This window comes from Syzygium oleosum, unplaced genomic scaffold (genome assembly GCF_021117445.2).
Source record: "Syzygium oleosum isolate NSW1041296 unplaced genomic scaffold, Sole_v2.1 Sole_v2.02, whole genome shotgun sequence".
Lineage (NCBI taxonomy): Eukaryota > Viridiplantae > Streptophyta > Magnoliopsida > Myrtales > Myrtaceae > Syzygium > Syzygium oleosum.
In genome coordinates this window covers 18182764-18318114 of record NW_026607486.1, presented here as the reverse complement: position 1 = coordinate 18318114, position 135351 = coordinate 18182764, and the positions used below count along the sequence as shown (strand labels likewise).

At 42.5% G+C, this 135351-nt stretch overlaps 16 protein-coding genes, 1 long non-coding RNA gene and 1 pseudogene across 36 annotated transcripts; 11 read left to right on the top strand and 7 right to left on the bottom strand.

The window, feature by feature from the left end:
* Nucleotides 1-5064: 5064 nt before the first annotated feature.
* Nucleotides 5065-6508, top strand: LOC130137437 (inactive protein RESTRICTED TEV MOVEMENT 2). Its single transcript, XM_056308737.1, is given in 3 exon segments — nt 5065-5128; nt 5131-5205; nt 5491-6508. Coding segments are annotated over 3 exon segments (1086 nt in total). The 3' UTR covers nt 6438-6508.
* Nucleotides 6509-23935: 17427 nt separating this feature from the next.
* On the bottom strand, nt 23936-27585 carry LOC130134561 (protein RBL). 2 transcript variants are annotated; one of them, XR_008815897.1, is made up of 6 exons: nt 27414-27585; nt 27157-27255; nt 25060-26147; nt 24725-24986; nt 24297-24485; nt 23936-24178 (listed from the first exon to the last, which is right to left on the bottom strand). XR_008815897.1 is itself a non-coding variant. In XM_056308825.1 (5 exons), the coding sequence occupies exons 1-5, from the start codon at nt 27430-27432 to the stop codon at nt 23970-23972; spliced, it is 1677 nt and encodes a 558-aa protein (XP_056164800.1). In that variant the 5' UTR covers nt 27433-27584; the 3' UTR covers nt 23936-23969. The 2 variants fall into 2 exon arrangements, 1 of the variants encoding a protein (XP_056164800.1); XM_056308825.1 differs by lacking the exon at nt 24297-24485 and having other exon boundaries at nt 27414-27584.
* Nucleotides 27586-28947: 1362 nt separating this feature from the next.
* LOC130136955 (uncharacterized) lies at nt 28948-32589 on the bottom strand. Its single transcript, XM_056307596.1, has 6 exons — nt 32456-32589; nt 31919-32091; nt 31411-31540; nt 31074-31274; nt 30309-30476; nt 28948-29587 (listed from the first exon to the last, which is right to left on the bottom strand). The coding sequence occupies exons 2-6, from the start codon at nt 32050-32052 to the stop codon at nt 29156-29158; spliced, it is 1065 nt and encodes a 354-aa protein (XP_056163571.1). The 5' UTR covers nt 32053-32091; nt 32456-32589; the 3' UTR covers nt 28948-29155.
* Nucleotides 32590-32710: 121 nt separating this feature from the next.
* On the top strand, nt 32711-42387 carry LOC115663651 (DExH-box ATP-dependent RNA helicase DExH3). Of its 3 annotated transcripts, none has more exons than XM_056307591.1 (19): nt 32711-33057; nt 33280-33434; nt 33529-33616; nt 33720-33956; nt 34520-34615; nt 35219-35407; nt 35521-35680; nt 35769-35899; nt 37044-37214; nt 37306-37578; nt 38280-38474; nt 38692-38895; nt 38990-39059; nt 39172-39320; nt 39821-39913; nt 40214-40273; nt 40671-40823; nt 40913-41023; nt 41470-42387. In XM_056307591.1, exons 1-19 carry the CDS (start codon nt 32833-32835, stop codon nt 41938-41940), a joined length of 3231 nt encoding a protein of 1076 aa, XP_056163566.1. In that variant the 5' UTR covers nt 32711-32832; the 3' UTR covers nt 41941-42387. The 3 variants fall into 3 exon arrangements, with proteins under 3 accessions (XP_056163566.1, XP_030441487.1, XP_056163565.1); XM_030585627.2 differs by having other exon boundaries at nt 39814-40122; XM_056307590.1 differs by having other exon boundaries at nt 32855-33057; nt 33534-33616; nt 39814-40122.
* An 879-nt stretch (nt 42388-43266) lies between these two features.
* On the top strand, nt 43267-48321 carry LOC115663652 (chlorophyll(ide) b reductase NOL, chloroplastic). 3 transcript variants are annotated; one of them, XM_056308860.1, is made up of 13 exons: nt 43267-43639; nt 43782-43850; nt 44018-44073; nt 44193-44279; nt 44871-44938; nt 45063-45111; nt 45200-45285; nt 45638-45695; nt 46508-46558; nt 47265-47315; nt 47397-47471; nt 47806-47916; nt 48024-48321. In XM_056308860.1, exons 1-13 carry the CDS (start codon nt 43363-43365, stop codon nt 48069-48071), a joined length of 1086 nt encoding a protein of 361 aa, XP_056164835.1. In that variant the 5' UTR covers nt 43267-43362; the 3' UTR covers nt 48072-48321. The 3 variants fall into 3 exon arrangements, with proteins under 3 accessions (XP_056164835.1, XP_056164834.1, XP_030441489.1); XM_056308859.1 differs by having other exon boundaries at nt 44018-44079; XM_030585629.2 differs by having other exon boundaries at nt 43268-43639; nt 44018-44079; nt 47397-47438.
* Nucleotides 48322-50016: 1695 nt separating this feature from the next.
* Nucleotides 50017-57345, bottom strand: LOC115663359 (phospholipid-transporting ATPase 1). 2 transcript variants are annotated; one of them, XM_030585367.2, is made up of 8 exons: nt 54801-57345; nt 54383-54689; nt 53419-54127; nt 53211-53334; nt 52885-53104; nt 51934-52392; nt 50985-51208; nt 50017-50189 (listed from the first exon to the last, which is right to left on the bottom strand). In XM_030585367.2, exons 1-7 carry the CDS (start codon nt 56428-56430, stop codon nt 50989-50991), a joined length of 3669 nt encoding a protein of 1222 aa, XP_030441227.1. In that variant the 5' UTR covers nt 56431-57345; the 3' UTR covers nt 50017-50189; nt 50985-50988. The 2 variants fall into 2 exon arrangements, with proteins under 2 accessions (XP_030441227.1, XP_030441226.1); XM_030585366.2 differs by lacking the exon at nt 50017-50189 and having other exon boundaries at nt 50736-51208.
* Nucleotides 57346-61604: 4259 nt separating this feature from the next.
* LOC115663360 (NADH--cytochrome b5 reductase 1-like) lies at nt 61605-65093 on the top strand. Its single transcript, XM_030585368.2, has 9 exons — nt 61605-61769; nt 62404-62545; nt 62662-62752; nt 62869-62946; nt 63279-63359; nt 63450-63539; nt 63823-63888; nt 64539-64625; nt 64969-65093. Exons 1-9 carry the CDS (start codon nt 61637-61639, stop codon nt 65059-65061), a joined length of 861 nt encoding a protein of 286 aa, XP_030441228.2. The 5' UTR covers nt 61605-61636; the 3' UTR covers nt 65062-65093.
* Nucleotides 65094-73627: 8534 nt separating this feature from the next.
* Nucleotides 73628-79191, top strand: LOC115665116 (vacuolar protein sorting-associated protein 36). Of its 2 annotated transcripts, XM_030587004.2 has the most exons (8): nt 73628-74552; nt 75189-75389; nt 76816-76967; nt 77075-77144; nt 77623-77758; nt 77852-77936; nt 78943-78999; nt 79158-79191. In XM_030587004.2, the coding sequence occupies exons 1-8, from the start codon at nt 73902-73904 to the stop codon at nt 79165-79167; spliced, it is 1362 nt and encodes a 453-aa protein (XP_030442864.1). In that variant the 5' UTR covers nt 73628-73901; the 3' UTR covers nt 79168-79191. The 2 variants fall into 2 exon arrangements, with proteins under 2 accessions (XP_030442864.1, XP_056164503.1); XM_056308528.1 differs by lacking the exon at nt 79158-79191 and having other exon boundaries at nt 78943-79114.
* LOC115666320 (probable 3-hydroxyisobutyryl-CoA hydrolase 3) lies at nt 79084-84291 on the bottom strand. Of its 4 annotated transcripts, none has more exons than XM_056308529.1 (14): nt 83991-84291; nt 83777-83857; nt 83432-83500; nt 82236-82299; nt 82061-82140; nt 81797-81880; nt 81518-81602; nt 81320-81405; nt 80998-81119; nt 80788-80848; nt 80566-80667; nt 80329-80430; nt 80193-80234; nt 79084-79978 (listed from the first exon to the last, which is right to left on the bottom strand). In XM_056308529.1, the coding sequence occupies exons 1-14, from the start codon at nt 84090-84092 to the stop codon at nt 79703-79705; spliced, it is 1356 nt and encodes a 451-aa protein (XP_056164504.1). In that variant the 5' UTR covers nt 84093-84291; the 3' UTR covers nt 79084-79702. The 4 variants fall into 4 exon arrangements, with proteins under 4 accessions (XP_056164504.1, XP_056164505.1, XP_056164506.1 ...); XM_056308530.1 differs by having other exon boundaries at nt 84051-84290; XM_056308531.1 differs by having other exon boundaries at nt 79682-79973; nt 83991-84288.
* Nucleotides 84292-89161: 4870 nt separating this feature from the next.
* On the top strand, nt 89162-94913 carry LOC130136186 (probable 3-hydroxyisobutyryl-CoA hydrolase 3). 2 transcript variants are annotated; one of them, XM_056306335.1, is made up of 14 exons: nt 89162-89277; nt 89471-89551; nt 89828-89896; nt 91026-91089; nt 91185-91264; nt 91445-91528; nt 91723-91807; nt 91920-92005; nt 92214-92335; nt 92482-92542; nt 92662-92763; nt 94156-94257; nt 94352-94393; nt 94610-94913. In XM_056306335.1, the coding sequence occupies exons 1-14, from the start codon at nt 89236-89238 to the stop codon at nt 94883-94885; spliced, it is 1296 nt and encodes a 431-aa protein (XP_056162310.1). In that variant the 5' UTR covers nt 89162-89235; the 3' UTR covers nt 94886-94913. The 2 variants fall into 2 exon arrangements, with proteins under 2 accessions (XP_056162310.1, XP_056162313.1); XM_056306338.1 differs by having other exon boundaries at nt 89172-89277; nt 94615-94913.
* Nucleotides 94914-95514: 601 nt separating this feature from the next.
* LOC130136189 (uncharacterized) lies at nt 95515-97187 on the bottom strand. Its single transcript, XR_008815207.1, has 2 exons — nt 96843-97187; nt 95515-96620 (listed from the first exon to the last, which is right to left on the bottom strand). It is a non-coding gene; the product is annotated as an uncharacterized LOC130136189 (long non-coding RNA).
* A 107-nt stretch (nt 97188-97294) lies between these two features.
* Nucleotides 97295-99025, top strand: LOC115663273 (phosphatidylinositol N-acetylglucosaminyltransferase subunit C). Of its 2 annotated transcripts, none has more exons than XM_030585286.2 (2): nt 97295-97448; nt 97974-99025. In XM_030585286.2, the coding sequence occupies exon 2, from the start codon at nt 98093-98095 to the stop codon at nt 98993-98995; it is 903 nt and encodes a 300-aa protein (XP_030441146.1). In that variant the 5' UTR covers nt 97295-97448; nt 97974-98092; the 3' UTR covers nt 98996-99025. The 2 variants fall into 2 exon arrangements, with proteins under 2 accessions (XP_030441146.1, XP_056162307.1); XM_056306332.1 differs by having other exon boundaries at nt 97329-97556.
* Nucleotides 99026-100690: 1665 nt separating this feature from the next.
* On the top strand, nt 100691-105701 carry LOC115663272 (uncharacterized). Of its 2 annotated transcripts, none has more exons than XM_030585285.2 (8): nt 100691-101353; nt 101451-101591; nt 101707-101799; nt 101914-102024; nt 103612-103743; nt 103992-104129; nt 104629-104862; nt 105143-105701. In XM_030585285.2, the coding sequence occupies exons 1-8, from the start codon at nt 100853-100855 to the stop codon at nt 105551-105553; spliced, it is 1761 nt and encodes a 586-aa protein (XP_030441145.1). In that variant the 5' UTR covers nt 100691-100852; the 3' UTR covers nt 105554-105701. The 2 variants fall into 2 exon arrangements, with proteins under 2 accessions (XP_030441145.1, XP_030441144.1); XM_030585284.2 differs by having other exon boundaries at nt 101695-101799.
* Nucleotides 105702-107395: 1694 nt separating this feature from the next.
* LOC115663274 (ethylene-responsive transcription factor WRI1-like) lies at nt 107396-110458 on the top strand (annotated as a pseudogene).
* A 4546-nt stretch (nt 110459-115004) lies between these two features.
* LOC130137326 (probable protein phosphatase 2C 80) lies at nt 115005-120358 on the top strand. Its single transcript, XM_056308113.1, has 3 exons — nt 115005-115282; nt 118696-118942; nt 120270-120358. The coding sequence occupies exons 1-3, from the start codon at nt 115022-115024 to the stop codon at nt 120356-120358; spliced, it is 597 nt and encodes a 198-aa protein (XP_056164088.1). The 5' UTR covers nt 115005-115021.
* LOC115664487 (protein FAR1-RELATED SEQUENCE 3-like) lies at nt 119716-126372 on the top strand. Of its 4 annotated transcripts, none has more exons than XM_056308584.1 (6): nt 119716-119902; nt 120270-122632; nt 122754-122843; nt 123219-123368; nt 124096-124211; nt 125983-126372. In XM_056308584.1, the coding sequence occupies exons 2-5, from the start codon at nt 120404-120406 to the stop codon at nt 124204-124206; spliced, it is 2580 nt and encodes an 859-aa protein (XP_056164559.1). In that variant the 5' UTR covers nt 119716-119902; nt 120270-120403; the 3' UTR covers nt 124207-124211; nt 125983-126372. The 4 variants fall into 4 exon arrangements, with proteins under 4 accessions (XP_056164559.1, XP_056164558.1, XP_056164560.1 ...); XM_056308583.1 differs by lacking the exon at nt 125983-126372 and adding an exon at nt 124457-124833; XM_056308582.1 differs by lacking the exon at nt 125983-126372 and adding an exon at nt 124480-124833 and having other exon boundaries at nt 119717-119902.
* On the bottom strand, nt 125207-130171 carry LOC115662084 (calcium and calcium/calmodulin-dependent serine/threonine-protein kinase). 2 transcript variants are annotated; one of them, XM_056308589.1, is made up of 8 exons: nt 129866-130171; nt 127732-128379; nt 127074-127128; nt 126856-126966; nt 126342-126574; nt 126022-126229; nt 125544-125603; nt 125207-125450 (listed from the first exon to the last, which is right to left on the bottom strand). In XM_056308589.1, the coding sequence occupies exons 2-8, from the start codon at nt 128229-128231 to the stop codon at nt 125274-125276; spliced, it is 1344 nt and encodes a 447-aa protein (XP_056164564.1). In that variant the 5' UTR covers nt 128232-128379; nt 129866-130171; the 3' UTR covers nt 125207-125273. The 2 variants fall into 2 exon arrangements, with proteins under 2 accessions (XP_056164564.1, XP_056164563.1); XM_056308588.1 differs by lacking the exon at nt 129866-130171 and having other exon boundaries at nt 127732-128982.
* Nucleotides 130172-130507: 336 nt separating this feature from the next.
* Nucleotides 130508-134079, bottom strand: LOC115662083 (ETHYLENE INSENSITIVE 3-like 1 protein). Of its 3 annotated transcripts, none has more exons than XM_056308586.1 (3): nt 133927-134079; nt 133359-133438; nt 130508-132913 (listed from the first exon to the last, which is right to left on the bottom strand). In XM_056308586.1, exon 3 carries the CDS (start codon nt 132735-132737, stop codon nt 130902-130904), a length of 1836 nt encoding a protein of 611 aa, XP_056164561.1. In that variant the 5' UTR covers nt 132738-132913; nt 133359-133438; nt 133927-134079; the 3' UTR covers nt 130508-130901. The 3 variants fall into 3 exon arrangements, with proteins under 3 accessions (XP_056164561.1, XP_056164562.1, XP_030440124.1); XM_056308587.1 differs by having other exon boundaries at nt 133363-133438; XM_030584264.2 differs by lacking the exon at nt 133359-133438 and having other exon boundaries at nt 133927-134076.
* Between the last annotated feature and the right edge of the window lie 1272 nt (nt 134080-135351).

Here is a 135351-nt window from a genome sequence, read left to right as displayed (position 1 = left end):
TTAGTTAATTCTCGCTCTGGCCTGATCACCTAGGGAATACTAACCAAAGGGGAAAGGCTATCGAAAAATTTATTTCTAGCAGCCGCCCGTTAGTTCGAGATAAACTATAGTTGCGATTGATCGATTTCAGCCACGAACTATGATCCGATTTCACGTGTCGAGTGCTCAAGGATATCACACCCGAACTATAGGACGTCGCCTCATAATTTTTACGAATTGGCCATCGAAAATTATTTGTTAACTTGCCCTTCTAGAAACCTCTTTGTTAGATTAAATTTTGGCCGTTGGATGGAATTATCATGCGTGTTTATCGCGGAAAACCTTCCGAAAATCTTATGATTAAGTGTGGCACGGGTTGTGATTTTTGTGCCAATTGGTATATTTCGTGTAACCCGATTGGCCCGAGTCATTTGTGTGAGAATTCAGCAACATCATAAGGTTCTAGGGAGTACACGGTTCGGGAAATTTGTAGAGGAATCTAGAGGATAAGGCATTGACCGAGTCAAAGCTTATCCTCCAAGCTTTATTAATTGGCCATTATTGTTCTTGACTTTGGAGGCCACCCTCATAATGGCTTGTATTGATTGCTTGGACTTTGGTGGCCCTTCATGATGTCTTACATTAATGAATCAAGACTTTAGGGCCCTTCATCATGACTCGCATTAATGGAAGTTGGACTTTGGAGGCACCGTCATTATGACCAGCATTAAATGTCTTGAGTGGTGACCAAGTAAGGCTTCTATGTATAAATAGGAAGAGAGAGAGAGAGGGAGAGCCTCATGTGAAGCCCCTCTTCTCCTCTCTCATGCCTCTCTCTCCCTTCTCACGCCTTCCTCTCCTCCCTCACGCCACCATCCTTGAGCCCCGTAGATCGCCGTGTGCCGTTCACCGCCGTTTGCCGCTTGCCGTGTCAAGCCGAGGCCGCCACGGACAACTCGTGTCGTTGCCGTCGTCCTCGCGTTGTCGTCGTTTTTAGACGAGTAAGTTAGCATCTAATCCCTTGTTTAGGATGTTTAACTTGCATTGGGTAGTTTGGCTAGTTAATGTTTTAGTGTGTTTGAACTTCTAGAATGAGCATTGGCGAGTCTTGATTGCTAGACTAAGTTGAAATAGATGTTGAATGTTGATTTGAACTCTTGGTGTGGTATTTTCATGGCTGAGAAGTGGTGGATCTCAAAGTTGAAGGTGTTTCTTGGAGTTTTTATCTTGATTTCGGAACTGATTTTACTGTACGTCCCTGGTTTTCCATTTTTATAAAGCATTTTGTGGTTAGAATCTTGGAAAGTGTTCTTCATCAAAGTTGTTCACAAGATCTTGATCTATAACATACTTAAATTTCAGATTTTTCTGAGCTCAAATGGGTTACACGAAGGTTCAATTTCTTACCGAATCAGAACTGTTTTATACTATGGATTCCGTGACCTTCGTGCTTTCTCAGATTTTTATAAAAATTTCCAGTTCGATTTCGGCCATACTTCCTTCACAATATTTGTAAACGAAATCCATGTCTACAACGTGTAAAAATTTCAAAGTGTTTTGAAAGGTGTTGATTTGTAAAACGAGTATTTCTTTTGGTTCAGTTCCCCTGTTCCAGCGGACCAGTTCTGGGTTGTTTTCAAGCCATCAAAAGTGATCTTTGTATAAGGATTTTGGGATTGTGTTCTTCATGGAAAATATTTGTGAAGGTCTTGTTTATACCATATTCGAATTTTATAATTTTTGGAAACCATTTGCTATGCTTTTGAAGTTGATTTCCCAAATCATGCAACTCTGTCCAGTTTTACTAGAATTCCATAAACTGCTTGTTTTTACTTGAAATCTTTGGCTTTCGATTTCCGGCCTAAAAGAGGCAATAACCGCAATTACCTAACTTTTCAATAATGTTTATTTGGCTGTGATCCGATGTTGAATTCATGTTTAAAATGAGGTTCACAAAATCGATTGACTGTTGCATGTGTGACCATGTGATATTATTGTATGGCATTAATGTGAGCACTATTCACGGACGCATGGACTAATTGAGAAGATAATAATTGGCCGGAATGCTTGTGTGCTCGTGTGGTCACACGTTGGAGCCGTCTTGCTGTGTATCGCTTGACGATGCCCGATTTATCGGATGCCTGGGGATTATCTGGAGTGCCGATACCCCGGATGCCTTGTCGCGGCCCGAGGCCGGACTCGATGCTCCTTACGGGATACCATCTTACTGTGTATCGTTTGATGTTGCCGTATTGGAATGCCGTCATCCTGTGTATCGTTTGACGTAGCCGTGCCCGATGGGGCGGGACGGAGCCCGGTTTTTACCGGAAGACTACCATCTTGCTGCGTATCGCTTGATGTGTAGTGGCCCGAGGGGGCGTAATAACTGGAATACGTGTGATGCATAGTGCTTGATTATAGGGTAGAAGCTGCTAGGCATGGTATGGGACGTGCCCAAGTGGATTATGTCTTATAATCGAGACACGCACGCTTGTGATGCATTGATGCATGAGTAATTGATTTAGATGCTTCGAGTTTGCGACATATGCATTTCATCAACGAGTGTCCCAAGGCGAGGTAAGGATGCCTGCGATTGTTTAATGAGGTGCTGTTGATGCTGTATTGCCTGGTTAGGGACCCCCGAGGTGAGTTGGCCTTCTAAACGGGGCTTAGGCGTTAACTTATTGAGATTTTTATCTCATTCGTGGTTGTTAAACATTTTTCAGGCCCTTAGCATGTTGATGCACCCAGTATGGTTCGGGGTGCGTGGAAGCTGACTTTTGGTGAAGTAGATTGACCCCCAGCCCGACATCTTTTTGTAGACTATGTTTGGAAATGCCTGAAGTGGGCTTGTAAAAATGTTCCCAGGGGTTAATCAAGTAAATGTTAAAATGATGTTTTGATTTCTATGTTGTAAACCGTTTTCCTATCTATCCTTGTTTACTGTTATTGTCTGGGTGTATCTTTGTTTAGCTTCCGCATGCGTAACCAAAAGATAAAATGTTGGGTCGGCGACGCGTCCTGGGACGTCGCATCATAATGACCATTGCAGGATGTTGCGTGCTCGCGGGGTTCAGGGCGTGACAACGTAGTTGATCAAATTTCTCAATGTATGATTTGGGAGAATATTTGCGGGCCATGAGTGCAGATTGGATAAAAAATCTGAATGGAAACGAAGGAGTGAAAGACTGAGAGGAAAACCTAGAATCGAAGAAGAAGATGGAAGGTCAAAAGATGCAATTTTTCGCCAGGATACAACGGTTCAAGTGATACACTATCATGAAGATCTGCTAGGTCATAAATGATCGGGATGACGTGTCAGAAAAAGCGAAGCGTTTCAGGAAGGATGAGCGAATACAAGTTACAAGGCATTATGGGACAAAATTTTATTTTAAAAGAATTAAACAGAAGAATTAATTCTTTTAAAAGGGGGCATATGTTGACACCTGAAATTAATTAGAGATTTCATTGTGAGGATATATGAATAAAACGACAAGAAATGACATCACCTGTACTGAAATGACAGCAGGTAGGTACGGACAGTCGTAAGCGGGAAATTTGAAATTCAGATGGAGGGGGATTAAGAATGTTGAGAGAATTTTCATCGAAGATGTCGACAAGGAGAAGAACGAATGTCAAGCCATGAAAGATTCGATGAAGGCCTTTGTTCCAGAAAAAGACAGATGTCCAAGTGCTCAAATGCTTCTCATCGATGAAATCGATGAAAAGGGTGATGGATGTCAAGGCAGAAAAGCACAATGAAGGTCCTTATTTCTGTTGAACAGGTGTCAGACGGAGAAAAGCTATGAAAGATTCGATGAAAGTCTTTGCTCCGGAAAAGACAAATGTCCAAGTGCTAAAGGTGCTTTTCATCGATTTCATCGATGAAAAGGATATTGGATGTCAAGTCAGAAAATCTCAACGAAGGTCCTTATTTCCGGTGGACAGGTGTCAAACGGAGGAAAAGTTCGATGACGGTTATCATCCCAAGAGACAGGTGTCAAACGGAGGAAAAGTTCGATGACGGTTATCATCCCAAGAGACAGGTGTCAAACGGAGGAAAAGTTCGATGACGGTTATCATCTCAAGAGACAGGTGTCAAACGGAGGAAAGGATCGATGACGGTTATCATCCCAAGAGACAGGTGTCAAACGGAGGAAAGGTTCGATGACGGTTATCATCTCGAGAGACAGGTGTCAAGTGGAGAAAAGGTTCGATGACGGTTATCATTTCGAGAAACAGGTGTCGAATGGAGAAAAGGCTCGATGACGGTTATCATCCCAAGGGATAGGTGTCAGACAGAGAACCAATGGGCTCGATGACGGTTATCATTTCAGAGACTAAATGGGCTTAAAAGCGGTTCTCACTTCGTACAAAAGATAAGATCGATAACGGTTGATAAACAGGTGTCATCACATGAACGGTAAAGATGAAATCAACGGTAGAGATTGGATACAACACCAAGAACGGTTACCAAGTCTGCGCTATAAATAGCATCTGATTACCAACAGAAAACCCCCCGGCACACATGAACAAAACAAATGTTGTCTTTTATCTTTATTTCCAAGTTTCGCACTTTCAGCTTCCATAGTTATAGTCTTTACTCTCCAGTTTCGTACTTTCAGTTTCCTTAGCTATAGTTGCTCAGGTCTTTGTAACTTCGGACACCACCAGCAATTGGATGGATTCGTCTAGATTTTCTATATAAATCAAGTTCCTTATTCACGCCTGGATTGCTCCTGTCCGGAATTAGATCTAGAACTCAGTCTCCTTTCATTAAGAGCCGAAGAACTACTTTCGGTGAATTATATTTCGTCGTGAGGACATTTACGACGAAACAGACTCCAAAAACATCAACAAAGAGACGGACCACAGCAATCAACAAGGAATAATCTCACGTATCAAACACAAAACGCAAGAAACCTTCATACGCTGCGGGCATTACCGATACTGCCGTCGAAGACTACATATACGGACCAACAGTGCCGGGCAAAATGTCTATCTTGCGATCAAGCAAAAGACGCACTACGAATAACTATATCCGATCAATAGTTAAGGAGGAGGAAGAAAAAATAAGACACGTTAATGGCGACGGGGCCGAGAACATCCGGGACTGTTGCTGGCGGGATGGCGCAAGCGTTGGGCGTCCCATGTACGAGGATTTGGAGCCCAAGTTCGAGTGGCGGGAAGAACCGACCGCGAATTTCTTGAGCGTTTCTCTTCCAGGTTTGGCGTATCTCTTCCTTTTTCTTCTTGGTATCATCCTTGTTTCTCCATCAACATTTCGTCTCCTCCCTTTTCTTGCTTCGCCCGATCCCAGAATCAAAGTTGCATTATGTTTTGCAGTTCGATTCAGTTTAGTACATGCGTCATAATTTCTTGATATCAAGACATGTCCTGAGTTTCCATCTAGCGCAATTGGTTCATCCGACCATGATGTAATCCTCGTCACCAACATGATAACTCGAAATTCGGCCTTTTCACATCGTATGCGAATATGTTGATGCACAGGTTTTGCGAAGGAGCAAATCAGGGTCACATATAATGAGCGACCGCCAACTGTGAAAGTCTGTGGAGAGCGTCCTCTGGGGCCCGACAAATTCAGCCGTTTCGGCAAGGAATTCCGTGTCCCGGAGAATTGCAAGCCGGGCGAGATCAGGGGCAAGTTCGAGCACGGAACTCTCGTCTTAACTCTGCCAAAGAAAACCGTCACGCAAGTCCCTCCTAAAGAAGCACCACCCCAAGTGAGGACTCCGAAACAATCTTTGAGCACTGAAAAAGAGCCAAAATCTCCTAAGGTTGGTCAACAAAATGTTCCCCCAAAGACCACTTCAAGCGATGACATCGGAAAGAAGAAGAGCGAAGACAAGGCGGTCGCTGGCGCGAAGGAAGCCGTTGATCAGCCAAAACATCAAAAGGGTCTAGAAGATGCCCCTCCAAAAGCCTCCTCCAGTGACCCAACATCACAGAATGCAAGCCGGGTCAAGCCTAAAGAAGCTGCAATGAATGCGATTTCGGACCGTGCTGCATATAGAGTCGATGAAGGCTCGGGAATTGGAGCAAAGGAGAAGGGCGATAGACCTGCCGATGAATCGCAGACGATCGAGAAACCCAAATATCAACAGACTGCACATGATAAGGGAAACAAAACATCATCACAGAATGAGGACAATGTGCAGAAGAACGGAGAGATAGAGGTTTCGAGGAAGAATAACATCGAGGCCAGATTGGATGATGATGCACAGAAGCTTGGCATTCCAAAAGCCATCTCAGGCAAGAAAGTGACTGAAACCGAGGATTTGGTGGGTGCTGTGAAGAGGGCAGTGAAGGGGCTGACCAGAGGTTCGAACGAAGACGGGCAACTGGTTGTGAACATGGCGGTGGCAATTGTGGTGATTGTAGCTCTCGGGGCCTATTTGTCCTACAAATATGGATCTTCCACAAGAGAAAAGAACTAGCATTTATCAACAACATATCATCCTCGAATAAAAGAAATTTACTTACATGTCATCATCAGCTTCCTCATGAAGTGAAATCTATCGTCCAGTTTGTGGAATAAATCTCATGTTTGATTTTTTGGGTGATTTTTAGTAAATTTGAACGAAGAAGGTGACATTGAACGACCTATATTAAGAATTGGCTGAACGAGTTCGCCATCTCTTTCGTCAAATCTGATTTTACTGTGGATAAGTAGAAGCAAAACTATGAAAATCTCAAAATTCGAAACAATGAAAGTCACTCCAAATGGAACATAAGCACTGGATCGACATAAGGCACTTTGTTCAAATTCCCCTGGCTTCACCTCATTCAAGCATTTCTAACTCGATCAATGTAAAAAGAGCCAAAACTATGTCAGAATATACGATTTAATTGCGAGAGGCACTTCTATAGCCCCAAATGGCTTTTCATAGCCAAAACCATGAACAAGGAGGTGAAGGGCATCTTTAACATGGTGAATATCTGATATTTTCGACTAAAATGTTCCTGGAATGTAAAAAATTAGAAAGAAGGATTTGTCTCAGTTCTCCATGAGCTTCGAAATCCAGATATATAGAAAGGAAGAAGCAGGTAACCAAGGGATTCAAAGAATAAGTAGACCTCTCTTATTGATCCTTAATTAATAAGGCAAAGCACTCAAACCATTTTATTGAGGCCATTACATGCCTTAGTTATTGAGACAATTTCCAACCTCATTTCCCTTCTTCATACTATGAGAAAACCAGAAAGTAATGTCACGCCTCGAACCCCAACGGGCTCGCGACACCCCTTCCACGGTCGTATTGAACGCGACGTCCCAGGACGCGTCGCCGACCCAAACGAACTACGCAAGCGGAAGCAAAATAAAACAACCCAGACAACTAACAAGATGACAAAAGGATAGCACGAAACAATAATTTCATAAAGCAGTCATTAATACAAAACAGTAATCCAGGCTACCAAATTTAAAGCCACAATTTTCAAAAGGGGGCGGTGGTTGACAAACTTATCTCCTCTACAAAAGGTACTCAAAAGACAGGGTAAATGATCTATCTTTCAATTCCTGTGGAGCTCTGGCGGCATCTCCGAATCGATCACGGTCGCGGATCTGAAATGGTTATATAATAACCGTGAGAACGAGTCTCAATAAGCAACCCTCTATACCCCACGTAGGCCAATGCGTACCCAGACAAGTCGTACATGCAATCTACCCCATAATATATAAAATTCGCATCATTGTACTTACCTCGTCATCAAGCCCATGCCAACTCTACACGTTAGTCACAACGTGATAATACAATAATAGTAATTAAAGAGCACATCACAATCGCTCAAACACCAACCACACTTGCACTCAATCAATCCAACTAATTCAACCAGCCAATTCAATCACACGCTCAACCAGCCAATTCAATCACTCAATTCGCATGCGTGGCCGAACATCTTTCTCACGACCCGCGCCACTGCGCCTCAGGTCCATTCTCACTGCCCGCGCCACTGCGCCTCAGGCCCACTTGGCACACCAGCCATTCATGCTTTCACACGGACCGCCGTCAACACGTCCCAAGTCCGTAGCCCTCCGATCAATCCGGGCTCAATTTCCAATGACCGACGTAAATACGTCCCGGTCCAACACACCTCTAACGGGCCACCGTCAACACGTCTCAAGCCCGCATCCATTTGGCACACCGGCCATTCATGCCTTCACACGGACCGCCGTCAACACGTCTCAAGTCCGTAGCCCTCCGATCAATCCGGGCTTATAATCGACAGGCATGCACACGCCATTCAATTCAATCAATTTCACGCCAATTGCATTAAACCATCCATATTCACAACTCACCACGTCAATCCACAAACCCGACGTTCAAGTCGGCCACGTACGATCACCCAAATCATGCACATCATTTTATCCAGTCCAATTAGCACAATCATATCATAATATAATTAAATTAAATCACGCTCTAACCGTTCTAAACCCGAGACAAGTCATAAAATACCCAAAGTACTAGATAGGGTTTAGGAAGTCACTTACTTCAATTTGGCTAGGGAAAAACCCGCACGGGCTCAAAAACGGGCCGGATGAACAGTGCCGAATGAACAGTAACGGGCCCTGATGAACAGTGTTCGGAAATGAACAGTAATGGGCCCCGGATGAACAGTACCCCGGAATGAACAGTGACGGGCCCCGGATGAACAGTGACGCCCCTCCCCCCCCCCCCCTCGGCTGAACCGTACGAGCAAGGGCGCGGGCTCGGCCACGGCTCGGGGCACTCTCGGGCTGGCTGGGCAGGGTCGCCGGGGCTAGGTGGTGGTAGACGGGGCAGCGACGGCGGCCGGTACGGCGGCGCGCGGCTGCTGGTCGAGGCGGCGCCGGGAGAGAGCCCAAAACGGGGAGGCGTCGGGGAGGAAGAAAAACGAGAGGAAGAAAGGTGGTGGCGGCCAAGGGGAAGCGGCGGGTCGGCGGAGGTGGGCGAGGAGGGCCGGTGGCGGAGGCCGAGCGGCGGCGGCCGGAACGACGGCACGCGGCGGCGGCGAAGCTGGGAGCCGAAACTGGGGAAGGCGTCGGGGAAGAGAGAAACAGGGGGAGAGGGGGTCGCGCGGCGGCCGGAGGTGGCACGGCGGCGTCTCGGGTGGCCGGGCGACGGAGGACAGGCCGGCGGACGGCTGGGCAACGCCGGACCACGGCGGACGCAGCGACAAGCTGCTGCTCGCGTGCAGCGTGGACAAGGCCGGCGACAGGCGGACAAGGCCGACGAGCGGCGGTCGCGGGCGACGAGCGGCAGCACAGCTCGGTCGGGCGACGGCGGCGACGGCAGCAATGGCGATGGGGCTGGAGGCGAGCTCGGTCGGCGTCGGCTGGTGCGAGCAGAAGCAGAAACGATCGAGCGGCGAAGGAGGAGGAAGAAGAAGAAGAAGAAAGAAGGAAGAAGAAAAAGAAAAAGGAAGAGAGAGAAGGAGAAGGGATGGGTCTGACACAGGGGAGAAGGGATAGACGTGCGCAGGGGGAGGTGACCGGGGAGAGAGAGAGAGAGAGAGAGAGAGAGAAAACAATAAAAAATTTAACTTCAATCAAATATTAAATGCGATCCGATGACCCAAATTCAAAATCGAAAGCGATCTACCGGTCCAAAATAAGCCTCGCATATAAAAAGGGACAAAGGCCGAATTAATTAAATCAAACTATATCGAGGGAGGTCTACTAGTCCAAATTCGCACCCGGTCAAAAACTCCCCTTTTTCCATTATTCCTGACAATCTCAACGCTGGCTACGATAATATTGACACCGTCCAATTTATTTCTTCCTGAAACTCCCGAAAATCGACTGTCAAGTTCGGGGTCTAAATAACGGCCAAATTCGATCGAGCGCGATTCTAGCGAAATCTCAATTTTAAAACAATAACCGAGAGTGATCAGTTCCCGGGCGAGATTTTACTATAAGCACACTGACGAATTACACGTTTTATAAATCCCAACTATGGGCCGAAATTCGGAATGTCACAAGTAAACACACCAAAATAAAAAGGCCTTGAGAGTAACTGCCAATACTAAACAGACCAAAACACCTTGAGATCTACTGTGTAGCGGGTGCTAAGACCCGTGAAATCCTGCCTCGGTAGACCACATTGACGTCACTTCACGATGAATAGGCGGTGATTGCAACCTTCGGCTAGCGTAATCACGGTGATACGAACAAATGAAGTACCGGTTGCCGGCCGCAGATCGGTGTTATCGGTCGTTGCCACTAGCATAGCTCCCGTAATACTTGTTCGTTGAGCATGTGTTGTACCCATTTGCATCGACTAAGAACACGTTATGCTGGGTGTTGTCATAGATGAAAACTGCCAATTACATTAATCCTCAGAATCAATTCAGTCCAAGTAGTAAGCACAACGGGATATAACAACACTCCTATGAATACTATCGCTATTTTTGAGATGAGAAAAAGGCTTTCCCATCTACCCAAATCTGAATAGAAGTCGAATCTCAACAGATCATACATGATGATCGTTAGGCATTAGTAAGTGATGTTCATGTAGATATGCTGCTTTAGCGCATGCATGCTCAAATGCATTTCCTACTCTTATCACTACTTCGGTAAACTTGATTACCTAAAACATCACCGACATAGAAAGTCTTGCCAGCAACCCAGGAGTCGAAGTCAACATCGTAAGTCCAGCCATCCTGGTCCCCTACATAATACGTAGCGGCATGGCTTGAGGACGGAAGAATCAGCACCAACGTCATCACCACTGTTGCGACATTGACAAAGCACTTTCCGAGACGTGCCATTTCCGAGCTATTGTGCAGAGTGAAGTGTGTTTTCTATGGAGATAAGGAGATCGTTTGTGTGTGTATGTGTTTTCGCATGTGCTTGCATTTGTGTATTGTTAGGCTTGCTCACATATATATACTATATGAGAGGGTGGTTGTGATTCCATGCATGAAGTGATTACCCATTGGAAAATGCTTTGGTAAACTCACCATGGCGATGAGATAAACAATGCAGAAATTGGCTCGGAGTGATTCATCCTTTCTGCGGAAGGCGGTTGAGTCCTAAATCCTAAGCTCAAATAGTCAAAATCGAACTCTTTCCAACTATCGGCCGTGTCTATAGGGATTGTGGATTTTGCCGACCCATTAAGGATCATGAGATCTTCCTCACCCAATGATCTTGGAGAGATAATGCAACTTAGTGACATAAGTCCAAGTTCGTTAAACACAAGGGCATGCATTGGCAAATCTATGTGCGGGGAGCTTATTTAGCCTTGGCTCCGTCAGTTTTTGTCAAGTCGAGCTGAGAATGGGCCGACCTCAAGCATTGTAAGGCGTGAACTCGAGCTTTGCCTCGCTGGATCCTAGTGGAGAAGTACGGGAAACGTGAAAACCGTGTCATTTAAATGCTGTACACTCAAGTTCGAGCCGAGTCTGAAGTTATAGCTTAACTCGAGCTTCAACTATGATCAAATCAAGCCGTTACGCCAGTCGCTAGGTCGACCTCAAGTAGCTCGAGTTGATGTTAAATAGAGGGCCAAGCTTTAGCTCTTGTAAAGGTCGAGTTTGAGTGATACGTTGTCCCATATCTCCACTCTAAATTCATGATTTATTAACGCGTTTAGAAAGTTATTAATCATATGATCAAATGAAATTACTAACAAGAAATTATTGGAAGTTTGATAGAAATTACATTTATCCCTTGAAAATTTCCAATCAAGTATGAAATAACAATTATTTCGGTCAATGAAGTTTTACTGTTTGAGATTCAAGTTACCCTTGTTTAGATCGTACGTGCAAGATCCTCACAGTATACAGTTAAGGTACATTGTACCCAAGTGCATATTGTTCTGACATTGTTCCTATTTTAGAGAAGAAAGTTTATGAAATGTGACAAAAGAAAGAGGATCTATTTAGTCCTCCCTGAGCTTCAAAATGCAGACCTTACTTACAAAAAAGTGGTAAACTAAACCAATGGCAAAATGGAATCCAAGGCATTCAAGGATTAATCAAGCTCTCTTATTGATACTTTTTTTTTTTGGTAAGGAGCTCTCTTATTGATACTTAATCAAGCTAAAGTTGTCAAAGCATTCTATTGAGGACATTACATGTATGAGTGAGGCAATTCCAACTTCATTTCCCTACTTCTTATTTTTTCAGAAAGCAAATACCCCACATTTGGAAAGGCCTTAAGAGTAGCAGCCATTTACTAAACATACCAGAATACCTAAAAATCTATTGTGCAGCGGGTGCTAAGACATGTAAAATCTCTGCCTTGATGGACCTGGCGATATCACTTCATGATGAATAGGAGGTGATTGCAACCTTCCGAGCAGTCGCGATGATATGAACAAATATAGTATATGGTGCCGGAACTGGTCGGTGTTATCTTGGTTTTCCACGGTACTACTCACAGAGAGTAGCGCAATTGTTGGTTGGAAGGTGTGGACGGAGCAGGTGGCTGCAAGTTTTCCACACGTTCGTGAAGGAGAAAACGTTGTCGCTGTCAACTGTCGTCAAGGTTCGAATCGCTCTACTCGACGAGAACCTTGATGAACAAATTACTGTTGAAACAAAGTTTATTTTCGCTATGTATGACAGAAGGTCCGTCTGTAAAAGAACCGATTGTGGAAATTAAAAAAGTTGTATTATCACAATTGACGAAGTGAGAATCAGGCGATGCTTTTCTGTCATGTACTTCTAATCTTAAAATCTAGAGTTCAAACGACAACATTCTCCTTGTTTCTCCTCATTTGAGCATTTCTAAATATCTAGACAAAATTAACCAGAATGACTAAATTGGCAAATTATCAAAAGGTTTAGGACTAAATTGACATAATTTAAAGGTTTGGGACTAAATTGGCAAATCGTCAAAATGTTTAGGACTAAATTGGGCAAATTGAAAAGCTTAGGATTGAATTGACACATGTGCTGTGACATCCTGAAATTTTGCCCATTTGGGATTTATGAAATGCTTGATTTTATGAACGTACTCGCAGTTAGTTCTCGCCCGGAACTGATCATTCCTGGGATACTAACCATAAGGGAAAGGCTAATTAGGAATTTAAATTCGCAAGACTAAAGAAAATTCGATCGTGAATTGATTTTCGACCATGAAATCGTTGATGTGACATTTTTGAGCCATTGTTGGACGATCCAAGGATAGCCAGGGGGTTAGTTCGCCTCTATCATAGTAGTGGATCGCGGGTGATTCCGCTGGACCACGAAATGAATTGACGAATGATCCTGAACCTATACCGAACGATCGTGCCACTCGGATTTAGCGATCGATTATCGCGATTAAGTGACAATCGAAGTCGTCACGGACCGAATGAACTTACACGTGACTCGATTTATTATCAGTCATGGGTCGAATATGCGAATTTCCCCAAAAAGCCGCCCGTTAGTCTGAGAAACGCTCGAGTTACGTTTAATAAAATTTAATTATTTATTTGAGCCCAATTTGGACATCGAAAAATTAGGAAGTCACAATGGGGAGTTAGGACGACGTTGTAGTTGGAACGTGCAGCTTTAGATTTTCCCGAATCTTTCAGGAAAATTCAATTTCGGCAAGAAATGAGGAAAGTGACCGTTTTACCCCTGGGAATTTGTTAAGGGCAAGTTTTAAGAGGGAAGGGCATTTTGGTCATTTTGCCCTAACTTTTTGGTTGGACAATTTTGCCCTTGGAATTTTATGAAATTCCCAAATTGCCCTAGGATATTTTTGGAAAAGATTCGATCTCGGTCGTTAGTTTCAAGATAAGATTGAATCTGGGTCGTTGATTTAGTTTGTGAGACAAGGGCAAGATGGTCATTTTGGCCTCTAAATTATTGGGTTGACTATATTAGACCAAAGACAACTCTCTCTCCTCACTCTCTCTCTCTAACTCTCGGCCCCATCTCTCTCTCTCCCTCCCGATCGCCTCCTCCCCTCGCCATCCGCCTGCCGAACCACCGCCCGTCCGCCGCCGTCACCTCGCCGTATCCCTCCCCCTCACGCCATCTTTCTCTCTCTTCCCCCTCCCGTGGCCGTAAGCTGGACAGCCGAGGAAACCGCCGCCGCCGCACGCCGTTCCCACAGCCGAGCCGTGCCGCCGATCGCCGCCGCTTTTCGCTCTAGCCGAGTTAGTTTAGAGTTTCGGTAAGTCGCGTCCTAAACTTTATTTAGGACGTCGGGTATCGACGAACAAATTTGAGGTGTGATCGGGTTTAATTAGGCACGGATTTGTATGATTTTAGGGGCGAATTTGATTAACGAGCCTTGGAAATGAATTTGGGAAATTTTGGTGGAAAATTGGATACTAAAGGTGGGCTGTGATTGGCTGATAGGTGGGCCGTGATGTGCCGATCGTTATGCAAATTGGATATTTGGATTCGGCGATTCATTGTGGGAAAATGTCGTGAAGGGCCGGAATTGATTCGCCGTGGTTTGGAGGTGGAAAAATGAGAAATTGTATGTCGATTGTGTGTTTGTGATGTGACTGAGTTGTGGTGATGAAATTGGGTGCATTGTTGAGTAATTGATTGATTGAAATATGCTTGATTATGTGCACGCTCGGACCGAATTGAATTAATTGTCAATTGACCGTATTGAATGTTTATTGAGCCTGAGAAACGGGTGTGAATTGATGCGTGCACAGGTCGCGTGGGATTGACCAATTTATTGGCAAGTGAGTGTTGGGCCTGTGAATGAGTAAGAAATTGTGTGTGGTGTGGCATACGTGATTGTGGAAATCCTTGAGGCAGTACCGTTACGCAGGGAATTGTGCCGTCCTGAGGCGTGTACTTTAACGCGGGACGATGCCCGGTATTACCGGAAGACTGCCAACTTGAGGCGTGTACTTCAACGCGGGTTGTGCTGTAGGTGGTAGGTGTTGAGCCTGAGGGTGTACTGTAACGCGGGCAAGAGACATGGCCTGAGGCGTGTACTGTAATGCGGGCCCTGGAGTGTTGTGATGAGTTGGTCGCAGTGAACCTGAAGCCGTACCATTATGCGGGTCACTGGCGAGTGGTGTGGAAAAGATGTGATGAAATCGGAACGTATGCGTGAAATGCGATTTGAACATGCATGTGATTGCATATGATGTGGTTGTGACTAACGTGCAGGTTGCACGCAGGATAGGCCCAGGTAAGAATAAATGATGTGCCTGTTGTGTGATGGTTGGGTATGTGATTGTGTTTGGTGATTGTCTGGAGGTATGTGATAGCCTAGGTGGGGTTTAGGGGTGTACTTACTGAAATGTAATCTCATGATTGTTTCAACCAATATTTTTCAGAACCCCGGCCTGATCAATGAATCCTCCACCACCGCCACCTGAGCGTTTTTTAGTACCAATGCACACCGAGCATAATATTGTAGAGTTTCAGATAGATGACCATATGACCTGGATTAAGCACACAACCGTAGTTTTTGTAGATATAGGATTACCCCTATGGCAGGCCCATACATATACCGCGTGGTTCTTCCGAGACGAGGTAAATGAGTTCGGTCCCGTCCGAGGATTTGACGTCCCCTTTGATGGAATTGGGGACTGGGACCTGTCTGCTATACCTCCTCCTGATGGCGAATTGACTAGTGTGGAGACTAGTCTGGCGCAGTCTGGACTGCAGCCAGCGCCTGCAGCACCGGGGTCTTCAGGGGCTGAACATGAGCCGGAGCCGGAAGAATCTCTAGCGGGAGACGATCCAATGGACATGGATCTTAAAGCGATCCCTGAAGAAGAACCAGAAGAGGAAAAACCCGAGGCTGAGCCTGAGGACGAGCATGCTGAGTCCGCAGAGCCTGAAGAGGAACCGGAGTATATACTCCCATATGAACAGTGGTTGGACCCTGAGTTTGTACCTGAGGATGATTTCTTTGAGGAGCCGGTCGAGGAGGATCAGGACGAGGTTCCAGCTGAGTCGGGTGATATAAATCACCCAATCGAGATCGAGGCCGAACTAGAATCCTCAGAGGAGCAGACTGTCCAGGGAGACTCAGACTCAGATAGCGAGGAGTCTGACTCAGAGTGGACGCCAAGCAAAGGGCGTAGGGGCTAGCGTAGGGGTTAAATTAGACTTTTGAAAGTGTACCATTTTTAAAGATAGAACATCCAGGTCATCGATCCTTTTGATATCGGTGGATGTAGTACGGTGTGCTTATGTATATTGGTGGTTTGTAAATTGTGAATATTATGTGAGTTGGAATGAGAAACGAATATGTGCATTCTCCCTATCCTCCTCAGTTTTAATTGTCCGGGTATTTGTGGTTTCCGTTGATCTTTCGAAATCTCTGATAATGTTAAGTGAGGTCAGCGATACCCTGGGATGTCGCATTAATCGACCAGAAAAAGGGAGTCGCGTACTCTATGGGGTTCCGGGCGTGACATGTGCAATAGGTTTAAGACCTTTTCGATAATTTCCCCCAAAAATTTGTGACAATTTACGATTTAAATTGGAGAGGCAATTCTGCAACCGTGAATGGCTTTTGCATAGCCAAATTCATGAACAAGGTGGTGAAGGGGCATCTTTAACAAGGTGATTATTACATATGGGCTTCATGAGCTCCAAAAATCCAGAGATAAAAAGGAAAAAAGTTGTAAATGAATGGATTCAAGGATAAGTAGACCTCTTTTGCTGATCCTTAATTAACAAGGCAAAGCACTCGAAGCATTCTATTGAAGGCCATCACATGCCTTCGTTATTGAGACAAATTCCAACTTCATTCCCCTACTTCGTACTATGAGAAAACAAGAAAGTAAACACACCAAAATGAAAAGGCATTGAGAGTGACTGCCAGGACTAAACAGGCCAAAACACCTTGAGATCTACTCTGCAGCATGTGCTAAGACCGACGAAATCCTTGCCCTGGTCAGCCGCTGCATCGGCATCGCTTCACGATGAATAGACGGGGACCGCCATCTTCTGGTTGGCGAAGTCGCAGTGATACGAGCAGATGAAGTACCATGTGCCGGCGCTCGTCAGTGTTATCTCGTCATGGCCACTGGTAAAGGTCCCGTAGTATGTACTCGTCGAGCATGTGTTGTACCCATTTGCATCAACAGAGACCACGTCATGAGCGGTGTTGTCATAGATGAATACTGTCCATTTACATGAACGCTTAGAACCGGTTCAGTCGAAGCCATAAACACAAAAAAAGAAATGACGACATGCTCCCATTCATCCTATTGCCGTAATTCAATTTAGAAACTGACTGTTCGATTTATCCAAATCACAATCGAAGTACAATCTGGACAAACTAAACATGATAAATGACATGCACGTAGTCATTCGGCATCAGTAAGTGATGTCCATGCAGATTGTATATGTAGACATGCCGCTTCAGCCAATTCGTGAGAACATGCATTTCCTACTCTTATAATGACAACGGCAAAATCGATTACCTAAAACATCATTGACATAGAAAGTCTTGTCGGCGACCCACGTATCGAGATCAATATCATAAGACCAGCCGAAATCGTCCCCTACATTATATGAAGTGGCATAGCTAAAGGATGGAAGAATCAACACCAACATCATCACCACCGCCGCGACATTGAGAAAGCACTTTCCTGGACGTGCCATTTCCGAGCTATTGTGGGGAGTGAAGTGTGTTTTCTATGGAGATAAGAAGGTGTTTCTTGTGCGTCTGTGTCTGTGTGTGATTGCATTTATGTACTGTCAGGCTTGCTCATACTTATACTACACGAGAGGGCAGTTCATTACGCTTGGTGATTTCATGCATTAAGTGATTACCCATTGGAAAATGCTTTGGTATACTCGCCATGGCGATGAGATAAACAATGCAGAAATTGGCTCAAAGTGGGTCATCCTTTTCTGTAGAAGGCGGTCGAGTCAAAAATCCTAAAGCTCATACAGTCAAAAATCAAACTCTTTCAGCTACTGGCCGGGTCCATAGGGATTGCCGATTTTGTTGACCCATTAAGAAGGATCACGACGAAAATTGTCCAAAAAAATTATAAAACCTATTATATTTTTACCCATTCAATCATAAACCTTTCAATTTTGCCAATCGATTCCTAAACCTTTTTCACATTTTGTCAATTGAGTCTATCCGATCGACCAAAGTATCGATAATATGTAACAAATTGTAATTCAACCTTTGAGAAGGTAATTCTGTGACTCCGAATGATCATGCATCACAAAAATATTGAACAAAAATGGGGAATGTGATAAAAAAGAGTTTATGAAATGTGACAAGAAAAACGGATCAATTTGGTCCTCGTTGAGCTTCAAAATCCATACGTTAACTGGTAGCAATCCCGCAGTAGAGAGAGAGAGAGAGAGAGAGAGAAGAAGAAGAGTCGGAGAAGGAGAGGAGAATTGGGATTGAAAGGGAACAATAGATCATAATCTTTTTTCTATCCACAACTGTGCATAACCGAAGCATTTAAATAAAGATGAACAAAACAACAACTTGCTAAATTCTAGGAAAGACTAACCCACTACTAAAACCTACGAAGCACTCTGGGAAAGTGGGGCTGATTTCCCAAGATTTTCTCTAACTTCTCCCATACGTGGCTTGACTTGTTCAGCCACTATCCCCATTAACGCCACTTCATCTTTCTTCTTTCCATTTTTCCGAAAATATGTCTTGAGAGGAAGAGGAGGTAGCATAGGTGGTAGCATCTTATCAGTACTCCCCCCCTGAAAACTCGCCTTGTCCTCAAGGCGAAAGTCTGGAAATTGACCTGCTAGAAGGTCATAATCTTCCCAAGAAGCTTCTTCGAAAGGGCGATTTTCCCATTGGACCAGAACTTCAAGAACTGGAGGATTGGATTGTGACACCCAACGATGGTCCAATACCTTTGCTGGTGTTAAGATGAGCTCCCAGTCATTTGAAAGAGGCAAAGGTGGTGGTGGATTGGATGGATCGTGACCACGGGCAGAACGCAACAAAGACACATGAAAGATGGGATGGATTTTGGAATCTGAAGGCAGCTCCAGCTCATATGCTACCGGTCCAACTCGGCGAAGGACTGTGTAAGGGCCGAAATATCGTGGAGAAAATTTTTCATATTTTCTTTTTGATAAGGAACGTTGGCAGAATGGCTGGATGCGGAGAAAAACTGCTTCACCTTCTTGAAAAACCAGCTCTCGACGGTGGGAATCTGCCTGCGCCTTCATCCTAGATTGAGCTTTGAGAAGGTTGTCCCGTAGAAGTTTGAGCATTTCATCACGGTCCTGCAACTGCGATTCAAGTTCAGCAATGTGTGTTTCTCCCGGAATAAAAGGGTGAAGCTGTGGAGGATCTCTTCCGTAGAGCGCCTTGAAAGGAGTGGTTCCAGTTGAAGTATGGAACCCCGTGTTGAAGGAAAATTCTGCCCAGGAGATGTATTTGCTCCAAGTTGCTGGTCTTTCATGTGCGAAACATCGCAAATAGCCTTCTAAACAACGATTTACCACTTCCGTTTGCCCGTCCGATTGGGGATGGTAAGAAGTGCCCATTCGAAGCTTAGTTTGACTGAGTCGGAATAGCTCTTGCCAAAAAGCACTCAGGAAAAGCGGGTCACGATCGGATAATATAGAACGGGGTATGCCATGCAATCTCACGATCTCTCTGCAAAAAAGAGCAGCCACAGTTTTGGCAGTAAAAGGATGGGTCAGTGAAACAAAATGACTATATTTGGTGAGTCTGTCCACGACTACCAAGATGGTGTCGTATCCACCAGACTTTGGAAGCCCTGTGATAAAATCAAGTGAAATGTCTTCCCAAACTCTTTCTGGAATAGGTAGTGGCTGCAAAAGGCCTGCTGGTGCCAATGTTTGGTACTTTGTTTGTTGACAAACCATGCAATTCTGAACATAACGCTTCACATCTTGCTTCATTTGAGGCCAGAAAAAACACGAGTTGAGGCGCTTAAGTGTCTTGAGATAACCGCCATGCCCTCCGACTAATGAATCATGGGACTCGGCCAATAATTTCGACCGTAGGGAGGAATCATCCGGAATGACCAACCTGTCTTTGTTGAAAAGCTTGTTGTCAGCAATGTGAAAATCAGGTTTGGAAGACGGATCCTGTTGGAGAGCTTCAATGATACCCTTAGTGTATGGATCGCGGTGTAAAGAATTGGGCAAGGTCAAGAAATCCATATTGACAGGCAGAGCTAAGGCCATGAAATCTGCATGTTGTGGCCGTCGTGACAATGCATCAGCCCCTTGGTTCGTCTTCCCAGATTTGTATAATATGGTGAAGTCGAAAGGGAGCAATTTCAAAAGAAGGCGCTGCTGTTCGTTAGTAGTGATGCGCTGATTCAACAGATACTTAAGGCTGCAATGGTCAGTTTTCACAAAAAAATGTCGCCCCAACAAATAGTGCTTCCATTTTTGCAAAGCCAAACCCAAAGCAAGTAACTCACGATCATAAGTAGATTTATAACGGTTAGAAAAGGAAAAACCGTTACTAAAGTATGCAATAGGGTGTTCGGATTGCAAGAGGACAGCACCCACTCCTTTTGAAGATGCATCACACTCTACTGTGAAGGGGCGTCCAAAATTGGGCAGCCCAAGAACAAAAACAGTGGTGAGTGCAGTTTTCAACTGATCGAACGCCAAATCCGCCTGCTTGGACCATTGAAATGCATTCTTCTTAGTCAAATCTGTAAGAGGCCGCGCAATCAATCCATAGTTCTTCACAAAGCGGCGGTAATACCCAGTGAGACCCAAGAATCCACGCAACTCCTTGACATTCTTAGGTATCGGCCAATTCAACACAGCTTGCACTTTGTCTTGATCAACGCCAACTCCTTGGCTGCTGACCTCGTGACCCAAAAATCGAAGTTGTGGTTGCCCAAAAAGACATTTCTTCGCGTTGGCCAAGAATGAATGTGTTTGTAATACTTCAAGGGCTAATTGTAGATGGGTGAGGTGCTGGTCCAAGGTGGAGCTGTATATTAGGATGTCGTCGAAGAAGACTAAGACAAATTTTCGAAGGTAGGGACGGAAAAGGTCGTTCATGGCTGATTGAAAAGTTGAGGGGGCGTTTGTGAGGCCAAATGGCATAACCACAAACTCGTAATGGCCCGAATGGGTGCGGAAAGCAGTTTTGTGGATATCAGGGGGATGGACGCGAATTTGATGATAGCCCGAGCGGAGGTCAATTTTGGAAAAAATTGTGGCTCCGTGTAGTTCATCCAAGAGCTCATCTATATTGGGAATGGGGTACTTGTCGGGTATGGTCATTTGGTTTAAAGCCCTATAGTCTACACATAATCTCCAGGTGTTATCTTTTTTCTGGACTAAGAGGACTGGGCTAGCAAAGGGGCTTGAAGTGGGGCGGATGAAACCAGCTTGGAGAAGCTCATCGATTTGCTTCTCAATCTCAGCTTTGTGGTGATATGGGTATCGGTAAGGTCTAATGTTGGGTGGCTTGGAATTGGGTAGTAATGGGATGGCATGAGAGTGAGATCGGAAGGGTGGAAGTGTTGTGGGTTCAGCGAAGACAGCCTCAAATTCATGTAATAAAGAATTTACTGCTGGTGGAGGAGGGTTACCTGGTGTCACCATGGATTTGGTGACGTTGAGCTTCGAAATGGCTTGAAAAGAGGCTTCGGCTTTAGATAGTGCTGGAACTCCTTGAAGCCGATAGCGCTTTCCATCTATATAAAAGATCATGAACATCTCATTCCAATTTGCTTGCACAGTGTTGAGCGACGCAAGCCATTTGATCCCCAATACTAAGTCAGCCCCTCCAATGGTGAATGGATAGAAGTCCTGGGTAATCTGCAAACCCGGTAGATGTATTGGTACCTTACGACAAACTTGATTACATCGTATGACTTCCCCATTACCAATCTGAACACCAAAAGGCACTATCTTCTCAATGGGAATATTCATCGATGCTACCAGCGATGAAGTGATAAAATTATGGGTCGATCCACTATCAACCAATATGAGGACAGGCGAGCCCATTAAAGAACCCTTAAGCTTCATGGTTGTGCCACTGGCTTTTCCCAGAATCGCATGTAACGAGATTTCCGCAAAATCTGTTTCGAGTTCTTCTCCTTCGCCACGCTCCACCAGCTGCTCATCTGCAGCGTCTTCCGCATCATTCGTCTCCATGAGAGAAAAAGACGACAGCTTGCAACGATGTCCTGGAGCAAACTTCTCGTTGCATCGGAAGCATAGGCCTTTCGAAATGCGGTTTTGGCGCTCCCCATCTGAAAGTCGCGCTGAAGTTGTTAGGTTGGAAGGTAGATTTGATGTCCCTGTGTTGCGCAAATTAACATTCGCCGTAGTTGGGACATGCTGAACACCCGCAACTAGCGTGGGACGGAAAGGGAAGGAAGAGGCAGTAGGTGGAGGACGGTTTAAGTTGGACCAGTTAGATCCCCTTGTTCCACGCCCCGAGCCGAGCTTGGTTTCAAACTCTAAAGCTAGGCTCATAGCCTTGTAGACAGTCCGCGGTTTATGAATACGAACATCAGCCCTGAGTTCCTCCTTCAGTCCATTGACGAACACCCCCAACAAGCAGTGCTCCGGCCAGTTGGAAACCCGAGCTGAACGTTTGGCAAATTCTTGCCGATACTCCTGTACAGATCCAATTTGACGTATTCCGCACAAATGTTCGTCGGGATTTTGAAATTCTGCCGGTCCGTAATTCTCTTGTAGGGCTTTAACAAGTTCCTCCCAATAGACCAACGTCCGCTCTTTGTTAATCCAAGCGAACAAATCCAGCGCATCACCCTCAAGGTACATTGCCGCGACGTCAACTTTTAATTCATCGGGTGTTTCATAATAGCGGAAATATTTCTCCGCCTTGAGTATCCATCCACGAGGGTCTCCTCCCTCGAATTTTGGAAATTCCATTTTTGTGTATGGCCGTCGGGTTTGATTGCGATGCCCCCATGGGTTGTCCGCCTCATCATCCTCCGTCTCGGACCAAACTGACTTCCTATGCGCCCTTGGTCCGAAGGAAATTTCCTTGGCTTTGGTCTTGTTGGAAACGCCAGGTAAGGATTCGGTCGGTGGTACACCGCTGGATTGCTCCTTGAGCGCTGCCACGTCAGCCACCAGGGAATCAATCGTTGCAAGGCGAGCTGCAATGAAGGCAAATTGTTGGGCAGAGGCGTCAGCATCTGGTGGTGGGACTGAGAGGGATTCAGTAGGAAGGTTGGTAAGCGGAGAGGTGTGTGGAGGCGTAGGTAGCAGGGCTGGTTGTGTTTTGGGGGGTGGGTTTTGGGAGTCGAGGTTCGAAGAGCTGGAACGAGTATTCACCATGATGGTTCGACTGGCTTTGATACCAAAATGGTAGCAATCCCGCAGTAGAGAGAGAGAGAGAGAGAGAGAAGAAGAAGAGTCGGAGAAGGAGAGGAGAATTGGGATTGAAAGGGAACAATAGATCATAATCTTTTTTATATCCACAACTGTGCATAACCGAAGCATTTAAATAAAGATGAACAAAACAACAACTTGCTAAATTCTAGGAAAGACTAACCCACTACTAAAACCTACGAAGCACTCTGGGAAAGTGAGGCTGATTTCCCAAGATTTTCTCTAACTTCTCCCATACGTGGCTTGACTTGTTCAGCCACTATCCCCATTAACGCCACTTCATCTTTCTTCTTTCCATTTTTCCGAAAATATGTCTTGAGAGGAAGAGGAGGTAGCGTAGGTGGTAGCATCTTATCATTAACTGACTAAAAAATGGTAAACCGATGGCAAATTGGAATCCAACGGATTCAAGGATTGATCCAAGCTCTCTTCTTGATACTGATGAGTGAGGCAATTCCAACTTCATTTCCCTTCTTCTTAATATTTTCAACTCTTCCCGCAAATTTTAACTAAACAAGATGAAGAGAAGGAAATTGGCCAATCACCAGAGAATCACCAAGTGTAATCATGGTTCTATTGGTGAAAACGAATTAAAAGATCATCCCTCGTTCAAACCAAACGGTAAGGATTTCGAATATTTCAGTGAACCTGGTAAAGGCGGCATTCAAAGCAAAGCCTAGTGTAGAGATCAGTAAACATTGCGTCAAGCGGGTGAAAATGAAATGAGAATTTGCAATTTGATTGAATCAATCAGAACCATCGTCTCCATATACACCATTACTAGAATCCAGATCAATCACAGCTTGTTTAGTTTTCGGCAATCGACCAGACGGTTTCAAAGGTTTCATAGGTTTCTTGACCTTCTCTGCCTGCAATTCCAGCCCCTTCTCCGAAGGCCTGCGTTTTCTTTTTAATCGCGCTCCGTCTGTGTCCTCGGCAGTTGAATTCTCCATGGCTGCATAAGTCAGACAAGTCAGGTGAAAAATCTTTCAGCCACACATGAACTCAGAGAATGACAATCTATTAACTTCCCCACAAGAGACAGAACACAAAACAGCCTAAGCATCACTTACTTTTTACATGCTTAAAAACCATTAATCACTTATTTTGAAATCACATTTTCATCTACAGATTCCTGCAACTTGATTACTACCCCTCCTCCCGAGACTCTCCTTTGCCCTCCTCCGTAACATCCATTAATAGTGTGCCTATATTGTCAGCTAAATTTTCATCACACATACTCAATGTAGTCTTTTCTGCCTCTATGCCATGTCAGAGAAAAAAATGCATTACCAAGATTCCTAGCAGTTGCTAAGCAAATCTAGAGGTGAGCAATATATCATGCAGACATTAAGTCAGGCATCTGCTTTAGGTAAGAACAACAGTCACAGGTACAACCTAATTGCTATATTGCAGGAATTGACAGGAAAATCCAGTCTGCTGTACAAGGGAAGCATCTGAACACTTGGAAAATACAGCAAGCGGGGAAAAGAAAACTTACGTTCGAGGGGGCTTGAATTATGGTTGCTCCCATTTCCATTCTGACCAGCCTCTACTGAAAGTGGCGATCCAGAATGGTTACCATCTGGCAACTTGGAATAACTGCCAACACACTTGTCTTGCTGCTCGGGACCATCAAGACAAGGAACTGCAGGCAAAAAGCACAGTTCCTCCTGGGACATATCTGAGTCACTAAAAGCTGAATCCCTCTCCACAGTCAGAACATCAACTTCATCATCTTCATGAACATCTGGTTCTTTCACCTGTATGCATACACATTCAATAATTGTTAACCTTTCAAGCAAAATAAGCCAAGCTCATAATCTGCTCATTTACCTTTTCAGTTTCAGGCACCAAATCAAATTCATCTTCTCGTTCGACGTACTCCTCATTCTCCTCAAGCTCTTTGAAATCTGGAGCAAACGCACTCCAGTTTTCAGTATAGTCTTTAGCCCATATATAAACCAAGCCAGTCAAAGAAACAGAAATGATAATCGGATGAACAGGATGCCATGCCAAATCCATCAATGCTTCTTTTGGGCCTTCAAGAATTTTAACAAGATGCCCGGCCCTATCCCATATATAAATTTTGTGCTCTCCTCTGCTTGCTGCACCACCAATCACCCACTCTCCATCACCACTAAAACAAGGTGCTTTCCACTGGACCCTAGTGATGGAATCTTGAAACTCATGGAGAAGTTCCAAGCACTTCGATCCAACAGCCTTCAATTTCTCCACATCATCTGGTTCACTGAAGCCCTCATTCAATTCATCAAGCATCTTTAATCCATCTTTAGGAGGTAGAAGATTCTTATAGATTCTAATCATCCGGTCATTGGAATTTGTCAACATGTACTGTCCATTTCTACTAAACACAATATTTTTGATAACAGAGCCACCAGAAACAAGGACGATGGCACACACTCTGACATTCTTGTGATCGATTATAAGAATTTCTCCCTTTGAAGTTCCTGCATAAACCAGATCCCCATGCTTGTTAAAGCATGCATTGCACGGAGAGTAAGTAACTGATGTATCTGATGTCTTGTTACGGGGCAGAGGAGCAATTCCGTTGCTCACATCAGCAGTCAAAACTGGAAGAGCTGTTGTGCTTCCAGTGTTCAAGTCAACGATCATGGGAGATGATGAGAAAGGGCAGGCCAGGCAAATAGATGGAGTCGAGGAACCAGGATGAAGACGAGCTTGTAGAACTGTATGCTGCAGAGTTGTATGTGCTATCTTCTCTCCACTTAGAACATCCCAAAGAATAAGAGATTTATCAGAAGCAGACACAAGTATGCGGTGGCCATATGTGGACCAGCAGACACTCGTAATTGCAGCAGTGCATTCTTTGTCCCGGAGCTCTTTTGCGACGCCTCGGGTCTCAAAGTCCCATATAATGCAACTTCCATCGGTGCATCCAGCTGGAAAAGCAAATCAAACTGAGTATGATTCACTGATCGAAGAAATAGCACAATCAAGAATTACAGTGATTCCTTCATAGGACAACAGACAGAAAGATCCTTAATTTTCAAAAGAAGCGCCAAAAAAAAAAAATTCAAACAAAGATGCAGATATCAAAAATCACGCTCACTGTTTTGATCACAGGACTTCCAGAACCAGCATTGAGTAAAACGAATGCTAAAATTTATGAAAAGGACTTGCAAATTGCATTCAATCAAGGAACTAGAATTACTTCTCCAGATTAAAATTAGGGACCAGCACAGTCAATGTGATGCTAATCCCCTAATGTAACTGATGGATGCACCAAGAGAAGACTCGCCACATGCCACAACTTGCAAGAAAAAGAATGTCTGCACTGCGATTCTAAACTGTAGCCCCAAACTTAAAAAATCACCAAACGGTTTGAAGACCAAGATTCTAGTCATCAATAATGTGTACTCCAAAAGTGTGAGATCTGTGTTTCAAACCTTCCACTCCATATAGATATTTACTTTTCTTTCCACCTATAATTGTGTTCTAATCTAGACTCGGAACAAAATCAGAACAATTCTCAGATAGAGCTGTTGACGTATTCAACGTATTTTTCAACTTTCTAGTAATCTTAAAGCTTCCAGCATGCCCAGATTGCAAGGAAATCAGAAGGCATTCTCTAAAGCGAGTAAATGGCGGCAATAAATGACTCCACCCAAAACAGACCGGACAGTCCGAGACGAGGTCAGGATGGGTACAGAGGCTTTTACGAGCTCCGCTAACGACAGACGTGCCGAGGTCGAGCCACGTCTTTTCCAACTTCAAACCATCCAGTTTGAAAACAGTAGCAAAAAGAACTCATCTTCTTGTCTACCACAAGCAAGATAGCTAAAAATCAAAGCTTTAGCGGAACCCAGAATTAGATGCACCGTCAAGAATGCAACTTCAAAACAATCCCACGGAGAAAGAGCGAGTGGGCGAGAGAGAGAGAGAGGGTACCGGCGAGGAGGGTACCGCGGCGGTTGAAGGCGACGCATTTCATAATGCCATGTTCCAAGTACTCCTCAATCACTTCAGGGAAATCTCCCTGCAACGGATCTGCTCATTCGAAGAAACACACACACCGCGTAAGCTCACCTTCCCCAATCGGAAGAAAGCACGAGGACGGACCCAAAATAGAGAGCAGTACATGGCGAGCAAAACGCCTCACAACCCAGACATAGAGAGGGAGAGCGAGGGAGAGAGAGAGGAATTACCGATGATTGGAGCATCCATAGTCGCTCTCGCTGTATCGCTTCAATGGGCAGAGCACAGCATCATCGACGACGCCATACGCAGTCAAGGTGGTGAGAGAGAGAGAGAGAGAGCAAGCGCAAGAACAAGAACCCTTCTTTCGCTGTTTCGGGTCTCGACTGGACTTCCGTAGGTTTTCTTGTTAATATAAGATAAGCTATCCAGGATTTCCAGTGATCTATGGTTTCTGTCCCTTTTTTTTCTGTTAAAACTTGATAATAAAAAAACAATTTTTTTTTTAATTTGAGGAATTATACAACAAGTTTGTAGATATTTTCAGGGTTTTGAACTATTTACATTTTTTTTGGTCGGAAAAAATTATTTACTACGATAGAGTTTACAATCATTCGAAATATTAAGAGTAGATGTCACCCCAGACAGATTGTATCGCTTCGTGGTTCATAAGAGGCAATTGATTTGGGTAAGTGATGAATTGATGCTACAACAATAGTTAAAAAAAATTATGTTCCTTTGCCGATAACTTCATAGTGAAATCACTGTGTTGGATGGCAAGCTTACCGATCATCAATTTATTAACGCATTTTAAAAGTTGGTGATGAAGTATCGAATCTTTTCATTCCGTTAGATTTAAAAGTTGGCAAGCTTACCGATCATCAATTTACTAACACATTTTAAAAGTTGGTGACTAAGTAACGAATCTTTTCATTACTTTAATCTTTTCCGAGTTGACGAGCTTACCGATCATCAATTGACGCACTTTAAATGTCCTAAGACTTACCATAATCGTCTACTTTAATTTTTTTCATTAGCTCCGTTAGGTTTTAATAGATGAAAGCTTACGCAACATTTTTTTCATCAAGAGTCGCGTAGGATTGAAAAAATAACCCACGTGGCATTTTCCGTCCACTTCGTCTTAGCATAATTAAATGGAGGCGTCTTAAAGGAATTAAATAGACGCCGCAAGTACATCAAAGTTGCGAGTTTTAGGATTTAAATGCTCGAAACATAAATTTTTAGGGCTCAAGGACTTGCCTTATGATTGTCCCTAAAAAATTCAATGCAACTCCAAATGTCATCCACACATCAACTGAATTGAACCGCGAAAATTCGACAATCAAAGCAAGTGAATCGCAACATTCACTTCTTCCATGGTCTTTCCAATAGGTAACCTGGTCATGGAAAACTTGGAGCACTTCTGATGAAGTTTTGCGTTTTCATTAAATTGGTTTCTTCCTTTTCTGTTTCTTCAATAAAACCTTGCATTCATGATAAGAAGAAGTTAGGAATTATCAAAAATCAATTCCAACTGGTGGCTGATTCAGTATGCTAGTGTCATTGGATCGATTGGCTTCACAATAATCTTAAGTACGCAAACTATGCTGTTCATCAAGCTAATCCATTTGGCTTCGAATACTAAAGAATAAGGCCACAGGAAAAGCACGGTAAGACTCATCGAGTCCTCGGGAACTTGGTGTGGTTGCTTCACATTCCTCGGAAAATTTCTGCTCAACTCTTTTACAGAAATACGAGGCCAACTTGATGACCGAACACGATGAACAAGGAATAAAGTGAACACAAGTGTTTGATAAATTCGACCCATCTGACTTGCCCCCAGGACTATATGCCAAGAAGTAAGCGGAGGGCACAATACTTACTAGACTTAGTTTTACTCTGTACTAAAATATATTTTGGGTATATGCATCGACTGCACAAAAACCAAGCCTCAGTAGCTTCAAAACCAGCCTCAAAATGAGTAATCCTTCAAATCTGCTCGCGAGTCGTCCAAGTCCATGTCAGCCATGCACTCTCCCGCTGAGAGAGGGGGGAGTTGCCTGGTCTTCCGCTTCAAATTGTGCTTGTGCCAGTCGCTCTTGAAGTGCTCCCTGTACTGCTTTGTGTCCCCTACCAACGCATTGCATGTGCTGCACTTGTTCTGCTTTACTTCGTCCTCCGTGCTCTCCTTTTTAGACGTGAGCGTCTGTTTCTGCATCCTCTCACTTAGCTGGACTACCGAATCGGGTTCAGACTGGGATGGGATGTCCTCGTGATCATCATAATGGTCCACTTGGGTATCCCCTTCAGCATGCACAGAATATGCAAGAACTTCCACTCTCCCCTGCAAGTTTCTTACCAAGGCTTCACAGTCCCGGTAGAATCCTGGTTCAATTTCACATACCTGCATAAAATGCGTGTGCTCGTAAACAAAGGCACATCATACCTAAACACACAAGACTAATCCTCATTGCACAGAGCATCACTAGCTTAGGATTATTACCACATCATCTCAACTTATCTAGAGCAGATCTGGAATGCATAAAAAAGAATGTACTTCTTGTCATCCTAGGTGCAAGAAAACAATATAGAAGAGATCCAATTTATTTCCATTAAAGAGGGGTTTTGGATATTAGTCCAAACTTCATCACTTGACAAGAAAATTCCAGACTCACGGAGTACATATACATAGAGGCATATTGTCCCCGGCCAAACATCTATGCACATAGAAGATGTCATTAATTCTCATCGCAGAAAACTACGAACAACACCAAGTAAAAATTAGAGAAACTGGTAAATTGAAGAGCCTACCCTAATAGAAGCAGGAGCTTAAGCTAATATGAGAGAAAAAAAGCTCCTAAAAGGGGGATAAAGGAAATGAAAAATGATAATCAAACGAGAAAGAAGTCGTCTTAACCGTCATCCAACGTTGAAAGTCGGTATGTAAGAATCACCCTATTAGAGATACTCTTAGATATGCACTTTATTCTGTGATGGGGACAACCCAATAAATGCATGCAAAAGTGAAGAACATAATTTCAGAGTTCACGAATTCAGATATGTTTTCATGTATGACTTATGTAGTGTAAGTGCAACTCTTCCAAGAACCATGGTCTAAGACTTACAACAGATATTTGACTTGCAGATTCATCCCTTGAAACGATACTAGCATTCCAGGCATTGAGCTTTTCCAGGAGCGAAGAAACATTCTGTTCAGTGATGGTGAATCTGAGCCTCATAGGAGCTCTTTTTATTGGAAAATGCTTTTGAAGTTCACGTATAACTTCCAGTGCCTGCATGAGAATTTAGGATATAAGCTTATTAAACATAGCGATGTGAAGTTCGAATCCCGGGCGCTGCAGGGTGACTTAACCGGTGGCACGTGTGTGGTGGCTAGCACGTGTCGCCCCCAGGGTTTACTCCCCGGCTGTCGGCCGTGCGGGGGTTCCTTGGGTTATCAAAAAAAAAAAAAAAAAACATAGCGAAAAAAACATAGCGATGTGAAGCGCTGCAAAAGATTGATTCCTCCATTAGGTTTTGTACTATTTAATGTTTGTGTTAATATGAGCATATAGATGTCAGATCTTGCTATTTTCTGCATATAAATGTCCAAAAATTCCTCTGTAAATATGTGAAACCGGGAAAAGCTATTTACCATAGAAATTTAACTGAGAAAGAAACGAAAAAGAAAAGAAAAGATAAGAAAATCCAACAGTAAAATATCATGATACTCTAAAGATGACAAGGCCTTATATAGTATGAAAACAGACATTTATAACACCAAGTTCATGATATTCTAAAAGTTTAACCGAAGAAAAACATTATTCTGCAAGTCCATCTTTTTAACAAGATTTCTATTATAAGTCCATCAAAATTGAATATCTTGATACCTGCTTCTTTGAGTTGCTATTTGGCTCAACAGCGAAGTGAATTTCATGCATTAGTCGTTCAATCATGCTAATAGTATAAGGGCGTTGAGTTTCAGGATTGATCGTCCTCTGCATAACAATTGTGGCAATATCTCGAAACTGACTTGCGAATTGGATCTCCCTCTCCTTTCCAGCAACTTGAAGCTCTCCTTTATCCAAAATCTACATGAGCATTAAATGCAAATAACAGAAGTGGTAAGACTTGCAAACTGCAGACATCTATTCTAATTCACCCCCAGAGAATATTGTACACACATGATTTTCTCCTTGTAATGATCCACAATATAATGTCACTGACCTCCAAACATATTTTTGTCTGATCATCTGTCCCAAAGGATTTCATTAGGTCTTTTGACTTGGCAAGAACTCCTTTTGAAACGTTTGAATACACAGTATGCGACTGGAGTACTTCATCTACATCCTTCTCGCTGTTCCACGAAAAGCAACAATTTATATCTACATCGCAAAATGCTTCCCTTCTATATAATGTTTGAAACATAGAAGCAAGTATCAACAGGGAGTCTTCCACAGTTTGAGTGAATATGAAGAAGTATCAATCGAAAACACAAAGAAATTATATTTTTCACCATCTTCAACATTCTTGATGCTCACATACATGTAACTCAAATTTCAAATACTAGACAAAGAATCATGGAGAAGTAATTCTCCTACGCAGCTAAGTGACCATTCAAAATTTAACACGGCAAGCGGCGTATAGGTCATTTTAAACTCAATACAGTTCCAAAGAAGATGGCAAACAAGCACGCATCGTCCGAGGAGTTAGAGAGAGAGAGAGAGAGACTCACACGCCAGAGCGCCAAGATAGGACTTTGTTCTTGTAGCAGGCGATCTCGAAGCGCATCCCATGCTTCTTGAGCCGGACAACGGCCACGTTGGTCAGCCTCTTCTGCCCGACGGGCTGCACCAGCGTCTTCGACATGTCTCCTTCTCTTTCAGAATGAGCTCAAATCGATCAGACCTGCAACAAGAGAAGCCGCACCGTCATGTAACCAAGCAAACAAACAGAGAAACTGGAGCAATTTCAAAAGAAGCCGAATCATGTCACAACAGTAGCGGTACATCCCAAAGTCACAGAGGCAACATGGTCTTGATCGAAGAAGCAGCATCGTGTGCAGTAATCAGCAGAAGCAAATCATTTCTAGTTACAGAGCAGGACTCCGAATATCGACACAATCAAGAAGAGGTAGAAGAGGAGGAAGAAGAAGAAGAATAACCAGGTGGGGGGAAGCAACAAATTCACCCGGTACTTCAGATGACCGGGAAACAACACCCAAGCACGAGGCACGGGAGGGGGAAGAAGGTAGGAATTCGAGTCTCTTTACCGATTCAATTCCGGCGGAGAAGGCGTCTCCGGTGTTCGGCGCACGCTGCACAGAAAGAAAGCAGGAGGAGCAAGAGAAAGGAGAAGGAAGACGACGACGCCGACCTTTTGTGCTCTTCTGCTGCGGTTTGCAGAGCACCTTTAGCATCTTCTCGAATGGGCCGATTCGCTTTGGGCCTGTCATGGCCCCTCTTTCTCAGGAACAGCCCAAGAAATGACCGAAACCAGAGAGAGAGAGAGAGAGAGAGCGCCAACACTTTGCTTCAGTCTTGAGAGAGAGAGAGAGAGAGAGAGGCTGCCAATGCCTGAAGAATTGGCGACTTCGGCTCTTCCATCCAGCCTTTAGATGGAGACGCCTCGGTCGCCTTCCTCGGTAACATGCCTAGCATCATGCTGAGATGCGCTCTTCTGGGACGCACCGCCAAGCCCATGCCCTGCGCTTTCGTCAGCAAGCGGAGCAGGGTCTGCAGTTCCCTGCTCGGTCTGTTTACCGAAGCAACGGTTTGCGAAGGGAGATTTCTTGCGACGAGGCGATGGTTTTGCGGCTATGCCGCGGAGCAGTTCTCGGACGATGAGTACGAGGTCGACTTCGAGGGCCACAAGGTTTGCTCTTTGTTTCTTCTCCTTTCAGTTTCGGTTGAATTTTAGTCGAATGTACAGTTTTTGGAGATGGGTTTGGTTTTGATGAGGAGAAAGTGATTCTTTTTTAACAAGTTGTGTTTGTTTTGGCGCATTCTTTGGCTCTTGGGCTTGGTCGAATGTCGTTTGAAATCAAAGTTAAACATTTGGTTGTTCCATGTCTTGAAAACTGTGTCTCCTTTGTAGGCATCATCTTCGGTTGCGAACATTGATGAGTGGAAGTGGAAGCTCAGCTTGCTCTCGCGCAGCGAAAAGGACCAGGAAATTGTGTCTCGAGATAAAAGAGATAGAAGAGACTATGAGCAGATTTCTAATCTCGCGAAAAGGATGGGGCTTTACAGGTTAAGAAGCAGTGGCTACTTTAGACTTGTGCATTGATCAATTTTCTTCCAATTATGACTTTCCTTTCTCATTCGACTTTGTATGCTCTTACAGCGAAGTTTATGGAAAGGTAGTGGTTGCAAGCAAGGTTCCTCTCCCAAACTACAGGCGAGATCTTGATGACAAGCGGCCTCAAAGAGAGGTAATAAATTTGTGGAGCTCGTAAAGAGTAGTGAAAGTCCTCGGTACTCACGACCTCTAAGTTTCATCCTTCAAGTAGAACTGAACTGCCTTATTTGTTACAGGTGGTTATCCCTCTAGGCCTGCAAAGGAGAGTAGAGGGCTTACTTCAGGAACACCTTGATAGGATCCAATTACGAGTTGGTAAAGAAGGCGAGGACGCAGGTGCTGTTAAGTCAGCAGATCACATTGAAGAGATCAATCCAGATGACAATCCAGACTTATTTCTTGATGGTTCTGTCATGGAAAAGGTACTCCAGAGGAGGAGCTTGCGGATGCGTAACATGCAAAGAGCTTGGCAGGTGTGAATCATAACTTACTTTGTAATGATCTTTTTTCTCCTGGTACTCCAAGTGCTCGAGTGTACTAAAGTTTGGTATTTATCTGTTGGTATTTTTCCCAATTTTGCTGTCTTAACATTGCTTGTTTGAGGTTATACCGTTAGTTAAACTTAAACCACTTGTGTTGTAGTGAGGCCATTGGTCTTGAAGGTTGGTAGTTTCCTGTTGATCAATGTCTTTACTCCCATCCTTGCAGCACATTCGGTTCACAGCAATAATTAATTTTACTTCCTGTATATTCCTGAGAGGAATGTTGTCGAGCTTATTCCACTTATGTGCTGGCACTAAATTTTGAAACTCTTGATTCTTATTAGATCATCGCGGTTAAGCAGATTCATTTGAATCCTAGACTAGCTTTTTTTTCTTCTTGATGTGGATAGTGAAGAAAATCCTGTTTGGGCTCACTCTTCTTTTTGTGATCAGAAATGGAAGCTGGCCACATTTAATAACTGTAATGTCACGAAAGTCATACTCCGAAGTTCTGCATGATACCATCTAATCTACCTCCTTTTCTTCCCTGACAGGAGTCACCAGAGGGCAGGAAAATGGTGGATTTTCGGAAATCTCTACCTGCATTCAGGGAGAAGGATAGGCTGCTTCAGGCGATAGCGAGGAATCAGGTTCTTACGAAACATAGTCTGATTTTATTGAATCGAGACAAACTGTGTGTCTCGGTCTGGTCTTATGTTCTATTTGTTTCTTGTGCTTTCAATGAGTATCTCCATCCATAGTTCAGTAGAGCTGAGTCACTGAAATGAAGGTGGTCAATAATATCCTACTATGCCCTATTGTTGGATGGAAAACTCTATACAAGAAGTGCTGGTCCTTTGAGATCTAACCATTAAGTCAGATTCTAGTGAAAGATGTTTACGATGCACATTCCAGTAATGGTCCTGTTGTACATCTTCTTTTCTCTTCCATTTGGATAATACATGACCCTGTGGATTTCTAGGTTGGGCTACAGCTTAAGCACATAAGTTTCTTGTAAGCTAGAACCATGCCTCGTTTTCTCATTAACAGATCTAAGCAAATAATGTTTAGCTTTATCTTAACACTGGCATCGAACTTTTTGGGCACAATTCTAAAATTTTTTGCTTATTAATTATTCTTTGTTTGTCTGGAGAAGCTCAGTTTGTTGGAAGGAGTCTGGCTTGCTTGATTTATTTACGATCATGGAAATGCAAGTGGGTTTTCTTATTACCTCTTTGTTTTGGCCATTGTAGGTCATTGTAATATCTGGGGAGACTGGATGTGGCAAGACCACTCAGCTTCCTCAATACATCCTGGAGTCGGAAATAGAATCTGGTAGGGGAGCATTTTGCAGCATAATTTGCACTCAGCCTAGACGAATATCTGCTATGGCAGTTGCCGAAAGAGTGTCTGCTGAGAGAGGAGAGCCTCTTGGTGAAACAGTGAGTCTTTTCCCTAGTTAAAGTGCATCACAATTTTTGTTCATGTCATTTGTTACTTTTATTTAAATTCTTTCTATTGGTTCTGCTATACGACAACACAGATTTCTTGATAGGTTGGCTATAAAGTTCGGCTAGAAGGGATGAAGGGAAAGAATACACATCTGCTCTTCTGTACCAGTGGAATTCTGCTACGACGATTGCTTAGTGATCGGAACCTGAATGGTATAACCCATGTATTTGTAGATGAAATTCACGAGAGAGGCATGAATGAAGGTGCAGTTGTTAACGAATTCGTGTTCCTCTAGCTTCATTAAAAGTGGTAAAAGCTTTGGTGTTCTGACTTCTTACATGTCATTTGCAGACTTCCTCTTGATTGTCCTAAAGGAACTTCTTCCACGCCGTCGAGATTTGAGATTAATATTGATGAGTGCCACATTGAATGCAGAGTTATTCTCCACCTATTATGGAGGTGCCCCAACTATTCATATACCGGTAAAAACTTGCGTCTATGGATGCCACTAATTTCAAGTACCTTATCTGCAGTTGTCGGGTCTGTTCTGTGGTTTCTCTGTGGGTGTCACTTTCGAAAATGGTCTTGTCTAGCCAAATTATTGTGAAATTCATCGGTTTGATCATTCTTCTATCGATAAGAGCAAATAAATGAAGTTGGTCATTGTTAATATTCTTGCATCTGATGGGGATGAAAAGAGGACCGTGAATTTCATTAGCAAATTTGGTTAGCCATACGACATAAATTACTATTGTCACAATTCATCCACTGAAACATGCCATGTTGTTCTTAGAAAGTCTTTGAAGATACAGTGAGGATTACTAGTTCTGATTATTGATTCCAGTTTACCCTAAAGGTGGGACGAATTTTCTTAGGATCAGCTAGTCTCAACTTTTGAAAGTTTTCGTCCTGCCTTTTCCAAAGAAGTTGGAATAGTGGAACTTTTCAAATTTTAAATTGCAGTTGATATATGGCATACCTAAATCTCCGAGAATTTTCATCTCCCTCCTTACAATGGAAATTGTAACATAATGTATGATCTTCACGAAACATTTTTCTAACCTTGGAAGTCAAGATTCTTGGGAATTTCCTTGTGCTATAAAGTGGGCAGATACTAGTGTGAGTAGAATCCATTACAGTGTCTGGGGAAAAGTCACCTCTACGAACTTGGCAATCCTTAATTTTGATTGTTTGGGAGTAATATTTCTATGGTACAAGTTTATTTGATTTTGATGTCCTTTAAAGAATGAGACCCTATTTTCTTGGTGGTGAGAAAGTGACAACAACTTTCGCATTGAGTTACTCCATCCCACATGGGAGAGATTCTTTAGATTTTCATTACCTCTTTTGTGCGAGCTGATCTTCCTGTGTTCATGGAAAGCCACTTCCACCTCCTTTGGCTCTCTATTTGCTTGCTCTGAGTTTTTCTAGTCTATTTTTCTTTTTTATTTTTCTTGTATTTCTCTTGCTCTTGATTCTCTTGTATTGTCACAACAGCAGCTTTTTTTCTAGCTTCCTGCCTACATAATGAAATAGTTCATTATAGAATTTACTCTGGTTGAGTTTTTGTTCGGGTGGTAAACAGTCTACCGATGATTTGACTTGAGTGGAAACTGTGGATTTTAGGGATTCACATATCCTGTGAGAGCTCATTTTTTAGAAGATGTACTGGAAATTACTGGATACAAGTTGACCTCATTCAATCAATTAGATGATTATGGTCAAGATAAATTGTGGAAAACGCAGAGACAGCTAACTCCACGGAAGAAGAAAAACCAGATTACTGCTCTTGTCGAGGTTTGACACTTCTACTGTCATCTCTAGTAATAACTACTTTTGTGAGATATATGATGCCTGTTCTAATTCGTTATGTTACTTCTATCCGCAGGATGTTCTTACTAAATCAAGTTTTGAAAAATATAGCTCTAGAGTGCGTGATTCTTTATCATGTTGGACACCCGACTGCATAGGTTTCAATCTTATTGAGGCAGTGTTATGCCACATATGTCGAAAAGAAAGACCAGGTGCTGTGCTAGTTTTCATGACTGGATGGGAGGATATAAGCTGCTTAAGGGATCAACTCAAAGCGCATCCTCTTCTAGGAGACCCTAACAGGGTTCTGCTCCTAACATGTCATGGTTCAATGGCAACATCTGAACAGGTAGGACTGCTTCTGTATATTTCTTCACACTAGCAATATTATCATAAGGACTTGGGAAAGATTTGTAGATGTGCTTGTTACTTGGAAATATTTAACTGCACATGCGGGTCCAATCAGTAATGCAGCTTTCCCTTTTTTTTTGCTTGGTACTATCAGCTATCATGCTGATGACTTCAATGTGAAGAAAGTTGCTATTATCACAAATAAAGCATGTTGTGGCTTTTTATTATGTTGTTTATTTGCTGTCACTGGATGAAGATGATAATGCCTTATTAATGGTTGACTTTATTGGTGTCATCAGTGTGTCATTGCCATGACATGTTTGCTGAGTTGAAAATTGCGTCTTAGATGGTGTTTATAGAAAAATCACAGGCAGGATGCTGCCTTCAAAATTGGTTTTTAAACCTTATGTAAGTGCCCTCACTTCTAGGAATGACTTACAAAGTAGTGCAACAGAGGTGGGAAGTGATAAACTTCTATTCACATGCTTTGCGAGAACTATCAAACAAGTTAAACAGAAACAGAAAATGGTAAACAGGATGCTTCTCGATATAATTGGTGGCCAAGTGCTAGGTCGCTGCACCTAGTATTAGTTGCATATTGACATCCGCTAGCAAAGAGACTACAATGAATATGCAAGATAACTCTCCTTTTTTGGAACTTTCCTAATGCTTTATCTCTGTATTTTTCTTTTTCCACAGAAACAAATATTCGAGAGACCACCATTCAACGTGCGTAAAATAGTTCTTGCCACCAATATGGCCGAAGCAAGTATTACAATCAATGATGTAGTATTTGTTGTTGATTGTGGAAAAGCGAAAGAGACCACTTATGATGCATTGAATAATACACCATGTCTACTACCTTCTTGGATATCACAAGCATCTGCCAAACAGGTGTGTCTCTTCTAACCTTGTTGTTAGTATGCACTTTTGCCTAGAGAGGCATTCCCAGACATTGCAATCATTTCTGAAGAGAGATTATTTGGTGGGACAGTGTGGTAATTGTATGGATCTAAATGTACATTTTCCGTATATGGTGATTGTTATTTTACCCTAGGATCCTAACCTATCTAACAGTATTAAATTTGTGGGTTGCTGTTTCGACTTACAGAGAAGGGGTAGAGCAGGCCGTGTACAGCCAGGCGAATGTTACCACTTATATCCCAGCTGTGTTTATGAAGCATTTGCTGAGTATCAGCTTCCTGAACTTTTGAGAACTCCTCTGAACTCTCTTTGCCTGCAAATAAAAAGCTTGCAGGTTGCCAGTATAGGGGAATTCCTATCAGCTGCACTACAGCCACCAGAACCACTTACTGTAAGTAATGGCTCCTTTTAGATTCTTATCTTGCTTTATTAATGGATTTACTAGGCTTTTTCCGTCATAACTTTTTTCATGTTCTTCATGACAGGTCCAAAATGCTGTTGACTTTTTGAAAATGATTGGGGCATTGGATGAGAAGGAAAATCTTACAAATCTCGGTTAGTTTCTCAGTCTTTTGAATGACAATATGCATGCTCACTATATGCAGCAGTTTTCAGAATTTATTTGTGATCGAATTTCAATCATGTTAACTGCCTTTCATTCTGTCAGGGAAATTTTTGTCAGTTCTTCCAGTTGATCCGAAGCTGGGGAAAATGCTAATTATGGGTGCCATATTTCGTTGCTTTGATCCTATTCTTACCATAGTATCAGCACTCAGTGTGAGAGATCCTTTCCTTTTGCCTCAAGACAAAAAGGAGGTACGTAAATTTCGCTCTCTTTTTTCCTCAAACTGGCTCATTTGGTCATCTTAAATTATTAATCTCTTTATGGACTAACTTCCCTTTTATACTTGTCATACTTGTCCTTGAGCATGATTCATCAACCATATTAAAAATTATTTGCAAGCCCATGCTACCATGGGTCTCCAAACCGGCTAATCTTGAAATAAATTTGAGCAATTAGAAAGGAGAAACCATTTATGGATCTGATATGGCACATCGGTCGTCCCGTGCATCCATAAGAAGAAGGAACATTTCGACATGTGGCACAGCCTCTGCAGTGCATTTTATTTTATTTTTCCTATTCTACGTTAGATTAGATGTCTTAATATTTGGCTCAACTATATGAAGCAGTTATTAGTTTCTTCTTCTTGTGTAGCATCTGTGTAATCGAACAATTGACCTGGCCAATAGTTTAATCATCTTCCTATTGCGATGCACTTCATCAGCTGATACTTCTGTTAATATTTAGTTAGCAGGGACAGCAAAATCAAGGTTCTCTGCAAAGGACTACAGTGACCACATGGCTCTTGTTCGTGCATATGAAGGATGGAAAGATGCAGAGAGAGAAGGTTCGGCTTATGAGTACTGCTGGAGGAATTTCCTCTCTCTCCAAACTCTGCAAGCTATCCATTCTCTTAGGAAGCAGTTTAGTTTCATATTAAAAGATGCTGGCTTGGTAGAAGCTGATTCAAGTATTAATAATAAATTAAGCCACAATCAGTCACTTGTCCGTGCAATCATATGCTGTGGCCTCTTTCCTGGCATTGCGTCTGTAGTTGTAAGTTCTTACAAATTGAAAATTTAGCTCTGATTTTTTATTAGAAATTCGTGCATCTCTACAACACTATAATTCCTCTTAATATTTGCAGCACAGGGAGACGTCCATGTCTTTCAAAACAATGGATGATGGCCAGGTGCTACTTTACGCGGTATGTGAAGTTTGCCATCTGTCTCATGTTCGAAGTCTGTGGGACAGTTTTATGTACTTTCGGAGTATTGGATATTGTACAGAACCAACCCCACTCTTTCCCTAGTTTGAAATTGATATAGATGTGAAGCACTTTTTCATTGTATGTGCTTGTACTTCGACGAATTGATAGTAATAGATAAATATTTGAATCTTGGAAGTCATCTCAGTGGGGCGAAACTGTTTTTTAATTTCATAATGCTGTTCTCCTATCACTTGATTGTATTAGATTATTTTTCATGCATTTCTTGAATATTTTGCAAAGATGTTGCTGTATCAGAAGTAATTTACATCTTCATCAGCTGTTTCCTAGGGTACATGTGATCTTTTCATTGAATACTAGCAATCTTCTTCTGTAGAACTCTGTCAATGCAAACTACCAGACAATTCCTTATCCATGGCTAGTGTTTGGAGAAAAGATTAAAGTGAATACTGTCTTCCTTCGTGATTCAACTGGTGTATCTGATTCGATTTTGATGCTATTTGGTGGTGCTCTAAGCCATGGAGTACAGGTGATTCCTGCTGAAAGATAGTCATCTTTCTTCTGTTATTAAAAATATTATTGCTTGGCTCCTTTAATAGCTAAATTGCCTTTTCCTAGGTTGGGCATCTGAAAATGCTGGAAGGGTATATTGACTTTTTCATGGGTCCGAGTTTGGCAGAGTGCTATGTGAAGCTTAAGGAGGAGCTTGATAAGCTGCTTCAAAAGAAGGTAAAAAGAAAAATGATTAATGAATCTTTCTGTTTTTTTCTCTTCCTTTTAGTACAGTCGTGGAGAATGAATGAGAATTGTGAAAACCGGACGGAAATGTATAATTCACAAGCACATTAGAAGGCCAGAAGTAATGAAATGGACATACCTAAATGAAAGTTCATTCTGCATGCAAAGTGAACACGCATTTCAGAAAGACAGCCTTCCACCGTGATCTCATTACACAACTACCCATACATCTTCGGTAACTGATGAGTGATCATTTCCTTCTGATCTTGATATTGTATTCAGTGATGGTAGGTTCACATTCATGGCTGGGTCCTTGGTTTTTGTAATATGGTCTATGCCAGCATTATATTGCCCTTGTGCAGACACATTTTGGAATTCTAGAAATCATACTTCACTTGAGAAGATAAATTGATTTGGTCACCTTATTGGTGCTGCAGCTTCAGGATCCCTGCTTGGACATTCACAAGGAAGGGAAATATCTAATGCTTGCTGTGCAAGAGCTCGTTTCTGGGGACCAATGTGAAGGGAGATTTGTGTTTGGCCGAGAAAGCAAGAAGCCCAAGGAACCTACTGATGGCAGCAAATTCACAAGAGACGGATCAAATCCTAAGAGCTTGCTCCAAACTCTGCTGATGAGAGCGGGGCACTCTCCTCCGAAGTACAAAACAAAGCACCTGAAGACGAACGAGTTCAGGGCACTTGTAGAGTTCAAGGGAATGCAATTTGTTGGGAAGCCCAAGAAAAATAAGCAGCTCGCGGAGAGGGAGGCTGCTATTGAAGCATTAGCATGGTTAACTCACACTTCAGATGATACCCGTGATGAAGATGACAAATCCCCACTTGATGTCACCGATAACATGCTGAAACTCCTCGGCAGACGGAGAAGATCAAAGAGACATCCTCGTTGAGGGCTTGACAATGCCACTTTTCCGCATTCGAAATCTCATGCGGACCATTGATTCTCGGGCCGGATCCTATGTCATCGAATTTGGGATGTTATATGGTCCCAGGACGATGAACTGCATATGGACAGCTCCAAGCCCCGTAGCTTTCAGTAGAAGGGATGCCTCCTCACAGCGGGGGGGTCGCAGTAACCAAGCTCGGGTGACTACTTCCTGAAAACACCGGTTTCAATACAGTTTGTCATTCTTTTGTTGTATATATAGGATGAATAACAGAGATCCCATCGAGATGAGCTAAACATTGTTGTGTAGCTTGTTCATCGATCCCTCAGGAGAGCGTAATATGTAGTAGGACTGTTTAACTGTAGGTCTCTGGAAGGATTCTGAAAACCCACCTTAGGTCATACCAAGGAACAAATATAAAATCTCAATAACATGTTTCAAATTCAATAATTGTTCGTGTGTTGGTTCTTGGTGGCAAAGAATTCGTCAACTGTACGGACATTAGCATACTACCATGCTTTTAACTTCTGCTTCTGCTTTTATACTGGGGCCGGCGGGCTACGGCGGGTCTCGGCGAGCTTAGCGAACCACAAGGGCCGTGATATTGGTTGAGCCCCGCCCGTTGTGTTAGAAGCTATTTGTTCAAAACACCTACTATTTGCTCGACTACAACATGATTAGAACGTGAAACTTGTTTAGAGTTCATTTGGTTGGAGAAAATTTCATGATTAAGAAAAATATTTTTCATGGAAATCATTTTTAAGGAGAACTGTTAGTTTTCATTTGTCTGGCGGTTTAGAGAGGAAAAAATAACACAAATTGTCATTGAACTTTACTTTAATATGTAATACGGTCTCTAAACTTTTAATTTTTTAATGTGATCTTTGAACTTTCCGTACATATTCAATTTAGCCATTGAATTAGATAATCCAAAGACTAGATTAAATCCAGGGATATAATAATTCATGAACTAGATTGGATATTTAATAAAAGTTCAAGAATCATATTATATGATCGCGTTGAACAAATTAATAATTAAGGGACCACATTGCATATTCAGGTAAAGTTTAAGGACTGTTTGTGTACTTTAGGAAAAGTGGCTTTCCTTCCTGTCATAACGAGAAATCATTTTTCGTTTAATATAACCTTGTTGTTTTCGGTTAACGAATTACATTTTTCATAAATCGATTAATTTTCTTTCATGTGAACATCGAAAATACTTATTATTTATTTATTTACGTAAGTAGTACAAATAATTATTTTTAAAAAATATATATATTTTTTCGAATTATTGATCCATTCTATCTCAATCTTCTCCTTCCTCCATGACCGTGAATCTCCCCCGTCCGGTGAGCTGAGTTCGTCTGCCATTCTCAATTCATTCTCGTTAAGCTCGGTCGCGAGTGTGCTGGTCTCGTCCTCCAAATGGCGGCCGCCGGTGCTCTCCTCCTCGCTCCCCCGCCTCCGTCCCCGACGGCTCGCCGCGAGCTCCCCTCCGCTCCCCTCTCTCGCTCTCGCCGCCGCATCCCCAGCGCTCGCCGTCGTCCCGCCGTCTGTTCCCGCCAAAGACGCGAGCTTTCGACGCCGCCCCGCCTCGACGGCGCCAGCTCCGTGGGTTCGATGGCGGGGGCGGAATCGTCGGCGACGAGCAGAGAGCCCATGACTCCTCCGTACAATGTCCTCATCACAGGTTCCACCAAAGGTCTGGCCCCTCTCTCTCTCTCGTTTCGCATGCTTTCTATCTCGTGGGGCATGAAGTTGAAGTTGAAGTGGAGGTTTTTTAAGGTTTGGCAGCGAGTGACGTTGGTTCTGGATTGTCCTGTTCTTTCTTTTCTCGAGTTCAGGCATAGGTTATGCGCTGGCTAAGGAGTTCCTCAAAGCGGGAGACAACGTCGTAGTCTGTTCGAGATCAGGTCTAGTGTTTCTCCTACTGCACCTACCTATCGTAAATTCACCACCTTGCTGTGACCATCTCACGGTTCGCGATGTCGCGTGTGCGGCAGGCGTTCGCTCTGTCGATTTCATGTTGGGTCGAGGTTTTAAAGATTGTTGAGTCTTTTTTTTTTCTCTTTCTTTCCAGTGGAGAGAGTGGAATGTGCTGTTCAGGACCTTAGACAAGAATTCGGGGAGCAGCATGTGTTTGTACCTACTCCATGACCTCCTTATCGCATATTCTCACATACTGGATGTTGTAAATTTTTCCCGTCTGCATCGGGGGTTTCGGCATCGTCTCAATGGCCTTTTCTTCCAATTAGGGTACAAAATGCGATGTCCGTGAAGGTCAGGATGTGAAGAGTTTGGTAGGGTATGCACAAGAGAAACTGAAATACATCGACATATGGGTATGCAAACTGTCTTCTAATTTGAGTGCTTTTGTATGCGTCTTTGCTTTGGTGGATGAAAGGTGGAACATGGAAGAATGTGTAAAAGTGGTTTCCTCTATCCTCTCATGCCATGAAGCAGCTCGAGGATTTTTCTATTTTCCTGACTCAGGAACAGATGGGCCTGACTCTTGAGAAGGGATTTCCATTTGCATTCTATTATTCTCAATTAGTCCAAGAAACAATGTAGGTGATTGAGGACCCATCTTTCCGATAAACTGACACGAGTTTGGTGATTGCCTCTGCTACTTCAACTGAATGTAGTTTCACTAAGTAAGAGGTCGGTCAATAAATACCATGAATTGGTTTTCGTTAGGAATATTGTTTTGCTAGCTGAAGTGCAAGATAGTACTGACAATACTTTTTATTTTGGTGAAGACTTCTAATTAGCAGTATACTTACGTCTGGAATAGCAAGGCATCTAACTCCTATAATTGTTATTTATCCGGTCCCCAACAATGATTTGATCCCTTGCTTTATTGTACCTGTGGTTGATTGTTTTTCAGAAATCCTTTTTCAGTCACCATCTTACTGACTTTGAGAATAATGCAGATCAACAATGCTGGATCAAATGCATATAGCCATAAAGCACTAGCAGAATCTTCAGATGAAGATCTTTTGTGAGCTTTCTGTCCCATCTCTGCTTCTTCTTGTGGCATCATTCCTGACCATATTGTCTCTTCTGATTTATTCAGCTTTTGTCATTTACTTATCCAGTTCTACATATGTAACTTCTTTCTGCAGAGAAGTAGTTACAACAAATTCTCTTGGGTTGATGCTTTGCTGTCGTGAGGTAATATACATGTATATCTATAAGTTCATTTGTATTTTTCGTTTGCGGTTCTCATTTGAATAACATCTAATTCTAGGTTGTTTTCTAGGCAATTAAGATGATGCTAAGCCAGCCTAGAGGGGGTCATGTTTTCAACATGGATGGAGCTGGTGCAGATGGAAGACCAACTCCCAGGTAAATATGATGATTTTGCTTTTAAGTTTCATAAAAACCTGCATGTGGACTATCCATTCAAGATCACCAGTTTCTGATATTTTTTTTTTAATAATTTGATGTTGTAAGGGATTGTTATTGCCCCCACTATGTTTGAAGTCAAAAACTTAAGTTTGAGTGCTATTTTTTTTTTTTTTGCCTGACAAGAGAGTTGTTCTTTATTTTACTGAATTGAAATAGGAATTTTGCTCCATGACGCATGATAGATTTCGTCATCTTCTGTCCTTTATGCTCCCAGAATTTGTTCTTGTTGACGGTAGCTCTTTGGAGTCATCTTGCTTGGTGATGGTACTTGTTTATATCTTGGATGTAGGTTTGCTGCATATGGGGCCACTAAGCGCAGTGTGGTGCATTTAACAAAATCATTGCAGGTATCATTTTCTTGTTTCAAATTGATATTTGTTATAACAAGGTATATGAATAATTCTCCATTTACTTCTCGTTCTTATGGGACCGATGACATTATTCATTTGCTTGTCACCAAATTCTAGCAGTATTTCTCCTGTGGTTACAATACTGGCAGAGTACAGCAGTCTTACTGCTTAACACTAATCCAAATCTCTAAAAAATTGTGTAAAAGGACCTTTAATATGCATTGACGTGCAAATGCCTGCCCCACTTATCAATGACAAATTCATGACTGACAACAATTAGACATAAGCCATCAGTCAATAGAGGATGAGCTTGAACTTGGTTGCGTAACAAGCACCTCTCTGTTTGACACTATAAACAGATATAACGTTAAGTTGCCTTTTTATTTACTTTCAACAGTGATTATTTGTCATCTCTGTGAGGTGGTAAAACGCTGGCCAGTATCTATATGTCTTCATACAAAAGAAATGTCATCAGGTCTTGATGCCAATTTTAATGAGGTTGATGGTGGAATGCTGCTACCTGAAATGTCTTTTGATTACTTACTGTTGAATAAATGTCTTTGAGGCTCAAAATTGCATTTATATATTTCTCATTACTCCTGACAGAATCTTGTGAAAGAAGGGGGCATATGTTTCATTTGATGCTTCTGCTTCCTTCCATCTAGTTGTCCTATTCCGGATCTGCTTTCATATGTTTAATCACTATGAATTACAAAGATGACTTTCAGATATGTATTCTACTTATCTTTCTTTTCTAAGGACCTATGTATCAGACTGACAGGTTCAGAAGCCTATGATTCCTTTTGCAGGCAGAGCTGCAGATGCAAGATGTGAAAAATGTTTTAGTCCATAATTTATCGGTGCGTTGGTCTCTAAATTATCTCCTTTGTTTCTTATTTATGCATGTAAACCTTTGTACAAGAGACAAAGTTTGGTTGATTTCCATGAAAGATATATCTTTGGACTATTAGAGCTTCCACCTCTATGGGTCGGCGAGTAAATAACTGCAGGGTATAACACCTGCACACTTTTTTGTCCAAGCCATTGTCCTTCCAGATGCTTGCTTCTTTGTATCCCGTATGTATACTGACACGACAATGGTTATGCTTATCGGCTATTAATTTTGATTGGAATCTGCTGAAAGGAATTTCACCCGTAAGGTCACTTTTAAAAATTATCTGAAGCATTCAGTATAATCAATTGCTTTGCCTTTCTCTGCATGCTCATGCATGCTTGTTGGATCTGAAGAAGCTCGATAGCATAGTGGAACTTATTAGGTGGATAATGCATCATTTGGAGGAAAGTGATGCCTTGAGTGCAGTAGAAACTTTCGAGGTCCATTAACGGGCTCCATAATGTCTACCACAATACAACGTACATACAGACAGATAGACACCACTCGTTCAACTTTCTGCAATGATTTCTGCCTATTGAAGTTGAAACTTAGTCAGACATGTCATGCACATTTCTCTTGAGAAATGATGAAACTTACTCCTACTTGGATATATCTTATCTGGGATGATCTCAAGCAAGTACTAACTATTACCACTTAATGAGCTGTTGCAGCCAGGAATGGTCACAACTGATCTTCTCATGTGTGGTGCCACCACAAACCAGGTTTTCAGAATGTCATACAGTTTTTGGGATATCTTTTTTCTTTCGTTATTGGACCAGAAAGTAATATCTTGCTTATTGCAGGCAAAATTCTTTATCAATGTCCTGGCAGAACCAGCTGAAGTGGTAGCATCTTATTCATCAACCTGGACTAAAACTGTACTTTGGATTGATTGGTAGAGAGATATTAGTTTGGAGAGAATTAATTATCAGAGCATGTAGCTTTAGTGAATATGCACAATAAGTACTTGGGAGGTTATGCTAAGTAAAAGGTGATGCAGATAGCTAGTTGTATAATAATCAATTCATATTTAAGTGGACACGTCATGATGAACATGACTGAAAAGCTTGAGAGCATATATATTCGTACTTGATTACTTTCTGTTTAAGATTTTTCTTGCCCTTGTTTGTCTATTCTACATTTGTTCTTTCCCCTTGTGCTTTTCCGCTTACCATTCTTAAACTTATTGGTGGATGCTCTGGGACAATACAGGTTGCCAAGTATCTTGTTCCAAATATCAGATCAGTTCCGACCAATGGATCACAGAAACCCACTTACATCCGTTTTCTTACAGGGATCAAAGCGTACACCCAGATATTCTCAGTTCAGTAACCATTCCCCTCTCTATGTTCGTTGAGAGCCTGGTTATATTTCACATTACATATACCTTTGGGGTGTTGGTTGACATGTTTGTTATTTCCTTCTGTCAGAGAATTGCTTTTGGTGCTCGAAGAAATAGATACGTTCTTGAAGATTGAAGAGCATCTGAGGCAGAATCCGCCACTGATTTCCTGAAGCAAATTCAAGATTTGTTTGTAAATTCATTTTGGTAGCTCCTTGGTTTATTCTTCAGTGGAAATCTGTTTGCTTGAATAGTATATGTAGATTGAGCTCATAGAATTCCATTTCGTATCTCGGGCCAGGTGCCACCAGTTACTGGGAGTTGATTCTTACCTTTTTATATGGAATGATCTATTATATAAGTGAATTTACACTTCCATATGACAAGGCCACTCTTGATGCATCAATATCCAAAATGGAGTTACTTCTATCGTCTTTCCAATATATGTTGCCCTTCCATCTTAGGCGCAATATCTGACATATCAACCGCTTATTTTTGTAGCACTGCTACTTCTGAGCGCTCCGGATAGTGAAATCTGAATTCTATTTGTTTTTAAGTTTCTGAAGCATTAGCATGCAAAAACATAGGTGCTTACTTCTTTCTGGAAAAGCTTTTTCTCTTCCCGTCATGAATTGGATCTGATTTGCAACCCTAGTCTTGATCAAATCTTAGTTAGGACACAATGATGCTCAATTATTTGTCTCAATCTTCATTGAACCATCGATGCTCGATTTTCTTGAATATTGAAGGATTTGCACATTTCATTTGGTTTATACTGCACTCAATCAAACGATTAATGCTTTGTTTGATAAATCGAACTTGGTTGATTGAATAATCAACGATGAAAAACCAATTTCTTCTATTTCATTATTATCATTATAAAAAGGAATTTGGGTAAACTGCTCATGAGACTTCATTTCTTGCACAATATTCTCTGAAATTGTCATATTTTAAAGTGAAGTCTAACAATACAGGTACCGTACCTCTTAGATGAAAGCTTCACTTTAAACTTCCCCTCTCCCAGGAGAAGGGGAAAAAAACAGGATTCAGCTTCATTTCCATCACTTCATGTAGCTTATTAGCTTTTTTACTCACATCGGGTCAGTCACTCATTAATGCTCTCTTTTTTTTCGGCAAAAGTACACCAGAAGTGCCACAACTTGTGTACGGTGATCACTTTGGTGCCATAACTTTTTTTCGGATCACTTTGGTGCCAAGTTGAAGGAAAATAAATCACTTTAGTGACTCCGGCCAAAAAGCTGACATGGCATTTATATTAAAAAAAATGGTCTGACTTGTACACGTGAAAATTATGTGACTTTTTTTCGAATTTTTTAATTTTTAGAAAAATAATAAAAATTAAAATAATTATAAAAAAAAGTGCAGCAGCGCGAGGGAGCCCTCGCCGGCTGCCATCCACCACCGCCGGGAAGGGCCGGCGGTGGTGGGCACAGTGGTCGGCGAGGGCCGGATCCGGCGAGGCGAGACCTCGCCGTCTCGACCCGGGCGACGGCGAGGTCCGGCCTCGCCTTTCTTGGGCAAGGCGAGACCTCGCCGTCGCTGGGTCGCGACGGCGAGGTCGGCCTCGCCTTCGCTGGGTGAGGCGAGACCTCACCGTCGCCTAGGTCGCGACGGCGAGGTCTTGCCTCGCCAGATCCGGCCCTCGCTGGGCGAGGCGAGGGTCGCCGGGCCCCAACCACTGCGCCCACCATCGCCGGCCCTTCCCAGCGGTGGTGGGTTGGCGGCAGCAGCGGCGAGGGAGCCCTCGCCGCTGCTGCAGGCTTTTTATTTATTTAATATAATTTAATTTTTTTTTTTAAAAGTACACGTCAGCGGGCTAAACGGCGTCGTTTTTTGTTTTTAATGCTGACTGGACCTCTCCGGCGAGCCGTGTCAGCGCCACATCGGATTTCCGGCGAGCCACGTCAGCATTGGCACTAAAATGATCGTTTTTCAAAAAAGTTGGTACCAAAGTGATCCGAAAAAAAATTATGGTACCAAAGTGATCGTCGTACACAAGTTATGGCACTTCTAGTGTACTTTTGCCCTTTTTTTTCCATATTAATGCTCTCTCAGAGCTGGAGGTATACAGACAAGTAGAGTGCAATTCAAGTTGGCACAGAATTAAAAGAAGGGGGAAAAAAAGAAGTAACCCCATTTCTCTTTTCTTCTCTCTTCCCAAGAGTATCATTGGAGGAAGCTGTTGAATTGGCAGAATCAGCCAAGATGGTTCGTGTCCTGGGATCTGCACTACCTGAAGAAGAAAGTCCACTGACACACATTCATTATCATCACTGGAAGAAGAAAATATAGTTGATCCTCAGTGAAAGCTGTGCAGTGAAGCCAAATGGTCCCAATGCAACTTTCAGAACAATTGCATTAACTAGTACTTATCTTCTTTACCCACCATTTGACATAAATGTGAAGTCAGGTGGTACCATAGTGGGACTTTGATGGTTGATTGAACTGCTCTTCCGCACCAGACTTAAAGAAGCATTTCACTTTTACACAGACACAGCAATAACGTGCAGCATGTCTTGGAATGTTATGGTAAGTGCCTGCGGTTGTAACTATTAACTCCTTATATCTTCACACCTCGAGCTCACTAAATGAATCATTTACTTTACATAATCGAGATAACGCACATGCACTGCCCTTATCGGCTTTCATTTTCAGAGCAGATATACAGTAGCTTAAGGCCACCAGTTTCCTTGAATCTTCATAAAGTGAAATTAAGCAAGCTATGAATTACCCAATTCGTGATACCGCGATAAATATAGACAAACCGGTATGGTCAATATGATTAAACTCTCCTCATCTTTCGTTTAGTGGTACAAGACTATTTATCATTCTGCACTGACGACGGTGCACGACATACTTTCAATGAGCTTACAAGATACACAAACCAAAAATTTCGAATCTAATTACTATGCACACTATCCTTTGGATAGCAAAACAACAAGAAACTGGCATCTAGTATATGCCCTAAAGATGCCAAAAGAATGTGATATCTTACAAAAGAAAAAAAATACAAAAAAGGAAAAAACACCTTGTCATCTCCGCTGAGGTTCCGAGATGGGATTCATTTCTATTTCCATATGTTCCAGCTCCCGAAAATTCCCAACCTTCTCTGCCTCTCTTGCTACTTGAATATCACAGGGGCTATAATACTGATGGATAACTTTTACAACAAAGCGGGGAATTAGCGCTGCCACGACAATGATGAGCAAGCATAACCAGAACGCTGCTGTTTTACCAATATGGAAGATGGCCCTGTCGATATACACAGATATAAAACATTAGGAAAAATAGGTCGACTCTTTATTTGAGATTGAAAGTGCAGCATCAATCATTTCAGAGGCATGAAACAGTGGGAGCATCATTTTGGTTTCCCTCAATTCATTAAGAGTCAAAACAATTCCAAAATTCTTAAAACCTGATGTCCAGCTGTCTGCTTAGTAGTTAGTATATAGCATCAGAAAAATGTAGAAACCACCTTAATTTCATTTTCCACCTAAGCGAGTAATAGCAGATCAGTTACTTAAGATGACAATCGACCATAAAACAGGTCTGAATTACGCTACCAAAGCTTCATGATCAAGGTCCAAAACATATGGGTATCCTGTGTATTTCTTAGTTGCCTACATTGGTCTATTCATGACTTTCCATTTAAACAATCAAGAGATGGGCTCACCATGAAGTACCAAACAATGGTACCTAGGCAAATAATCAAGAGCCGCAGGTTAACCAAGCATAGGTGAAAAAGGAGAAGAGGCCCTTCCATCCAATGAAGATTGGCCTAAGTATAGGGCGAAAATTTGCAGATAATGTGTCTCACTGCGTTTTATGCTATTTGGCCAACCAATAAAGGCAACTTAATCAATAGATATCAGCTACAACCAAACCAAAAAGCATGCGTATCACTGAGTTCTTGACAAGGGCAAGAGGGTGCTTATGCATATTCGTGGTGGGAATAATACGAAGACAGGAGGACGTACCAGTAACCGAATAAAAATGGCAATGCATCGATGATGATAACACAAATGCACGTAGCAAGAATAGACCCCCAAATGGCTGCGTGAGTAATCCATGTCCACCGAATGACATCCATGGCCAAGTGTAAATTGACCACCACAACCGATGCTATTGTCCAAAGATCTCCGAGGCCGGATACATCGATGGTGCTCCTCCAATATGCAAACAGAGGTATGAAGAAGATGGCCACACTTTGCCATATCGTATCTGTCATAATGAACCAAAACAATTTTGAACTGTAGCTCTCTTGCCTTTGCCCTGCCCCGTACAGTTGAGGAAACTTGAGAAGAGTCCTTCTGCCGAGATCCTTGTCAAGAATTCCGACAACTATTGTAGGACATGAAGTGTAGATGATAGAATATAACATGCTGCTCCATTCATTAATTGCCGTTGTCAATGTGAAGCAAGTAAAGAGCACATACCTAAAAGTAATGTACACTGGATTTAGAAACCTTTCCCAAGTTAACTGGTAATATACATAATGAGCTTCTCAATCTAAAGGAGGAAAAACAAAATGTATCCATCACCCCAGCAATGGACAAGAGCAATTAAAAGGACCATTTATATAGCTCAAACTCAATGACATTCTAGTAGCCTCTATTTGGGAAGTTCAAGAGTTCACCTACATGCCATCTGGTCACGTGACAAGCCAGTTTACAACTACGACCATAATGAAATTTTATCCATGTTTATGAATATTTGCTGGGTGAAACAATTTTACGACATGTTCTAAAGCACAGGCGACTAGCTTTTTAACCTACAGGAAGCAGATGAGAAACTCAGTTATTTGAACTGAGGACCATGCAGATGCTAGAATACATCAATATAAGTACACACAGAGTGCAAGCACGAGCTTTTCTGTCCCTACGTGTTGAGTGCAGCAGTATGGAGGAGTCCAGCAGATTAATACTCACCAAAATAGAACAAAAACAAACACTGCATTTCTGTAAAAGTTGTACAATATCATGTAAGCCATCCTTTGGTAATTCCAATGCCCATGGACTAGTAATAGGGAGACTAAAAATCTGAATTGTCCCATTGCAAAATCTGATGCCATCACAGCTTGCCTGCCCTCTTGCCCGGTAATTCCAACTCCCACGTCAGCCATTTGGATCATGGAAACATCGTTGGCACCTGCCATTTATCCAGAGGAAAGATTAATCCATGAAAAATGATCCAGAATAACTTGCTCGTCACACTTTTAATCATTGTCATTCATTTCAAAAGCAAACATTATTACCATCGCCAACAGCAAGAGTCAGGTCTGAAGTCCTTTTCTTCACCAGGGCAACAATACCAGCCTTCTGCAGAGGAGCCACACGACAGCACAATACAACAGAACATATACTGGCTAGTTTGAAGAGCTGCAGCACAACATCAATAAGCACTATTAGCATATAGAGAGTGATTTAGGAATTAAAAAGTGGACAGTTTTTATAAAATATTACCTGCTCTTCGAGCTCGCTATCAAGAACATATACAAGACTTGTACCATCAATAATCAAGGCCAGCGGAGTTACAGCAGCTCCGGAACTTCCTCCAGTGTTATTTGTGAAGCTGGACTGAGTTGTGAGCTTACTGGACATCAAAATGCCATCTTCCAAACTCCTTTTACACGACTGTTTGGAGTTGCTGTTTATTATTATCTGGGTCATCTTGCTAGTTAAGAGCTTTGAGGAGTAGCCAATAGATATGGCGGTTTCTTGCTTGTCACCAGTCAATACCCAAACCTTCATCGCTGCTGTTCTCAGAGACTCGATGGCTTCTGGCACCCCTTGTTGCAGCTTATCTTCAATTGCAGAGGCGCCCAATATGCAGAGATGCCTTTCCACATTGCTTGCAACTTTGCGAAGCAAAGCAGCCCTACCCATTAAAGCAGCATTTGCTGCCTCGAAGGCAGAATGCCACTGCTCAAATTCTGAAGAGCTTAGTTCTCGCATGCCGACCACAAGCGTTCTCAAACCCAAAGAGGAATAAGCATGAAGTTGCTGCTCAGTCGCATGTATCACATTCTGCTCCAGTGATGTATCTACCACACTAAACATGGATGAATCAGCACCTTTGACAAAGACCTTCACTGTCTTGTCAGGGAATCCCAAGATGACAGACATCCTTTTCCGGTCACTATCAAACTCATGCAGACCCAAGACATTAAACCTGCACTGCCCATTAGGGTGCATTGGACAAAAGGAAGAATTAGTACGGTTCAATTTCATGTCACGTTTCATGAAAACAATACATCGACTGCTAAAACATGCAGCACTCATGCAAGTGTGGAAATCCATATTCCAGGCTCCAGCAACAAAGACAACCCCTCCATAAAAACAATTGAAAAAAAACCGAACGAGTCTCTAAATTGATTTAAAATGAAAAGGTGGTTACATAAGAAAATAAACAAACAGTTGAATTTACCTTTGCCTTTCTCCTTGAATATCAATCACTATATGACCAGAAGTTCTCTCTATGAGCGTGAATCCATAGGCAGCAGCTGCATAAGCCAGTGCTTGTTCATCTGGAGACTCACCTTGGTAGTCAATCAACTTGACAGAAGGATCAGAAGTATCAACAAAAAAGGGAACTAATGTGTTGCATGAAGCCAACGCAAGGAAGAAATCATGAACATGTTTGCCTTCAGGCGAATCTTTTCCACTCTTTGCTAGTTGCAAAAGCTGAGGGTAAACTTTAACAGGCATCTTCGGCCTAAGAATCTTCCCGTCCACTGATAGGAATAAGAACTTATAAATAAGATGATGGTTCGAGTTGATAAAAGAATAGCATAATCAGCAGGCCGAACTAGAAATACTACACGACATAATAAATTAAGTCTCACCTTCAACTGGGTTTCCAATCCCGTCATTCTGAGAACTAGCTTTTCCACCACTGTAATCTACTCCCCAGATGCTCGCACATTGAAACTCCATTTTGTTTTCGGTCAGTGTACCAGTTTTGTCAGAGAACACGTACTTTATCTGTCCTAGATCCTCATTTATATTCAAGGCCCTGCACTGAAACCTTGTATTCGTGGCCTCGTCATACATGTTGGCATCTCGAATCATGAAGTAAGACTGACCAACTCGAACAAGTTCCATAGAGATGTATAACGATATGGGAATCATTATTTGGAAGACAATAACCGCCATGAGGAATGTCAAAAATATTTCCATTCCCCAGCCATAGTAGTTATAATCTTTAAGAGGCGAGTAGTCCATTTTCCGGTAAAATGGAATGATGTTTAGCTCATCCTTGTGGCGCTTCAACCAAATGGCAGCAAGGACAGAGACAACTGTGCACAAAGCAATTAGGAAAAGGGAAAGTATGATGATTTCCAAGTTCATACGAGTCTCAAGGCTACTCCTTTTTGAAGGGGCTCCAGAATTGTTGAGCATAGCTTTGGTCTCCCGTCCAGCATATACTACAACTCCAAGCGCCCAGGTAGTGTTCTTAAGCTCACATCCACGAAGAATAATATTGGAAGGTCCAAGGGAAAGCCTTTTCCCATCAAATTCCATATTTGCCTGAAAACCGTAAATATTCCTATTGGGTTTCTCGCACTTGATCAAACCACTAATCTTCTCTTTCTCAGGCACTTTAGACAGGGTCTCTTGCTTCGCATATCGGGTTTTCAAATTCGACTCCCCATCCAAATTAATAGTCTGCACATAAGCAACTCCGGTTGGGTCACTGGTCGAAATAAGCACCATATCACACGGAAGAGTGTCATTTGCCTGAATTTTGATGATTTCTCCAACCCGAATATCCTTCCATTTCTTCTGTTGAAACTGACCATTTACAAAAACCCACGCCAGTCGGTTGTTCTCTATCTTATCCGAGCGGTGCCGCCTCAAATCCTCATATGCATCTTTAATTGCAGTAACTAGCAATACAAATGCCAATGGCATTATGGAGGCTCCTCGGCCAAAAACTGCCAGCTGGGGAAGCTGATTGAGTATGGCTATCACTAAGAAATAAATGTATGCAACTCTATGGAACTGTTCAAACAAATTTCTAGGCAAGAAAGTGATAATTGAATACTTGGCAGTGCGAATCGAGTTCCCAGTGAACTCGTACTTCTCGTTCGTCCTGTCGGGATCGTTTATGTAAACCAACCTCGCATCGTCATCGTTAATTTCTTTCTGGGACATGCTCATAAACTCCGAATCCGTGCCACGTGACCCATGCCGCACCCGCTTGGATCCTAAATCCGCCAAAATCACTTCCTTGACAGAGTTTGTACCGGACGTCTTCGACTGGTGCGAGGAAATGCTCCGCCTGGATGACGAGTTGTAATTGGACTCGATACTAGAGAGGTTGTCAATGGTGATATTGGACTCCATGGTAGAGATGGGTTCCGAATCACCAGAGCCGGGTTTTGCAAGATCGGCGAAGGTGGGAATGGAAGGGGTTTGTGGGGTATAAGGGGTTGTCGGGGACGGGATCAGAAGAGGGTGGTCTGTGGACATGATCCCCTGATCAGAAGCAGCATTAAGAGGTCAACCCTCAACAAATTCATGACAAGAGCACCATCCAAATTCGTCCGATCAAGAAATAGAAAATTACTTTACAACAACCACGACGAGAACGGCGGCGGCAGCGGCAGCGGCAAGCGGCCGAAGCAGAAGCAGAATGAAGAAAACAAGCTAACCACTTGAAATTACAACAGCAGCAGCAGCAGCAGGATTGACCAAGCAAAATTAGCAAGAGAGGCGAATTCCAAAGGAAAGAACACACCTTTCTCTTGATAGGCAATCGTTGCTCTCGTTCTGGCTCTCGTCGCTACAAGTTGCTTGTGCAAAAAGGCATTCTAGAGAGAGAGAGAGAGAGAGAGAGAGAGAGAGAGAGAAGCAAAATCGACGAGGAACCCAGAGACGGGTCTAAAGCTCTTCTCTTATTCAGACACAGAGTGGTTCAAAATGCGTGTTTTTTCTGTGGTGGGGGATGGGCAATACAAAGCGAAATTTCAAGAAAGTCAAACTTGGAATGCAGTCTCGAAGAGGAGAGGGGGGGGGGAGGGGCGAGGATTGCAAGATATGAGGAAGAGTCGTCATGGGGTGGCGACAACGACAACGACAACAACAACCCCCCCATCAAATTGATCAAGAAAGTCAGACATTGCATCAACGAGAGAAATTAGTAACATCAATCGAATAAAAGAATCTCTCTCTTTCTCTCTGTTTTTGTCCAACACAGGGGGCGTCAGAAAAGTCCTCCTTCCAGAGAGCGAGGGGGCGATTTGTCTTTCAAGAAAATCCTTCCAGAAGACAGGACCGCGAGCGAGCTGAGAAGGGTCTTATTCAAATGGAGGAGGAGGTGGCTCAATTTGACTGGAACCCAGACGACGACGACGACGACGACTCCATTCTCGGGTTTAGATTTTCTTTTTTCTCTTCCTACCTGACAACTTGGAGGCGAGAGAGTGAGAGACAGAGCTGCTTTCCATCCTCTTTCTCGTCCATTTTCCTCGTTGGAACAGAAACAAGAAACAAGAACCAAGAATCGACCCCCTGGTCGGTGGTGATTGAAACCGAGCTGAAGGGGGCCTCTGCTTTCAATTACCTCGACGCTCTCGAGAATTCAAAAGCCGTGCGAAAACTTGGTTCTACTTTAACTCTTCTTCTCCTTCTTCTCCTCCTCTTCGTGTTCGTTCTGATCTGTCTCTCTCTCTCTCTCTCTATCTCTCTAATAATGACGAATTGACGACGGCAACAACCATCTCTTTCATCATCTTCGCTGCTGTTGCTGATTTCGCCTCTCTTTTTGTTCCTTTAATATCCTCCTTCTTCTTCTTCCTCGAGCAGAAATATCGTACTAAAAGTCACGAACCCTCAGAAAAAAAATCAATTGCACAGTCCGATCCGCTCGTAATATTTTGCTTCGGAGGAGAAAAGAAAATGAGTTAACCTCGTCAAAAATCTCAAATCGATTCATCCATCCGTGCGTACAAGTGATAAGTGTTTGGAATGAGTCGGGTTGGTGCTGTTATAAACAAGTCACCGGTAATGTAAAATTGCTGTCTTTTTCTTTCCCTTTTGCCTATAAAAGGCATGATCTGTAATATGTTGAGGCAGACTAGCCTTCGGTGATGAAATCGCTTGTTTAAATCATCCAAAGCTAATTTTCCCTCGTGCACTCGCCTTCGTAAGGATCTTGTGCATCGAAAACCGAGGTCGGAAGGTCTTATGTTCGAAATGAGGGTTTAGCTGGATGTTAAAAGTCGGTCTCGACAGGAGTAAGGCCTATGAAAGGCACCGCGAGGGGACTGAATACCTACATTTGTTAATTTCTTGTTCGAATCACAAAAAATCGCAAACCGGTTCACTCGGTGACGTACCCCCTTCAGTTAACTTCCATATGATACCAAGCAGCTTAGGTGATCAGCGTGTGATGTGGATTCAACGTGGAAATTCAACATAAATGGGTCTCATAAACGACGTTGTTTTGAGGAAGTTGGATATGAAGAAAACGAATTTTTCCCTGGGAGCTCCTCTCACGTTTTCGGAAACCTGCTGGAATCCCTAATTTTACCTTAAATTTTTGGTAAATGTGGCACGGATGTACCGATTTAATTTTTTTATGACACGAAATTAGTTTGAAGTAAATATAGCACGAATGTTCCGGTTTTTGATTTTTTGTTACACGAAATTAATTGGCGGTAAATGTCGCACTTGTATAACAATTTGAGATTTTTAGTGGTATTTTTTTCAATTATAATAAGTCAATATTAGAAAAGAGAATAACCAAAACATTCTAATGTCAATATCACCAAATTTTCAAACATCTAGATAGCTCAATAAAACAAAAATATATTATTTTTTCTTCAGTGAGAAACGGAAATTGCGGATCATGTTTTTGCTTATGGTTGGACGAACCGGCAAGCTTAAGTGTTCGAATGAAGTTGCGTAGTCAAATTTGGCTACTGTTTCCTCCTTGACATGCATGTGCAACGATACGACCGTTACTTACATAAAACGAGGCTAGCGGGATTAACTAATCTCGAAATAAACATCATAAAAAATTGAAAACATCATTTTTAGAAGGATTTTGTCGAAGACACCGATTTCTTTTTTTTTTTCTCGCATTGTATGTAATCGGTATTTCGAAAAATTAAAGTGCTCGAAGTTAAATTCTTTTTTTCGAATTTCGGACTACATTAAGGAGACGGACATTTAGGACGGACGCAACTAATAATACGTCGACAAGTCCGAGGCAAAAATGTTACGTGGTTCAATTAAATTCACAAATTTTTGTTTGGGTTCCCCTTTGTCTTCTGCTCTTGTACTGATTTAGACAAAGGTCCAAGGAATCCTTCCCATTATTAGCACAAGTGTTGCACCATAATCTAACTATAAACAAAAGTGCCTAGGAGGTCGTCCAACTTCCTCGTGTGAATTTGCCCTTTGGCAACAAGGTTTTGGACCTTAATTTTCCATAAATCATAAAAAAAAAAAGAAGAAGAAGAATATTGATTCTAAAGCAAGTATCAAGTCCTAATAATACCTAATCTTTTTTCCATAATTGATAAAGAAAATATGGCAAAAAATGAGATTGATGACTGCCCGACATAGGGCCGACCCATCTTATTTATGTATCTATTTATTGCTAAGCACATAGAGCCTACAATCATAATTGTCAAAACAAAACATAAAAAAAAACACAAAATAAAAATATCGTGACAAAACATAAATATAGCAAGTGACGTGTTAAAAATATATTATTAGATTTTGAGAATCTCTCGTATCATACGAATGAGTTGAAATCCTTAACATAGATAGGTTATGCAATGACGACCTCAAGTTACAAATTTCAAATCGACACGTCTTTGTTTTTTTGGCTCTTTTTTTTTTAAAAAAATTGGAGGTTATTTATTTATTTTTTTCAATTGGGTACGTGTTAATTACGTAATTCTCGTTCGTCCGCACTTAATCTAAAATAATGGGTTCTAGAAAGTACGTCATTTTTCACCAATTCCATTCTTGATAGGCTGTCCAAGATTGATTGAAATGTTGCAATTAAATAATTATTTGATTAAGGAATGGTCAAAATAGAGACCCACTCCCCACGTCCGATCTTAAATTTTTTATATTTAAAAAATATAAGCCTTCTAGATGGTGGTTGACCTTGACTCCACGCCTGCGATTTTCCACAATAAGATAGTGAATTTGACATTGAAGCGAGCACATCGATATCCATTCAAAAGGGGAAGAACCACAAAAAGTCCCCATCGCAAAGACGTGATGATTTTGGAGAGGCCGTTATTATTAATTTGCATCTCTCTAAGTAGCGGGGATTAAAAATGTTAGGAAAGGCGAAAACATCGTCGAATCCCGCGATTAATCGACCGTTGCATCACAAATTAATGAAAGTGTTCTGTAAGTCGGTACGCGCGCCTTTTCTAGATTTCAACGGTAGGATAAGAAAAGGAATGTAAGGTAGGAAAATAGACGGATTAGGGCTTAGGGGAGGATGCAACAACTTAGAAAGGGACACGGCTTCTCGTTTCGATATTCAGTTTAACGAGAAAAATGTACACCGGAGCTAGTAGGTAAGTAATATCTCGCACCGGCAATGGATCTAACAAAAAAAAAAAGAAATAATCAATATGATTTTTTGCATATGGCGATTCCTTATTTCTCGACGCGAGGGAATCGCTACCGTTGAAGGATGTTGAGTTGTTGCTAATCGGCGTTTTCTCGCTACTTTGTTTGGAGCGACGGTTCTCGACGATCGATACCGACATTGCTAAACTCGACGGATTTCAGGACGGTTTCAAAGTGGACCGAATTCAACCAGAGCGACCTATCGCTACACCTGAACGTAGTCATGCGACACGACCAACGTCGAGTGCATCCAAAGAGAACACAACGAACCTAACCGAGTTTGGCTCGGTGGTAGCCGTTCATAATCTTTAAAATTCTTCCATCCACTCCTACACAAAAAGAAAGAATACATTGTATCATCAGATAGTGTCAATTCCAATATATCAACATATTATTATTTTCTCCAACATATATAATATATATAATGTAAAGAAAAATGAAAAAAAATGGAACCAAGAAGACGTGGTGCGCGCGTCTCCACCGACAATGCAATCGTCTTTGCTAACCGACTCCTAACGTCGCGTCGAATCCATATGATGTTGTCCCAGCGTTCCTTTAATTCTCAGCCACGTTGTTGTACTAAGTGCCCCTTTTCTTTTTTTTTCTCAGGACATTATGAATCCATGATAACTATACTGCCCGAAATGGACTTTCCATTATGACGTCGGAACCAAATACCGTCCCGTTTTCGCGCGCGCGGCCCCCTCGCTTATCAAATTCCACGTGGGTCGTTCTTAATCCGGCTTGTATGCGAGATGGGTTGTTAAAAGTATCCCATATTGTTCGTTTATGGGATTATATACTCCTAATGTACATAAGCTTTGGAATTCGAATTTTCAATATGCTAAACGATCTTTGTTTTTATTTTTTTTTCCCCCATTGATCCCTCCCTTGATGCTTCTTGCCGTCCATGGATGCCAAAACCTACGTCCAAGGCAAAGCATATCACAAGAAAAGAACAAAAAAGAAAGAAGCACCAACGTATAGACATGGTCGTGACAATCAAAGTTCGTGTGTTTTAACCTATGTTTTAATTTTCTCTGCACAAAGAAAGCTGAAACCGTCTCTCAACATGCCCCCCTTTGGATTCATCATCAATACGGGTCTTCTCAAATCGATACGAGAAAACGCGATCGGCGTCGCCTTGGCTCTGGTCGCGATTCTAATTTCTGGGATCTACATTTTCAGGAGGAGCAGATCAAGAGGTTCGTGGAGAATTCTAATTTCGCTTTCGAAGGGGTCATTTTCTTATTCAGCATCCTAGCAAAAAAATGTCTTGACGAGCTATGATGTTCGACGTATTAACAACCCTAAAATTCGTCCACTGGTGACTGGGCCACGTGGTCCATGAGCTATATGTAGCTTAGCTGCCGTCTCGATTTACTCGTTTTAGGGTTTGGCTCCATTAGAATTCAGACAATGGCGTAGAAAAGAGGGTAAATTTGATGGCACCTTTCCGTGTTTGGACCGAATTATGTAGACAAATTAGACATTGATTCTTGGAAGGAAGAGAATCGAATGCGGTTCAGCTGACCCCAAGGACGTGTTCCTCAATCCAAGGGGAGAGGAAATAGTTTGCTTTCTAATTTTCCAAAACGAACGAGACGTGTTTCACGACCTAATTTACGTGGATTAATTCTTGCAAACTTCGTATATACGTCGAGACGGGTCGGTGTGATTTGACGGTCTTTTTCCCCCCTTCCACGGCGCTCGAGTATGTCCCTCTAATTTAAAATATTTCACTCGTCATCGTAGATCTCGTGAAATTAAACCTATTCGACCATCTTCTCGTGTGCCGATTTTATTACATCGTAGCCAATTTTTGTATGGTCCATTAAGGCTGCTTGGACCCCAAGAAGTTCAAGGAATTCAGACTCGTCAAGAAGACCCAGATCAGCCCTAACTCAGCAAGATTCAGATTCGCTCTTCCCACGCCCACTTCGGTCTTGGGACTTCCTGTGGGACAACACATAGTTTGCAGGTATAATACAAAAAAAACGAATTCTCAAAAATAATAGTTAATGCGTATTCGTAAATTTATAATGGACAGTAAATATATGGAGTGCAATTACCATTTCACTAATCTACGTCGAGCAGAGGGAAGGATAGAGACGGCGAAGAAGTTATCAGGCCGTACACTCCCATCACTCTGGACTCAGATCTTGGTTACTTCGAATTGGTTGTGAAGGTATATATTTTCATTAAAGCAAATCATTAATCAAACTATGCTAATCTACTATTATTGCCAGGACTGTTTTGTGATTTGGCCAAGTTGTAATGGATTGATCTGGCGAATGCTTTTAGATGTACCCAAAAGGAAGGATGTCTCACCATTTCAGAGAGATGCGTGAAGGTGACTACCTTCCTGTCAAAGGACCCAAGGTACCAATTAGTTCTCCAATTCCTCAAGTTATAGATGATATGTACATGCTACTGGCTAGCTAGCTGCTTTCAACTTGATCTGAACATGGGCTCTCGCCCGGGCCAAACGGGCCCGGAGAGTTAACTTTTTGCCGGCTCGGGAACCGCTATTTAGCTGCGAAGCTCAGCCCCCGCCGGTTGCGACGGGCGAGCTTGGGCGACGAGTTAGGCCTAACTTCAAAGCTCGGCTCGGTCTAACACGAGCCCGATGATAACCCTCCTCTCGATTTTTTAGCTGGCCAACAAAATATAACATCTTTTGCTCATCTCATCTCATCTCATCTCATCTCAAGGGACGATTCAAGTATAAGCCCGGTCAAGCTCGTGCGTTCGGGATGCTCGCCGGAGGCTCTGGCATCACCCCCATGTTTCAGGCAATGCTCCAATACTCTCATCAACTCCTGCACAAAATATTCTTACTTTTCTTCCTCTCTTTTCTTTTGACATTTTCTATTTCGACGCAGCTTATTCACGCGATCCTGGAAAACCCAAAAGACAAAACAAAAGCGCACCTCATATACGCCAATGTTACCGTCAACGACATACTCTTGAAGGTACGCGTGTATTTCTCCTCGGTTTTTCACTTTCCGAAATCGAATTCATCATTTATATTTCATTCATTCCACTCTTCTGTAATTTGTTGCGCCCCACTAGAGCATCTCAGGCAACCGTTACTCATGCTTTCCCTGAAGTTGATTTTGCTCTGCATTAAGTTGACCTGGTTTTCGTCCTGCTTTTACTGAAGAGATTGCAAAGCATTGAGACAGTTTCAGCTTCGTCATTGTATAACTACGGAGCGATATTCGCATCCTAATGACTTCCTACATTATTTTGCAGGAAGACTTAGACACCTTCGCCAAGAAATTTCCCGACCGTTTCCAAGTGTACTATGTTCTTAGTCAGGTCAGTGATGGAAAATTTCAGGTGGCTAATAAATCTTCGCTTTAACACGGCAGATATATCAAGCATGTTCATCGGTTATTATGCGCTGTTTATGCCGGCGTGTCGCCCTCGAAAATTAGTTTCGCCATTAATCGATGTTTGCCATTTTCAATTATTGACTAGAGATGTTTACGTTGAGATAGTTTGTTGTTATGAAAAGAGGCGACTCTAAGTTATGAAAAGGGACGACTATTGGATACGGAAAGAAGTGATTGTTGACATGAAAAGTGATGATGGTAGGGATAAGGTACGTATTCTCAAAAGATGTGTTGATTGGTTATCTATAAATAGATCTAAATCAAACATATTACATTGTTCAAACAACATCTTCTTCTTCGTAACTCTCACTTTTTCTCTTTTCATACACCTTAATAACACATTTAAGGTGAAATTCCAAGAAAGAAATTGAGTAATTGCTTGACTCGTTTCTCTGCGGCATTGGTGTATATCCCGGAGGTATATTTGTTTTAAACTCGACAGCAACGATATTGATGGCAAATAATACCTTAAGACAGTGATCGTCATCACGCATCAAAGCATCAAAATTCTATAACGATGCTCTATCTTCATTGATAATCAAATTTCCCCAACAGTTTATGCATTATTTTCAGCCTCATGAGAATTGGAATGGTGGAGTCGGGTACATATCGAAGGAGATGATCCGAACCCGCTGCCCACCACCAGCTTCTGATATACGGGTTAATCCCTCCGCTGTTCGCGTGCTTCTGCAATTCATGTTATGGAAATCTTTTCTCCTTAATGAAGCCCTCTTTTTTTTTTTTCAAAAAATAGGAATTCAATATTTTTGGCGTTTTAGGATTGAAAAAGATGAACAATAATTGAGGGAGAAATTTTGGTTCTCTCTGCAATTTTTCTTTTGGTGATTGTAATCTGTTTTTTGGGGAGCTTCAATTTTCTTTTTTATTCTTCAAGAAAAAAAAATGCACTTTTTCATGAATCTGAGAAATACTTGGTTTCCAAACTAAAGTATGATTCCGTACATTTTAATTTTTTTTTTAATGCTTGTTTATAATGTAGCAGATACTAAGGTGTGGTCCTCCGCCCATGAACAAGGCAATGGCTGCTCATCTCAACGAGCTTGGTTACACGCAAGATATGCAGTTCGAGTTCTAATCGGGCGAATTCCTCCGTATAATTATTCGAGTTAATAAGGAAATGATCTCATTGCCAAACACATAACTAGAGAAAGATAGCGTCCAAAAAATGACAACTTCGAGATTCTTGTTATTTATTTGCATGTAAATGTCAATCGAATATTCATTGTTTAATATGTATTTTCATGATAAATTAATGATTTGGGAGGGAATAGTCATTCAATTTAAAGTGGCAATCTTTTAAGTAGTGATATTTTTATTAGAAATGTGGATTTAAGATAAGTTCCGCTTTTGTTGGTATCTGATCTTATAGAGAGAAATAGAGTAAATTGCCGTGAGAGACATTTAGATTGAAATTTGAAGAAGTTGGTTTTTCTCCAAGTTTTATGATTGGAAGTATTTTAGTCATTGACTTAATACTTTAATATTATGAATCTTGTTCTGGATGTATTGAAATATAATTATTTTGTGGTGCTAGAAAGGACCAATTTTGAAGTTATGTTATTAACGAGTTCTATTCGAGGAGTTAGTAAGAATGTAAGATCATAAAAAGTAATTGAAGGTTTTTATTTACATAAAGCTTCAAGTGACTAATGAGACATTCTTAGGCTTCATCTTAATTGAGATTACGGAAATCTCAATTAGATTGGTCGATGGCTAGTGAAAAAGTTCAAGTTGTGATGAATGTGAAAGATGCTTTATATTGTGATCCGATAGATATATTGCAGTATAGAATTTAAGTTTCAAAGATGGTAACGCATTTTTGGTACCATATTTTTTTTTGTACAAGTACGACATTTTAAAGATCTTAGAGACTATTTAAGAATTGATAATTCTTTAAATTTGGAAGAAAAAGAAAAAGATTGCCAGAGTGTTACCATAATGTAATCTTTTTAGGCGTGACAAATCTTAAGTAATAATTCTTAGTGGATTTGTTCGAGCATAGTAATGCAAAGTGGGTAGATTGTTGGCTAAGTTTGGTTCAGCTTTCCCAATGGGCTTTGGGGAAATGCAAAGCAGTTTAGCCTAAAGGGCTTTGGGAAAATGCAAAGACTGTTTGGTAAAATGTGCTTTGAGAAGCAACTTTGAAAGGAATGCCACTTGGTGGAAAACACATTTGCAAAGCCCATTTGGGTGATTAATTTAAGTTTTTTAATTTTTATTTGTTTAAAATTGAAAAAAAAATAATTATTGCAACTTCCTTAAGTTAAATTTTGACAATAATATTAAAGTTATCGTGGAAACAATTTTATTAAAAAAAATAAATTTTATTTTTTTTAATAAAAAATTCAAATGGAAAAAATTCACACCAAAGTGGTCACTTTCTCAATTAAAAAAAGAAAACTTTCATTACAATAAATATGGTAACATATGCCATGAGGAAAGAAATTCATTATCCTTAAAAATTACAAACATCCTTAAATATTTTTTAAACTTATAGCTGTTTAATGACATAAACGTGTCATGTCAGATATCATTTGAAACACTACCCTCCTCATTTAAATCATCGGCAATTTGTGTACCTTACTATGGCGAGTGAGTTCCAATTCATATGAAGTTACGAGGGAAAAAAGAAATTACGGGGATTTGTATTAGATCAGCCAATTTTCATTGAGTAGGCAAAGCACCAAACTTCTCCAGTCTTACGTTTGTATACAAGTTCATGGCACTGCTTTGCCAGAAGAAACCATCTCTGTAGCCGAACCAAAATTAAAATGAATTGCAGATGCCTCTCGAGTCATCATCTCAAACGATCCTTACCCAACCAACCAAAATAATAGACATGAACCAAAATAAGCTTTCATTCTGCATTATCACAAGAAGAGCAAGATGTACAATCGTTTTCAGTGACTTCTCAACAGATTACAATCGTTAACTATGGGCAAGAAAAAATGATAAATTTACGTTTGCAGCTGCCCTAAAAGGAAGGCGAGAATTCTTTGCTTGCTGCTTCTTGTTGGCCTCTTATCATGGACAAACAAAAAGCCATTCACGATGATGAAAGTGGAGCAGTTCGTGCATCGAATTCAAGAGCATTTTCGTATCTCCTTGTAAGGAAAAAGAAAGCAGCTGTACCATGCGCTGCAACTTTTGGAGAGATCAACTTGAATCTCAAGCCCATGAACATATTGTGTGGAACATGTTCAGATGACGATAGTTTATCATTGCCGGCAATCAACTAGAGACTTCACTGGAGTTCCTCTTGCCCGGGCCTTGTAAATCACCACAGTTAGGCTGCTCACAAAGGCACTCCAGAGGATTTGCATAGAAGTAATCCTCCTCCTTGGGCTTATCGACAATAACTCTACGATGACTTGGCTGTGCCATCTTCTTCTCACGTGCCAGATGTACATCAACTTCAAAATTATTCCATGAAAGTGTTCCAATCTGATGCAAATCCAGTAAAACCATAAGCCTTTTACAATCTAATGGAACAATTCTCTTAAATCCAAGATACCTGCAGAAAAAATGTCACAGTTTGCACACAACTTTTTGAAGGAAAATGGGATAGGCCTAATTAATTTGACTAGTTCTTCCAAGGGAAATAATGGAAGAGCATCAATCAAGTTAACACACAAATAGCAATCTCAAAGGACCTAAGATACGATCGCAATCGACATCAACCAATCAGCTAACTCCCCCTCCTCACATTCAATTGGGACAGATCCACCGCAATCAACAATTGACCATTCGTACGTGATCTCTCAACAGTGTCTACTCAAAATAGGACAAACAAGAATAAATTCTTTGTCGCAATACATAAAATCACCCTATGCAAGTCCAATTCTTAAAACCACAACCACACAAAGTCCAGTCCAACTCCAACAATAATAAAAGCGAAGAGCCACCGACCCATCACGCTAAATGCTTGCAGCCGAGCCGAACAATAGTGCCGATCCAGTGGTATAAGCCACATGTAGGTCGAAATTTCCAACGATCACTTAGTCCCAAGCACAAAATCAAGAGGGCACAATTAGCAAAACCCAAAAGCAAGCAACGTAACCCCCAAAAAAGGCGAAAAAGAAAATCCAAAACGAGGCGAGGGAGAGATTGAACCTGTAGAGGAGCAGACGCGAGGGAGAGACCAAGCGAAGAAGCGCGGTCGCTCGGTTGAGCGAGCGCCGTTGAGCGAGACAACACATGCGAGGGAGAGGGAGCAGACACGAGGGTCTGGAGCAGACGCGAGAAGAGACGCGAGGGGTTGGCAGGGAGGAGATTACGTTTTGGTTTTTTCAAAAGGGGTAAATTTGGATTTCTAACGAGCTTTTTAGGACAAAAAAGGAACCTGACAAAATTTCATTAATAAAGAGTTTTAGCCTTCCAAAAATGCTGAAAGCTCAATGCTAGTATAGAGACCAGCATTGAGCTTTTAACCTTTTCAAGGCCAGCTTTCACCGCCAAAGCCCCTTGCCAAATGGTTGCCAAACACCCCAAATTTCCACCAAATGGCTTTCAGGCCCCGATGAGCTTTCAAAATGCTAAACCAAACGCTCCAAAGAAATGATTGTCCAGTGTTTCTTTAATTCTCAGCCACGTTATTGTCATGCATGACCTCTCAAAATGGTCGCTCTTGAGGATGGATCTCATTTGTAAATCACTCGACAGCGTATGCTCTCTTCCAATCTAGGTCTTGAAACATCACAACATTTCAATGGGCAAAAAGATGTGGACAAAATCAATAGGATGTATCCACATTTACCTGAGAGTTGACAGGGTGTGGTAATTCTGACCAAATCAAAGACGGGGTGTGGTAATAGGGAGCTCTTAAATGTATTTTCCTAATTGGTTAATATACTGCAGATTACCAAATTAATTATTCTCTCACTCGTCAACAATTTGAAACATTTTTTGCTCATCTCATTTCAAGGGATGATTCAAGTATAAGCCCGGTTAAGTTCGTTCATTCGGGATGCTTGCTGGAGGCACTGGCATTACCCCTTTATTTCAGGCAATGCTTGAAATATTCTTATCACCTCCTGAAGAAAATATTTTTATCATCAATTTGAAATGTTTTTTTTTTGGGGTTTTAGTTGAGGTTTTTTTTTGGTTTAATACCACGAAAAACCCTAAACTGGTACACCTTTGACAAATTTACCCCGAATTAATTTTTTGACCACCAAAAATCCCAAACCGGTACACCTGTGATAAATTTACCCTGAACTAACTTTTTGACCACAAAAAACCCCAAACCGGTACACTTGTGACAAATATACCCTCCGTAAAATTGGGTTAACACCACAAAAAATTACAAATTGGTAAACATGTGATAAACGGAGAGGTAAAACCCCAAACTGGTACACCCGTCAACTGTTACGTGTCATCCAACTCAGGAATTTGACGGTAAAATTTAACGGAAACTAATGGAGGATAAATTTGTCACATGTGTACAAGTTTGGGGTTTTTTGTGGTCAACAAATTATTGTTGGGTAAATTTATCACAAGTGTACCAATTTGGAGTTTTTAACCCTTTTTTTATTAATACCACAAAATCTCAAAACTGATATATCTGTGATAGATTTATCCCAAACTAATTTACCCAAAACGAGTACACTTGTGACAAATTTACTTTCCATTAGTTTCCGTTAAATTTTACCGTTAAATTGCTGAATTGGATGACACGTGGTAGTTGACGGATGTATCAGTTTGAGGTTTTACCCTCCGTTTGTCACAGGTTTATTGATTTGTGCCTTTTCGTGGTATTAATTCAATTTAAAGGAAACTAACGGAGAGTAAATTCGTTACAAGTGTATCGGTTTGGGGTTTTTGGTAGCCAAATAATTAGTTTAGAGTAAATTTATCACATGTTTACTAATTTGGGGTCTTTTGTGGTCAAAAAATTAGTTTTTGATAAATTTGTTACAGATGTACCAGTTTAAGGTTTTTCGTGATATTGACCATTTTTCTCTCTCTTCTTCTTTTTCTTTCTATAAACTTTTGGGTACACATTATTTGTGCCATACTGGAAAATCTGAAAGGCAATATAAAGGTGCACGTTATTTATGCCAGTGTTACCGTTGATGATATACTTTTAAAGGTATGCATATATTTCTTATCGATTTTCTCTTTCTAAAATTGAAATCAAATTTGTCATTTTTTATTCAATCATGCCACTCTTCTGTAATTTGGCATTGTTGGAAATGCGTAGTAGAAGTCCGATATCTTCACCCAGGGAGATCGCTAAGAGGGAGTCCAAGTCCGAGTCTGTTAACATATCTAATTGGACCCACCTTCACTTAAAAGTTTAAGCCAAAGAGATATGGGCAAACTAGGAAATATTAATTGTTCCACACCACACCATTTATTCGATGTGAAACTTTTCTAACACTACTCACGGGTGTATCTCAATAATCTCCCATTCACGTATGAGTTCAGCTCCCCCTTAATTCAGGCATCCTTATGCATATCTCAACTTAAATCTCCATTATTGCCCACATTCATCCCTGGTCTTTCTCTTCAAATTGAACCATGAAGTTTACCATGAAGTTTGCCATGAAGTTTGCCATCAGGGCCGCATTGCTACACCACAATGTCCATCGCCCAAAAACCACATTGATCTTTAGATTCCTTAGTTGAGATTTCACCAAACATCAGTTCATTTGTTGAAAGCGCGCAGCAGAAGTTCAATACCTTCACCCGAGGAGATCACCAAGAGAGAGTCCAAGTCTAAGCCTGTCAATATATCCAGTTGAACGCATATTCACTCGAAAAACTTAAGTCAATAAGTTATGGGCGAACTAGGATATATGTTAATTGCTCAACACTATTCACCAAACACCAAAACATATTGAGGGTCCACCAATCTACCATAAACTCTAATACTAGTGTTGAATAGTTTTATGGCTCTTTCAACCCAAAAGCTAGCTCAAAGAGTGAGATTTTCCCTCACACTTATAAACTGATCACTAGCCCTGGGATAACCCCAACAATCTCCTTCTCACACATCGAGCCATAGGTCAAAGCAACAACAACCTATATCTCCCGTGTGATACTTAGGTTTGGACTTGTTGGTAACCTAGGCTTTTGGTATGCGCTCCCGACAAATGGCATAAGAGCCGATGGTAGATTGGTGGGCCCTCAATCTATTTGGTATTTGGTGAATAGTGTGGAGCAGTTAATATATATCATAATTGGCCCATAACTCATTGGTTTAAGCTTTTGAGTGAGTGTGGGTTCAACTGGATATGTTGATTGGCTCAGACTTGGGTTCTCTCTTGACGATCTCCCTGGGTGAAGGCATTATGCTTCTGCTGGGCGATTCCAACAAATGGTATCAGAGCCAATGGTAGATTGGTGGGCTCCCAATCTGTTTCAGTGTTTGGCAAATAGTATGGAGCAGTTAATATATATCTTAGTTGGCCATAACTCATTTGCTTAAACTTTTGAGTGAAGGTAGGTCAAACTAGGTCAAACTAGATATGTTGACGAGTTCAAACTTGTTCTCCCTTTTGGCGATTTCCTTGAGTAAAGGTATCGGACTTCTGTCGCATACTCCCATCAAGCGCACTACACTAGAGCATATCAGACAACGGTTAGAACCATCCTTAAAGGTAAAAATAAATAAATAAATAAAATTAAAATGAGAGTAACAGTACTGTCCCCACCACATATATTCTCAAGAAAACTGAACAAGCATATTGTTTGTCCGGTTTCAAGAGAAAATTGTGAATCCCACTTGGTGAGGCCAAGTGGGATTTTTAAATTAGAAAAGAAATAAATCAACTAAAACAAAATAAGAAAATAGAAAGACACTTATTTGACACTTGTAGTTGTAAAAGAAAAATACTCATCATACGATTGTCAAATTGAAACTCGAGTACCTAATTTACACAACTTAAGGCATCGATAAGTTCAGCTCGAGCCCTAGCAATCCAAGTTAACACGAAAATCAAAACCATGATCATCTCGCTACTAACCAAAACTGCAATTTATTTAAAAACTTAAAGTATGTTAGATTTGTTTGATTAACATATTTTACCTCACTTTTATTTTTGTACAACCCTACTTTTTCACCATGCTGGCCAACTTTCAATTCAAAATAACTTAACTAGAGAAGTATGTATTTTGTCTTAAGTTTAATAAATGCCAGAAAGAGATTTATTGCAGTATACAGAAATTTTCACTTGTCTGGTAATTCTTTGAAATCTCATTAAATTAGATAAAAATACAAGTGTGGTTACTAATTATGTAATAGGTGAAAATGTTTTCGCGAGTGCACTACAAAAGAATTATGTTTTATATTTAAGTTGTCATTCAAAGTGTTAAAAAAGCTCAAAAGCATCAAGTATATTTCCTTCTTGTGGGTTTCAAATTTTTTTTTTTCAGGAAAAGGAATATTGTCCAACACCTGAGGATTTTCTATCAAGATTCTTGTCGAAATTTGCTCCATGTTATGGTTCCGGTTGCCAATCCCATTTCAATGAATTTTTTTTTTCAAAATGGGAATTTATTATTTTTGGTGCTTTAGGAGTGAAATAGATGAAAGAATAATTGAGAGAGAAATCTCTTCTTCTCTCTTCATTTTTTTTTTTAGTGAATGTTTACTGTAATTTGGGGAGCATCATTTCTTTTTAATGAAATTGAGAAATCCTTAGTTTTTCAAAATAAAGTATGAGTCGGTCCATTTAATTTTTTTGTTTTTCATGGTTCTTTATAATTTTGCATGTACTAACGTGTGGTCCTCCGCCCATGAACAAGGCTATATGGCTCCTCATCTCGGGGGCTTGGTTACGCACAAGAAATGCAGTTTGAGTTCTGATCGGAAAAGTCCCTTAATATTTATTATTCGTATCTGGTTAACCATAATTAATAAGGAAATATTTTCATTTTCACTCATATAGTATCTAAAAAAATGACAAATTTCCTTTATCGAGGTCATTTGATAAGTGCCCTGAATACACTCGTTAACAAAATTGTTGTTTTTTATTTGTGTGTAAATTTCGATCGAATATGCATTGTTTGATACATAATTTCATGATAAAACGACTAGCGTGAATTTAATATCTTTGTAAGTTTAAAATTGGACTTTCTTTTGTAATAACTGTAGTTTTTTATAAAAAAAATGTGGTACATGAAAGTTTGTGGGTCATGTTGAAGAGTGAGGTCAGTACCTATTATTTCAAAGTACATATCAAAATATCCACAAAAAGAAAAAAATGAAAATAGTCACAGAAAAATTCAAAATTATGCCAACTGTGACATATTTACCTTAAAATTTTTCTTGTGACATCAAACTTCTACATGTGTGACATATTTATTTTCCGTAAAACTTTCGTTAGATGATTTTTCCAGCCAAAACAGCGTTGTGTTTATTTTACTTAAGCCATGCGTGCAGCACCGTTTGCTTTCCGACGTCAATGTGGGTAAATTTTTAACGGCTCTTATTGACAGAACTTTGACGAGGGTAAATGTGTCGTACGGATACAAGCTTGAGATTTTCGGTGCTACTAAAAATAATTTGAGGTAGATATGTTACGACGGACATAATTAATTTAGGAGGTTTTTGGCGTCATTTGCCCCCCAAATAAATCACGTAAAAATAAAAAAAGCGAGGTTGGGAGTTAAGCGAGGGCATTTGCGCCAATCGCTGAGTTCTTCCCAAGAAGACAACGGCCAAGTAGCGCAGCTTGATCGGTCGATCGCACCTCCTCCGCCGCCCGCCCGCCCGCCCGCCCGTCCGCCGCCGTCGGGAGCCGCCTAGTCAACTCTCTTCCTCGCCCCGCGCCTTCTCGCGGCGTCGTTTCCCTCCGGCGCAGGAACGAGGATTCATCCGGACTAAGATCAGGCGAAGCAACGGATAAGGATCGGCAGCGATTCGAACATTCCTCCAGCTTCAACCTGCGGCGAGATTAAGCTCGATCGATGGCCGGAGCCGCCCTCCCCGCGGCGGAGCTGACCACCAGCGGCCGCCCGATCCTCCTCCCCGGCGAGATCGAGTGCTCTCTCCTCTCCAACGTCGAGCTCGAACCCGAAGGCTCGCCGCCGCCGCTTAGCTCCTCCATTCACCTCAGGTCGTCCTTCTTGATCCTCACGACTCACCGCCTCATCTTCGTCTCCGATTCCTCCGCCGCCGCCGCCGCTGCCAAGGCCGCCTCCTATGTCCCCCTCTCGTCCATTACGCGCATATTCTCGCTGAAGAAATCGATCAAATCGATGTTCGCGTCGCCGCGGCTCAAGTTCCAGCTGTCCGTGGGCTCGGACGGGCGAGTGGGCGGCTCGGCGATGAGGTCGCTCGTGGTGACGCTGGTGATGAGAGGGAAGGATGACGTGGAGGCGTTTGTGGACAAATTTAGGCAGAATTGGGGCGCTAGGGCTTGGGAGAGAGAGAAGGAGAGCGAGAGCGCGAGTTCAGGGTCGAGTTTAATTGTGGAGTCGACTGCCAGTTCGAGCGGGTATGATTCGAGAGGAATGAGAGTGGTTGGGGTGGCAGGGATACTGAGGAGAGAACAGGAGATGTGGGAGAGCACTGATAAGAGCTTGCAAGAGGCTTTCCAGGACTTGAATGCACTCATGGTAATGTAATACCTAAAAATTCAGTTTGTTTGATTGACATTGCTAAGAACTATTTAGGAGCGGGGGAGGGGAGGATTTAAATTCTCAGCATTGTGGTGCAGTTTGATTGCTTTGATTGACTTCTATACTGAAATAGTAAATTATTGATGTGATTATTTGGGATGGACTAATCGCGGTTGTCCTAAACTTATGGCGAGAAGGATATACGGCATTTAAAGAGTTCGATTTCTCTGTCCTTGTTTGGCACATTACTTGGATTTTCTTTCAGAAAATGTTTATTGGACCCTATCAGTTTGAATTAATCTGCTCTATAATGTCTAATGACTTGAGAGAACTGTCTAATTTTATGCTTTTGTTGACTAGCATAACATTTTGCACAAGGCATTGTTGCTTTGGGATGAGAAAAATGGGAAGGAGAAAAGACTTGATTTTCGGCTTACTATCCATGTACCGTATTGGCCCCGCCGAAAAAGCTTGAAGAAAGAGGAAACCCTAGGCAGATGTATAGGAATTGTCCTTTTTCATGGCAAATAGCAACTGTGACTGGCTGTTCTGTTCTATAGCTCCTCTCCTATCAATGAGTGGATTGCACCGAGGGCTCCATATTCTTATTTCAATGTTGCCTTGTGCTTGCAGAGTAAAGCAAAAGAGATGGTGATGCTAGCTGAGAAAATGAGGTCAAAACTTTTATCTGCCCCATCTCAAGCTGGATCATCCAATGACGAGGAATTGGGTTCAAAAGAAGAAATACAGGATTGGTTGTTGAGTGTTGGTATTGTATCTCCAGTTACAAAAGAGTCGGCCGGTGCTTTGTATCATCAACAATTATCCCGGCAGGTCCTCTTCTCTTGCCATTTACTTAAAAAATGCAATTTTTTCTTATTGATTGTTTGCATCTGTAACTCTGGTAAGCAGGACTTGGGACGGGTACTTAAAAATGGAACTCCTGGCTTTTGGTCGGCATTTTACTTAGTAAATATGTTGATTCTATATCTTTGTCTCAACATGACAGGGTAAAATAGGGTTGCAGTCAATACTTATTTAGTGTAATGCTTTCACAACAGTGGTAAAAAAAGAATTTTTAGAACAAAGTTGATGCTGGTGCATATTTTATCCTATCTGAGCGTTAGCATGGGAGTGCATAGTTTTCCTATGATTCCTGGTTTTTGTGCAATGTGGACCTCCCAAAATTTGGAACATCTCAAGAGCGCATGGGAAGAGATATTATTAATATGTTTTTGCTGAATAGCTGCTGTAGTCTAGTTGTTTCTGGGTCAAAGCTCGCTTATTGTATTTGATCTATGGTTATTATTTATATAACAGCATGTTCAGTGTTTATCCTTTTGTGTATATGGGGGAAGCTTGATGTATATACCCTCTGTAGCAGTTTTTTTCAGTAGATATAGTGGGTCTACACCTTCTTCTGCAGCATGATGTCATCTAAGTGAGATAATGTTGATAAGCTTTTCAGCATCGTGCCTGTGGAACACTCGTAAAAATATCAAATAAATGTACCCTGAATTTGGAATAGGATGACATGCTGTGGGACTTGAGAAAGCATTCTTTATATATGTATGAGGCTGAGCCCTTTGAATGTGATATTAGAGGACAGGATGAACTACTGTTTGAAATGATTACAGCATTGAAAATGATACACCTCAAGGTAGAAATTATGGAGGTGTTTTATCTCTATACTATGCGTGTGGGTATCACTGATCAATGGCTGGAGTTGGGGAAAAAATTAAAATGCTTGTTTCAAAAGTTTTTCCATAAGGAGTTTGCTGGTATGTGCTTCGCAAATTACAATCTGAGGGTGTGCTCATGAGGGATTTGCTCCATTTTCTACTTTTTGACTTATATAGCCCGATTTCGTTGCTTCCTTTTGTGTTGCCTTGTTGGCCCTTTTCGTTTATGGGGATAGAGAGGTAGAAGGAGAGGAGAAGGGGGGGGAGGGAGAGGAGTGTGGGGTGGCGTGTGTCACATCTTGTATAGTAAATCAAAGCAAGAGAATGAAGATGATAAGATGCATGCTGTTACAAAGCACTTATGGTGGAGTTATTCACCATTTGCTCCTTTTAGCAGTTGTGCAGTTATTCTATACTGAAGCTTGTCTCTAATACACCTGCTTAATATGTTCAGAATTATAAAAAAATGGACTACTTGTGTCATTCAATTTGTACCGTGTGATTTATTATCTTAGGTTTTTGGTTCTTTTTTTTAAAAAATTTTAATGAAAGGTTAATTATCCTTTTGTGGCTCTTAGTTAGCAGATTTTGTGAAGATTCCTCTTGAGAGGTCTGGAGGAATGATTAATCTAATAGACATGTACTGCCTTTTTAACCGGGCTCGGGGCACAGAACTGATCTCTCCAGAGGATCTGTTGCGAGCATGTTCTCTGTGGGAGAACTTTAATGCGTAAGGCATTTTTATCTAGCTGAGAGATGTCAGTGTAATTATTACTTGTTTTGAGATGATGTTCTCATTTTTTATATATATACTTATGGAGCTTTCCCTTCTCTCAGTCCTGTAATGCTTCGGAAGTTTGATAGCGGAGTAATGGTTATCCAGAATAAGTCCCACAGCGATGAAGAGGTGATCTTTCACTTGCTTTCTAATCTATGAAGGTGTTGATCGACTTTACTTTGGGGAGAAATGCCCCATGCTTGATTATCTGTGTTCAGTACAAACTGCCGAGATGAAATGATGTTATGCTTGTAGCTGCTATATAAGTCTTGCTTCGGGCACTGCATTATGGACTGGTTTTCATAGATATGCCACTTACCCGTGCTCTCTAGACAGTAAACACCCTCTCCAAGAGAGAAAATTTTATAGTTTGAGGCAAGAGGCTGCCAAACTTGGTCATGATCAAGAGTTGCCTCATATTAAATGATCAAATAATGGCAAAATCATTCCATGAGCAGTGTTAGTGGTGGGATATGCATGTTTCCTTTGACAGAAGGAACTATTGAGGCATGTGTGCTCTGTGGTTTATATTGCCCATGGAAGTACTAGTACTCTTACTGCTTATCTCCTACTTTGCCTGATAATAACTGAGGGATGCTGTTTATAGGTTTTTGCTAGAATCAAGTCTCTCATAACGCAGCCCGATGCCCTTCAGATGGGTGTAAGTGCTGGTGATGCTGCCATGACCCTAGGGATGGCTCCAGCAATGGCCAAGGAGCACCTCTTAACTGCTGAAAGCCGAGGTATGTGACTCTTAGAGAGATAAAAAATAATGTTGAAACGACTGGCATGCTATTGCAACAAGCATATTCTTACATTGCTTTGCTCTTTGGCAGGTTTATTATGCCGAGACATAAGCCCTGATGGCTTTCGTTTCTACATTAATCTATTTCCTGAGATTCGTACAGATGACATTTACCTGTGAGTAAAAAGCTTCTTATTAACAACGGTCATCCTACTTTGCTATGGCTTGATAATGATATTTGGACTTTGGGTTTTCTTGTACAGCACGCTTTTTTGGTGAAATTTTCATATGTAAATGACTATATGATATTATTTCGTTAGACATGACCACACATGTTCTTTGTACAAAAGAATAATTTGGTTGTTTTTTAACTATTTGTGGTAGGCACTATTAATCCAAGAAATTGAAGTTGTTTTTGCCAAAAAAACAAAAATACTGTTTCTGCTGGACTAACAACAGTAACAACTTCACGGAGCATTTTCATACTTGGCATAATCACTATCTCTTAGGCTATCTCTTAAGTTCTTCCCAATGAACTGCCGAGTGCTAAGTACGGGAGACTCTTTATTGCACTTCAGGGTCACAATTCATAAATTATTTATTTACCTAGCTGTTTAGTTCTTGAGCGATTAGGCTTCCTTAGATCTCTCATAAAACAAGGAATAATATTTAAATAGATGTGTGATAATTATGTTTATGACAGAGTCTTCTGGACTATAGTATGTATACCACAAATTGGGTTTGTCGCCAGTCATTTTTTTGTAAACATCCTATGTTGTCTCTGTTTATCTCGCATTTCATTTCCATGAAAAGTGGCTCTTGGATCTGCTACCCTGTAGCTACTGGGAAAGGACTTATAAAATGATGAAAGACTGCTGCCATGTTTAGCCCTAGATAGGACAATATCTTGTGACTGTACAATATGTTGTCAGTGTTGTATGTATTGTTTGTTCAATTGTTGCTTGGTAAGCCGTTTTCGAGAGTGGTCCATTAATGAATATGTACCAGACATCTCATCTTATTCTTACATGGTACGTCTCTAATTTTGAAAGCACCGCCCATGAGGTCATCCGGTATGAGATTAAATGCAGACGGTGTTGCGATCGCGAATTGTGTTAGATGCTATGGTTGTTATGTTTTTCCCAACCACATACACATATTAGCTTTGGTTTTCCTTTGCAGAGTGAAAGATCAGGGAATCTATGCTACATGGATCGAGTGTGCATCTTCTACTTCTAGGCAAGACACACTTCTTCTATCTCTTTGATCTTTGGTGGAATTGTATATGATATCGAACTCGGGTTGCAGCAAACATCACAGAAATGAGGTTGAAATTGTATTGTTTTCTTTTACTTGCCACGGACTTATGTCGGTCTTTCTCCCCCATAATATTACAGGTTGGAATGAGAGAGACACCTCCTGGTTCCTTTACTTTGTCGCGAACAAATCTCACGTCTGCTGACATCAAAGAGGGATCGCACTCTGCACGCCTGCATTTCTTTAGAGCCGTGCTTTGAACTTTTGATCATCTTTAATGGTGCAAAACAATTGGAGCGGGATTGACTGTTGAGGCATAAGCTGCGTCCCTATTTCGGAGACCGGAAAGAGACGACTTATGGAGTTCTAAGTCGGGAGGTTTATCTTCTTTCATCCTCACGATTTGTTGTTACAATAGATTTAGTCAAAATCGAGGGCCTTAGTCCATGTGATTTATGTGACGAGACGAAGGATTCAGGGGTTTGCCACCGACTCGCCGTGGCATAGCAATACCCTCATTCTTTCCCAGCTTCGGGATCTTGTTCTTGCGAGAGCATTCCGGTACATCTGCGAACGAAAGCCCGAGATGTCCATCCTTTTTTCGTTTTCATAAATTGAAATGCGACGTTCACATGCTTCGTAGATACACACGTCTCATCGTCACGAGCATCTCTAGATAGAAGATTCATAGATCAGTGCAACACTCCAAAGATATAAAATAAGTCTGCTCATCGCTCGAACTAGAAGTGAAAATATCATACAAGCTGTGATGGTTCTGGCTTTCCAATTCATTTCGCCAAAATCTCGGACGTCCCTCAGAGCTTTGCCCGGGCCATGGTTCGGCCTGATCTGATCGGAAGCTGCAAGTCGACCCAATGCGGGTCGATCCCGACGAGACCCGTGAAGAACTTGCCGACCATCTCGTCGGTGATCGATTCCAGCTTGGGCGGGTCCCACTGTACTTGTCAAGATTTAACAGCGGAAGGGGGAAACCATTAGAAAAAATTGAAATAAATGTAGGCAATTTTTTTCTACTTTTCTAACTTCGTTCGGCTTTTCTTTCGACTCTCAACGCTCAGGGGTGTCCAAAATTTTTTTTCAACAATTTAAAAAGTTTTGAATTTCTATAACACGATACATGCACATAATTTGCTAATCCTATGATGATTATGTACCTGGGGCTTTCTGTCCTTGTCGAATAGCATCGCTCTCGAACCCTGAAAAATGGGGATTTCGTCATCATATATACATAGATAATATGGATATATAGAAAATTAAGAAGGAATGGAGAAAATTAATTTAAAAAGGGACCTCATAGAAATCTCGATGCATGGACCGGCGCAACATGTGGCAAGAAATTATGTATTCATGAGCCAGACATTTTTCAATAGTTTGTGCCCGTCCTTCTCTCATCTGGGGGTGCAAATTTGATGACGTCAATAAATGTTCCTTACTCACTTAAGTTCATGATTACTTGTATATTATAAAGTTTCACATATGAAAATAAAGAAAAATAAAGGAAAAAGTGATGGAAATGCAATGGCGTACCGATTTCAGAGTTATCTTGAGGCTTGTTGGAGAGGCTGATCTCATTGACCTTATAGCATCTTTGATCCATTTCTTTTCTCCATCGTTTTCAACCTCATTTTCCTGCCAAAAAATAAATAAAAAAAGAAGACCTAAGTTAAGTGGTTTAGTAAATACGAAGCACGAAATCACACGAAATTATTCACTTTTCACACGAAATTTCACTTTTCGCTCGGATGTTACCAATGACGATAGTATCTCTTCGACGGTGGGTTTTGAGAAGCACCTATTGATAATCTCCAACCTGCATCGCCAAATGACCAATGTCAATCGAGCAGATAATTTTCGACCCCTTTTTGCGTTTAATTTCATGAATCGATTTAGTATAAAGGGCACGTGATTACGACGCCAAGCATTTGTATGAGAATTCTTGAAAGCACACAAAATAATTACCTCCTGAAAGTGCTGCTTTCCTTGAGGCTTGGTTTATGAGCGAATCTGTTTAATAAATCGGAAATGGTTGATTTCTTAAGAGGTGCTTCCTCGCACACACTCTTTTCCAGCAATGGAAGGTCCTGAAAATAAACTCAAAAGAAAATTAGTTTTTTTTTTCCGAAAAATAAATGATTATGAGAGAGAGAGAGATGATAATTATTAATCAGAGGAAAGATAAAATTTGTCATTTATATTCCATAGTCTCAAATAAAGTACAGTGTGAAGAATGCGATAATTACTCGAGAAATAATAGTCCATGTAAATAAATAAATAAAATTACCTTGGAGAGCACAAAATGAGATGCAAGACCACAAGCGAGCATTTCGCTGCCGTCGAGGCGAGCGCCGGTGAGCGCTAGATATTCTCCTGAGACATTCGACCTTCCACGGTGTGATTCGCAACAACAATGACTCGAAAGAGAGATAATCAAATTCGTTTACTGCACGTTCGAGTTCCGATAACCTATCGATGCGCTTACCGAAAGAGCCCGGAAGCTTGGACAGGAACTTCGATGCACCAACATCTGGAAATAGACCTATCGATGCTTCTGGCATTGCAAATACCTATTCATTTATCCAACAAGAAAATGGTAGATCCATATAATAAGTAAAACATCGATGATACGTATATCTAAGCTTCGTTGTGAAGCATAAGCAGCATCGTATCACAGAGACTGGGCAATTGGTGGACCCATAGTTCGTCGCGCGAAGTAAAAACCGCATTCGAATCGATAGCGAGAGATCGGATAATCTGATACCGTGTTCTCGGTGACGACGCGAAACGCGGCATGCATGGCGAGGCCGGCTCCTCCGCCCATCACGATCCCGTCCACCAGCGCGATCTTTGACGGCATTCAAGTCATACGGTCAGGCGAAAATATATACACACACACATCATATCAGGAGATTCAAAGGAGATTCGAACGGCCCTCGCGTAAAACGATTCCTCTTCGACCGTAAGGTAACGCAATCGATACATGATTTTGATTATGCAAAGAGAACTAGCAGTGATTTGAACTGACCACAGGTTTACTGTAAGTGGCTATCAGATAATCCAGCATGAGCTGACTCCTGTAAAAAGCACCAGCAAAGCTCCAATGCCCTGTACTTTGATTCTCCATATGTAAGGAAGCATCCCATATATGAACAGCAAAAGAGCAGATGTGTGGGAGAGAGGGAGAGAGAGGGAGGGAGGACCTGCCCCTGATGAACAGATGAATCCTTTGACATCTCCTCCGGAACAGAACGCCTTGCCCTTTCCCTGATAAAAGAAGTTTGTCTCATGACATCTCTACATCTACTACATTATACAGAGTCAAAAGCTCTTTCAATCTTAGACTTTTACTGAACAGTCTCGACAGAGATCAAGCCTGTTGTCAGATGGACAGAAGAAGGGGTAAGCCTCGGCTTCTAAAGCCCCGCGCGCGGTCATAGTTGACTCTCAATCAATATGCGGGGGGTGGATTTATGAACAATGGAATGGAGGGTCGGTTCCTAAGATTGGCAGATCTTACGAAATTTTTCGGGAGAAAATTGTCCAAAAAACCCTAAATTTATTATACAGTGGCGTATTCAGTCCTAAATTATTTAATTTGACTAATTTAGTCATACACATTTTGACGATTTTTCAATATGGTCATTCTGGCCAAAATTGCCGACGTTGGAGTTTATTCAGCACCGGCTATCTATGTGGCATGGCCGGCCAGTGACGGAACGCTGAGACATGGACGGTTTTTGTAATTTCATGAAAATTTTCTTTTGTTTCTTCTTTCTTCTTTTTTTGTTCTGTTCAAGTTGAAGGACAAGGCCCCCTAGCAGAACATCCACCTAGATTAGGCCGCTGTCCTTTCAACCTAGGGGCCGTATACAACCCAAGTAGGCTGAGCTACAACCGGTCGACAATGGAGGGGCGGTGGCGGGCGATCCAAGCGTTCATCAGTGTGGCGAGGGCATTCACTTACCTAAGGGACAACGCGGCTGCCAAGGTCTCGATGGGTAGCATGACCACGGTGGATATGTCGGTGGAGTGTGCGGGGATGCTTTGGAGAGGCTCTGCGAGGGCGTCGGCCCTCGCCGGCCATCCTTTGCCTATGGCCGGCAATATGGTGGCGAGCACGACCATCGCCAAAACCAGCCATGGGCGAAAAGGAAAAAGAAAAAGGAAAGAAAAAAAATCATAAAATTGCAAAACTTGTCCACATTAGTGATTTTCTGTGAAAATTGGCTAAAAGAACTGTAGTAAAAAATCGACAAAAGTTTAGGACTAAATTGGCTAAGTTGAAAAGTTTATGACCGAATTGGCCGTCGTACAATATGTTTAGGATTTTTTGGATACAATTTTCCAAATTTTTCAGCATCCGAAAGTAGGAATCACAGCGACATTTAGTACGCACCTTCAGAGTTATGCATTCGACTGCAGGATCACATTCATATGCTTCCAAAGCCCTTAACATCTGAACCACCTGTGATTTGGAACCAGAAAAGGTGCACAATGAAAACAACAAGCAATCCCATAATGGAAGCATCAATCTGATTACGAAATGGGTCTTGCAGAATATCATACAACATGTCTTCTGTTTAAATCTCGACTGTGAAGTAATATTTTTCATATCGTAAGTTATATATAAAGTAAAACTCCTGAACAAAACATCTTGTAACAATTATCCGACATTCCTTCGAGTTTTGAGCAAAATTCATTGTACTATCAAATTATACTCCATTACAGTAACTGTTCGTACCATTTCATAAGTGAGGCAGTTCAGTTTCGTGGGCCTGTTCAGTATCACCTTCCTCACGCTCGAGATTTCTTCGAACAGAACCTGTTTCACCAGCAGTTTTGCATCAAGAAAGATCACCCCCCAGAAAGGAACCCCAGATCCGAAACCCGGGCAAAACATCAAGAAGCCGCATCGCATGCATACGCGGGCTGCGGCGACGACAAAGACAACAAACCATGCGTCGCGCAAGATACGAAGTACGTGCATGGGGAAGCAAATGACGATATATGTGCACCTGGTCGTCGTCCTCGAGGTTGAACGAGCAACGGAACGCCATGAGATACCGGCACACGATTTCAGAAACGAGAGAGATCGAGCGAGAGAGAGAGAGAGAGAGAGTGTGTACAATGGCGAGGTACAGATTAGGGTTTATATGGATCTTGTTTATTTCCACCCTTCTCTAAATCAGAAGGTGCAAATTTGGTGGAACCAGTTCATTAACGTCGTCCGTAGATACGCGCCGGCCTCAGGACTATGGTATTAATTGGCGTGGCTGAGAACTTACCATTTTTATGCTCATTTTGCAGATGCAGCAGTTGCTCTCCCTCGTTTCATTGTTGCCCCAAATCCATTTCACCATTTCTACTCGGTTCCCCACGACGAAACTTCTATCGACCACGTACTTTTAGAGTAAATAAGAAATATCGGTTCGATTTCCGGCTCGTGCTTTTCTTCGTCCTTGATAGGACGAAACTTTCTTGAGCCTGTAGTGGCGGGTCACGGATATGGAGATCGTCCCCGCGTAAACTTGACTTAGGAAAACAAATATGGACAACGTCGGTCCGATTCTCCTTTTTCTTGGTTGGGTCGCATTCTGGTTCACTTGCGCGGCGCAAACTCGGGCACCGCCCTCATGGGGGCTATGTGCTCCTCCCACCTTTGGTCGGAGGAAATTTGCTCCAACCATCTTTGATTGGCGGGTTACAAACATGTATGCCAATCATTTTCAGTTTGATTTTAGTTAAGAATGCCTGTGGTGAATGTTTATAACTTGTATCCCAACAATTGGAGACAGGGTTGAAGAAGAATATAGTCGGCCTTTGTTTGTTTTAAGAAGCATGGTTGGATGTGTTCAGGGAAGTTTCCTTTGATTTGGGATGCAAACAAATATAACCCATGTTTATATTTATAAACTATCATCAAGAGATTAATCATTGAGAAAAATGAAGTAAAACATAAAACCTTTTTATTTTACCCTGCGCTACTACAATGGGCCACATGGAATAAGTAGGATTGGTCTTATATGATATCAGCGCAAGACCTCCAATATACATGTGCATATTTTAACAAGTCAATAAATGAAATATATGTGACTCATAATAATTTACAAAAAATGATTAGCAATATTTGTATTACACGCGTATATGGTGCGCCTTAAGAGATTCCATGGTCGTACCGTATTCTCGATGACGACACGAAACGTCCCATGCTTCGATAGCCCAGCTCCTCCACCCATGACAATTCATTCGACTAGAACAACCTCGTACATGGATAATGAACATATAAAAAGAAAGTAGCGAGATTTCACACTATGATTCGGCATATAATCTATATTAACATTAATGTCAGGAGGCATTGCTACAGAAAATTAAGGATAAAGAACCCGTATTAGTTCCTCTAATATAGTGAATAATTCTTTTATTTTAACTCAAGCACCATTGATGGAATGCAATGAGTAGAAACATATTTTTATTCGCGGCATGGATAACAACAACAACAATAGTAATAATAATAATAAAGACATGAAGTGGGGCATGTGCCTATACTTTGATATGTAGACTTGGGGGACTCACCACAGGTTTTGGGTAAGTGGCCAGCAGATAATCTAAGATGAGCTGAAGACCATAAAATCTTGTACCCAAGCTCCAATGTCCTATGATTTTTTTTTTTCCATATTTAATGGGGCATTCATTAAAAACAAAAAAAAAGGTGAAAATAGGAGCATAAATGGTTAGAAAAAACATATATATATATATATATATATATATATATATATATATATATACACAGAGAGAGAGAGAACCTGCCATAGTTGTGCAAATCACTCTCATGACATCGCCTCCAGCATAGAAGGCCCTACCATTCCCCTGATGAAATTTTTCCAAAAATGCATTAAATCACATGCAAAGCAAATTGCTAAAATTGGCAGATTTGTACATAAAAAAAAATAACCGCAAGAAAAAAAGATTTATGATTCCTAGCACCCAAAAAGGAAAAAAATGAGAGAGAGACAGAGAATGAAAAAGCATGTGATTTGTCATTTTCACCTTTAACATTATGCATCCAACTGCAGGATCATGTTCATATGCTTCCAATTTCCTCAACATCTGAGAAGCCTATCAAGGGGATAAAGAGGAGAAAAAGTTAATTGTCTCTGTTTGTAGTGGGTGTGCAAAAGATCTAAAAAATATAAAATAAAATATTTCTGCCACAACTAATATTACTAGACAATCCATGATAACCACAAACTTTTTCGTTTTTTCTTTTTTGGTTTCTGAGAATGAGGAAGCCCATTTGTGCCTTTGCATAAATTTAAGTCATCAAGAGCTGTGCAGAAGATCTCTCGTTCAGTGGTAAGAATGTTAGAGGAAGCTGTCCTTTGAAGGTTCACTAGTAGCACAAATTATGTGGTAAAAAACACCACAAAATCATCAAAACCAGTTTCATAGAGAGAGAGAGAGAGAGAGAGAGAGAGAGAGAGAGAGAGAGAGAGAGAGAGAGAGAGAGAGATTAATTATCTGTACTATTTAGTACCATTTCATAAGTGATGCAGTTCAGTTTCTTGGGCCTATCCAGTATCACCTTTCTCACACTCGAGCTTTCTTCAAACAGAACCTGTGGACCACCTCCATTTTCACATCAACCAAATAAGAAGCCAAAGAAAGAAAGTTCGTATACGCCGTGCTATAAAAAGAAAGAAAGAAAAGATAGGGAAAGATGTGCAAAACCCTAAAGAAAGATTTATCTGAAGACAAAGAGTAAGCTTGTTCATGAAGAAGATAAGTACATAAATACTTACATATACACTCAGACGTATAGATATATATCTGGTCGTCGGCCTCGAGTTTGAAAGACAGATGCAAAGCTATGACATCAGGTTAATTATTATCTGAAACTCAGGAAGCGTGGGGGAAAATAACCCTAAAAGAAACAGAGAAGGAAAGAGTGAATATATTTTGAGAGGAATCCAAACACATTCAGACTTCAGAGTTCGCATGCAACCACTTAACACACCCTGTTGAGAGTTGACCCACCCTCACAAACCCTGTTGAGGCCAGGGTGTGCGCTTCTTATACCAATCCTCGAGTTCAAATCGGATTTAACCAGAAGCCCATGTGTCGTCGCCAGTGAAAAGACGAGTCTTAGTTTTCTGGGAAGGAGTGAGGAATGAGTCGTAAACATGGGAATGGCAACAGATTCACAGCAGAGTTCCGATTCGTACTCGCAAGCAGATGACCGAAAATTGCAAAACTCTCTGCCATTGCCAACTCAATGCCTCTGCAGAACATTAAATTCTTCAGACCCGTACTTGTACCAAACCTCTCTCTTTCTCCGCAGAAGCAGACAAGCAAGAAACTTTTGTTTTGCAATAGGAAAAAAAAAAATAACCCATCAAACCCCAGAAACCCTAAACGAGTTTGATTTGCACAACTATGGCAGGTTCTCTCTCTCTCTCTCTCTATATATATATATATATATATATATATATATATATATATATATATATATATATATGTTTTTTCTAACCATTTATGCTCCTATTTTCACCTTTTTTTTTGTTTTTAATGAATGCCCCATTAAATATGGAAAAAAAAAAATCATAGGACATTGGAGCTTGGGTACAAGATTTTATGGTCTTCAGCTCATCTTAGATTATCTGCTGGCCACTTACCCAAAACCTGTGGTGAGTCCCCCAAGTCTACATATCAAAGTATAGGCACATGCCCCACTTCATGTCTTTATTATTATTATTACTATTGTTGTTGTTGTTATCCATGCCGCGAATAAAAATATGTTTCTACTCATTGCATTCCATCAATGGTGCTTGAGTTAAAATAAAAGAATTATTCACTATATTAGAGGAACTAATACGGGTTCTTTATCCTTAATTTTCTGTAGCAATGCCTCCTGACATTAATGTTAATATAGATTATATGCCGAATCATAGTGTGAAATCTCGCTACTTTCTTTTTATATGTTCATTATCCATGTACGAGGTTGTTCTAGTCGAATGAATTGTCATGGGTGGAGGAGCTGGGCTATCGAAGCATGGGACGTTTCGTGTCGTCATCGAGAATACGGTACGACCATGGAATCTCTTAAGGCGCACCATATACGCGTGTAATACAAATATTGCTAATCATTTTTTGTAAATTATTATGAGTCACATATATTTCATTTATTGACTTGTTAAAATATGCACATGTATATTGGAGGTCTTGCGCTGTTATCACATAAGACCAATCCTACTTATTCCATGTGGCCCATTGTAGTAGCGCAGGGTAAAATAAAAAGGTTTTATGTTTTACTTCATTTTTCTCAATGATTAATCTCTTGATGATAGTTTATAAATATAAACATGGGTTATATTTGTTTGCATCCCAAATCAAAGGAAACTTCCCTGAACACATCCAACCGTGCTTCTTAAAACAAACAAAGGTGGACTATATTCTTCTTCAACCCTGTCTCCAATCGTTGGGATACAAGTTATAAACATTCACCACAGGCATTCTTAACTAAAATCAAACTGAAAATGATGGGCATACATGTTTGTAACCCGCCAATCAAAGATGGTTGGAGCAAATTTCCTCCGACCAAAGGTGGGAGGAGCACGTAGCCCCCATGAGGGCGGTGCCCGAGTTTGCGCCGCGCAAGTGAACCAGAATGCGACCCCTCCAACCAAGAAAAAGGAGAATCGGACCGACGTTGTCCATATTTGTTTTCCTAAGTCAAGTTTACGCGGGGACGATCTCCATATCCGTGACCCGCCACTACAGGCTCAAGAAAGTTTCGTCCTATCAAGGACGAAGAAAAGCACGAGCCGGAAATCGAACCGATATTTCTTATTTACTCTAAAAGTACGTGGTCGATAGAAGTTTCGTCGTGGGGAACCGAGTAGAAATGGTGAAATGGATTTGGGGCAACAATGAAACGAGGGAGAGCAACTGCTGCATCTGCAAAATGAGCATAAAAATGGTAAGTTCTCAGCCACGCCAATTAATACCATAGTCCTGAGGCCGGTGCGTATCTACGGACGACGTTAATGAACTGGTTCCACCAAATTTGCACCTTCTGATTTAGAAAAGGGTGGAAATAAACAAGATCCATATAAACCCTAATCTGTACCTCGCCATTGTACACACACTCTCTCTCTCTCTCGCTCGATCTCTCTCGTTTCTGAAATCGTGTGCCGGTATCTCATGGCGTTCCGTTGCTCGTTCAACCTCGAGGACGACGACCAGGTGCACATATATCGTCATTTGCTTCCCCATGCACGTACTTCGTATCTTGCGCGACGCATGGTTTGTTGTCTTTGTCGTCGCCGCTGCCCGCGTATGCATGCGATGCGGCTTCTTGATGTTTTGCCCGGGTTTCGGATCTAGGGTTCCTTTCTGGGGGGTGATCTTTCTTGATGCAAAACTGCTGGTGAAACAGGTTCTGTTCGAAGAAATCTCGAGCGTGAGGAAGGTGATACTGAACAGGCCCACGAAACTGAACTGCCTCACTTATGAAATGGTACGAACAGTTACTGTAATGGAGTATAATTTGATAGTACAATGAATTTTGCTCAAAACTCGAAGGAATGTCGGATAATTGTTACAAGATGTTTTGTTCAGGAGTTTTACTTTATATATAACTTACGATATGAAAAATATTACTTCACAGTCGAGATTTAAACAGAAGACATGTTGTATGATATTCTGCAAGACCCATTTCGTAATCAGATTGATGCTTCCATTATGGGATTGCTTGATGTTTTCATTGTGCACCTTTTTTGGTTCCAAATTACAGGTGGTTCAGATGTTAAGGGCTTTGGAAGCATATGAATGTGATCCTGCAGTCGAATGCATAACTCTGAAGGTGCGTACTAAATGTCGCTGTGATTCCTACTTTCGGATGCTGAAAAATTTGGAAAATTGTATCCAAAAAATCCTAAACATATTGTACGACGGCCAATTCGGTCATAAACTTTTCAACTTAGCCAATTTAGTCCTAAACTTTTGTCGATTTTTTACTACAGTTCTTTTAGCCAATTTTCACAGAAAATCACTAATGTGGACAAGTTTTGCAATTTTATGATTTTTTTTCTTTCCTTTTTCTTTTTCTTTTTCGCCCATGGCTGGTTTTGGCGATGGCTGTGCTCGCCAGCCATATTGCCGGCCATAGGCAAAGGATGGCCGGCGAGGGCCGACGCCCTCGCAGAGCCTCTCTAGCATCCCTGCACACTCCACCGACATATCCACTGTGGTCATGCTACCCATCGAGACCTTGGCAGCCGCGTTGTCCCTTAGGTAAGTGAATGCCCTCGCCACACTGATGAACGCTTGGATCGCCCGCCACCGCCCCTCCATTGTCGACCGGTTGTAGCTCAGCCTACTTGGGTTGTATACGGCCCCTAGGTTGAAAGGACAGCTGCCTAATCTAGGTGGATGTTCTGCTAGGGGGCCTTGTCCTTCAACTTGAACAGAACAAAAAAAGAAGAAAGAAGAAACAAAAGAAAATTTTCATGAAATTACAAAAACCGTCCATGTCTCAGCGTTCCATCACTGGCCGGCCATGCCACATAGATAGCCGGTGCTGAATAAACTCCAATGTCGGCAATTTTGGCCAGAATGACCATATTGAAAAATCGTCAAAATGTGTATGACTAAATTAGTCAAATTAAATAATTTAGGACTGAATACGCCACTGTATAATAAATTTAGGGTTTTTTGGACAATTTTCTCCCGGAAAATTTCGTAAGATCTGCCAATCTTAGGAACCGACCTTCCATTCCATTGTTCCTAAATCCACCCCACACATATTGATTGAGAGTCAACTATGACCGCGCGCGGGGCTTTAGAAGCCGAGGCTTACCCCTTCTTCTGTCCATCTGACAACAGGCTTGATCTCTGTCGAGACTGTTCAGTAAAAGTCTAAGATTGAAAGAGCTTTTGACTCTGTATAATGTAGTAGATGTAGAGATGTCATGAGAAACTTCTTTTATCAGGGAAAGGGCAAGGCGTTCTGTTCCGGAGGAGATGTCAAAGGATTCATCTGTTCATCAGGGGCAGGTCCTCCCTCTCTCTCTCTCCCTTTCTCCCACACATCTGCTCTTTTGCTGTTCATATATGGGATGCTTCCTTACATATGGAGAATCAAAGTACAGGGCATTGGAGCTTTGCTGGTGCTTTTTACAGGAGTCAGCTCATGCTGGATTATCTGATAGCCACTTACAGTAAACCTGTGGTCAGTTCAATTCACTGCTAGTTCTCTTTGCATAATCAAAATCATGTATCGATTGCGTTACCTTACGGTCGAAGAGGAATCGTTTTACGCGAGGGCCGTTCGAATCTCCTTTGAATCTCCTGATATGATGTGTGTGTATATATATTTTCTCCTGACCGTATGACTTGAATGCCGTCAAAGATCGCGCTGGTGGACGGGATCGTGATGGGCGGAGGAGCCGGCCTCGCCATGCATGCCGCGTTTCGCGTCGTCACCGAGAACACGGTATCAGATTATCGGATCTCTCGCTATCGATTCGAATGCGGTTTTTACTTCGCGCGACGAACTATCGGTCCACCAATTGCCCAGTCTCTGTGATACGATGCTGCTTATGCTTCACAACGAAGCTTAGATATACGTATCATCGATGTTTTACTTATTATATGGATCTATCATTTTCTTGTTGGATAAATGAATAGGTATTTGCAATGCCAGAAGCATCGATAGGTCTATTTCCGGATGTTGGCGCATCGAAGTTCCTGTCCAAGCTTCCGGGCTCTTTCGGTAAGCGCATCGATAGGTTATCGGAACTCGAACGTGCAGTAAACGAATTTGATTATCTCTCTTTCGAGTCATTGTTGTTGCGAATCACACCGTGGAAGGTCGAATGTCTCAGGAGAATATCTGGCGCTCACCGGCGCTCGCCTGGACGGCGGCGAAATGCTCGCTTGTGGTCTCGCATCTCATTTTGTGCTCTCCAAGGTAATTTTATTTATCTATTTATTTATTTACATGGACTATTATTTCTCGAGTAATTATCGGATTCTTCACACTGTACTTTATTTGAGACTATGGAATATAAATGACAAATTTTATCTTTCCTCTGATGAATAATTATCATCTCTCTCTCTCTCATAATCATTTATTTTTCGGAAAAAAAAAACTAATTTTCTTTTGAGTTTATTTTCAGGACCTTCCATTGCTGGAAAAGAGTGTGTGCGAGGAAGCACCTCTTAAGAAATCAACCATTTCCGATTTATTAAACAGATTCGCTCATAAAACAAGCCTCAAGGAAAACAGCACTTTCAGGAGGTAATTATTTTGTGTGCTTTCAAGAATTCTCATAAAAATGCTTGGCGTCGTAATCACGTGTCCTTTATACTAAATCGATTCGAATTAAACGCAAAAAGGGGTCGAAAATTATCTGCTTGATTGACATTGGTCATTTGGCGATGCAGGTTGGAGATTATCAATAGGTGCTTCTCAAAACCCACCGTCGAAGAGATACTATCGTCATTGGTAACATCCGAGCGAAAAGTGAATAATTTCGTGTGAAAAGTGAATAATTTCGTGTGATTTCGTGCTTCGTATTTACTAAACCACTTTACTTAGGTCTTCTTTTTTTATTTTTTTGGCAGGAAAATGAGGTTGAAAACGATGGAGAAAAGAAATGGATCAAAGATGCTATAAGGTCAATGAGATCAGCCTCTCCAACAAGCCTCAAGATAACTCTGAAATCGGTACACAATTGCATTTCCATCACTTTTTCCTTTATTTTTCTTTATTTTCATATGTGATATAAGGGAAATTTTCAATTTGGGGTCCAAAGTGAGCCCATTTTCTCAAAATGGGGTCCCAAGTGCAATCAGTCTCAAAATGGGGTCCAAGTGCCCAATCAGTCTAAATTTGGTACCTGGATTCGCCGGCCGGCCAAATAGTCACTGGCGGCGAATTTTTTTACTGTTCCGGTGGCCGAAACAGTAATTTTTTACTTTTTAATTTATTTTTTTGCTTTTTTTTTATTCTCTTCCCTCCGTCGGCCCCGGCGGAGGCTGCCCTCGCCAGCGTCGGGGAGGGCCGCCCCGGCGAGGGCCGCCCAGCCTTCCCCGACGGCCCTCGCCCGACGCCGCAGGTGAGGGTTGCCCTCGCCGCGTCGGCGAGGGCGACCCTTGCCCTCGCCGACGTCGGGGAAGGGCCGGGCGGCCCTCGCCCGACGCCGGTGAGGGCAACCCTCGCCTGGGCAGGCAAGGGCGACCCTCGCCTTGGCTGGGCGGTCGAGGGCCGCCCTCGCCTCGGCTGGGTGGGCGAGGGCGACCCTTGCCCTCGCCGACGTCGAGGAAGGCTGGGCAGCCTTCGCCCGACGCCGGCGAGGGCGACCCTCGCCAGATCCCACTCAACCTCCTTAGTTCCTCCTCCGACAGCCTCAACTCCGCTAGCGTGGGCGCCGCGGCCCCCTTCTCTTCCCACCTCCTCCTCTCCCTCTCCTTCCTCACCTTCCGCCTCAGCTCGCCGTACCTCTCCACGAAGCTGCCCAAGCCGGGCTCAGGGACGGGGTTCTCGGGCGTGCTCTAGCTCGTGTCGATCGTGTGGCCGACGCGGTGCCCTCGCCGGATCTAGCGAGGGTCGCCCTCGCCGGCGTCGGGCGAGGGCCGTCCAGCCTTCCCCGACGTCGGCGAGGGCAACCCTCGCTTGGGCAGGCGAGGGTCGGCCCTCGCCCGCCCAGCCGAGGCGAGGGCCGTCGGGGAAGGCTGGGCGGCCCTCCCCGATGCTGGCGACGGCAGCCTCCGCCGGCCATAGAGAAAAAAAAATCAAAAAAAAAATTAAAAAGTAAAAAATTACTGTTCCGGTCACCGGAACAGTAAAAAAAACTTGCCGCCGGTGACTATTTGGCCGGCCGGCCGGCGAACTCAGGTACCAAATTGAGACTGATTGGGCACTTTGGGTACTAAATTGAGACTGATTAGGCACTTGGGATCCCATTTTGAGACTGATTGCACTTGTGACCCCATTTTGAGAAAATGGGCTCACTTTGGACCCCAAATTGAAAATTTCCCGTGATATAATAGACAAGTATTCCTGAACTTAAGTGAGTTAGGAACATTTATTGACGCCATCAAATTTGCCACCCCCAGATGAGAGAAGGACGGGCACAAACTATTGAACAATGTCTGGCTCATGAATACACAATTTCTTGCCACATGTTCCGCCGGTCCATGCATCGAGATTTCTATGAGGTCCCTTTTTAAATTAATTTTCTCCGTTCCTTCTTAATTTTCTATATATCCATATTATCTATGTATATATGATGACGAAATCCCCATTTTTCAGGGTTCGAGAGCGATGCTATTCGACAAGGACAGAAAGCCCCAGGTACATAATCATCTTAGGATTAGCAAATTTATGTGCATGTATCGTGTTATAGAAATTCGAAACTTTTTAAATTGTTGAAAAATAATTTTGGGACACCCCTGAGCGTTGAGAGTCGAAAGAAAAGCCGAACGAAGTTAGAAAAGTAGAAAAAAATTGCCTACATTTATTTCAATTTTTTCTAATGGTTTCCCCCTTCCGCTGTTAAATCTTGACAAGTACAGTGGGACCCGCCCAAGCTGGAATCGATCACCGACGAGATGGTCGGCAAGTTCTTCACGGGTCTCGTCGGGATCGACCCGCATTGGGTCGACTTGCAGCTTCCGATCAGATCAGGCCAAACCGTGGCCCGGGCAAAGCTCTGAGGGACGTCCGAGATTTTGGCGAAATGAATTGGAAAGCCAGAACCATCACAGCTTGTATGATCTTTTTACTTCTAGTTCGAGCGATGAGCAGACTTGTTTTATATCTTTGGAGTGTTGCACTGATCTATGAATCTTCTATCTAGAGATGCTCGTGACGATGAGATGTGTGTATCTACGAAGCATGTGAACGTCGCATTTCAATTTATGAAAACGAAAAAAGGATGGACATCTCGGGCTTTCGTTCGCAGATGTACCGGAATGATCTTGCAAGAACAAAAGGTTAAAGGCAGTAGGAGAAGGGCTCGCGATCTTACATAAATGATGCTAGAAACAAGAACCCGAAGCTGGGAAAGAATGGGGGTATTGCTATGCCACGGCGAGTCGGCGGCAAACCCCTGAAACCTTCGTCTCGTCGCATAAATCACATGGACTAAGGCCCTCGATTTTGACTAAATCGTGAGGATGAAAGAAGATAAACCTCCCAGACTTAGAACTCCATAAGTCGTCTCTTTCCGGTCTCCGAAATAGGGACGAAGCTTATGCCTCAACAGCCAATCCCGCTCCAATTGTTTTGCACCATGAAAGATGATCAAAAGATCGAAGCACGGCTCTAAAGAAATGCAGGCGTGCAGAGTGCAATCCCTCTTCGATGTCAGCAGACGTGAGATTTGTTCGCGACAAAGTAAACGAACCAGGAGGTGTCTCTCTCTCATTCCAACCTGTAATATTATGGGGGAGAAAGACCGACATAATGGCAAGTAAAAGAAAACAATACAATTTCAACCTCATTTCTGTGATGCTTGCTGCAACCCGAGTTGGATATCATATACAGTTCCACCAAAGATCAAAGAGATAGAAGAAGTGTGTCTTGCCTAGAAGTAGAAGATGCACACTCGATCCATGTAGCATAGATTCCCGGATCTTTCACTCTGCAAAGGAAAACCAAAGCTAATATGTGTATGTGGTTGGGAAAAACATATGCAACAACCATAGCATCCAACACAATTCGCGATCGCAACACCGTCTGCATTTAATCTCATACCGGATGACCTCATGGGCGGTGCTTTCAAAATTAGAGACGTACCATGTAAGAATAAGATGAGATGTCTGGCACACATATTCATCAATGGACCACTCTCGAAAACGGCTTACCAAGCAACAATTGAACAAACAATCCATACAACACTGACAACATATTGTACAGTCACAAGATATTGTCCTATCTAGTGCTAAACATGGCAGCAGTCTTTCATCATTTTATAAGTCCTTTCCCGGCAGCTACAGGGTAGCAGATCCAAGAGCCACTTTTCATGGAAATGAAATGCGAGATAAACAGAGACGACACGGGATGTTTACAAAAAAATGACTGGCGACAAACCCAATTTGTGGTATACATACTATAGTCCAGAAGACTCTGTCATAAACATAATTATCACACATCTATTTAAATATTATTCCTTGTTTTATGAGAGATCTAAGGAAGCCTAATGGCTCAAGAACTAAACAGCTAGGTGAATAAATAATTTATGAATTGTGACCCTGAAGTGCAACAAAGAGTCTCCCGTACTTAGCACTTGGCAGTTCGTTGGGAAGAACTTAAGAGATAGCTTAAGAGATAGCGATTATGCCAAGTATGAAAATGCTCCGTGAAGTTGTCACTGCTGTTAGTCCGGCAGAAACAGTATTTTTGTTTTTTTGGCAAAAACAACTTCAATTTCTTGGATTAATAGTGCCTAGCACAAAATAAGTCATAGTCTCTTCTATCTCTTTTATCTCGAGACACAATTTCCTGGGTCCTTTTCGCTGCGCGAGAGCAAGCTGAGCTTCCACTTCCACTCATCAATGTTCGCAACCGAAGATGATGCCTACAAAGGAGACGCAGTTTTCAAGACGTGGAACGACCAAATGTTTAACTTCGATTTCAAACGACATTCGACCAAGCCCAAGAGCCAAAGAATGCGCCAAAACAAACACAACTTGTTAAAAAAGAATCACCTTCTCCTCATCAAAACCAAACCCATCTCCAAAGACTGTACATTCGACTAAAATTCAACCGAAACTGAAAGGAGAAGAAACAAAGAGCAAACCTTGTGGCCCTCGAAGTCGACCTCGTACTCATCGTCCGAGAACTGCTCCGCGGCATAGCCGCAAAACCATCGCCTCGTCGCAAGGAATCTCCCTTCGCAAACCGTTTGCTTCGGTAAACAGACCGAACAGGGAGCTGCAGACCCTGCTCCGCCTGCTGACGAAAGCGCAGGGCATGGGCTTGGCGGTGCGTCCCAGAAGAGCGCATCTCAGCATGATGCTAGGCATGTTACCGAGGAAGGCGACCGAGCCGTCTCCATCTAAAGGCTGGATGGAAGAGCCGAAGTCGCCAATTCTTCAGGCATTGACAGCCTCTCTCTCTCTCTCTCTCTCTCTCTCTCTCAAGGCTGAAGTAAGTGTTGGCGCTCTCTCTCTGTGGTTTCGGCCATTTCTTGGGCTGTTCCTGAGAAAGAGGGGCCATGACAGGCCCAAAGCGAATCGGCCCATTCGAGAAGATCCTAAAGGTGCTCTGCAAACCGCAGCAGAAGAGCACAACAGGTCGGCGGCGTCGTCGTCGTCTTCCTTCTCCTTTCTCTTGCTCCTCCTGCTTTCTTTCTGTGCAGCGTGCGCCGACCACCGGAGACGCCTTCTCCGTCGGAGTTGAATTGGTAAAGAGACTCGAATTCCTACCTTCTTCCCCCTCCCGTGCCTCGTGCTTGGGTGTTGTTTCCCGGTCATCTGAATTACCGGGTCAGTTTGTTACTTCCCCCCACCTGGTTATTCTTCTTCTTCCTCCTCCTCTTCTGCCTCTTCTTGATTGTGTTGATATTCGGCGTCCTGCTCTGTAACCAGACAAGATTTGCTTCTGCTGATTACTGCACACGATGCTGCTTCTTCGATCAAGACCATGTTGCCTCTGTGACTTTGGGATGTGCTGCTACTGTTGTGAAATGATTTGTGGGTTCTTTTGAAATTGCTCCAGTCTCTTTGTTTGTTTGCTTGGTTACATGACGGTGCGGCTTTTCTTGTTGCGGGTCCGATCGATTTGAGCTCATTCTGAAAGACTTCAGCAAGTTACTTTGAAAATCACAATCTCAAAATAGCTAGTGAAACTCGATCCCGCTTTTTTCCCATCATTCGATGTCCTTTTGAGTTTTCGGTGGTTTGTTCTTGTTGCCATCGTGACTACGCAGGAAGCGCAGATCTTGTGGAGGTCCTGGCATACATCCATTTCACATGGAACAACAATAGGAGGATTCTTTTGACTGTGGATCAACATCTCGTTGACAGACATATACTTAATTCGGTCGCCATGGATGGAGAAAACTCTCCTCCGACTAGACCCAAATGGAGAAAAGTGGCGTATGGAGGAATGCAGCTTGGATATGACGACAATTACACGGACGAGTCTTTCCTTGAAGATATGGTCACGAATGCCAATGTCGTCAAACGGGATTTGCTGAAGGTGATGCGAGACTCGGTTTCGATTTCTCAATACATATGCATTGTTGTTCTGGTTGGTGTCGTTTGGACCTACACCCTGAACTCTAGTCTCAGTGAAAAGTCTCTCCTGCTTATTGATGCTAGCCTTCTTATGTCGGGGTTCATGATTCTCCTGCTCACCGAAAAGATGCTCTCGCTCAATCAGCTCCTCCATTATTTAGCGAATGTCGCCTTTTTCACATCCGGGTTGTATGTCTTGGCTCCCATCTACAGAACTCTAACAACGTCCATAAGTTCGGACTCCATCTGGGCAGTAACTGTTTCACTGCTGATCATCCATCTATTCTTGCACGACTACTCGCGGAGCACGGTACATGCTCCAGGAACCTGGAAAAATCCTACCTTGACCAGTTGCATATCCCTAAATGCCTCTATCGTGGCTTCAGTTTTCATTGCTTCTCGGCTTCCTTCATCCGGAAATGTCTTTGCTATAATGCTCTTCTCTCTCCTCATTTTTCTTTTTGCCCCATTAGTCACTCATTGCATAAAGGAACAGTCTTTTTGTTTGCATCTCCTGTTCTCGTTCGTGTTAATGGTTGTTACTTTGACTTTTGTCTATAAATTGCATCGGGTGCTTTTCTTCATGTTTCTAGTTTTGCTGGTTTTTGTTTCCTTGGTGTGTCCTTATTGGCTTATAAGGATACAGGGATACAAGTTTGAGATCAATGGCCCTTGGGACGAGGCTAAGCTCTGTTTTGATGTAACCGACTGAGGGCAATAACAGAAGTTTCTTTGTTTCTTTTCACTTTACATTTCACCAGCAACAGCCGAATATGTTCCGGTATTTATCGTTTGCTATTGCTTCTTTTCTCAAGCTAGGGATGAATTGAACTGTGCACGGAGTTTGGCTTCGCCTTAGGCTTGGCCGGAGCTTTGTCTGAAGTAGTTAATGCCTGGCAAGTAGACTGTTTCCTTACTGTGGTAACTGAACTGCTTCTTCGAGGAGAGAACTGAAGCAATTCCCCTCTGACCCGAACATTTTCTTGTTTCGCTTGTGATGTCGTGTTCCGTTAGGGGAAGTATCACCATCGATCGCCCGACGCTGCGAAATCTACATTTAAGGTGAATCTGCAGGGAACCATCTTCGCGGAAGCATTCAATAGATGTTGACCGCTCAACTCGGAACTTGCAAAGCACGTGTTTTGACAGTTTGTGTGCGCGTTGTTTGGGGATGGTAAGCAGGGACGCGGATGCGCCACTCTTGGTGCATCTTAATCTAAATCTCGCGTTTTCTCTGGACAGAGCCTTTCTTTGCATCTCGTATCAGAGGTCTAATGCAGCTCCGAGATCCAACTTCGCGGCTTCCTACGAAAAATGTCCATGATATGATAGGCACTTTACGAGTATAAAACCAGCAGAATCCAGTATGTCAAAATAAATCGAGGATGTCTGAAATACCTTGAGAACCGGTCGTAAAACACCAAATACCGGTCAAAAGACAATCGACAATTGAACTGGTCAGAGCTGACGCGGCGAGTGGCGTCAGCAGAGCGGAGGACCGTTGGCCAATGTAGGCACGTGTCGCTGGGGAGGCGCATGGCAGCAGTTGGCAGTGAGATTTCACGAGCTGCCTTGACGGAGGACTGCGATTCATGGGTGTGTGTTCGTTTTTCGAAATACACAACGGAAGGTCTCCAAATCACCACCAAACAGTGGCAGGCTCCTTTGGGTCTAAGACGCGTGTGGCGACGTCTGCTGGACTTGGCTCGTCTGACGGTGGTGCCGGCTTTCCAAAACGAGCAGCGGAAGTTTGCCAAACAACAACTCAAGGCTTCGGTCTTGGCAGAGAACCGGGAGCGATGGGGTTGGTGCGGTTGGTGTTGTGGCGGGGCCATCGTGTAGCAGACTCGACGGACGCTCCTCAAGTAACAATGGCTCTCGTAACAACTTGAGATTTGTGATGTAAAGAGAAGAAAGTGTAACATACTCACATTACCAAGTGAAGACTACAAACCCTCCTTTATGAGAGGCAAACAGCTTCAATTACAATTAATGTAAACTACAATTAATCTAATCTCGAACACATACACATCAAACATGATTATAACACACGTCTTCATTGCACACACGACTTAAAGGAAGCCAGGAATAATGGAAGCGAGCCAAAACGGTTTCACTCATTGCTCAATAAGTGGCCGATATAATGCTCAGCCGAAGAAAGAAAGCAAAAAAGCTCTACTGAGCAAGGTGGCTTGCTAATGAAGAAGCAGATGCCATTAATGAAGGGGGAAGACGAACGTGGCTATGGCTATGATGACGAGAGTTTTCATAGATAAATTCGAAAGCCATGTGAGAGAGTGTCCGGGCGGGCAAACAAGAAAAGACAGCGCAGGTCAAACCGGAGGAAAAGCAAATAATAATAGCTTTTTTCTAACGTTAGGTAGCGCCGAGACTGGCGCAATCTGCGACAGTGAAAGAGCCTGTCCGCCCATCCTTCATTCCCATCATGGTCGTCACCTTTGTCCTTTTGTCTTTCTTGGGTCGATCTTGATATCATAGTTTCCATCGGGTGCGTGTCGCAGCTCCACTCCGTTCTTTCTTTTCTTGACTCCCCTCCTCTCTCGTGTTCATGGCTGTTTCGGCCTTCAAATCCGCTTCAAGAAGAGGCGCCGCTCAAGCTTCTGCCTCCGCCGGCGCGGCGGCGCCGACTGCCGTCAGAGAAGCTTCCAGGGACGCCCAGAGGCGGGCCCCGCCCAGGAGATCGAGGAGCGTGAGCGCCTCCTCCAGGGTCCCCTCGGACACCGAGTTCTTGAACAAGAGAGACAACCCTCTGTTCTGCAGCGGCGATTCTCCGCCTGAAAACGGGACCTTGCCCGGGAAATCGATCAGGGGTGGTGGGAATATCGGGAATCTCGAATCGAGAGTAGGTGGGGCTAAGGCGGGAGGGACAAGTCCGGGCGTTGTGGATGAGAGGAGGGGGAGATCAATCTCGAGGAAAGGAGGTGTCGGGTCGGATTCGTCGGGAGATAGGAGGGATGTCGGTCGGAGCTTGTCGAGGGTCGACACGGGGCGGCGGGTCCGGTCGGTGTCGCGGAATCCGGTTTCCAGGGGCCATTTTGTTGGCTCCGAGGTCTGGTCCTTTCTCTTCATTGGGGTCCTGAAATTTTGGGGTGTTTGATCAAGTACTGAGCTTGTGTTTGTGGGCTGTTTTCTTTTGTTGTGGTCAGAGTGAAGTTGAGCCAGAGCATCATTCATCAACCAAGTATAAGAGTAGTCGTTCTGATGTTTTGGATCAGAGGAAGGATTTGAGGACTTGGACTAGCCAACACCCGAGTATTCAGCCACCTGATGATTCCGCCACGAGTTTGGTAAGGAGCTCAGCACAACTCGGTGTTGTGCGCAATCTGAATATATGATGGAATTAAACTTTAACTCACGCAGATTGATTTTTTAATATGTTTCCTATCTTAGTCTTCTTCGCAGTTTTCGCATTGGGAAGATGGAGTTTCAGTGGGTTCTTTTTCTGGAGTAGAGGAGAAGACCATTAATGCAGTCTCTGTCTCTGAACAAATTAAAGTAACAAACTAACAATAGTTGCTCTGTTGTTGCTTTTACAGCTTCTCCAATGTTATAATGTGTATGTTGAATTTCACTGCTCATGATGTAGTTCCCATTGTGCTATGACTGCAGGCGGTGCGGGAGGATCATTTAGGAGGTGATGCCTCTCCTAGCAGCATTTATGAAACAGTTCGATCTGAAGTGAGACGAGCAATCTCTGACATTCAAACTGACCTTGAAACTGTAGGTCCTATTGATCTTATATCCATGTTCATAGCACGTTTTCCCTTGCAAATTCAGTGACAATGTAGCATCTTCACCAATCAAGTTTTTCCTAGAGGTCGTATGACTTCATGCTTATTCTGGGTAGACCCAATTAGGAAAAAAATTATTAATGATTAATTTTGGTAGAGCTTTTCAGATGGCCGGCACGCAGGTTGCGTGATCCAGCATGTATTCTCGGAATCCAAAATTCACGCCTTTCTGGAATTTTCCTTCCTCATCTATTATAGGAAGGATAAAATGCATTGTGGAACTGAAACTAGCAGATGCAACTCTGAAGTTTGACTAATCAATGAAAATGAAGAAATATTGTTTTTGCATTTTAAGATCTGCGTTTGCATTCCATGTCACTTGTGGACCTCTACAACCTTGAATTGGGTACCTTGGTGAGGTGTACTCTCATCCAACCATTGCATTCAATAGAGAGAAACAGTTCTCACACTTGCATCTAGCTAAATCTGTAATTATTGTTGCCAGTGGTGAGTTGCAAAAAGTGATGACTACGTTAGAAAGTTACTCTGCAATTATCAAAGAGAGTTTTCTTATCCTTAAACCGGAAGAAATTAAATGGGCTGAACCCTAAGGAAAAGTACCGTGGAGCTTTATCAGATATGTTTTAATATTTGTCGTGGCAGTTGCCATTGTCATTCTTCTTTACACCAGCAACTATGTGCATGAAATTATATGCAAGGTACATGCATATGCATGCGGACTTTTTGAACAAATTTTAAATATCGGCTACTCTTTGTCCATTGTTAGGATATCTTGCATGTGTAATATGCCTATCGGAAGAATCTTAATTTGTGAAAAGGAAAAGTTTAACGGATGATATATCTCATGTACTGGCTATGAAAGATGACATTGCATGACTGGTGATTGGAGGAAGACACAGTGGATAAATAACTTTTTGGGAAAATAAAGGCCGAAAATAAGAGTCATTTCCCATCTCCAGGGGTTGCGGTATGTGCTTCGGCAAGCAACCTCTGCCATTCTTTATTGCTTAGACCGAGTAAATACATCTGTTTTGTGCAATATTGATGTAGTGTTCTCGTGCAGTTTAATTTTTCTTGGTAATGCAATGTTCTTTGGGGCTAATTCTATTGCTTACATGAGCTGTGTGAAAATGGCACTATTACTACTGTGCTCCTCTGAATTTTCCAAAAACTCTTATAAGAATGGTAATAAAGCTCTTTCCCAAAAAAAAAGGTATGGAGAACCAAAGCCATGGAAATAAGGTAACACTAACAATGGCTTCCTGTTACCACAGATTGAGAGGTGTTTGGGCCGTATGGTGTCACTGGCACACTAGGTGTTGCGTATGAATAGGGAGTCTGATCTGATCTGTGATCATGCGTGTGCTCTCTATGTTGAGGATCCATATGCATATTCACGCATGTTTTGCATGCGAAATTGGGAATGTTTGAAGCTCCATGTCATGACATTTATTTTTGGATGCTCTTCATGAGCATGTAAGTGTGGTAGATATAATGTCCATTTCAATCCTTCGTCTATTTTTACGGAGCCTTTTTGTGCTATATATGTAATTAGGCTATTCGAAGGAGCAATACCTCTGCCATTGGAAGCTCCAACGTTGCAGATATTCCCCCTGACCTTGTAAATCCAGAAGCAGTTGAACTAGTCATGGACATCAGGAGAGAATATGCAGAAAAGCTCGAGGAGGTGTTTCCCTTGCTCAGGATCTTTTTGAACAAGATCTGTAGTTATTTTTGTGGGAAGACTTTAAGTTTACTTGTTTAAATATCCACTTGTTATCACTTGGCTGTCACATAAAGAAGTGCTTTACTGCTTTGTAGTGAACTGGGCTAGCAGATTAAGTTTTTCCCATTGTTGGATTTGTAGCTTGTGAGCATTGTCTGGCAATTCATTTTCTTTTGCCTCTAAAATTGCTGATTGACATTGACTTGCAGTCCCAAGAAAGAGCCAGAAAACTAAGAGCAGACTTGGCTGTTGAGGAGCACCGTGGGCAAGAACTGAGTAGAATCCTGAAGGAAATTCTCCCCGATCCAAGAGCATCTTCCGCACAAAAGTCTCGCCCGGGACGAAAAGTGAGTGCTTCATCTATCCTCTTTTCGATTTTTTTTTCCTTTTATTAAACAGGTCAAATCACGTGAGTTAATTTCCCTTGTTTAAAAAGTATGAGCTAGATATTAACCGTTTAGATGAAAAGCTTATTTCTTCTTTTTAAGTTTGGCATATGTTGGTAGAAATAATTATGTGATGCTTCTTTTAAAAAAAAAATCTTAGCTCTTTCTGTGATGTAGGAAGATAGTTTTGTAGTATGTTTCCGGAAGCTCGCCTAGAACATGGAAAGATCCTTATGAATGTGATATGTACTTCACAGGATTTTTCTGATGGCATATATACACGAAAAAACCATTTGTAAGGATTTCACCAGTGATATTTTGCGTGATGATAACTTCATGCATTTGTTATGTCATCGTTTATATTGATAACTTTCTCTCTCTCTCTCTCTCTCTCTCTCTCTCCTCTCTCTCTCTCTCTCTCTCTCTCTCTCTCTCATGAATTTCATCAAAATGACTACAGGGTAGCCTTGAGAGAAGAAAGATGTCTAAACGTTTGACAGAAGAAGCCCTGGCATACTTTGATGAGTGTGTTTCACTGTCAACATTTGATAGTTCCGACTTCTCATCGCCAGAAGATCCACCACTCAAATTAGTCGGCGATGCTAACCCCTTAAATGAAGGTGGATCAGTTCGCGCATCAAATTTGAGCGTGTCAGCCATGCATACTCCAAGCGGTCATGTCGATGAGAAACAGGTCTGTCACCATACTTTTTGCTTTATTCTTATAGCCTTTTGTTTTGTCATGGACAGTGAGCACAAGATTCTCAAATCATTATGATTGGTCTTATGCCATGATTAGAGAGAGATTCTCTTATTTATGTACTGCATGTTAATTGAAAGACATACAGAATCTGGTCTGTTTGTGCAAATTACACGTGAGGATCAGATTTCTTGTGGCAAATGAAAAGGAGTGCAGTCCAAGATTCGTGAGATGGTGTTAATGTTCTAAATGGCAATCGGTTTCAACTGTGCAGCAATCATTCATAGAGAAACGGTTCGAGCTTGGTGGCAAATCCTCAAGAGTAGCTGCCGGCTGCAGTAATGAAAATTCTACCCCGGAGCCAGGTAGTTCTGAGAGTACTAACCGGGAACTGGGATGGCAGTACAAATTCTCTTTCTCAGGCGACACATTCGAATACTTTGACCTTCAACACGACATCAGCAACTGCATCAAAGGCTCGAAGAACCGCTCTAGGAAGGACGATAGTAGCACGGCAAGTACAAGAAGCAATTACTTCCATGTCGATGAGTACGACTACCACGACTCGATGCAAAGCTTGTTGGCGGACAGAGTGACCCACAGAAACCGTTTGGAGTCTGGTGGTTTTCTTGTTTGTGGTGGAGGGGTCACACTAACATTCTCTCCATTTGGTTCTTTCATCTGAGTCAAAATGATTGAGGATCAGGCTAGCAGAAGTTCATCAAAGAAGAGAGTAGCAAAATCCGCCCAGTGATGATGTAATTATCTAATAGCTGTCGTGGTTTGCAATACAAGAAAGTAATTATGAGAGGCGAAAAAGGGTTTCCAATCTCCCGTAGCTCTTTTCATTTGCCCATCGTCATCGAGCAAGTCTCGTCGCTTCTCTCTTACGTCCGAGAGCCTCAAAAGCACGAGCCTGCTTTGAGAGAGACTTCGGTTTAATCGGTCACGTAGACCTATCTCGGGCTCGGATCTATCGAGGCGCGTTATTTTCTGCCAAGGACAGTAAAATGCTTAACCATGGAATGCAACTTACGCGATGAAGCACTACTTCCACAATGGAACGGGACAATCTACAAGTCAAGCAGTGATGATCAGCTGTGTTGAGAAAGAGCAGCGGAACAGAAAGTTCAACAATCAGAGTTCATTGTCGACATCCTCTGCAGTTCTTGTTTCTTTTAATAAACGAGGAAATCCTGGATCAGATCGTCTCGTGCGGGTACCCGCGAACCACGTCCATCAACATAGTAATATACAAACACCCGGGTGTCCTTTTGCAAATCGCATCAGTCTTTTCTTCTTGACGTGTGATCGATTCAATATTACAGAATGATCGTTGGTGCCGCTTTCTCGACACAATCCGAGATGGATTTGTGTGGGTCCCACAATGTGGCCCTTGGGGGATGCGCAGCCGTCAATGCAATTTTTTTAGGGATAATGACACAAATGATCTATGAAATTTAGCTCCATGTGTAATACGATTCTAGGACTATTAATTTGTTCAATGCGGTTCATGACTTGTATCTTAATATGCAATGTGGTTTGTGAATTTTAAATTTGTTCAATGTGGTTCATAAACTTTTGGTACATATTCAACTTAGTCTTTAAACTTTATAAGTTCAGAGACAACATTGAACATTTTCGTATAATTTAGGGACTAAATTGAAAATGTACGAAAAGTAACATGGGTTACATTGAACAAATTAAAAGTTCAGGGATCACATTGCATATTGACTCAAAGTTCATGGATCATTTATGTCATTTTCCCATTTTCTTGCCTTACCTAATTGGATCGTTAAGTGAAGCTACGCCCTGAGTCGGCGAGAGACGATTAGCTAAAACAGACACGAGGTGACGGTCGAAATGACGAGGGAGCACAAACGTAGATGATCAAGTCGTCGCGCGCCGACACCGACTGATCTCGAGATACGTACTTCTCTCGTACTTGCACCGTATTGGCAGGAGGATCTAGCCAAAATTTTCCAAGACGACGTGGCAATTTTTTGACGGTTTATTTTGAAAAGACCCTCCAAAGAAAAAACAAGAAGCCCATTCTCCATTGATTGGGAGCATGGCTGCTGCTGTGGCCGAGTGGAATGCTTCCCTCCTATTCACTCTGCTTTAACTTCCCCCTCCAAGAAGGAGATCTCATAAATCCTAATTTAACCTCAAACCCTGGTTAGCCTTAACCTAAGGGTTAATGCATTCTGGAGTTAGGCTCTGTGTTAATCTTCTGTTTCACATTTGCCTCTTCTTCTTCTTTTTTTCACTCATTATTGTTTTCTTTTTCCATTTTGTTTCTAGAGCTCGCCCCTCTGTCTTCCTCCCCTTGAGTTCCTCCTCGTCTGGTGCGCCTCCCCGATTTGGTAAACAGCTTTAGATTGACTGCATACAAGTCAGACAATCAATCTGGATCGGCGCAAAGTTAAGAGACCCCGTCCATCTCTTTCATACATATATATTTCCTGTCTCTGTCTCTCTCTCTGTGTGTAAAGTTCGAGACAGAGCAAAGAACAGGAGAGCCAAAATGAAAAGGTCTCCTGCTACTTCGTCTTCTTCACCGTCTTCTTCTTTTTCGATTTCTTCTTCTGGGTCTGATCCTAATCCTCGATTGGAGCAAAAACCGAAGAGGGAACGCGCCCGAAGAGCTCGAAGCGGTGGCGAAACTCCGAATGGCGATAAGCACGGCTCGTGCGGGAGGAGCTCCACTTACAGAGGAGTCACCAAGTCTGTCTCTCTCGCTCTCTCTTTCTTTCTCTCTCTTCCTGTCGTTGAGATTTCTCATTTTGTCCTGCTTCTGCACATGGGGATACGAGATTCATTTGGTGGGTGGGTGGAACAGGCACAGATGGACGCAGAGATTCGAAGCCCACCTGTGGGACAAGACTTCTTGGAACAGCTCCGGGAGCAGAAGAGGACGACAAGGTGTGTGTATTACACGACTCTCTCTCTCTCTCTCTCTCTGTCAAAAGCTCTGTTTTCTTGAAAAACAAAAGGGCGTGATTCCGTTTCATCAGCAAGTATTCTGGGACAAAACTGTCGTGTTGATCTGCTCTGTTTCTTTCTGGGGGTGTTGCTGACTGCGTGACGAACGATGACGATGAACTTTGTCCCCAATCATTCTCAACCTTCTCCAACTCTTTTGTCGCGGCGCAGTTTACTTGGGTAATAAGTCGTACATCTCGTCCCCCTTCCTTTTTCCTTCTTGTTCTTCTTCTTCTTTCTTTTCAAAATATATTTTTAGTTCATTAAAATAATAAATAATCAAGAAACGAAACGAAAATATTATATTCATATATATATTTTTTTGGGGGGCAAAATAATTACAGGGGCATACGATAGCGAGGAGGCTGCTGCTCGTACCTACGATCTTGCTGCCCTAAAGTATTACGGGCCACACGCTGCACTCCTCAATTTTCCGGTAAAATTGGCTTCCCTCATTTTTCATCATCATTATTTTTCATCAATTCTCCGTGCCGATCGATCCCGTCCCGCTCTTGTCAAGATCGGCGTGTACGAAGAGCAGCTCAAGGAAATGCGGGGCATCTCCAGGGACGAGTACCTGGCGTCGCTGCGGCGGCGCAGCAACGCGTTCTCCAGAGGAGTCTCGAAGTATCGTGGCGTGGCCAGGTAAAAAAAACCAAGGCCCCCTTTCTCTCTGCGCCTCTAGCTTGATCGTGTGCATTGGACGATGTGGCGAGATTGGTTTCGTGCTAATTAAGGAAATCGATCGGGATGGGGAGCAAGTAATATCGTCCTAATTCTTTTGAAAGATTAGAAATTCTTACCCAATTTGTGCAAACTGTCGTTGTTAATATAAACCGAATAAAACCACCCGCCTGGGTGGCGCTGCTGGAAAGGGCACTTTTCCTCTCGCAAAAGATTGAGTGTTCGAATCCCGGGCGCCGCAGGGTGACTTAACCGGTGCACGTGTGTGGTGGCTAGCACGTGTCGCTCCCAGGGTTTACGTCCCGGCTGTCGGCCGTGCGGGGGTTCCTGGGTTACCAAAAAAAAAAAAATAAACCGATTAAAAAAATATTAATTTTGGGTTGGTATTGGTTGAATTATTTACTTGTTTATTTATTTTTGTTCAGAATTTATTTGTTTATTTGAAAAATAGGCATCACCATAATGGACGATGGGAGGCTCGTATTGGACGAGTACATGGCAAGAAGTACCTCTACTTGGGCACTTACGGTCCGTCTCTCTCTCTCTCTCTCTCTCTCACTCTCTCTACATACATGCATGCATGCATGTTGTACGTGCATAAATATTTGTACACTATACATTTTGTTTAATTACGAGGAAAATAAGCACTTTGGCGCCATCGGAGAGCCGTCGTGAAAAAACTTGGACGATCCTCGAGCGGGATAAGGCCGCTCTCAGCCGGCGGATTCTCGCGAGCTTCGCGTTGAGTTACGGAGTCTCGGACCGAGCAGATGAAGAGCCGAAGAAAGTTCGAGCGATGCACTGTTTCGACTCGGCCGTCGACGGCGGCGACGCGATCAATTCCCGATTATGGTGTAATTAGGAGTCCTGATGAGGCCGATGATCTCTGTGGGCCGTGGATTTTTTCGATTTAGCATTTGTTAAATTAATTGCTTTCGTTAAAATTAAGCTGATGACCGCGCGACGGCGGTGGCATCGACGTGGTTGCGGATGCTACCGTGTCGGATATTTAACGGATATATGGACGGAAGTCTACATTGTGTTAAGGTTAAATTTATCGGGAATTTCGCGAATTCTATTTTTATAAATATAACGCGAGCTTGAGATTTATTTGGGTATTTTTGTGTATTTCAGATTTATATGTATGTGAAGTGAGATTTCTTGAATGAAAAACTTGGGAGTTATAGCATCAGTTAAATAAAATGTCATGCGAAATTATAATTCTTTGGTTTAAATAGCAAATCAATTTTCCTCTACCCGCAGGCACCCAAGAGGAGGCTGCCGAAGCCTACGACATGGCGGCGATCCAGTACAGAGGGGCCAACGCCGTCACCAACTTCGGCGTCGGCATCTACGTTGACCGCCTGAGGAAGAAAGGCATCCACATCGATCGCTTCGGCTCCGACCAACCGCCACGGCCGCTTCCGGATCCCAAATCCGAGGACAACGATGAGGAGCAGGACGCCCGGAATGGATCACGTTCACCTGCCGCCGAACTGCAACAACAGCCCCAACCACCTCGAACCGAAGCTTCTGCCGCCGCCGCCGGAGATGGCGAGCTTCCGTGGAGCTTCTGCGCCGACACGGGCTTCGTGCAGCTGCCGATTCCCTACCTGCCGGATTTATTTGACGAGATCAACGGATTCGAAGACGACATCGACTTGGTGTTCGATCCGGAGTCCGGGGAAGAGATCTTTCGCGGAGGTGCGACGATGGAGACTAGTGATTTGAGCTCCGGAGCTGATGACGTGGACGTACCCGGGAGATCTGACGGCAGTGCTGGCGTGCCCGAGAAGTTGCTGTCCTCATCGTCGTCGTCGTCATCCACGACGACAGCACATTCGCCGTCGGCATCAACCGCGACGGCCGTTTCTTGTTTCTTTTGTGCTTGAGGTTTTGCAGGCGAATTAGACGTAGATAGATTTTGCATGTGCTTTTGTGATACCGCAACTTGTTTCTTTTTGACATTTTTTTTGCGTTTACTTTTACTATTATTATTCTCCTCACCTTAGAAATTATTTAGTTGATTTAATATTTACATAAAAAGAAACTGATATTGTTAAAATACTGTGATAAAATAACCGTTGCATTTATCACTCGAGTTTAATCACCCCACAAACGACACAAGAAAATCCATGCATAACATGGGCTCGATAACTATAATTTTATGTAGAGGTGATCGGTTTCCAGTTTCGTCCGATCCGATGGAATCGATGAATATAACGTTTTCATTCCAAACAAAAGCACAATACGAAGCAGAAGAAATCTAAATCTAGATTGGAGAAGCTATACAAGCTTAACGCCATGGACGACATGGTGGGATGAGAGAGGAGTCTAAAGAATAGAGATTACTCATATTAGGGTTAACTTAGTTGTAACCGGTTCGGTCCCACCTTGGAATCGGGAACCGGACCGGTGGCCTCTGGAACCGCCTTGAGCTGGGCCACCAGTCGATCCGGTATAGTTCGGGCGATTCTCGATTTAGGCGGTTCCCATTATACACCCCTAATTTTATGGATGGTGTGACGAACGAAGTAATTATAGACAAGAAATAAATCGTGAAAGTTTGTACTTTTTGCGAGGTAGTGTCGAGCCTCACGATTTTTCGTTTTGGTTAATTTGAAGTGACTTTACTTTTAAGTCTTCCACCGTCTTTCGTGGTCTTCATGTTAACAACAAGCATATTTTATCTAGGATAATTTCACTTTCATATCATGAACTATTCACGGCACGAGATTGATCGGTGCATATAACACAAGATGAGTCAGTGTCAGAAAAACTATACAGTTAATTATTACCGAATAAGCGATTGTAGATATTATTTTTTATTTTTTTATTTTTTGTGTGGGTGTAGTAGATATTGTGTGTTGTTAAAAAAAGTAATATGTGAGGGACTCGTGCTCCTTCGACTTCGAGATAGTTGTGAACAAGTTTTCATTTCATTTCGCAGCTCACGTATTAAAATCATTTAAAATGTATAAAATTCGACACGTAAATTCTCATTAATCTTCATAATATTCGAATTTCCTCTTGTTCAACATCCAAAATTCCGAATACAAAACAGTATAAAGTTGCTTCAAAAAGCAACGGCAGATTATTCTTACATTGTTTTTTCTTTTTTTTGGGCCAAACCAACAGATTATTCTCAGTAGAAACTATCGTTTAAGAACTTGTAATTTGCTTCTCCTTCTTTTTTAAAGGGAAAACGGTACAAACAGTTCTGAAACTTTGATCCGATGTGTAATGTGGTTCATGAACTTTTAATTCGTTCAATATAACCCCTGAACTTTAACCCAACGTGCAATGTGATCCATGAACTTTTGATTTACTCAATGTCGTCCATGAACTTTTGGTACAAGTTCAATGTAATCCCTGAACTATATGAAAATATTTATTGTAGTCTTTCCATTAATTCAAATTCAGGGACTATATTGAACATTTTCATATAGTTCAGGGACTACATTGAACGTGTATATTCGACTAAAAAACAAAAAAAACGTGTATAAAAAAAGTCCATGAATCACATTGAACAAATTAAAAGTTCAGGGACCACATTGAATATTAGGCTAAAGTTCAGGAACCAAATTACACATTGGGTCAAAGTTCAGGGATTGTTTGTGTCATTATCCCTTAAATTGTTTTTGTTGCAAATGGGAGCATTTTTTTTTCTCCTAATTCTGTTTCAAATTTGTTCGACCGAAAAGAAAAATCTATTTCTAATTTTCAAATGATATTGTATGGCAGTCGATCATGTAATTGTTATATTAGCCGAGCATAATCCTTTTCCTTATCCTTTACATTTTTCAAAGATAAAAAACCGCCTAGGATCGCGTGGAATCATCATGAAACGTGCCAAAAAAATCTTGAAAATACACAATTCTTATACTATCGAAATTATAATCAACGACGGAGAAAGACTTAAAAAAGAAATTTCGAAAAAAGTAGAGGAGAACGGGTAAAATTTCAATCCCGAGCAATATTTTACATAGGGTTAATACCACGAAAAATCCCAAACTAGTACACCCGTGACAAATTTATCATTTGTTAGTTTCCGATAAATTTTATTGTCAAACTGCTTCGTTCAATAACACGGATTTATCAGTTTTGGGTTTTACCCTCTGTTTGTCATAGGTGTACACGGTTTATGATTTTTTGTGGCATTAATCCAATTTAACAGAAACTAACGGAGAGCAAATTTGTCGCACGTGTATTAGTTTAGATTTTTTGTGGTATTAACACTTTTTACAATAGAAAATAATCTACTCGATAAAGAAAAAGAGGAGAAGGGATAATAAATTGAAATTAAAGAAAAATTGATTATCCTTGTAATTTTACATCAAGAAAAACTCGAAAACCTTATCCAACAATTACACGGTTGAATTTTTAAATTTTTTAAAAAAATTTCTCTCTCCCTCTCTTCATCTTTTATATATGAGCACGACTATGAGACCTCGACCTTCCTCCGAGCGTACACACACACGCACGACGGCAAAGCATGCGGTTCCTCTGCGGTACACCCGTCAAACGGGTGGGTCGGGTCGAATATGGGTTGACCCATATTCGATCCATTTAACCCGTTTTGACCCATTTTCATGCAATGCAAATATAGTGACCCATACCCGACCTGTACCCGATCCGACCCATATTACTAGAACACATTAATATTTTAGGAAAACTCATACCCATCCATTTAATTCACTTTAACCTCTTCACATGTATATGTTATTAGAATAAAAACTCCACATCAAATTAAACAAACAAATTAAATAATAAAAACTCCATCCTTAAGATGGACAACGGATTGTGAATCAGGAAATGAAGTAGTTGATGTCAATATGGTAAGTCCAAAGAAAAATCTATCAAAAGAGAATGGGAGCACTTTAACATCCATTACAAAGCACTCCTGCCAGAACCAAGGTTTCTTGAATGAAACTTGTGCCTCTCATCATGTGAACATGACCGATAACCAGCTTCCTGCACATGGGGGAACTAGAGAAATGGAAGACTCCCATGAGTCTGTTGTGCGGCACAAACATATAGGCATAGAAGATGATCAAATCAGTGATCTTGGGGAAGCATCTACATATTTAGCATCTGGTTGAGCTCGGAGCTACGTGGTATCAGCTTGTTTCCCTTGCTTTTTGACCTGATCATCAATGCATACTACATTCACATCCACCCAGGTTTTGAACACAACCCCCTACAAACACTCCAACCAAAAACTTAGCCAAAAACACGTCTGTTAAAAGGTTGGCACTGCCAATTCTACTCTAATCATAGTCCTGATCGCTGCTTTTCTTCCAAAAGTGTGACCTCTGTAGTTTCTGAGCAATTTTAAAATGTGCAATTGTAGTTCGAAATCCACACATTATGTGTAAGAGAATGGGTCAGAAACGAAGGACCTCTCTATTGCTATGTGACATACAAACATAAAGAATGAAGAGATTTGGAAGAAGAGCATGCATCGGAGAGTTCGTTCAGCTTCCTTTTGTGACAAAATGCGCACTACTTCCACAGATCAATTTGCAACTATACGTACACAACCGAGCAGCCTCGCACAGCCAGTAAGCACGTAAGAAAAATTGCTTCAAATTGAAAATCCAAGCCAGTACAACAATTCTGAGTATCCCTTGTGTTGTAATGCACTGGATAGGATGAAACATAGTATGTAGACAAGAAGATACACCAAATAAGCATAGCATCTAATCACACATGAAGTCTTAGGCAGATGGGTAAATCAATTGAGCTTCTCCTGAATCTGGCTTAAGTCGCGCAACATGTGTATAGCTCATACCATGTCAACGAAAAACCCACAAGATGCAGTAATCAAGATGCAGCCATGAACCACCGTCTATTCTATCACAATCAACCCTCTCAAGCAGACACAAACACAAAAACCCCCCAGAAAAACCATGAAAATCCGAACGAATACATTACCTTCGTGAGCATGCCGAAACCCTAGCGCTTGAAGTAAGTTCTTCCTCCCTACGGTGAAGAGGAGGGAAACAGAGATGAAGCGAAGTGCGACGAGCGGTGAAGGGCGGCGAGCAACGAGCGGCGAAGCACGGCGAGCGACGAGCGGCCAAGGCGACGAACGACGAGCGGCAAAGCGCGGCGAGTGGCGGCGAAGCGCGGCGAGCGGCCAAGGCAACGAGCGACGAGTGGCGAAGGAAGCGCGGCGAGTGGCTAACAAGAAGCGTAGGTTGGGAGCGAAGTGTCGTTCGTGGATGGCTGCCTGAGCAAGTAACGTGGGTCGTGGGTTTAGAAAATATGGGTTAAAATATGAGTCAGCTGGTGACCCATATTTTAACCCATTTTTTGGGCATTATATATTCTCTAACCCATTTGAGCTCATTTTTTAGAAAAGTGAGTTACCCAAATAGATATGGGCTTCCTAAAACTGAGTTATAAAATGGGTACATGACCCATTTTGCCGGCCCTACTCTGCGGCACCCGCGGGGCTTCCGGGAAAGGGAGATTGAGGATGGTCGCCGGGTCGTGTTACGTGCCGAAGAAGCGGGCCGGGTGCCCCGAGGGCGACGACGCGCACTTCGTGTGCCCCGAGAAGGGCATCATCGGCGTGTCCGACGGGGTCGGGGGCTGGGTTCGGCACGGCGTCGACCCCGAGGAGTACGCCCGGGGCCTCATGACGAGCTGCGCCGACGAGGTCGGGAGGCAGGAGGCCAGCCGCGTGGACCTCGAGGCAGTCCTCGGAGCGGCGTTCGGCAGGACCTCCGTCGGGAGTGTTGGAGATATCAAATAAATTTCAAATCTTCCAAATCTCCTAAACCATTGCAATATCAACTGTATATTAGCTGGTTCTCCTTATCTGTAGAATATTTGTTTCTCCTTGATTGTAGACTTACCAAATGTGAGCACTAGGGCATTCTATATAGATACATGTAAAAGTTCAGCAACATAGTAAGAACAATTTCATCTTCTTCAATAGTTATTTCATGGTATTAGAGCCCTTGGGCTTCTAAGAGCAGATTTTCGATCCAATTCTGCATTTCCAGTTGTGCAATTCTGCATTTTTCCGGAATGGATTCAACCCCTAACTCGAGCAATATCAGTCTCCAAACTGGATCCAACAATGATGGAGCAGCTCCATCCAGCGGCCTCATCGCCATCTCTACCGCTGTGCAATTCCCACTGAAGCTAACAGCCGCCAACTATCCCTCGTGGCGTGCTCAATTCCAGGCAATTCTTATTGGTCATGATCTGCAAGGCTTTGTTGACGGATCGAAGCAATGTCCGTCCTTAACCATTACTACCGGAAATCAGAAAGTTAGCAACCTCGACGCTGCATTATGGATACGCCAGGATCAGCTCCTTCTCGCTGCAATTTTTTTAGCGGTCTCCGAATCAGTTATACCACTCATCGCATCTTGTAAAACGTCCTACGAAGCTTGGACAAAACTCACAAATTTATATGCAAATAAATCCTGTTCAAGAATTATGCATCTCAAGGATCAACTCTCAACCGTCCGTCGCTACTCACGTTCAGTGTCGGATTATCTTCAGCACCTTAAATCAATTGCAGACAAGCTGGCCATAATTGATACCCCTCTAAACGACGATGATTTGGTCATTCACGTGCTCCGTGGCCTTGGATCCGAATTCAAGGAAATCGCTGCAGCAATTAGGGCTCGAGAAACCCCTATTTCATTCGAAGAAATGCACGACAAGTTAGTTGGATACGAGACATATCTCAAACAAGAAGAGCTAAGCCATGATTCCATACCAATTACTGCCCAATTTAGCTCACGTAATCGAGGCTCAGGGAGTCATTCACGCTGGAATAGCCGCAATTCGCGCAGGGACACCAATTATCAGCAAGGGAATTTTCAGTCCAGTAACTCTCGCTTCAACCAGAGCCGAAACTACTCAAGCAGACGCAACAACGATCGTGAGAGGCATGGCAATGCCAGCCGCCAAATCTGCCAGCTTTGTGACCAATACGGCCACTCAGCCAAAGCTTGCTCTCGGTTCCACAACTCCATACGTGATCCGAGTGCCAACGTCGCCGCTGCTTCAACCTGAGAATCTGGATGGTTAGTGGACTGAGGAGCGTCCCATCATATAACCAATGACTTGAACAATCTCTCGCTTCATTCCGAATACGAAGGGCCCGACGAGATCGTCGTTGGTGACGGCACAGGTTTGCGTATAACTCACGTTGGTTCTATGACTCTAACTCATCCTGAAAACACATTTACTTTATCAAACGTCCTGTGTGCCCCAACTATCACCAAAAACCTAATTTCCGTATCGCAATTCTGTCGTACTAACCGTTCGTCCATTGAATTTTTTTCCAATCATTTCCTGGTGAAGGATCTTCGCACGGGGGCAACGTTGCTTCGAGGAAAACTTAGCGATGGAGTCTATCAAATGCCGTCCACAAAGATGCAACCGCAACCCTCTCCTACGGCTTTTGTTGGACAGCGGACGCGGGCTATGAATTGGCATAATCGGCTCGGACATCCATCTTCACGTATTTTGCGTCAAATCCTTAAAATCTTTTCGCTTTCTAAGTCAAATCTAGGTTCTGGTTTATCTTGTGATGCATGTCGGTGCAATAAGAGTCAGAAACTTCCGTTTGGTGTCTCCACTCTTGTGAGTCAATTTCCTTTCGACATTGTCTATTCGGATGTCTGGGTCCTGCGTCAACCGTGTCCACTGATGGTTTTCGATATTATGTTGTCTTCGTAGACCACTACACAAAATACATACGGTTTTACCCAATGCGCAAAAAATCCGAAGTAACTCCAATTTTTGAACAATTCAAACCTCTTGTGGAAAAACAATTCTCTCGCTCCATTGGAACTTTTTATTCGGATGGTGGAGGAGAATATCACAACCTAAAATCATTCCTTGTGAAACACGGTATCTCCCACCTCACAACACCTCGATATACACCCCAACACAACGGTACTGTTGAACGCTGTCATCGACATATCGTCAAAACGGGCCTTGCTCTCCTACACACGGTCCAACTCCCGCCAACTTTTTGGAGTCATGCCTTCCAAACCGCCACATATTTAATTAATCGAATGCCCACACCCATTTTAGCCCAAAAATCACCATATCAAACCCTTTTCGGCCGTGACCCAAATTACCACAAACTACGTACTTTCGGATGTCTATGTTATCCTTGGTTAAAACCATATACCACAAAAAAACTTGCGTCTCGCTCCACACCATGTCTTTTCCTTGGTTATGCCCTCTCCCAAAGTGCATACAAATGTTTCAATCCAGCAACACATCGACTATATTTATCTCGTCACGTTGTCTTTGACGAAAATGTTTTCCCCTACAAAAAATTATCACAAAACCAATCAACAAATCAGTCCTCTCCATGTCTCCCACCTACCACAACCATTACTCTACCACTCACTCCTCTTGAGTCTGTGCCATCCGCGCCCGCTCCATCGCTATGCCATCCGACAAGCACCGATGCTCCCTGCAACGAATTCAGTGATCAACCCGCAAATGAACCACACAACCCACAACATCAAACACAAGTCCCACAAACAGAACAACCACTACTGCCAAACCAGCAACTGGCCTCCACCCAAAATAACCACATGCACACCCGGACCCACCCTATGACTACACGATCTCAAAACAATATCTTCAAACCCAAACAAGCCCACCCAACATCAACCAAACATCCCCTACCACTACCAACAGAACCAACGGGGATAACACAAGCCATGTGCGATCCTCAATGGTGTGACGCAATGACAGAGGAAATTAACGCCCTTATTCGCAATGGAACATGGGAACTAATACCTTCTTAGCCTTCGATGAATGTTGTTGGTTGGTAAAAGAACTTAGAATTTACGGATGGAGATTTGCATCAGAAGATTTCACGTACTCTGTTCACTGCATACTGAGACCATCGACCGGCTTTAACGTTAGGCATGTCGAATAAGGCGGTCCGGGTTCCACATGCGAAAACCCACCGGGAACCGAATGGAGTGACGAAACCCGAATCATAACATGATATGATCCGCAGGAGCCTTATGTTTATGGCCAATCTTCACGTGTTTTTATCGACTGATTGCGTGTTCGGCGTCGTAATTTTTCTTTGGCTTGTGCGCCAAGTAATCTTTTCGATCCCGACTCGATAACGGTTTTGTGCGAATGTCCCAGAGCTACAAAGTCGCAGTACGCGAGGGGGACATCATCATCGCCGGGACGGACGGGTTGTTTGACAACATGTTCATGGAGCAGATCAAGGACGTGGCCGAGGCCGGGATGAGAGAAGGCAAGGACCTCGGGGCCGTCGCGGCTTCGATAGCCGCCCGAGCGTGTGCCAATTCCCTCGACAAGGCCACGAGGACGCCCTTCTGTGAAGGCTCGGAGAAGCACGGCAAGGAGCACCGTCGTCGCTCGCATCGTGAGGGACCGGAGAGCACTGCTCAAGTCGTGCTTCGAATAGAGGAAGCTTTCGATTTTCGATATTGTTGCTTTTATTGTGATACGGATTATAAATACTTTCGGAACTTAAAATATTCTTCGCGAACTATTTTTTTTTTTTGGGATTAATATCATGAAAAATCTCAAACTAGTATGCCCGTAATAAATTTACCCTAAATTAATTTCTTGATCACTAAAAATCCTAAATCGGTATACATGTGGCAACATATCCCGAACTAATTTTTTGACCACCAAAAACCCTAAACTGGTACACCTCTGACAAATTTATTCTCCGTTAGTTTTCTGTTAAATTGGATTTATGCCACAAAAATTCACAAATTGGTACACATGTGATACACCCGTCAACTGTCACGTATCGTCAAACTCAGCAATTTGATGATAAAATTTAACGGAAACTGACGGAGGGAAAATTTGTCACTGATGTACTGATTTAGGATATTTGGTGGTCGAAAAATTAGTTTCGGATATATTTGTCACAGATAAACTAGTATGGAATTTTTGGTGGTTTTAACTTCTGTTTTTTTTTTCAGTCAGCTATCTCAAATGCATTTATCAACGAGATCCAATTTGGTGGTGAAAAATGGACGCAACTGTGAATACTAGGGAATAGGGGGGGCGCCGTCCGTAATTAATACAAAATGGCGGGGCGAAAATGCAAACATCGACAATTTTACAAAAACGGCAAAACGAAACGTCCACCCGAGTGCCGCGTTTCTTCTTTCTTCTTCTTTCTTCATTCTTCGTTCGGTTGCGGTGTCGCTCTCACGCCCCGAGTCCGAAAATCTCCGGCGCTGCCTCGCCGAAATCGGAGCGGAAGCGAGCCGTGAAAGTTCGCCGGAGCGTACGAGCGCGGCCGCCGCCGTTCGAATCCGCCGCGCGACGCTCGATTGATCGCCGGAGCGCTGGGCTCGGTGGCCACGTAAGTTCTCTCGTCTCGTCGTTTGCGATTCGATTTCCGGGCCCCCCTGTTTTCCGCCGGGGACGACGGGACGCATTGTTCGATTTCGGAAAAGAATGCGTGTTCGGCCGTGCTGTTGGCGTGGCATTCGCGCCGCGGAAGTCCCTCTGCGCGGTCGAGATCGATGCTCTCTCGAGCTGTTGTGGTTCCGGGACTTCGGAGTGTAGGAATTAGAGCGTCGGAAGTTGTTTGGAAGTAGCTACAGTCGTTAACACTGTCGGATCATTTCGTCTTTTCTTGATATTTGGGGCTGGTGATTGAAAGTCTCTGTCTTTCGGTCAATATTGGTGAATTCGTTCACCTGGTTGTGCTTCTTTTGGCTTTGCAGGATGTAGTTCCATATCATGGGAGATGCTTGGTACGGCTCTTTTCCGCATCTTTGGTGATATGAGTAGGCGCGGAGAATCCCTATTGTAGCGTTCTCGGCCGCTGCTTTCTGCTTTGGGTTATGAGTTGAGTAAAATGGAGGTTGAATCGGTTGGTAAAAATGGGGGCCCCGGGGGACACCGCATCGCTCGAGATGTCGCGCATGATCGGGGTGACCATCAAGAGAGTGCCAGTGACACTTCTTCAGACCGGGAGACGACTGCTTCCGGCAATGACGTTAGGGCGAAACCATGTGTCGGAATGCAGTTCGAATCGGAAGAAGCTGCGAAAACCTTCTATGACGCGTATGCTAGGCATGTCGGTTTCAGCACCCAGGTCGGTCAATTTAGCCGTAGTAGGCCTGATGGGCCGATTGTAAGTTGGGATTTTGCGTGTTCCAGAGAGGTTTTGAAAAGGAAAAACATAGAAAGCTGCAATGCAGTGCTCAGAATCGAGAGGAAAGACTCGGACAATTGGGTCGTGTCGAAGTTTGTGGAAGAGCATAACCATTCAACAGCAACTCCTAGTAAAGTGCGTCATCTCCGACCGCGTAGGCATTTTGCTGGTGCTACAAGGAATGTGAGTGAACCTCAGGATGCTATAAGTGAAGCTCATGCTTCTTTGGATGGGAACCATGTCTCTTATGAGCCTAATAGAGGAGGGAGGAATATCTCCCCTGTTGAATCAAATCACCCAGCAAGAAACGTTGGTTCTGTTAACTACATGAGACCCAGTACTCGGAAGAGAAATCTGGGACGAGATGCCCAAAACCTTCTCGACTATTTTAAGAAGATGCAAGCGGAAAACCCTGGTTTTTATTATGCAATCCAGCTTGATGATGATAACCGCATGACTAATGTCTTTTGGGCTGATGCAAGATCAAGGACAGCATATACCTACTTTGGAGATGCTGTAGTTTTTGACACAATGTACAGACCAAATCAGTACCAAGTTCCCTTCGCTCCTTTCACCGGTGTAAATAATCATGGTCAGATGATATTGTTTGGTTGTGCATTACTTCTGGATGAGTCCGAATCATCCTTTGCTTGGCTCTTTAGGACGTGGCTGTCTGCAATGAATGATAGACCCCCTGTTTCCATAACTACTGACCAGGATAGAGCCATACAAGCTGCTGTGGCTCAAGTATTTCCACAAACTCGTCACTGTATCTGCAAGTGGCACATCCTAAGGGAGGGCCAGGAAAGATTAGCTCACATCTACCTTGCTCAGCCTTCTTTTTACGGGGATCTGTACAGTTGCATTAACTTCTCTGAAACTATTGAGGATTTTGAAGCATCATGGGTTGCTCTTCTTGACAGGTATGATCTCCAAAAAAATGAGTGGCTTCGAGCAGTATATAACGCTAGGAAGCAGTGGGCTCCGGTTTATTTTCGTGACACTTTCTTCGCTGTGATCTCATCAAACCAAGGGGTGAGCTCATTCTTTGATGGATATGTGAATCAACAAACAACAGTCCCTTTGTTTTTTAAGCAGTATGAAAGGGCTCTGGAAAGTTCATTAGAGAAGGAAATAGAAGCAGATTATGATACCGTGGGCACCACGCCAGTCCTGAAAACTCCATCACCTATGGAACAACAGGCAGCAAACCTTTATTCAAAGAAAATTTTTGCCAAGTTCCAGGAGGAACTAGTTGAAACTTTCGTGTATACTGCAAATAAGATTGAGGATGATGGAGTAATGAGTAAATACAGGGTCGCTAAATATGAACATGACGACAAAGCATTCATAGTTACTCTGAACGTAACTGAGATGAAAGCAAGCTGCAGCTGTCAAATGTTTGAGTACTCAGGAATACTCTGTAGACATATATTGACTGTCTACACTGTGACAAATGTACTCACCCTTCCTTCTCACTACATATTAAAGCGATGGACCAGGAATGCGAAATCTCTGTTGGGATCTGAAGAACTAAATTCTGATCCACATGGTATTGAAACTCTTACATCTCGCTTCAACAGTCTATGTCGGGAAGCTATCCAGTATGCCGAGGAAGGAGCAATTGCTGTGGAAACATATAACACTGCAATGAGTGCTCTAAAAGAGGGTGTTAGAAAGATAGCTTCCGTGAAGAAAGGCATTGCTAAAGTGGCTCTGCCAAGTTCAAAGAGCAGTGGAAGTAATGAGGACATTAGCAAGAAAACCTCATCATCTGTCCCCGAGATGTTCCCAGCATTGTGGCCTTGGCAAGATGCCTGTCCTCCTCGTTTTAACCTTAATGACAATGGAGTTCCTGTGGCTGAATTAACTCAGCCCAGCCTCGCCCCGGTGTCAATTCAACGCGACAGTAGCACACCTGATGATACAGTAGGAAGCATTTTTCTTCTCTTACTTCTAAATCTTTCCTGCATCATTTTTCGTCTTGTGAATTTGTTAAATAGTAGTTCGACATTTTGTGTCAATTTCTGATTGTCTTGTCTTAATGTAGGTTGTTCTTACTTGTTTTAAGTCCATGACTTGGGTAATTGAGAGTAGTACTGCAACTTCTGCTGTTAAAGTCGCTGTAGTTAATTTGAAGGTATGAGTTTCTGTGCCTTTCCATATGGTTATGCTTCTTGTACATCGGGCCTTTTTCTCCTGATTGTAAACTAGTGTTAACCACTTGTATATCATCGATAATTTCTATTTCAGAATTGAGACATTTACATTACGTCCTTGTTAGATATTTGAAAAGACACCGCATTGTTCATTGTCATCTGGAAGGTAGTTTTTGGTGCTTATCTGAGTATAAGCACGTGTTCTTTCTGTGGCTCCATTGGTTTAGTATGTATGTGTGGCTAAATGGAGTTATATGATTGTGCTGATATGAATATACCTGCACGTTTGAGGTTAGTATCTTTCTCTCTCTGTGGATATTGCTCACAAGCTTATTTCATTTTCATTCACCTTGTAGCTGCAAGACTATGGAAAGATTCCTTATGGAGAGACAGAGGTGCAGTTCAGGTTAACAAGAGTCACGCTAGAGCCCATGTTGAGGTCCATGGCCTACATCAGCCAACAGCTCTCATCCCCAGCCAATAAGGTTGCTGTCATCAATTTGAAGGTATTGCAAAGGTTTGACACCTTTTCTCCTGATGGCTTCGGTGTTTCAGCATTTAACCTTTCTCAGTGGGTAGAATCTTTAAGGTCATAAATATTTATGTGGTTTAGTGATATGTAGATATTTTACAGTGATATCCGTGATATGTAGCAGCTATTGTTTTGTACACTATCAATTTCTAGTTTTTCGTGTTAGGATTTGGAATTTCTTACTGTCCAACAATGATGTCAGGGTTTTATTTCCCTTAAATAGTTCCATGCCCCCAAATGTTTCAGGTGTAAGAGGAAGTATTATTATGACGTTTTATAATTAGGTTTTCGATGTAGGAGAAGGTGCATAAGAGACATGGGGGGTGAGCTAAATTTTGAATTTCCCCTAGCAATCAAAAGCCCATAGAAGTTGCTTTTTGTTGGAAACTCTGTCCATGATTGTTCTGGCAACCTTCAGGCAATTGGACTTGTCCTGGATATGATGTATGTGCCTTTAGGATCTCAAACATGAGAAAAGTCACTGTGACACCTTTCATGGGGATTAACCTTTTTTGTTCCTCACATGCTTGAGAAGAAGCATCTCTTCTTTATGTTTGAGAGTTGTGTTCTTCAGTTCACTTAGGTATCTGAGGGTGAGCCTTAAAACCGTGGGAATTGTACACAATAATGTGCTCTCGTGTGTGGTTGACTTGATTCATTTAATCCTCGCTTACAACATTATATTGCTATCCTTTTTTCAGCTTCAAGATACGAAGACATCCACTGGAGAAACAGAGGTGAAATTTCAGGTTTCAAGAGACACTCTAGGCTCAATGCTCAGATCCATGGCTTACATCCGTGAACGGTTCTAAAAGATGTAAGTAGAGTTTCTCAACTGTTTTCCTTGTAATCAAGCAATACTGCGTTAGGTCACTTGAGGAGGAGTATGTAGATCATATGCATTTTGTTCTGTGTGGTGTTTCAAATGTTTTGGTAAATTGTAGAATTATATTGATGCATGAATGACTGCTCATACAAGCTTTGCTGGTTTTTGCCTTTATATACGTTGATTTTTTTATCCATAGCTAGAGAGGGATATCAATTCCTATCAATTATTGACAGGTATATTTTTTTCTCTTATATAGCCCACCTTACCATTTGCCAGTCGAGCTTTACCATTTGCTACAATTTACTCGGAGAGTTGGAATCTGCGGAGTTGCTTCAAGGATGGAGGCATTGCAGAGGTCCGTAGTCAGAAGTATACTGTATAATGTAACAAGTCTGATATAGTAATAGCTAGGATTGATTGTCACTAGAGATAGCACAACATTCACCACATTGGGTGGATTTTGTTAGGTATATGTGCCCTTTATAGGTCCTAAGTGTTAGATAGTGCATTATTTATTTTAGAGCTACCAAGAGTAGTTAGCACACTGTAAATGTGAGTTGTGTGAATACTATGGTCTTAATGAATGAGGTAGAAGATTGGACGTGTATAACCTTCGCTTGCGTTCTTCTTTTGATGCAATTATGGAGGTTATTCGAGTTTAATTGCTTCTCCTTGTTACCTGAGAGTGGAAAATCCTCTATCTGAAGCGAAGCAAATACTAGAGCTTGCCCAGGAAAATACATCAGTTGAGTTACTTCAATTATTTCAATAATTGATATCAATGCTCAGATGGTCTGCCAGTCGAAGGAAACCTTGTCCTTCAATGGCAGATTTTTTTTAAAAGAAAAGATATGTATGGAAGTTTAACCAGGCTTGGTTCCTTGAAATATCATTACAATGAGAGTTGTCATTTGCCAACAGATAGGGCAATAACCATCAATCTCTCTCTCTCTCTGCTTAACGGATTCTACGTGGCTGATACAAAGAGATGAAGAAACTTCATGAAAACAAAACTTATTCATTATGACGTAACACAGAAGTAGTGGGAAACTATGACGGACGAAGAGAAGAGAGCACGACATCTTGTAGGGAGCTGTCTCTCTGCATCGCTGCCTTGAACTCTTCAAAGGTGACTTTCCCGTCGCTGTTGGCATCCATCTGGTCGAATATCTCATCTAGCTTTCCCGGTTCGGCGATGTCCGTGGGAAGGCAATCATCAGGCAAAGCCTGTGAAAAGAGTCATCATCGCAACATCACCTTTTTTTACTGGGAGAACAACAAATCAAATGAATATAGTGAAAAGTTGAAGGGTGGCATTACCCTAAGCATGGAAGCCACTTCTTCCTTGGTGATGCATCCAGATCGATCTGTATCGTACATCTGTTGTTGTTCGCACAGAACTAAAGTCAGCGTAGGACAATGAGTTTCGTTTTTCTTATAGGATCTCTGGTCTTGTGTCCAGAGTTGCAAAAGTGGATTTTTTTTTTTTGGGGGTGGTAAGAAAAGATAGCGTACTTTGGTTGGTTTGTTACAGTTATCACAGGAAAAGAATGCAGAAACAGTGCCTGTTTTCTGTCGAAAATTAAATTTTCGAACTGGAAGGTGATATGTTTCTTCGGAAACTCTAATTTGTCGCTTCCCGGCGCTGTATAACCGATAAATAATGTTCCTGGGGCTATTCAGATAATCAGGTGTACCTTAAAATCCCTCCAAGTTCTTAGTAGAGCATCTCACTTTCCGACTCTAAACTTTCTTGTAGTGTTAAACTCTTCCATGGAGACCATGAAGATTAACGTACCTCGAAGCACAGGCGTAGAGCGTCGTCCCCACGGGAGTTCCTGAGGCTGGAGAAGCCGCACAGTATCTCTCTCATATCAACGGTTCCATCACGGTTGTTGTCAAATAAGTCGAAGATGCGAGGCGCCAGGGGGACTAACGACGACATGTTCATCGCTTTCAGAACCTCCTCGAATTCGGATAGGGTGGCATTGTCTCCGTTAGCGCATCTGCAATGAGCCAAGTATGCATTCTTGTAATTAAGACATATTCGAAGTTTCCATAAAAGCAGAGAACCTAAATAAAAGCATGTGTGCAGGGGATTCATGGACTCTGGCTCACATTTTCTTGAAATTGACCCTAAGATTCTCAAGTTCCTCTTGGGAAAGGTCATGAGTCCCGAGCAGAGATTTCAGCTTCTTAGTCCTCAGGAATATGGTGCTGCTCCACACGCTCGCGATTGCCGCCGCACGTAATTTGCGCCTGGCGTTGAAGCTCTGCAGCCTCGAAACGACTTCAGGGTCCATCTGCTCCTCCTTGGCCAAATCACCTATTACCCACGGATGATTGAGAAGCTGTTTGAACAGCGAGTTTAGTGTCACAAGAAGAGCATGTACGTTACTTCAAAAGTTGTCATGGGCAAGAATAGTTGTTCATTCTCCGTTATTTCTAAAGGACTATGCAATGAATTTTGCCGTCGTCCCTCTCAGTTTAGTACAATTTAAGTCTCTAGTTATGAGAAATTTACAGATTTCTGTTGACAGCAGTTCGCTTTTATAGCTACTGAATTCCTGTCTTCATATAGGAGAAATAAACTTAGAGGCCTTACTGGAGCAGTAAATTTGAGTTATCTTACATCTAGGGCACTCGGTCTCCTGCTAGGATCCACAGTCAGAAGGCTGGAAATTAGTTCTTTTGCTGATGAGGTAATGGTCTTCCAGGTCTTTTCATCGAAGCTGAACTCTCCCTTCACAGAAGAAACATAATCTCGCCAAGTCAAACTATTCGTCCTTGGAACCAAGAAGAACAATTCCTGGTCCTAGGGCCACAAAAGAGAGATATGCTTGAACTTACTCTCATTATCATCTGTTGCTTTTGCCGATTGGACGGGGCAATGAATGGCGGATACCTGAAATTAACACAAAACAATGTCAACATCTGCGGACGGCTGCCCATTGCTGTAAGATCTGAGAAATATTTTTGACGCCTCTGCTGGAGCGAAACTGGAAGCGAAAAGCGAGTAAAAGGAACACTTTTCAGGAATCTGACAATTGTTAAGCCCTCTGGTTTCCAGGAAATTAGCAGGAATTGGGCAACAATGACATTTTCCAGAAGAATGGGAATCCTACTCGACTTGAAGAAAATTTAGTCAACAAGTGGATTCTGAGACAGACAGGAATTGCTAAGCTCACAAATGAATCCGACATTCGACTAGATCCTGGAACCGTCGGATTAAACTGTTCTAGGCTTTACAGTCACATATTATACTGTCATGACTCAAGATCTCTAAAGCAAGTGGTAACCTCGAGTATATAGTATTCTAGGTCAGCTCTCAAACCTGAAACTTTCATATCAAGAAAGTGATAAGCTTAATCAAGAAGGTGAGAATTTTCCAATCAGTGAAGGGCCTATTAAGCAAAGAAAACTGCAAAAGTATCGACTACCCTTTTAGATTATCGTCCTTCTACCCGAAGTAATCACGAATCAGGAGAGTGAAAATATTGTAACTTACCCTGAGAGCAGAATGTATAGAATGACTCCCAAAGACCACATGTCACTCTTAGTAGTTATTGTTCCCTGAGAGAGAGCCTCTGGTGACACATAATCTATTGAGCCGAACAATCCGATAACTGGGTCGGACTCCTCAACGGAGCTCAGCCCAAAATCCATGATCTTCAGTGGCGAATCCTCGCGCTTGTTCAAGAACAGGCAATTCTCCGGCTTCAAATCCCGGTGCACAATATTGGCCCTGTGGATAGCATCCAGGCCCCGGGCAATCTGCAGGACCACGGCAGCTGCTTCCACCTCCGAGTACTTCTTCCGATGCACGATCTGGTCAAACAACTCTCCGCCTGAGCAGAGCTCAAGGATCAGATGGACCCCGCTCTGGTCCTCACACACGTCGTAGAGGTCGATGACATTGTCATGAGGGGAAACATTCTCAACTATCCTTCTCATGACCAGGATCTCATTGGTCAGGAGTGCATCAGAAATGGGTACTTGCTTCCACATGGGGAATGTCAGTGAAGCAAACTGCTTCTTCGCGGGGACTGTTGGCGGTGGAGTTGACAGGCCAACCCTCCTGAGCGTCTTGATGGCGACTTCTCTTCCATCTCCACTCGATTTGCAGATGCCTTTCCTGACCACCGAGAATCCTCCTCTTCCTAGGACATCAACCACTTCATAGTCATCAGAGAGCCTTCTTGTTTCTTGGCCCATAGGCAAAGAGAGCTTTTCTACAAAAGCCGGCAAAGACTCAAAGAGAATTTGGAATCTTGGAGACTTGAGGAAAACTGGGTTTGGACTTGGAATTCAGAAAAGGTTTGAACTTTAAGGAAGGAACAGAAAGAGAGAGAGTCCAAGTTGGGTTCGATGATAAGGGATTGACATAAGCACATACCAACAGTTATTTTTGCATTAGTTTAAGATAATATAGAAATGCATGAAATTCAGATGGAAACGAGGGAACAAACTGGAGGGTACAACAGCTGAGGAAATACAGACAAAGGTGACTTAGTCAACTAAAACTAATCAATTAATCACCTCCCACATAATCCAAAAATGTATCATAATTCTATGCTTTTATCATTTCCTCCTAAATCCATGTGAAAAAATGGTCACTCTTTATGAATTCAGAAAACAAAATAAAACAAGAGCAAAGAAAGAGAAAGCTGAGCGGCTTGGTTGACTTATCTTTCATTGTTTGATGCACCAAGATTTCTAATGTCTCTCAGATTTTCATTAAACTCATATTAGACCACACTAAACAATTTTCAGCGAGTTGCCTAGAACCCACAGCATAGCTCTCGTTGTCATCGTCTGATATAAGGATAATAAAATCGCGTCATTCGGCTGTAATTAACAAAATTTCTGTCAATTAGGGCATTTCTTGATCCTTCTTATATTAATTTTTAGCTCCAGAGAATTACCTAGTGTTCATTTAACATAATTAAACAAAAGAAAGTTTCTTCCGAAGGATCAGTTTGGGGTTCTGGGCTTTTCCTCTTTTTGTCCCTTGTAGCTGTTTCTTTCCTTGTTTTGGAGCACTTCGAGCAAACTGATGAAATCTCTCAAAATAGATCACAAGCATTTCTCACTCTTTTCTGTAAAAATCTGTTAAAACATTATCAAATTCCAGTCTCTAGCTTTGCTCCGTAGACTCTTTCTCTTTCATGGTGATAGACAAAGAATAGAATGAAGTTAAATCTTCTCTGTTAGTAACGTCATGTTCTCCTCTCTCATCCAGGAAAGAAAAAAACAAAAGCTGAGTAGATCGGACTGAAAACATTCTTTTGACACCCATGTTAACTCCAGGGAGAATATTACCAAGAGATTAACACCAAAAAATGAGTTGAAAACAAAATTAAAGTGAACAAGATAATATGCATCAAAACAGAACCGAAAAACATAAAGAAAAATATGTGAACTTTTAAAGAAAATTTAAAGCAACAAACTCGGAAATGTTCCCTTTATTAGTTTTTCTTTCATTTCTTTTTGTACAGAGTCACATTTAAGTGTGTTCCTTTTGATAGTTAAGAGAAAGTGAAGTGATTAATGGAATATAATAGGAAAAGTGATATCGGTATTTCTTTTTTCTTTTTTTTCCTTTTGGTTGACGAAAGGAAATGAGTATGTGCTATGTGAACTTATTGAGAGATCAGATGGGTTCAACCTGGGGAGCGAGTCGTACACGGAGCAGGTTAATTGGTGAATTGGCGGGCCTTGGACGGCGCCAGAATTGGAGTATTTAACAACAGCAGACCCCAAATTTTTTTTTTTTTTTTGGGTCGATAGCAGACCCTAATTCACCCAACTAAATTAAGACAACCTGAAGAAGACAAGCCATACCATTGACCTTGGGAGACATGCAAACGAATTTTGCAATTCAATAATCATAAGAAAAACAGCTTTAATTGAATGTCCTAATCGCCATCGACGAGAGAATTTGACGATAATCGGACTTGCTAGCCCTCGAGAAAATAACAACATGATGAGGATTGTTAAACGAATGTTGTGTAAAGAAAACTCGAACCACACATACCTTTTGGCACTAAAAGCTTCTGGCTTCCACTTGATCTGTGTACAGACCAAGTTGTGATTTTGCTGAAATCAGGGGATATGTGAATGAATGTAATGGCACATCATTCACCAATTCACCAACCACAATCTCTGCAATGATTACGCTTGGGGTACCCTGGAGTTTTTTGAGTGCATGCAGAGAAGAGACCCACCATTCAAGCAAAAACAAGCAAACAGAGAATCTGAATTTAGTTCAACAAAAAGCAAAGGGCTAGAAGCTATTTATGTATGTATATTCCAAATCAGAATTTTTTTACAAGCCAGTATTAGTAGTTCCAACAAGAAAATAAAAATACAAAAAAGCATGAAATTTTGGGACACCAAGGAGTATGGTTTTTGTTCTTTCCCATCTTGTTACCGACTCCTCTGCTCTTCAGTTACTGTAAATGCAATTGTAAGTTGCTAACCATCCTATAGAGAATGCTGCAGGAGAGAGACCCAACTCTGAATCTCCATCTTCCCATTACAAACAACCAATTCCAGCTAAGTTCAAAACCAAAATCTTCGACCAACTTGCAGCAAAACTAAGCTAAACAACAGATTGGACTTTTCTTCTTTTCCAATGCGCCAGAAAATCATGAAGCAAAGACATAGGCAGTGGCTTCAAAGGTACCAAACATCTTGCTTTGGAAGCAAATCCATCGTATTGCAGTCAGCCATGGTCACACCAAAAGGAGAACCAAATCGAGAGTCGAGTGTACCGTCATTGAGGCAAAATTCGAATGGAGAATCAAATGCCTTGCATTGATCATGTTGACTGCCCATCGATGGAAAGATCGATTGGTTCAAGGGTAGGTTTGTGTCTTCATGCGTTTTGCCTCCCATGAAAGCTCCATGAGCGAATAAGCTATCGCCCATGCTATGCTGAACATTCAGCAACTGCTGCTCATTTTCAGGTGCACCGAGTTTCCCCGCAATATTACTGCTCTGTTGGAGGTTCGTATCATAAAACGACATGAGATTGGATATCATCTTTTGTCCGTCTTCAGGAAGTCCAAGTCCACATATATTAAAAGATGGGGTATGAGTCCCCGGAGATGGAGTGGGATTAGGTTGAGCAAAGGAATGAAGAAAGACTGCTTGCTGACCATTGCTTGCTTGGAAGTTTGAAATTCCAATGGCCTGGGAAGGAATAGGCTTACTCCGATAAGGGCAATTCAGCTGGTGATTATTTCTCGACGTCCTATCAGGAAAACCTAGGCGGTGATCACTGTAAGGGCATTGAGAAAACTCGCATGTGTATATCTTCCGATCCATCTTCGCCTTCGGCTCATCAGATGGTTGATTCCTCTTTGAAATTAACCGCAAATTGGTTTTGGTTTCATTAACTTCTCCTTTGATTTGAGAAACCAGTGGATGGATCAAAAGCTCGTCTGTAGACACCCGTGGCTCGATACCAAAAGCACTTGGATCAAAAGGCTTGCATTCGTCTGCCTCAAGCTTCGGTTCATCATCAACCCCTTCCACATCATAATCACTAGCATCGCTGATGACATAGGACCCAAACCCACTATCCGAACACACAGGTGGGCAGCTATTGGGGTACAATTTCCTGGAAAGAGCTTCTTCCTGACTGATTATCGCGAGCCACGTGGCACTCTCCTTTGCGGTCATCTTATCCTGTAGACATTTACTCTGACAGACGAGCTTCCTGATCTTGGAGATGTCTGGCGACATGTGCTTGATAACAGCCGTGAGGACGCTCACCTTCCAAGCCTTCTTAAGATCGTGAGGTTTCTTGTAGGGTGGAGGTCCCTGGTCATTGGGTAGGCCCAGCTGGGGCCACCACTCCTCGTTTCCTGTGGGCCACCATGGAGGAGCCACACCCTTCTCTAGGGGGAATCGCCGCTGCGGTGGATTGCAGTGCTGCATCAGAGCCGATAAGAGCGACCCCAGAGTGGTGTCCTGCAGTTCTTGCAAGGTGTGAGGAGTGGGCCCAACGGTGGCCACGTCCTCGCCGAACCCGGTGATCAAGTGGTCGACCCGGTACTTACCAATCGCTGCAGGTCCGTTCCGGTCGAACCTCACTTTCTCCTTCCACCATGCTCGGAGATTGTCTGAGGCACCGCTCACCGGCTTGCCCTTCTCGGGAATGATCCCGTACACGAAGCCTTGAGCTTTACAGACTTCCATCATCTTAAGCATATATTTGAGAATACCATCTTGAGCCCTCGACATCTTCTTCCTCCGTGCCTGCTCTTGTGACTGGCGCTGCTTTGCGCTGTCCGGAGCTTCTTTGTTCTTGTTTTGCTCCTTGAGACGCCTCAAGAGCATCCTGTCTCTCCACATCCTCCTCTCTAGCTCATCAACATCCACCTCCTCATCGCTGTAGTCTTCCTCCACAACAGCCTCGGTTTCCTGTTCGGTATCAGCCTCCCGGGGATGAGCCGATAAGAAGTCGATGTTACTGCAAAAGCCCATTTCTTCGAGGATACCCATCTATGACAAGAAGGCGGCAAAATCGACTTGCTTCGAGCGAATTGCCCAGTTCTCTCTCTCTCCAGACTGACCTAGAATCAAGCAGATCTTAATCACTTGAAGGTTTCAATATCTTTGCGGATCCAGCTCAAGATACATCTCATGACACCAGGATATGAACAATCTGGTTCAGTCCCCTGCAACCAGAACGATAAATAAAGTAAAACTTAGGGACAACCCCCACCATAAATATGTTCACACGGTAAATGAAACTGGCAACAAAATCAATATTTATCCCCCATTTAATGCTCTACACAGCTAATTAAAGACACTAATTGGGCAACTAAGGCAAGCAAACAAGATTTCACACGTAGAAATTTCGAGAACACAAAAACGCCACGCATCAAGAAACAAGCCATATATGGAGATGATCGAAAAAGAGAAACAAAGCCTTATCCTCTCCCCAGCTAGTTCTCAAGTATCGGAACTGAAATCAAAACAGAATAAAATACAGAGACAGAAATGAGCCCACTTTTTCAGAGAGCGGGCATCAAAACCAATTAGGGAGAGTTTTATGTCCCACGTAACCCCAAGAGGGAAAAGAGATTTGTAAAGCTAAACCCACTCAGGAAAAGGACTTACAGACCCAAGAACGGAAACAGAGTTATTCAGATCTGCCACGCACGTCATCCATTGGTATTCAAAATCCTATGCAGATATCCCTGTCACAAAAGTAATCAGCAGAGGAATCAGAGAAGCAGAGAAACGTGTACACTCCACATACAATGACAACTACAGTGGCTCGCCAGCCACAATCACAGAACCCGCGCAAATATCTGACCCCAGGAAAGGCCTAAGGCCAAAGCCACGAGCCCACGTGCGCGTTCATGCAGTTGCAGAGCCAATAGATTCCAGGCGAAAACACTCCATGCCCAACGAATAATAAAACAAGAAGAAGAAGAAGAAGAAGACGACTTCCCGGTAAGCAAGAACAGTACTTGAAAACAAAAACAAAAAAAGAACAAAAACGCGAGAATCTTGCAACACGAGCTACTTCCGAGAGACATCGAACCCAACCAACCACAAAGCGCGAAACTCACTGGCTTGGAGCTCGCTAACAACAACAACAACACCAGCAAGGAAACGAAGCAGAGCCCACGAAGAAATGAGAAGGGGAAAAGGCTACGTTTCGAGAAGGGCATGTGGGTACCGTTCGATCTTCCCCTTCCGGAGGAGCATTCAGACTCTTCTTCTTCTCCTCCTCCTCCTCCTTCCCGCAGATTCTTCAACGAAAACAGACGAGAGAGAGAGAGAGAGAGAAAGGCTCTGTTTTTTTTTTTTTTTCTTCTTTTCTTTTTTGTTCCTCTTATGTGCGATTCTCCATGAACATGTTTTTTCTCCTTTACGTGAAAAAGGGAGAAAAATGTCAAGGGGGCCGGGGTATTTATCAAACCACGGTCGGGTTAAATCCCCGACCGCGGTTAAGCCGCGGCTCCCGACGAGACGAGCCGAGCCGAGCCGACGCTGGGGAATGCCTACGGTGTGTAACGCTCGCACCGGCGGCATAAAATGTCCGATCCCTGTCCGGCCGACACGCTCGGCATTCAATGCCGGATCCCTCTAAATCTTCCCACGCGCATGATGAATTCGATACGCTAGTGCCAAATGATCTTGTCTCCAACCTTAATTGGCAATTACAACTAATCCTTCATTAAGTTAATGAATATCCGAACGGATCAGAGCATATGACGATCGCGAACCCGGCGACCCGCTGGGTCGGACCCCGGGTTCGGCCGGCCCGGAGGGGCCGGAACTGGGGACGAGCCTAGGCAGACATATTCGCCTTCCCGGGCCGGCCGATTTCGTCCGCCCGAGCGCGATGTTTTTGGTCACCGCGCGCTTAAGAAAGGGGGGTCGTCCGAAGGGACGGAGGAGGGGATGCCGGAGGTGCAGGGCAGGGGCGGTGAGCGCGGGCGCACCGGATCAGGCCCAACCGGGTACAGCTGCGAGAGCCGAGACGGCGCTTGCCGAACGTGCGCGAAAGGGGGGGGGGACGCCCGAAACCAAAGCCTTCTCTTCCTGGAAGGGACGGCCCACGTTCTCCGGTGATTTTACGATCCTGCCCCTCCCTAGCCTCCTTTTTCCAATTACGCCCCAAAGAGGGGCTCGAAATTATTAATGTTTTTTGGTGAATTCACGGGGTTCGCTTCACGGGGTCCCATTCGCCGCCCCCGCTCCCTCCCTTGGAATTCATGTGATTTCCGACCTTCTTCGATGGATATTCGATCGAATTTTATTTTTTTCCGCGAGACGGGTTTTAAATTACCGGAAAAGATCGGGCGATGGTAAAGATGTCGGACGGGCTCGTTCCGAGTCCCTTTTTTTTTTGGTTACCCGGGAGAGTCGGACCGGGGGCGTCCGGAGGGCGCGAGGACAACGATGTCATTTGGGCGAGAGGGCCTCGTTTGTCGGGAGCGGAAGGGGGCCATCCCATTGACAAAAAGGAAGGAGATATTTTTATTAGTTATCCTTTTGAGTTTCTGCGAAATGAAAAAAAAAAAATTTAATTATCTTTTTTACCCTTTTTTGTCCTTTTCTTTTTCTTTGTGTTTTTTTTTTTTTGGGGTGGGGGGTG

What these genes read in the sequence shown, in the direction of transcription:
- LOC115665116 (XM_056308528.1), top strand. Translation starts at nt 73,902, where the DNA reads ATGGCCGGAGCCGCCCTCCCCGCGGCGGAGCTGACCACCAGCGGCCGC. An exon ending in CTGTGGGAGAACTTTAATGC is followed by an intron (nt 76,968 to 77,074) that starts GTAAGGCATTTT and finishes CCCTTCTCTCAG; the next exon opens with TCCTGTAATGCTTCGGAAGT. An exon ending in CTTAACTGCTGAAAGCCGAG is followed by an intron (nt 77,759 to 77,851) that starts GTATGTGACTCT and finishes GCTCTTTGGCAG; the next exon opens with GTTTATTATGCCGAGACATA.
- LOC115666320 (XM_056308529.1), bottom strand. Translation starts at nt 84,092, where the DNA reads ATGGCGTTCCGTTGCTCGTTCAACCTCGAGGACGACGACCAGGTGCAC. An exon ending in CATCTGTTCATCAGGGGCAG is followed by an intron (nt 82,141 to 82,235) that starts GTCCTCCCTCCC and finishes ATCAAAGTACAG; the next exon opens with GGCATTGGAGCTTTGCTGGT. An exon ending in CCACTTACAGTAAACCTGTG is followed by an intron (nt 81,881 to 82,060) that starts GTCAGTTCAAAT and finishes ATGCCGTCAAAG; the next exon opens with ATCGCGCTGGTGGACGGGAT.
- LOC115663359 (XM_030585367.2), bottom strand. Translation starts at nt 56,430, where the DNA reads ATGTCCACAGACCACCCTCTTCTGATCCCGTCCCCGACAACCCCTTAT. An exon ending in ATAGCGAGCTCGAAGAGCAG is followed by an intron (nt 53,335 to 53,418) that starts GTAATATTTTAT and finishes GTTGTGCTGCAG; the next exon opens with CTCTTCAAACTAGCCAGTAT. An exon ending in CCATTTTTATTCGGTTACTG is followed by an intron (nt 51,209 to 51,933) that starts GTACGTCCTCCT and finishes GTATATCGACAG; the next exon opens with GGCCATCTTCCATATTGGTA.
- LOC130136955 (XM_056307596.1), bottom strand. Translation starts at nt 32,052, where the DNA reads ATGTCGAAGACGCTGGTGCAGCCCGTCGGGCAGAAGAGGCTGACCAAC. An exon ending in AGACAAAAATATGTTTGGAG is followed by an intron (nt 31,275 to 31,410) that starts GTCAGTGACATT and finishes ATGCTCATGTAG; the next exon opens with ATTTTGGATAAAGGAGAGCT. An exon ending in CTGCAAGTCAAATATCTGTT is followed by an intron (nt 29,588 to 30,308) that starts GTAAGTCTTAGA and finishes CATTTTATGCAG; the next exon opens with GTATGTGAAATTGAACCAGG.
- LOC115663272 (XM_030585284.2), top strand. Translation starts at nt 100,853, where the DNA reads ATGGCTGTTTCGGCCTTCAAATCCGCTTCAAGAAGAGGCGCCGCTCAA. An exon ending in AGTCTCGCCCGGGACGAAAA is followed by an intron (nt 104,130 to 104,628) that starts GTGAGTGCTTCA and finishes AAATGACTACAG; the next exon opens with GGTAGCCTTGAGAGAAGAAA. An exon ending in GTCATGTCGATGAGAAACAG is followed by an intron (nt 104,863 to 105,142) that starts GTCTGTCACCAT and finishes TCAACTGTGCAG; the next exon opens with CAATCATTCATAGAGAAACG.
- LOC115662083 (XM_056308586.1), bottom strand. Translation starts at nt 132,737, where the DNA reads ATGGGTATCCTCGAAGAAATGGGCTTTTGCAGTAACATCGACTTCTTA.
- LOC115663652 (XM_056308859.1), top strand. Translation starts at nt 43,363, where the DNA reads ATGGCGGCCGCCGGTGCTCTCCTCCTCGCTCCCCCGCCTCCGTCCCCG. An exon ending in TGAAATACATCGACATATGG is followed by an intron (nt 44,280 to 44,870) that starts GTATGCAAACTG and finishes AGAATAATGCAG; the next exon opens with ATCAACAATGCTGGATCAAA. An exon ending in CGTACACCCAGATATTCTCA is followed by an intron (nt 47,917 to 48,023) that starts GTTCAGTAACCA and finishes TCCTTCTGTCAG; the next exon opens with AGAATTGCTTTTGGTGCTCG.
- LOC115663651 (XM_030585627.2), top strand. Translation starts at nt 32,833, where the DNA reads ATGCCTAGCATCATGCTGAGATGCGCTCTTCTGGGACGCACCGCCAAG. An exon ending in TGCCTCAAGACAAAAAGGAG is followed by an intron (nt 39,321 to 39,813) that starts GTACGTAAATTT and finishes GTTAATATTTAG; the next exon opens with TTAGCAGGGACAGCAAAATC. An exon ending in GCCAGGTGCTACTTTACGCG is followed by an intron (nt 40,274 to 40,670) that starts GTATGTGAAGTT and finishes CTTCTTCTGTAG; the next exon opens with AACTCTGTCAATGCAAACTA.
- LOC130137326 (XM_056308113.1), top strand. Translation starts at nt 115,022, where the DNA reads ATGGTCGCCGGGTCGTGTTACGTGCCGAAGAAGCGGGCCGGGTGCCCC. An exon ending in GCAGGACCTCCGTCGGGAGT is followed by an intron (nt 115,283 to 118,695) that starts GTTGGAGATATC and finishes CGAATGTCCCAG; the next exon opens with AGCTACAAAGTCGCAGTACG. An exon ending in GCACCGTCGTCGCTCGCATC is followed by an intron (nt 118,943 to 120,269) that starts GTGAGGGACCGG and finishes TTGGCTTTGCAG; the next exon opens with GATGTAGTTCCATATCATGG.
- LOC130134561 (XM_056308825.1), bottom strand. An exon ending in TGGTGCCTGAAACTGAAAAG is followed by an intron (nt 24,987 to 25,059) that starts GTAAATGAGCAG and finishes GTATGCATACAG; the next exon opens with GTGAAAGAACCAGATGTTCA. An exon ending in TAATTCAAGCCCCCTCGAAC is followed by an intron (nt 24,179 to 24,724) that starts GTAAGTTTTCTT and finishes TGACTTATGCAG; the next exon opens with CCATGGAGAATTCAACTGCC.
- LOC115664487 (XM_056308584.1), top strand. Translation starts at nt 120,404, where the DNA reads ATGGAGGTTGAATCGGTTGGTAAAAATGGGGGCCCCGGGGGACACCGC. An exon ending in GTAGCACACCTGATGATACA is followed by an intron (nt 122,633 to 122,753) that starts GTAGGAAGCATT and finishes GTCTTAATGTAG; the next exon opens with GTTGTTCTTACTTGTTTTAA. An exon ending in TCGCTGTAGTTAATTTGAAG is followed by an intron (nt 122,844 to 123,218) that starts GTATGAGTTTCT and finishes TTCACCTTGTAG; the next exon opens with CTGCAAGACTATGGAAAGAT.
- LOC115663273 (XM_030585286.2), top strand. Translation starts at nt 98,093, where the DNA reads ATGGATGGAGAAAACTCTCCTCCGACTAGACCCAAATGGAGAAAAGTG.
- LOC115663360 (XM_030585368.2), top strand. Translation starts at nt 61,637, where the DNA reads ATGCCCCCCTTTGGATTCATCATCAATACGGGTCTTCTCAAATCGATA. An exon ending in CAGGAGGAGCAGATCAAGAG is followed by an intron (nt 61,770 to 62,403) that starts GTTCGTGGAGAA and finishes TGGTCCATTAAG; the next exon opens with GCTGCTTGGACCCCAAGAAG. An exon ending in TCAACGACATACTCTTGAAG is followed by an intron (nt 63,540 to 63,822) that starts GTACGCGTGTAT and finishes ATTATTTTGCAG; the next exon opens with GAAGACTTAGACACCTTCGC.
- LOC130136186 (XM_056306335.1), top strand. Translation starts at nt 89,236, where the DNA reads ATGGCGTTCCGTTGCTCGTTCAACCTCGAGGACGACGACCAG. An exon ending in ACTGCCTCACTTATGAAATG is followed by an intron (nt 89,552 to 89,827) that starts GTACGAACAGTT and finishes TCCAAATTACAG; the next exon opens with GTGGTTCAGATGTTAAGGGC. An exon ending in CCACTTACAGTAAACCTGTG is followed by an intron (nt 91,265 to 91,444) that starts GTCAGTTCAATT and finishes ATGCCGTCAAAG; the next exon opens with ATCGCGCTGGTGGACGGGAT.
- LOC115662084 (XM_056308588.1), bottom strand. Translation starts at nt 128,438, where the DNA reads ATGGGCCAAGAAACAAGAAGGCTCTCTGATGACTATGAAGTGGTTGAT. An exon ending in AGCAACAGATGATAATGAGA is followed by an intron (nt 126,967 to 127,073) that starts GTAAGTTCAAGC and finishes TCTTCTGTGAAG; the next exon opens with GGAGAGTTCAGCTTCGATGA. An exon ending in AGGGTCAATTTCAAGAAAAT is followed by an intron (nt 126,230 to 126,341) that starts GTGAGCCAGAGT and finishes GGCTCATTGCAG; the next exon opens with ATGCGCTAACGGAGACAATG.